Source organism: Lepisma saccharinum, chromosome 22 (assembly GCF_977018435.1).
Source record: "Lepisma saccharinum chromosome 22, izLepSacc3.1, whole genome shotgun sequence".
NCBI lineage: Eukaryota > Metazoa > Arthropoda > Insecta > Zygentoma > Lepismatidae > Lepisma > Lepisma saccharinum.
In genome coordinates, this window is record NC_139250.1 from 33,989,055 (window position 1) to 34,133,233 (window position 144,179).

Consider the following 144,179-nt stretch of genomic DNA (forward strand, 5'->3'; position numbering starts at 1 on the left):
GCCTTTCAACACACCCACTTCTGCCCATCTCCTACTTGGCTTTATTGTAAAGAATGTTATCTTATCGTTCGCTCTTATGAACAAGATATCGTCGGAATCAATGCCTGCTATGATTCAACTTCAGTTGTCAAGTAGAACTTTATGAAGAACTCTATCTCACGTGCCTGCTTGGACATCTGTGTGCGTGTCATTGTTTCGCGTATTGATTCGCAGTGTAGGCGATTCTTGCTACAATATCTTTTCTCAAAAGTCAAAACCCTCTGAATAAAAAAGAAGGCTTGTTTGTATGTATACATAAATGACAGTTATTCGTTATCTAACTACCAAAATACAACAGTGGATTAAATATTACACAAAACTGATAAATATTTGTGGAGAGCTTTTATTAATACACTAGCTGATAGCCCGGCGTTGTCCGGGTATTTATTTTTCCTAATCTTCTATGAAAGTTGTCTGTGGGAGAAACATGGCGATCTTAAATCCACTCCGCAGTACTTAATAGACTGCCCCTGTGACTTGTTGATCGTGATCGAGAAAGCAAGTCTCTCTCCCTCTCTCTCTCTCTCTCTCTCTCTCTCTCTCTCTCTCTCTCAAATTTCATCGTGAATGTCACCAATTAGCTTAGCGACTCCGAAAACTATGGATTCGACACTAATGCAGGTCATTTTTGGCATTTTATTTTTCACCCCCTGTCACCCCCATGCCGATAGGTGAGTTGAATAGTATTCGGAGTGAACAACTTGGAGTTGAACGGAATTCGGAGTGTCATTATTCATCTTAGCAACCCCGACAACTATCGGTCGTTTTCGATTATTTTACATGTCACCCCTTCCCACCCCCACCCCTATTCGTGCCAGGGGTGTCTTACCCCCACAGTATTTCTTTCCAGATTGTAAGTCATATGTATGCCAAGTTTGGTTGAAATTGCTCCAGGCGTTCGAACAAGCATATGCCGAAACAAACATACATTCATATATACACACATCCATTTGTATATATTAAGATTGATTTACTCATATCCCATTATCAATTTCACGAGACTTTAACACAAATAAGAGACGATCTTTAGAAATGTAGCGCCAATCATTGCCGTAACCACTGATCCACCAAAACCTGTTGCTTCTTGAAATACTGATGACTTCAGTAGCCATGTCTCTCCCAGCGTGTCACAGTTAGAGGTTCGAATCCAGACTAAGAAATTTCTTAAGAGTTTCTTCTTGTTCAGTCGTAACAGATTTTATAAATCTAATGATGTTAAAATCTGCAATGTGTTCGAAAAGTGCCTCACCATAGGGCAAATCACAGTATTCGTTCATGTCAAGTTAAACACAGGTCTGTATATCGTAACGAACCTTAAAGTTCGTGGGATCTTAAAAGTATCTAGCAGGTAAACCAGTTAATCGATGGGGTGATGTAAACTACTCATCATTCATCCTCTTGATGAGACCACTCGTCATTAGCATGACGAGTTATTGCTTGGCATGCGAAAGGTACAAATTACACAAAGGAATTAAACTACTGAAAAGACAATGGCAACTCGTTGGATTTTGTGAACCGTTGAACCTGTATCATGGCTGGGTGTAGGATAATTACCTGTCTAACTGAAGTCTCTGAGCTGAATCGAAATAGCGAAGTCCTCTGTAAGCTTCTCTCTAAGTGTTGACCAAAGCGTGCTTCCACTATCGACCTCCTGTCTTGCTGACCTCCTCTCTCTACCAACTCAATTCCCAAAGTCCCTTCGCAGCTTGTCTCACCTCTATATTCCCTGGCCATCGAGCTCTTCCTCGATGCCGAATCGCCGAATCGTGTTTATTATAATTGCTACCATGCAAACCGCTGACACCAAACCCAGAAGTGTTACCTGTTTCCTGAATGCTCAGGAGGTTTGCATGGCACAACACAATGCATTGTAAACATGCCTAAGAGGCTTGAGACAGCTGAGAAAAACAAGTGAATGCCCTGGTCAACATGAAGCGTTCAGAGAGACTTAATAAAATAAACATACAATCTTAGGGATTGATACGTTCGCGCCTCCTAGGAAAAATTTTCTCCTTTGAAAATTTAAAAGTCAAATCGCAAAGCTTGACATGACTCAGGTTCGCCAATTCCATATATTTTCTTAAAAAACCCAAATATACAAAAGAAATACACCATAACTGTCTGTTGTTTACTGCATCCTGAAGGAAAGAAATTTTTCATTCCCTAAACTTTATAATGAATAATACCCTTAATACTAACAAATTCGTATGTTTATACGATGTAAAAAACAATAATATATACTATTATAAGACTAGAAATCACAAAAGTTCATGTCGTTAAGCGAGAAAACTCTTAATGTATCACATGTGCGTGTACGTAATGTGTATTATGTATAATTGCTCATCAACCTGCTCCTAGTCAAGAGTCTGTGATGCCTCGCCACGCGGTAACGACTCTGTGTCTCCCGCGAGGCCAACGACTAGAGCGTCTTCGCAAGAACAGAATTCACAATGTTGTTTATATTGCCACTTGATATAGACTCTTCAAATAAATAGAAAAACCTTAAAAGGTGCACAAGTAAGTAAACGTAAGTAGGCATGTAAAACATTGTCACATCTCACTGTTTTTTCTGTGTAAAAGCCTGATTATATCAAAGTGTAGTATGTTTTACGAACTACGTAGCCAGTGCACTCCTAAAATCGTTGAATATATGAACTTGCACGGCTATGTTGCACATTCCAATGTATTATTATACAATATTCAAATGCATATAGTGAGTTACACTGAAAACTGTCGCTGGTAAAACTTAATTATAGCGTTCAATTTTCTTTTCTACGTTTAAACTGTACACTGTATACACATCTATGGCGTGGTGAATACCTTTGTATGACTGCACACAAAATTAATAATCTTCCAAGTGACAAAACTATGTGCTTGAATTTAAATATCAAATAAATGTTCTGCGAACAAATGTGTCGCTTTCAATATTCCATGTTGGTGAGAAGAGGGAAAAAAAATAACAATAATACCTGCATGCGACAAACATATGCATAAAATATTGTCACTAAAGCATGCTTTCTAAAATGTTCGAAAGTGCTGGAATTATGTTTTTTATTGCTTGCATGTCCGTTTATTATTCAAAGTGCAAAATTTCATCTTAAAAAAAATTATGCACTAATTGCACTGGTCAATTGACACCACTGGTGCTTGTCGCTTCCTTGTAGTATGATGTAAACTTGCATGCATATAAAACTAGTTCTTATGCATGACACAAAACTGAAAATGTATATAAGGACTATGGAAAAGTACTGTTTCCCATAATGCATGTTAAATGACCAAATAGATACACATGATAGGAGCTCGCATGTGTATGTGTAGAAACACTGTAGCACAATTCTGTAATTATTGTTTGTGACCAGAACTGCTGTTTGTAGAAAGTACGTTTGCTATACTTCTTCTTCTTCTCTGTGGATTGCTTGTCGTCTTAACTGCATTGGGCAATGTAAAAAAATGTGGTAAATTACCCGTAGAACTTGGGAGATGGGGAAAAGTTGTTGATAATGTATAGTCCGCTATACTGGGAAATGTATGGTTGACTACATCCTTCCTGTAAAAGGTAGTCTCCGTGCAGTAATAAGTAGAAATGTCTGCATGTCTCCCTCGTAAAATGGTGGTGACGAGTCTCTTCTTGAAATAGTACTTAAAATGTCTGCATGTCTCCCTCGTAGAATGGTAATCAGTCTTTCTGCCTGGTAATAGACTGCCTGCGGATGTCCGTCATGAAAAATGCCCATGGATGGTGTAGGCATTGCTTGTCCATGGTGCTCCGTATAGACAGGTTAGGTTAAAAGGAAAAATTATGACAAAGAAAGGAAATTGCAATAGGATGGGTATATATAATTCAAGTATGCATGTACACAAAACCAACTAATTTCCACTGCCTTTTCTTTACAATTAAATTAAATTGTCTCATCAAAATAAAGTAAATTAAATAAATAAATAAAATAATTGCCATAACTCTTTGAAAATAAATAAGGAAAATGTAAATAATATATCCAACCGTAATTAAAATATTAATGTCCATGATTAATGTGTTGCCTTAACCTATTAATTATTACTGCGCTGCTCTGAATTAATCTGTTTCGCAAGCTGATGATGCTTATAAAAGTAATATCCTAAGGTTGCGGTTAATAACACATTCCAAATAACAAAAACTAATATAGACATAGGCAAAGGGTTTAGAACTAATTCTTGAAATGAAATGTTCTTACTAATTGATTAAGTTGCTTTAAAGCAAGTTGAAGCGAAATCCATTGGGGAATAGTGAAATCAGATAAATTCTTGGGGATATTAGGTAGTAACTCAATTTCCTGCATTCTGACTTGTTCGAAAGCTAAAATTCTTGTGTGTAAAATTTGTTGATCCACAATAATTTGCGAAAAATCCTGATAATTAAAAAATAAAGATTGGCCTTCGGTAAGCTGAACTGATCTGTGCGTGTTCAAATTATTATTCAAATTCTGAATAACAATAAATTGACCTGAACCTTATATTAAAATACCATTGCGTGTTCTGATAAACTGAAATAATTTATTGTCAGTAATAGATTTCACTTCAAAATTACAAAATGTAGAATTAATTAACAAAAGTAAGTGTTGCAAGCATGTTCTAAAGTCTGTTGAAAATTATAAAATAAATTATGTTGTGAACCCTTAAAATAAGTATACAAAATTTGTGTTGCGCAAAGCAAGCTATTAGTATCTAAAAGGTTGCTTTGACAAGCCTCTAATGGCCTCCTAATAAACGATAGGCCGGTGCAATTTGCCGTGGTTCATTAATATGCAATGTAAGACAAAATTTCAGTAAATGCTACTTCTGACTTTTGTTGAAACTCCAGGTGGTCAGAAAATATGGCATTAGGGAATTAAAAAAGGTGATATTCAAATTTAAAACACAATAAAAAATAATAAAACTTTCTCAATTTCAAATTTTCTTTAAACAAAAGAAATTTATCCACTCAAGACTTCTTGAGTCCGCCGTATACCTCAAATCACTTGGCCGTGTAAACAGACCCGCCGCGGAAAAGTATACTTGACCCATATAAGAATAGTGTGTCAATTCCTTAGGTATGTTTAAACAAAATAAATATAGAATAGTTATGCAATATATTAAAATATAAATACAAATTAATAGTTATTACCTACTGTACTAACATTAACATGAAGTTAATCAGTAAGAAGTAATGAATTTATTGCTGCATTGTCGAATAAGGTGCAAATTGGGTAAATAAGCTAAATTTCCTAATAATAAATATTAATAATAATAATAAATTCTCAAGTTATAACATTTGTGGTAAACCACACTGTTTAAATTTGGAAAGGCTAACGATGCCGTGGCGACTTTTGCTGCACATGCCTGTGCTAATCACCGAGGCTTAGCCTGGGCCTGTTGCTAACAATTTCGATTACTCTAAGTGCATAAAGTGTTAAAATTGCCCTTTTGTAAAAATTTCCCTGATTTTATCAAAATTTCGTTTATCTTTATCCTGATTTAAACCAAATGTACGTCGATTTCCCAAAAAATTTACTTACTATAAATATCTCTATGAAAAACGGGAAAATTTTGCGAGAAAAACGCAAAAAAAATTCGTCTTGTTGTTCCTTTGTAAAATTATAGGTCGTGATTAACCTGAAGTGCATAAATGCGACGTTTTATGGCAAAAGTTATTTATGTAACAAAAATTATCCCTAACATAGTTTACATAACGTTCTATCGTGAAAATCAACTTCTGATGGCTATATGCGTAACTAAACTGATTCCCTAAAATTTTAATGGACGACCGCCACTAATGCGAAAAAAATATGCAAAGCCTATGGTAAGTGTTTTCTGACTTCCAGCGTGTTCAAAGTACTCGGGAGAGCGCTTGAGTGCAGAAAAGGAATTCGTTGATACCAGACATTCTAAATTGTGCAAAGTTGCATTAGTGGTCGCTGGACGCAACTGAAAATTTCTCTATGGCGACAACGAGAGCTCTTGCAAGTTCGCTGCCGTGATCGGCGACTTCGGGTACGTTCGGGGAGCGGTCGGAGAGGTGGAGGGGAAAAAGTCGCTGCTCCAGGCAGCGGGCAAAGGAACAGAGGAAGAAAATGCAAGCTCTGATTCGATGACCACCAGCATGACGCGTTAAAGTTTACAAAACTTTAACTTACTACGAACAAGGTTTAGTAAGCGCTGCGGGAGTTCGAAAGAAAGTCAAGGACTTTTGAAATGACGTAATAAATGGGATAGAAAAATAAAAAACTTCGTTGCGCTTGCGACAGCATGTTTACTTGAACACTTCCGCGCTCGTAAAATAACAGCAATTGGGAAGCTGTTAGCAAACTAAATAACTAATAAACCTTGCATAAGGTACAATTAAACGTAAAAAATGAATCATACTTAAAATTTGAATCGTAATTAATATAACATTTCTAGGCGAACATGAAGTCGTAGAAAATATGGTCTGTAAACGATACAACAGGTTCGGTAACCTGAAAATTTGGCTTACTTTCTGCTTTTAAAGTAACACTTGAAACTTTCTCGACTTTTACTGGTGACTGATTCGCAAATGACTCTTTAACTCCTACAACTGGCTGAACACAGGGTGAAATAGGCAATTCACTTTCCATTTTGCGGCTGTTTTGAACAAATTTAGGATCCTTGCTTACGGCAAATGTCTAAACTCTATCTTTAACGGATAAAATATTCTTTGGCAAATCTATACTGTCGTCTTTAGTGACTAAAATATTTCTGGATACATCCTGAACTTCTTGTTGTACCCTGGGGTGAATAATAATGGACTGAGGCAAGGGTGGGGGAATTGGCGGGTGACTCGTTTTCAATGGTACCACTTCAACAATCGGTGCGACATCGTCGTAAATCTGACCAATGGGCGGTGAATCATTATTAAATTTGCTTAACTGTAACTCGTTGGTACACTCATGGTCATAAGTAATAGATTTCTTGCGCTGACATTGAAAATAACAGATTATGAAAATTATAAAAATACTAATAATAAATGTTGTTAATAATAAAATTGTAATTATATTATAAGGATAGTCAAAGGACTTGTTCAACAGATAAATAAAATGAGAAGCTTTTACGTATGGAAGAAATCCGTTTAAGATAACTAAAATCGCAATGATTTTCATGTTGCTTAGGCAATCAAAACAAACAGTTCTTCAAAACTAACACGTACTTTAAGCCTGCCTAGTTTAATTAGTAGATATTTTAACTCAACTTTTAATTATTTCTGACTCTAGGCTCAATTTATCTGCGTAATTTATTTATTTAATATAATTTATTTATTCTCTAAATTTATTAGCACTGGTTAACTTATCTTATTTTAAATTTTACTGCAAACTTATTTTATTTAATTTCAGGTGTTAACTTTATGTTTAAATACTTAAAATCAATCGAACCGTACTGAGGTACAAGGTAAGGAAAAATTGAGACTGATTTACTCCTGACTACCTGAAAAAATAATAATTATTATTTATGCGATCTTTAAATGCATTAAAATACTAACATCACTAAAACTTGAAGAATCTTTAATTCTCTCTACTCATTCTAAAATATGCTTAGCATATTATTGTGGCAAAGCTTTAAACTAAAACCGTTGTGGTTTAATCATTATCATTCTGCGATGGCAGAATGGATTTCCAGGATTATCGGTAGCTATCCAATATCCGAAGGAAAATACTTGTAACTGGAGCGCAAAAAAATCTTGACGTCGACGTCTACATATTCATATAATATAAATATTCTTATAACTGGCGCTTAAAATAAACTTTGCTAATATAATCATATACCTTCTTCTGAAGAGTAACTATAAAATTCTAGTGATGTATTCGCTGAGCTAGTATTATTACATACTGCAAAAAAACTTTTGTGCCTAAAGCACATTATTAAATAATAAGTCTGCTTTTAATTGTTAATATTATTAGTGCTATTTTATTATAACTTATTATTATGTCACGCGAGTGAATTTAAAATATTAGACCTGTTTCACTTTAATAAATGCCGTAACTTGGAGCAAACTTGCAATATTTATATTTAAGATTTTAAAACAATCTGCATTTTAAAGTTTTTAACATTCGAAGCTACAACGTGCTAAGGATAAATATTCAACTGTCAAACGAAACAATGTTTCGGACAGGAGAAAAAAAATATATAAATATATACTAACAAAAAAACTCTCGTTAATATGTGAGAAACGTCCACGCCGTGTGATGCTCTCCTAATTTCTCTTCTAGTTATTCAAAATAAGTTGGCTGTGCCTAACTTTGCTTAAAGCATATAAGTATATGTATATCTGTGTACGGATTCATTCTCGTCACTACTGCTTACCTGTGAACGGACATCTCTCGTTACTGCAGCCTAATTATACATCTATTACTTCTCAACTAGAACTTTTAATTAATCGGGCGGTTTATACCCTAAATCACGGCACGCCACTCTAACTATATACGCTTGGCGTAATAGCGGACATAATTGTACAGCGTGTCGAGGAATATAATTGGCGTTTCGTTTCTTTTCATATTAACATGAATTAAAAATTTTCAGGCAATGTATGCGTAAGTTAAGGTAACGTAAGGCAAGTGACTATCTCGTATAAACTTGACTATCTCCTTAATCTAAGCTCCCTTCATGAGGTGCTAGGAGACTTCAGTCATTAAGAATATAAATGAGTGGTCCTCGGGGCCTTATTCGTTCCCAAAACTATATATGTATAAAATGTAATATTCTCGTTGCAAAAGTCTTAGCAGTCATAGTTCAAGCATTCTAAATCCTTTACAAGTTACGGTCAGTTTTGAACCAAATTTAAATTAAACTTTTAAGGAATTTCAATTAATAATAATTACAAAAACAAAATATTGACTCAAACAAGCATACTCTGTGCTATGACTCATTAAAATGCACTATAGTGCCGATTGACTGTAACTCCGTGGCACTAATTTATTTTCCTCATTCATAAATAACTTTAAAATCCACTTTTAATCCACGTTGTTAATTAATTAAAATGTTAAGGGTAAAAAATCGTTTACTGCTGACTATAGCTTACTGCATCCTCATAACCAACGTTGTCATAATTTTCGTATCCAAGATCATATAAAAAAAATTCTAAAATCACTGTCAATGCAAGAAATCATCAAATCTAAATGCCTTATTCTTATTCCTTATTTAAAATTCTGGATGGTAAAAATTTCCCAAGTGGGAATTTGTTGTAGCCATGGTACCGGGTTCGTGAGTGAACCACAGAGCTACCAGGAGCAGATTGATAGGAAAACGTCCACAGACGTCCCTGGCCGACCGCATTTTTGGCAAAATGTGGCTGCCTGAAACCCGACATCGAACCTTCCGCCACGCGGACTGCCGGACGCTCCTGATACCATAGCGCCAGCCCGACGCGGGTAACCGCGACGGAGCTAGGGCGCAGTTTCCTTCGCATTCTACATTTCGCTGATTACCGACCCAAACTTGAAGTCGATAAATTTAATCAAATTCATCCTCATGTTAGACTAAACATCTATCATGGCATATATAAATTCTTCTCCCCCCCATTAATGCAAAAAACTTTAAGCCCTGTGTATTTTCAAAATTAATTTTGGCAAGGACATACTAACGAAACTAAATAAATGAGCAAAATTTTGGGGTGGGATTTGACCATGTGTCAATATTTGGGGTGGGAAATAATTCTAAACTGGTTACAAAAACTAATCTTTCAATTTTCATTTAGATCATGAAGATATAAATGAAAATCCCAGCACCTCGACCACGTAACGAAAGTTGGGGTGGGGTTGAATTTTTAAACTGGCTAACAAACTCTTTTCTCATCGCATTTCCGAAAAAATGCATGAGAACCCCAGCAAATCCACCACGTAACGAGATTTGGGGTGGGGTTGAATTTAAACCGGTTAACAATTTCTTTTCATTTCTACTAAAAAAAAAATGAAAAGGCCCGCTAATCTCCACCACGTAACGAGCTATTGGGGTGGGTTTAAATTAAAGGCAGAATCGCGCGTTGAGGACCACAAGGAGAACATAATCTGGAGCTACGACATACATGACATACTGCTTCACTAAGGCTAGGGTTCAGTGACCTAAAATCACTGAAATATGCCAAATAAAATATGCTTTAATGACCTTAAATATTACAAAATATGCACTAGCCTTTAAAAAACATGCCCTTATAACTGGACTGTTTCAAACATCAATTTCTAATATATTTTCACATACGAAATATTTTTAGTTCACTTTCTGGGCCCTGAGTTGCAATGCACAATGAATACTTTCTCTAAACTTTCAAATAAAAATGAACAAGATTTTGCAGCAGTCCAAAAGAACTAAAAACACAACTCGAGTGAACATGGAAGTTAAAGTTTATGACAAGGTAGGATCCGAGCACTTCGAGTTCTGTCGGTCGCGGGGCGTCTTGAGTCAGCTGTGAACAGGGTGCCAATCAGAGCTCCTTCCTGCCAAGGTCATTCCTGCCTGTACGTGTTGCAATCTATGTATCGGAACTTTGTCCACGTCATCAGACTCTTCCGCCCGAGTGGCAACAGACATGTTGCACCGGAAAATTACCATCTTAAATGCGATGAAACCTGTAAAACGTCGACAGATATTTTATAGGGTGTGGTCTCTCTGATAAAACATACAATATTCTCAAAATTCTTCGAACGAATTGTGTAAAGCATTATAATACTCTAGAAACTAAACCTATTCTGCAACACAAGAAAAATGCCTCATTAAGCAATCAATGTGCCTTTGTTAAGTGGTTAAGTTCAGCATGGCACAATATTTTCAATAATGCTGATAGAATAATCAATAAAGTTTGTTAAATGACAACGACTCCTTACCATAAGAATATAATTATTATTTAGATGCTTAAATATATGTACAACCACACGCATGTCTTTCCAGTGACTCATTGCAAGAGTTGGCTATTGCGCTTGATTCAATTAAATAAACTTATTGAGCGAGGCAGATTCATAATAATAATAAATAATAATGATAATAATAATAATAACCCGTGGCTCGACAGCCCTTGAGGCCGTAAGCCGGTAAGGCCCTTTGCCTATCTACCGACTGTCAGTCTCCCTCCTACAATCCTACCCAGAGGTGTGGAGATATTCAACTGGTAATGGGGTGACGTGGGGTCAGCACGTCGAATCCTCCCCGTCGTTATAGGATATTTTTATGACCGGTAAATGTTACTCAATTGTAGCTCCCCAATTTCTTCAAGATCGTGGATCAGTCCATATAAAGGCCGAGCAAGGACGTATTTGGGGGGTCCAGGGGGTTCGGACCCTCCCCAAAAGACATATCAAATACTAAAATTAAATAATAAATGTATTCGTTTAGCCTTTGTTGTACAGGGTGTCTCAAAAGTCACTTAACACCCTCGGTACAAGGCCACCGTAGCGCGAAACGTGGAAATGGTGATGACCAATCGTTATCAGGCCAAGGGGGAACCACATTGACGCCACCCGCACGGTCGGCGGCCATCTTGATGTCCGCCATCTTGAATTCAACTTCAGAATTCTAAATGGGAAGGGGGTGATATGATATATCAAATCAGGCTAGAATTTCACGATAAATGCAATGGTGAAGGTTTTTTCGACGTATCTTTAACCAGTAAAAAGTTATGACAGAATTATTGTATCAATTTGCTCCTTTTCGAGGTGTTAGAAAAATCCCTTAAAATTTGTTTAGCCCATCGGTAACGCATCGAGATCAAAGTGATGGCTAGGGAGAGAAGTTCACATGCCATTGCACACGATTTTAATCGGATAAATTCATGAAGAGCTGCACATTATGAATGGTTCTCGCGAACAATTACCAGTGTGACGCTTCCATTAAATTAAAAGTCCTTCACAGTGACAAGGCTAATGTTTATGTTCATAAAGAAGTTCATAAACAGAATATTCAATGCTTTTTATCTGATAACTAATTTTCGACAGATCAAAGCTGAATGGTTAGTGCTGGTAAGTTAGTGGTGTGGCGTGCTGTGTGGAACACGATTGGTTAGTCAATTTTCCATCAACGGAACCTTAAATGCTTAGGGCTACTTGGATTTGTTAAATATCATCCTTGCTTATGGAAGAAGGTACTTTAACATAGTTTTTTCAATAGGGAGGAACACCAGAACAGTATGGGAACGTTGTGAAGCAGTTTATGTCCAAAGTTAGTTATTGACAAGGGTCGCATATTCCTTACGAACATAAACATTAGCCTTGTCACTGTGAAGGACATTTAATTCAATGGAAGCGTCACACTGTAAATTGTTCGCGACAACCATTCATAATGCCCAGCTCTTCGTGGATGTGCCATGGCATGCGAACTTCTCTCCCTAGACATCACTTTGATCTCGATGCATTACCAATGGGCTAAACAAATTTTAAGGGATTTTTCTAACACCTCGAAAAGTAGCAAATTGGTACAATAATTCTGTCATAACTTTTTACTGGTTAAAGATACGTCGAAAAAACCTTCACCATTGCATTTCTCGTGAAATTCTAGCCTGATCTGATATATCATATCACCCCCTTCCCATTTAAAATTCTGAAGTTGAATTCAAGATGGCGGACATCAAGATGGCCGCCGACCGTGTTGGTGGCGTCAATGTGGTCCCCCTTAGCCTGATAACGATTGGTCATCATCATTTGCATGTTGCACGCTGCAGTAGCCTTGTACCAAGGGAGTTAAGTTACTTTTTGAGCCACCCTGTATAATTTTCTCTGAACATATTGGAAGAGAAGGGTTATATTGGGATCATACGGTTTTGAAGGACAGGAAGGACGTATTTCGGGGATCTGGACCCCCTCCCCACCCAAAACATTTATTAAGTACGAAAATTAAATAATGAAAATATACCATTTAGCATTTGTTGGATAATTTCCTCTGAACTTATTGGAAGACAAGGATTATATTAGGATCATACAGCTTTGAAGGACAGGAAGGACGTATTTAGGGGGGGGCAGGAGTCCGGACCCCCCGAAAGACTGATCAAGTACTAAAATTAAGTAATGAAAACATTAGCATATGGTGCATATTCTAAGGCTATTAATTTCCTCTGAATTTTTTCGAAGGCAAGGATTATGTTGTGATCATACGGCTTTGAATGACATTACAAAGAAGATTTATGTACACTACTCAAAATAATATACATAATATTAAATGGAAATTACTTTTCTCCAACTACATGTAGCATAATTTTTGTTATTCTATAAATATTCAATTATTCATTTATTTGACATTAATTTCATTGCCACGGCATTTGTTTTTATGTAAATTATTCCGATCTTAACTACAGGTAAGCTACGTAATGAATATACTCTGTTATATATCTATTCTTATAGAGTCATTTTACCTATTCGTATAATAATATAATATTAATTTATGTATTTTAATTAGTATGAATTTGATTTAATATATCATTTTAATTTTATTATTATTATTATTATTATTATTCCTGAGACACTTCGAACCCCCCTCCCCCCGAAACATATTTGTAGATACTTGCCTGAGGCCGAGAACCCAGAGACAACCCAGGTGGACTCGAACATATGACGTCCCCAGTCGGAGCCCATAGCACAGCGCCTTAGACCGCACGGCCACGGAGGAGGGCGAGGCACATTCATGCGAACCAAAAATAGCCAAAAATGAGAATTTTTCTCGAAATGATAAAAATGTTTTTACCTGTTTAAATTTTTGATTCTTCGAAAGGTTTGTGAAGGAGCTGAGACAGAATTTAAGTCCACTTTATGCACAGTAATACTAATCGGGATTGGATCTACGGTTTATAGTGGGATTCGAATCACAATGTGCCTTCACCGGTATCGAACCCGCCATCGCGGAGGCGTCGTTTGCTAAGGAGGATTCTCAAAATCGGTCTTCACGAAATCGAGAGAAATAATGTGCTACTCAAGAAATCGCACAGTTTGTGAAGATTTTTAACACGTTCCGTGTTTTAGGCTGTTTCAATAGTAGAATAGTTATTTGGTGAGAATACTACTACTACTACTATGATAATCTACATAGGCATCCTGCCACCATTATACTTATTTTAGCGTGTGTTGTCCTCTGATCCGAGATCACTTGTAACTGTTTGCATTTATGCGATTTACCGCCGTACAAGCGGTCATTCTTCAATCTGGTCACAATCTACTCGAGCTGGAAACATTGTTTGGACGCAACGGCGATACCCAACCCTGCCGGTTGATGACCTGCGAGGGGTGGAAATGCCTCTCCCTCAAAATTCCGAGAAACATCGAAGTGCTCGGATCCTACGCTGACACCCAGTTTAGAACGAATCCACTTCGAAAATGACTGTATATTTCTTGAAAAAGCAAAGATGTGCTGAATATGACCGAAAATCCATCAACATATGCACAGTCAACGGATTCAAATCCGGCTAGCGCGGAGTCCATTCAACGGTTCCACTGCAGATTTTATACAGGTTTTTATTCAACAGTGTAAAGATGTACGTGGAATGTGGCAACGCCGCACACAGTGATGTCCGTTGAACCTTGGAAACTGCGGGCTGGCACTGCGAGTCGGTGGGTGCGGTGTTGTCACGTTGAATGCACATCTTCAATCCATTGAATAAGAATCTGTATAAAATCGGTTTCGCAATGTGAATTGACAATGATCATGGATTTTAAAAACAGATGCAAAGAGCTTCAAAACAAGACCAATATTGTATTTGTAGAACTACCCAACATTGAGAGAAAGTTGTTTCGCAAAATTGATAAGAGCGGTATTTTTGATAAATTTTCAAAAATCTGAAAATTGAGAATTGTGTTTAAAACCTTTCTGCCTGCACAGTACTAAAATTTCATGACGATCGGAAAAACAGTTTTTTTTGTAGGATTTTAAAGAGAGCAATCGTTTGCGAAACTTTAAAAAAAAACACACTTTTTTGTTATCACGAGCATAAAAAATAGAAGGCATACAAGAAAAAAAATTGTTAACATAGATTAACGCAGAATGGAATAACCTAAATATTGATGTAACTCGTTTCTGTGTAGGTATAATGGTTAAGTTTTTAATTGGAATCCAAATTCGAGAATCTATAATTTTTAATCCGAAAGTAGATCATCTCTTAAGGTGGAAAATGTTAGGTGAAGGTGTGTTTGTTTGAATCATGAGGCTAGCTGGAAAATGATGAGATGGAAACACTGATATTAAAATGTTTTCAAAGCATCCATATTTATAATGTTCACAAATATATCTATATATCAATATTGTCTTTAGCCTTTCTTTAGTAAAAGTGCAAAAATTGCTTGGGGTCAGTCGTTTACTTTCTGGTTTTGTAATTTTTGGATACTGCAAAGTTACTATTTATCCTGACAACCTTTGATAACACCTCACAAAGGCCTTCTGTACTCTTCTTTCTTATATGGTTACCGCCGGACCCTGTGGCCGAGTGGTTAGCACATCGCACTGCGACGAAAAAGGTCCCGGGTTCGAATCCCGCTCGGGCTTCGTTGTTTGTGAATGTCCATTCATCAATTTCATCATTTCACCACTCATCCCCATCTTCGCAAATTAGGCAAGAGGCACAAAACACGAAGTAAAATAAACTAAATCAATCAATCACTCAATTACATTATTACCCTGCAAAAACTTCAAGTTTGTATTGAATGCAGATTGTTTTCCGATATGTCTGTCCTTAAGATATTCCCTCAAAATCCAGTATGTTGCTTCTCAGATACTCACGAAATATTGTGAAGTCATCTTTTCTGTTATCACGATATCAATTATCTCATCGATAAAAAAGAACTTAAAAAATTGAGTGATATAGTTACAGAAATGAAGCGCGTGATTTCAGAAAACAACTTGTTACTGTCAACATGTTTGTGGGTGTGAAGTGTCTGGCTCTGTTGTCTGTGGTGGCATCATCTGCAGCCCGCGAATTCTCCAACCCAGTGATCGACGGCGAAGACAACCCGGATCCAGGCGTTCTCCTCTACGACGGTGTCTACTACGCGGTTACCACGAGCAACAGTGACGCCTCGCACCCCAACAAGTTCCCCATCCACCGCTCGGAGGACCTCCAGAGCTGGACCACAGTGGGACACGTCTTCGGTGCTTCCAACATGCCCAACTGGACCGAGGCGGGAAACGAATTCTGGGCTCCGGAGCTCCACGTCGTGAACGGCTCTTTCCTCGTCTATTTCGCTTCGCGTCACACGGCCAGCAAGCAAATGGCCGTCGGGGTGGCCAGATCTAACGACGTTCTCGGACCATATCTCTCAACCGAAGAACCACTGGTCTTGGACTTGACAACGGGCAATATAGACCCGACTGTGCTGACGAACGGTGACGACAAGTACCTAGTGTGGAAGGAGGACTCTGCGGTTATATGGCTGCGGAAACTGGAAACAGACGGGCTCGGCTTTTCCTCGGAGGAGAAGCAGGAACTCATGAGAGTGGATCTCGACTGGGAAAGAGGGACAGTCGAGGGACCATGGTTCGTCAGGCGGGGAGAGTTCTTCTACCTCTTCTACTCAGGGAACGGTTTCTGCGAGGACACCTATGCTGTGGGGGTTGCCAGGAGCCAAAACGCACTGGGGCCATACGAGAAACGTGGAGACCCTATCCTCGTTGCTGACGACAACTTTAAGGGGCCTGGCCACTGTAGCGTTGTGCTGGACGTGGAGGATCCTGGTAACTACACCATGGTCTACCACGCATGGCGGGCTGGCCAAGTGTGCGGTGACAACCACCGATTGTTGATGGCGTCGAGTGTTGAGTGGTCAGAGAACGATTGGCCGTTTGTTAGCAAGATTTGAATGCAGATTAATTGGTTTCAGACATTGGTGCACGCAGGACTTTTTTCTGGGAGGACGAATGAGATATTTCGTATATTTAGAACTGTTCACTCTCAAAAATGATATTGGAGTCATTTTAGGGGGGGGGGTGAATTTGTATATTTTCCTGAGTTCTTTAATGCTTTTCTTGGAAATATTGATTTTCTCAAAATTTCGGATATGCTTGGTGAAATAGCCTATTTGATTTAAAAATTATGTTGCAGTGAATACTTCAGTGAATAAAAAAGGAAGTGTCTATCGATAAAGTTCGTAAAGTATCACACCTTTTTTTTTTAAAAAAAAAAATGTTTATTTCTTTTTAAAAATGTTTAGCAGCTTGATGGAATTGATTGATTGATTTTTATTTATTGATTTGATTTATTTTAGTTACTTTCTACCATTTTGGGCTAATCGCTTCGATGAGAATGAGTTCTGACAGGATATAATGGGCTTAGGGACACTCAGAAAGAAAACTGATGCCCAGGCTGAGATTCGAACCCAGGACCTCTGGGGGTGGTAGCGCATTGTGATAACCACTCCAGAACGGAGGTCGGCTCGATATAATTGAGAATTTCCTATTACAGTCGATGTATTTATCAACCACTGAAATCTTTGAAATTCCTTCTCAGCTGAGTGCTTGACGAAGTTCCAGTCCTGCAACCTACTGCAGAAGCCACTTTTCAAAAGTCCTGAAGGCAAACTTAAAGATGCGCTGATCCAGATAATTAACCCTCATTACTTTCATTCACCAATGATTCTGCTTCCAACAGATTGTTTTAATATACGTACCCGAGCACTAAAAATGATTTCCTCAAAACTTTCTTGTAAATGTTTGATTAATTTGTTTCAACAGTGCTAGAGATGTCCATTACTTTGTCAGTTTGTTTCATTTCTTGACATCAATGGTGAATTATGAAAATCTGGCCCGATATATTAGTGCCTCTTTATGCAAACGAGGAAAGTATACAGGAGGGGATGTTGCAAGCCAGAGGCATATTAAAAACTGAAAAGTAAGAAACGGAAGGATGAAAAACTATATACAATTCATTACGTTTGTCGAAGAGGCAACAAATTTCATTAAACCGTTTTGAATTTTGTACCTGCTTATAACAGAATATGTATATTCTTCTTTTAAATCATGGAAGCAATTGAAAGTAAGTAACAGAGTAAAGTGATCTTCTGTGCTTTGCACCACACCATGAAGGAGTGTAGTGGGTGTTTAGTTAGAGAAGAAGATGGATGTGATATGATCAGCACCACGCCCCTGGCCGCCTTTACCACCCAGTTTCCTCCAGATACCCAGTTTATACGACGTCGGGTGGGCGCCGGAGCCACTTGAAGAGGTGGAAAAAATGCAGTTCTCCCCCGCCGGGATCGAACCCAGGCCTCTCGCATAATAGTCAGATGCCCCAATGATTGACTACCACCCAATATTATTGCTCATGGAAGCAATTTATAACTTTAATTCTGTTTCTCCTATGAAGTATTAAAAAACACAAATTTTCATGACATTTCCAAAATAGCATGCATTGAAATTGTTGGTTTGTGAAGAATGGAGAACATAAGAGATTCTCCGATTTAACACGTGATAGAAAACAGTTTGAATTTTAGGCTTGAACTAAAGTTGTTCGTAAATAGCTCTGCCTGTTTCTATCTGTGACATTTGCTATCATTTGGTACTAGTGTTTTTGTCCGCCGAATCATTGAATACATTCGATCTTCTAAGCTATAAGTCCCACGATCTTACAGTGAGAAGTTAAGAAGTATCATTGTTATTATGATAGGATTTTGACAGCATATTAAAAAAAATAGTTAGGAAAAAACATTCTATTAAAATAATTGGAGATGTGTCAAGAAACATTCAGCAGCGTGTGTTGCCGTGTTGGCAAAGTCGCCTCCGTTGGGCGACACGTCTAGGAAAATGTACCTTAAAATTCCCTTTTCCCACATCAAAATTCCGTATTCTGTTTATAATTCTTTAAAAAATCTTAAAACAGAAGTACACATCTTTGGAAATTTATAACTTGAAATAACCACATAAACATTTTAAACACAAGATACAAAAAATCTGTATATACAATGAAATCAACTATTTATTTATCAAACCCCCTTCAGATTCAGCCATTAAATATTTACATTTGTTACATTTTCTAATGCAATTACCTTCATGTAACAGAAATCTACGTACATCCTGAAAGTACTACTGCTATACGTTTTCCCCGTTGCAGTGGCAGAATATTTCCAAGACGAAAACAAAGATATACATGAAATAAAAATTGGAAATGAGATAGAGATAAACATTGCTGTACAACAGGGGTTTTCAAACATTTTGCTGGTGCAGTTCCTCTCAAGTTCCAAAATCTGCATGCGCCATCCCTCAATAATAATAACAATATAATGTACGTACGTCACCATGAAAGACAACACAATATCTGTTCTGTTCATGTCTTGATTTTCTGTTGGTACACATACAAGTAATGAAATCATAATGTTTGATCAATACGATGTTTTATGTTTGTAAGCTTGTGTCAGCTTGTGTCAGCTTACTCATGAGAAAAACGGATAAATACAGACAGTAAGAAACCAAGATAACAGGCATTTTGCAATGCAATGTCAGTGGGACGTGTGAGATTGATTGGCCTCACACAGTGTATCGCGTCTGGGTATATATTTTTAAAAAAGCAAGGCGCATCTAATTCTGGATGTTTGCTCTTGATCTTTATTTGGATTTGTTCACCATCATGGCTGAAACCCAGTTTCAGAAAGATAAGAAATCGCAGAAGGAAGCAGAATGCACAAGGTCTTCTTATTTAACTCTGGATACTCATTCCTCATGGATCCAAAACTCAGGGATTGTTGCAGAAATAAACACACAATTCGCTATGTTGTCTGAGGAAAGATCAATAAGCTGCTCCTCTTCTGCTGTAGTAAAATATGTTGGAGAGCCGGAGTTGAATGAATCCCAGATTCAGTTCTGCTGTGTGAGCTTTGGAAAGTACTTTTCGAAGTGGATGAAGTTGTGTCACCTGCTCCATTTAACTATAGTCCTGTTTCTTCTATCACCATGCTCAATGTAGGAAACAATCACCAATGTTTTCATCTTGTTCCAAAGCACCAATTTCCTTTTGAAAGCTTGCTCAGGCTTCTAACAACTATTGCAACCATTGTGATTGTGAGTCATGTTCTGTTGCTAGAACTCTCCTCTCCATATGTGTTCGGGTTTTATCGAGGTCGTATGAAAGAACATGCTTATTGATAAGTATATCGTGCATAGTTTATTTGAAGATCAAGATAATGATATATTTTTTTGTTAATAAATTGAAACTTTTTGGAGAAAAAAAAATCGGAAGTTCTTGCGTACAGTTTGAATACCACTACTGTAGAAAATTCATGTAAATTTTACCCTTTTGTAGCATTTTTTCTTTCTTTTCCGAAATACCCAGTTACAGATAATTTCAAACTGGATGAGTTCATTCAATTACAGCTATTCTTCACCCCTGGTGCTCCTGGGGCGAGGAGGGTGATTCGCTTGTTGTGGAATGTCCCAGCAAGGTTGTTTTCTCCGTGACACTGAGCAACAGTGGTAGCGTCGTGAGCTTGTAACCAAGGGGTCCCGGGTTCGATACCAGGTCGAGGCACATAGTAGTTCGGATCCCACTTTAAACTGTAGGTCCAGTCCCGATTAGCCTTACTGTGCATAAAATGGACTTAAAACACCAACTCAAACAAACACTGAGTAAAAAGTGAGAGTGGTGCCTCCCAGCAGACAATTCCAGAACTTCTTGCAGATAGTAATTCATAATGCAAAAGGTTTGCCACCTGATTTCAATATCTATTTATAATACGTTTATCTGTGTCATAACTGGTTGGATGAGTGCCTACCTCTGGTGAGGCATGTGGATTGAGGCCGGCAGTTGGTAGGTAGCCCTTGGGCAAGGGCTCTTACGCTACGTGTTATGTTATTTAGTGTATGGCTGAACCAGTATCATTGGCATTTTCTCAACCATAATGGTTCAGGATGTATTGGTTGGTTTTTCTCAATTGAAATCGTAGTTTGTTATTTTGCGTGGTCTGCAACACTGTTGCAGAGTCTACATTATAGAAAATTCCAAGTTTTCTTTCATTATCCTTTTAATCAGTATTGTGTGAAAAACTATATTGGGATAATATAGGTATTTTAATATTCCAACTTAATTGTTGAATATTTTGAAACAAAACTGATGAATCGATGCTTATAATTGGAATGGAATACTCACCCACTAATATTAGTCAATATTTTTTAGCAACGTTTAACTGTTACAGTTTTTAAAGGTTTGGTATTGGCAAGAGTATCACCATTGGTATACTAACTAAGTGGTATTAATTAAGCTCTAAATTTAGTGTAAAATAATAATACCAATTAAATGTAATTGTAGAAACCATTAATATTCACCGTGAATTTTTGGAAATTTATCCCTGAAAACCTGAAATTGTACTATAATTTTGTCTAGATTTTTGAGTAGCCCTATTTGCACTACATATGTAGTCAGGCAAGTTGGAAATAAGTTCATTTTGTTTTCTTATAAAGCATACTAGCAAGGGTTGGAACTTAACCACTATTTTCAATTTGTGCAGAAAACTCCTGCATCCATTTACTATATTCTAGAAGCCGAATACAATTTTTCTCCAATTTAAAGTGTATGTTGTCTCTGCCGGAAAAACTGTTGTTACAATGTTGTTCGTGTGACCGATTAAAGTATTTAAAATATTAAAATTAACCGTTTTGGGCATAAATAAAACACGGTAGAGCAAGTGTGAAATTATTATTGAAATAAGCAGAAAAAGAAAACTAGTTTCAAAACCATCACTAAAATTTTGGTAAAATGCTTTATTAACTATTAATGTGATCTGAAAGTACAATGCACTTCTGTCTTGCATTATTCATTACGTAAGTTACTATTTTTCAGTAGAAAATTCTATTGGGTATAATTACAAGTCCCAAATCCATGTAGGTGCTGGGAGTTCGTATTGGTCGTCGGCATAAATGGCGCATTGCTTGTAGTCGCAGGGGGTTATCCTCCACACGTACGCCAGTCTAGAAGCTGTGGGGCAGGAAGATATGTCCACCGTCACAGAGTTCTCTGTGTTAGAGGCAATGGGCACATCTTGCTCGTTGCCATCACAATAGACCTTAAATGAAAGCATACAAGTTGGTTAGGAAGATAATTTATGAGTTAACTATCTATTGTAAGTATAGATGGGAAATTACTTGAAAGATAAAAAAAATGCAAGCATTAAAAAGCTTACTGTAAAAATTATACTTAAAGATTCAATTTTCGCAGCATCGAATTAACGTTAAAAATGCCAAGAACGTTAGTAGAGTATTTGTGATGTTCCCGTCAATTACAATTTTACCCTAACTAATGTAATATTTAATGATTCAGTGTTAAAAATATATTTTAACTAGAATATTGTAAACGCTATGTTAATTTCTGATAGTGTAAAGTAAACATAAAAATACGTACTTTACAAAATAACAAGTGAAAGATGTAAAAATCATTTAAATTTACAAATTTTAGTATTTAGAAAAAATCTGCTTTAAATCCACTTTATACAAAGATAGGCTAATTGGGACTTAGCATACAGTTTATAGTGGCATCCAAATCACTATGTACTTGCACCAGGTATCAAACCAAGGACTCCTTTATTACAAAGCCATTGCGTTACCACGATGCCACTATTAACAAATTTAACGATGCTGCGGAAAAGTATATAAAATAATAATAATAATAATAATTCCTTTATTTAGCGGGCGAGGTTCAGCCGTAGGCTGCTCTACCACCTAACCCTTGTCATGAGCTACACAAGAAAATATAAGTATATATAATATAATATGAGAATATATGAATACAGATTGAAAGCTTGATTACAGTAAAGATAAATAAACGATTTCACATTACCTACAATTACGAATATTCTCATTACAGTAATATTAGTCATAAGATAATATAAATGTGAAAGAACAAAAATATTAAAACAAAATTACAGATGTAAAAAAATATAAATGTGAATGTTAACATAAGGTTGTCTTTAAGTAAATATTATTAATAATAATAATTTGAAGATAGTAATAAAAATTCCAATAGTTACAGTTATAGAATATGAGTGTTTTGTCGTTTGTTGAGTGCCAGTTCACTTCTAGTATGTGCTACTGTTCTGCTGCTGTTCCTGTAGAAGCATTTCTTTCAATTTAATTTTGAAACTCTTATTGAATTTTATAGATTTAATATTTGTTGGTAGTGCATTCCATGCTTTCGGGGCAGGTATAGAAAAGATGAGGTATATAGCGTAGTCTAATGGTGAGGAATGTCAAGTTCGTTTTGACGACGAATCCCGTATCTGTGAATAGTGTTGCGATTACATATTTTTTCAAATAAGTATGCAGGTTTACCTTCAGTTTACAGATCATGAATAAAAGATAGATAGTGCAGTAGCCTCCTGTTGGCCATTGTTAAAATATTATGTCTGTTTAAGATGGGAAGGAAGTGATCGCGTTTATCCAGGCCAAAAGTATATCTGATGCATGCATTTTGTGCGATTTGAATTATCCTACTGAGATTTTTTTCGCAAGTTTGGACCCATACAGAGTGTAACAATCATCAAATAGTGGATAAAATTAAAGATTGAACTAGTATAAGTTTACAATCTGCAGGTAGTTGATCTTGGAAACGGTAGAGGTATGCTTTTTTACATAGTGTATTGATGTGATCCGTCCAGTCCAATTTATCGTTAACAATCAAACCAAGATTTTTTGCTCAATTCTTACATGGAATGGTTTCACTAATAATTTTAAGTTCAATTGGTTCAACAATAGAATTTGTTTGCGATCGATCAATTCCAATGAGCATATAAAGTGATTTTCAGGATTTATCTTAAGTCCATTTGATGTACACCATGTGTAAATATTATTTAAATCGGTGTCGAGTGAGGAAATATGCCTACTACTTTCTAGTGAAAAATTACAGTTGTGTATCATCTGCATAGAAATGTGGTGTTGAAAATTTTATAATCTTATTTATGTCTGCGGTGTAGAGGGTGAAAAGGAGTGGTCCTGAAATTGATCCCTGCGAAACCCCTGGTTTTAAAACTACAGCTTCGGAGATCTGTGAGGGTGAATTTTGAAGGAATGTTCTGTGTCTTCTATTAAGTAAATAGGATTCACACCCAGATTGAACTGTAGGTAACAAGTTGTTACCTAAAGTTGCATAGCATATTAGTTGCGAAAATAATTTTTTTCTAGTACTTTAGAGATTACTGGCAATAGAATAATTATTTATATGAGTTAATGAAGTCAGTACAATCTTTAACATCTTAGTTTTTATGCAAACTGCTCCAACACTGTTTGATTTAATGTTATGTACTGCTTTGTGCACATCAATTTCGGTTACTTTGTAAAAACAAAATAATTTATCTTCATCGTTAAAGCTACTTCTTTCAAAGTACTCTATTTGTTGTTTTTTTAGTTGAGTGGGAATACTAGATAGATTGCTAATTTGCCCAAAATGATTATTAAGAGCATCGAGCTCGTGTGCTGTGTTCACAAGTGAGGATAAGTTCGTATTGACATTTTATTACTCAGCACGCCCCACTGCTTTAGTTCACGCCACGTTTCCTTCTTATTTAATTGAATAGCGCCAAATTTAAAAGAGAAATATGACTTCTTTTCCTGCCGGATAACGTAGTCGTAAAATTTCGGAGTTCTTTGTAGTGGTTCCAATCGCCAAAGATGTTCGTGCGTTTAAATTTCCTCAGAGCATTGTCTCGGATACGCATTAATAACTTGACATTAGGAATTATCCACGGAACGTGCTTCCATTTAACTCGGGTGGTTTTCATAGGTGCATGGCAATGAAATAAACGTATGATATTGGAGCTAAAAAAGTCTACTTTCTTATCAACGCTATCGAGTGAGTCCAGTGTTTCGCACTGAAAGTTTGTTATGTCTGCGGTAAAGTTGTTTATATCGAAAGAGGAGAAGCTTCTGTAATTCAAATATTTTCTCTCATTAGCAAGATTCTCATAAAGTAAGTCGATGTACTTGACACAATGATCCGATTTACCGATAGGCACTGTGACGTCGGTTGCATGCATTCTGGTAACCCAAGTAACCACTACCGTTGGGCCAACGTCGGTTTTTACGTTGGAAACGTTGGCTTTACGTTGGTTGGCAAATTAACGTTGGTCTTACGTTGGGCCAACGGTGGTTGCCAACGTTTGACCAACCATGGAAACGTGAGTCAAAATCAGTTTTATAAACAACTTTTTAATGCAAAGACAACTTTCAGGAGAATGCTGAAAATTCTAGAGTGTACAATAAGTGACAGTGTTTCTTTTCGAATATTTCAGTCACAGCATATACTGGAAATATATAATATATTTTTAATGAAAGTAGAAGCTATTTTTAACTTGCAGTCACACCTCAGTCCTTTTTCAGCCACCATTGATGAAAGATGTGTTGGGAATTGCTTATTGTTTGTCTCTTCTGCTGTAGCAGAACAAGGACATTCTTACAGGAATTATTGTGAAGGTGGTTAAGCAATGTTATGTGCAGACTAAATTCCGTGGAAAACTAAGCAAACTCTAGATGTTTTTTGTGCTACCACTTGAAGGTATGGTATGGTGCCTTGAAAACAATGATACCATGTGACTGAGAAAGTGCTGTGTATTTTTTCATAAATATCTTGAACTATTGTTTACATTTGGTCTCACAATAAATTATGTATATATCGGAAAACAAACCTATACATTCTTTAGTTTTCTGTACGTTGGGCCAACGTAGTAAAACCATACGTTGGCCCAACGTAAAAGCCAGACGTTGAGCCAACGTTGGAACCACGGCCAAAATTACCGTTGGCCAACGATTTGTTTTTGCGTTGGGCCAACTGTTGGCTAACCATTTTCAGTACGGTTGGCCCATCGTTGGTTACTTGGGAACATAATATCTAACAGAGTTTCGGTAGTTTCAGTTATGCGCGTTGGTTTTGTTACAACTTGTGATAGCCCGAAGGAAGATATTAACGATTTTAGAAACCGCGTTTCTGATTTATTTTGTTGTAAAAAATCGCAATTTAAATCACCGAGCAAGAAGAATCTATCGACCGACGGGTATATTTCAGATATCACCTCCTCGTGTACCGACAGTTTAGAGCACGCTAAATTCGGTTGCACATAAACAGCGCACATGCCAAGTCGCACATTTTTGTAATATACGTAATATGAAACTTAACGTTTTGACATCACCGGTGTTCACTCCAATCTCTATTTTATGTAGGTTTAACCCATAGTATTTGTAGTACACAATAATTCCACCTCCCCTCTTGTTACTTCTGCATTGTGTGATTACTTCGTAGCGCGGCAAGCTAAATGCAGACTGTGGTGTGGAATCGCTTATCCAACCTTCCGTGATTACACATACGTCTAAATCCAACTTACGCATTACATAATTTAATTCGTCCAATTTCGGAAAAAATATTACCTGCCTACGACGATTGGTCAATATATCTTATATCTTATATATAGGTCAATAACTGAGAGTCTGCGAAATTGATGTTTGGGGAGGTGCTGGGGGGAGGCACCGTGAGGAGGGACGGGGACTTTTGGGATTTTGCACTGCTAGTAGCGTTCTAATAACTGAGCCAAATTCAGATTTTACGGAATTATTCCCGACATGAAATCTTTATTGACTGGGCTAGAGCATACAACAGATGCCACACCATATCAAACGTAGTTTTACGAATTTCTAGCATCACTGACACTTAACAGTTAACACTATGATCACTGATTTAAACGTTGGTTACACACTTTTGCTATTGGAGGGGGGGGATGAAAAATAAAAATAATAAAAATAAAATAAATATAAAAAAGATAAAATATTTTAAAAAATTGATATACACACACACAGATAGTTGATAAATGATGTTGTTTAAAGTATCTTCTTTCTTTAACGGCTACGGATTGATGATTTGAGGTCGGTAGATAAAGATGAAGATGCACTATAGTTAATACACATTTGCACTTATTTAGTAAAAACACAAACTATTCATGAATGGGGGGGGGGGGGGTAGAGTACAGTCACAGTTCATTCAGTTCTCTCATGCGCGTAAAGGTGTTCTTTCTGCTGTTCTCCGTACGGACGATGATCCTTCCTTCCTCGGTGTAGCAGGTGCGGCCGAACTTGTCCTTGGCCGCACGTAGGATCTCTTGGCGTACGGCTGTGAGGGAATACGTGATGAATATGGAACTCCCAGCTTCCTTTAGTTTCCTCTTGGAGGCCCATACCAGGTGGCGGGTCCTATGTGACGCAAACTTGACGATGATGCATCGCCTTCCTTCCTGCAGGGCATTGGCTAAAGAGCGGTTCGGGGCTTGCCCAAGCGATGGCATCAGGCAATGCCCTCGCTTTTCACGTCCAGCTGTAGCGTCTTCTGCAGAACGTCAAGCACCTTTTCTTCTATGTTCTCCTTTCTTTTCTCTTGAATTCCATGGATCAGCAGACATTCTCTTCGTGAATATTGTTCCATGGCGTCGATCTTAACTTCATATTGTGCAATTCTATCCCGCAACGAGGCCAGTTCTTCTCCTTCTAAACTTCTCCTCCATTCTGGACTCCATCCTGGCAAGGGCTGCCTGCAGTTTGTTTATGGCTTCTGAGTTCTGTGGAGCATCGGTGGTGTTTACTCGCAATTCACTCTCCATTGCTACCTTGAAGGAGGCTAACTCGTGCCGCACTTCCTTTTCAAAGTTGTTGAGGCGATCCCTGAGTCCCTGGTCCTTTCCGGTGGAACGTGGCATGTTGAGTTGGTACGCCTGATTTCGAAAGCGAACGGGAGGATCTGTTTCGAATGGAAAACAGCCTAACTTGTGTCTTCTCTTCTTTGATTCTATCCTCCTAACAATGGATGAGCGTATTTTTGTGTTCTATACACACTTATTCAACTTTTGTTTTTGTGAACAAGAGTCCAGCTACCTAATATCCAGCAAATAACAACGTAAAACCCGGAGCCGATGTAAACGTTACTAACTGTCGGGCGCCATTTTTATTCCCTACATTCTAGATACGACTCTCAATTAGACCTATAGCCTGAATTATGTTTCGGGGTGGGGGACATTCCTTATCAGCACACGCCATTTAAATGCGAAGAAGTGGGGGAGAAGCCCTGAAGTTTAATTTCTCTGTATGTTACAACTTATTATACAAGATGTTTAGTCCTGCTAAGGAAGTAAAATTAATTACCACTATACACTCTTTAAATAGGATATTTGTAGGATTTCGGGGGGCTGAAGTAACATGATTTCTAAGTACGTAAAGATATTCACTTACCAAAAATCCATCATTGTTCTGTACTCGAATATCGCTGTCGTACGTCAGAATAATATTGTTGCCCTCTTTCTGGATATTGTTTACCTGCAGAGGACAGATTCAGCACTGTTAATAATTCTTAGTAAAAACAAGGCATACACATCATTTAAGTTTTAGCTTACAGCAGCAAATTGTTAGAGTTTCGCTTCTTTTACGGATGACAAAATTTTTCCGTGCTTTCATTATGATGTTATCTTAAACTATTAAATCATGTGGATTTGAATATGAAGGTCAGGATAACTACACATATTTAAAGAGGACGTACCATTCTATCTTCTAATTGGGTCATGTACTTCAGCTCTGCAAGAATCTTGTTGTTTAGGAGGATTTATGAGATTTTGTTATAAATTACTTCCATTATAATTACTACTACTAATACTACTGCTGCCACCACTATAATTCCCTATTTGGGGAGAAAAGAAGTTTTTATTACCGCCAACACATGTTCCATTGATACCATCATTTACTTTCTTTTGGGGGATATGACACCACGGATTTCGGTTCTGCACAGAAAAGTATTTCAGACATTGAAACAACAACAAAAATTGCAAGTTTCACCACATTACCATGAGACTAGGGGGTATACATTCATGTTAAATGTATGAGGATAAATTTAGCATCGAAAAGACCCTAAATTGGACCTTGATGAAACATTTGAGGAGTTTGTTGGGAAAGATTTGAGAAAGTTTTATGAGTGTTTAGGGGAGTGTGGATACATCACTGATAAACATTTATCGTATGAGTAAGTACAGGAAGGTACAGTGGGATGCACAAATGTTGTCCAGCAAATTGTCCATGATCAATTTCCTTAAATTTTCTCTTGCTCACTGTATGTATTAAGTAATGGACGAGTAACTGGTGCAGACATTGTTATCAACTTGTTGAAGAATTGTTTCAATTTTCATTGCGTAAAATACAGAGAATGAACAGAGTGATGGACAACATGCTTTGTAATACTTATGCATTCCACTGTACTGATACATTGTGGTCAGAACAGCTTTTGGGGAAATACGAGTTTTATGAACACCTGCATCACTTTCCCCCATCCGTCCTAGTTAAGATTTAAGTAACAATTATTCAATATTCACAAATATCTATTGATTTCCATTGGTTAGTACTCCCTCTGTCTCATAATTATAGTCCGGTATGCCAAAATGGTGACTTTTTATTTATGTTCTTTTGGATACTTGATCGGCAAATTTGTACTGTTCCTTGAGTAATAACGTTGTATGGTTCATTCCCGTGTTTAATTTTCTTCTTCTGTATACACCAATGTCACAGTTTGCCTATCGGACAAACATTATGAGACAACAAACAAAAGTGTGCCGGACAATAATTTTGGGACAGAGAGGGTAGTTACTAAAAGTTGTATTGAAACTTGAAAACTTTAAAATCTTATTCACACATAATATAGCTATATTGGTCCCTTACGATTGTCACCAGTGTGTATAGTAGTTCTGATATTGAACGAGAAAACATAGTGTGTTATTAATGTATACAAGTTCATTCTAATTGTATTAAGAGTGTGTGGCTATATTAACTTTGACGGTAGATCTTAAATGACTGTCCGTGCTTTAGCATGATGCAACACAAGCAGCATGATTCCTGTATGCCTTCGAAGGTTCTGTCAATTTACACTGCCATGCTACTACTGTTAAAAAAGTTGCCTTTACCGTTAATAAAATATTAACTCGATTGCAGTTAAAACTATATAATTTTAATGATTCATGTTTAATAAATATATTTAAACTCACAATTGTAATTTATACATTATAAATTATTTGAATTTAAAAAAACAGTCGAGTCCAGTGTTTGTGAATTAATAGGCACACTGTTACATTTTAACAGCAAAATATTGTAACTTCTAGTCACTGGTGTACAAGGAGGAAGCTAATGACATTACAGCCACACCCGGAAATTTTGAGAATATCAACATTTTCAATTAAAAGCAGTGAAAATCAAAATGGTATATTGTATATTGATTTGTGCCCCCTTTTAAAATGCCCCCCAATTGTCTTTTTGAATGTGGAAAGTTCTAAATATATGATATATCTTATGGTGTATGCCAACCCCCTAGAATGCGGCAATGTACTATCCACCTTCACAATTCTAGCCCCCAACAAAAAACTCCTACGTCAGCCAGTGCTCTTAACAGTGTGCTTGTTGTCCTTAAACTTGTTTTCGTGACTTTCCTTGTTATATAAAAGAGCACCTCAATTATCTATGTAGTTAAAAATTATTTAAGTTAAAACAGAAAACAAAATTCGAAATGAGTTAAAGTTTGGAAGGTTCACAGTTAGTATTTATGGATTATGTGTATCACGTATAAAACAAAATTACACTTTGTACCCTCAACGTAGGGGACCGGAGAAGGGACTTAGAATTGCACACTTAAACAATACTTAGTGGTTAGAAATGAGTAACAGAAATAGAATGTTTTTGTACTGCAATCATAATCTTACTTGTGGTCCGTGCGTAGGATACTGGGTCATCTGATACACAACATTTAGGGCAGCCATGCTCAGTCTGTCTGCCACCGTCTGCTTGTCTCTCGGGTGAATGCTAAAATGGATTTAGAAATTAAGAGAAACCAAATAGTTTTATTTCACCTGTATAAATACAAATACATGAAAATGTGTATGCAGTGTTCGTCAATATTTAAATTGATATTTCAAGCAAAGGTAAAATGAAATTAGATGCAGGATATTCAATATTACTCTTCATTTTCATTTTAATATTGGGAAATATAGGTAAATATATAATAAATTATGGATATTAAATTTATCATGTTAATGCATTAGTATTTTAAATTATTCCCATATGCGTTAAAAGTTCTTGAAAAAGTCAAATAGAAGAACGAGAGAAGTTTTCTGAATACAAGAACATGTAACATCTTTTCAATTCAGAATTGAATTGTTTCTATGAATGTGATAGGTGAGTCTTGAAATGATAATGAGATTATACACCGGGAAACATGTAAACAAATATTTTGCAAATGAATATACGTATATAAAGGAGAGACTGCATAATATATAATTTCCAGTATTATCTTCAAAGCTATTTCATGACTGAAAAACACTGGTGTTGAAGCAACAGTGGTCCAAGGAGGTTCACAACACATTTTGGTCAGTGGCGTTAAAATATTGTCGATTACAACCATTTATCTATGTTATTCTAAAACCACTGATGTTTAACCTTTGTCTGTGGTTTAACGTTGTTAAAAATGTAGTTTCGGCCTTCTGGGACCATTGTGTGTGTTGCTTTAACACTGAATTGTGTAGCAAGGATTAAGGTAAATATCTTATGTTAAGGTTAAGTAAAACTTAGTGTTCGGTAGCTACTGATTAGGCTCACAGGAAACGAATTTGCAGAACTAAATGAATCTGTTAAGAGCGACTGAAGTACTTACGACCCACTGGGAGAGTTGTCGTCCGGAAGATCAAAGGCGGCCGCCATGAAGGACTCTGGCATGACAGGATTGGGTACGTAGCCATAGTCAGCAGTCTGTGCCCAACGGAGGAAAGACCAGCTATCCGAAGCATCGTGCGTGTTTGGCGCCAGCTGCCAAAATAAACAGAACGTAAGAATTACTAATACAAAAAAAAACAACATGTGTATAAATAATAATGAACATAAACACTATTAAATTTTATACATGACAACGTTTGGTGGCCAGGAAATATCACCGATGATGAGAATTATAGTCGTGCACCTTGTCCTTGTTTACGAGCTAGAAGGCTTATGCTGGTACAATTCACGCCAAGATCTTGAGTCAGATTAGTAGAACTGACAATGAAGAGTAAATTTGCCTCTGTACGCATCCAAGCAGAATTGGGAGACTTCTTTGAAGTAATGCAAGTAGATGTACTGACCCATCTCATCTTCAATGTGGTGTAGGAATACATTATCGGGCAGCTACGAATTGATATCGGAGGCACTCTACAATACAAATCCACAGAAATAGTTGGATATGCAGACGATATTAACATTATTGGTAGATCACTAAGAAAAGTAAAGGAAGTCTCTAAGAACCTGAATGAGAAAGGCAAGAAAGTTGAACGAAAATTTAACAAAAATAAGACAAAGATACTGATCCAGTCAAGGAAAGAAGAAACTGTGAACGGAACATGGTAATACAAAACTTTAACATCGAAATGATCAACAAGGAAAGTGTGTTTTCCAAAGGTCTCCAACTTCCCTGAAAGGGCAGGCTGTAAAAATCATTAGCAGCATATCCTACAAATACATCTGTTTGTGTTCAACCAGCAAGAAGCAGGAAAATGAGATAGAAATACATTGCTTAGGGTTCCTCATACCTGAGCACTAACCTGGCTGATAAAAATGAAGAAATAGCAGAAATACATGCACGTATTCAAACAGCAAATAAGGCCTACTTCTCGATATTACCTTTAATCAGATGTAGAGATGTCATTTGGAGAGATCAAGTGATGCTATACAAAACACTCACTCGTAGTATTGTAGTATATGGATGTGAATCATGGACTCTTACGGAACAAGCCGCTAACAAACTGGACTCATTTGAGCGTAAAATCCTCCGAAGGATCTTTGGACCAATTCAGTCACAAGGAGTGTAGAGAATTAGATACAATGACGAAATTTACAAACTATATAAGGAAGTAAAACGACTGAACTGGGCTAGCCATGTAGCTAGGACCCCAAAGAAGATGCTAGGAGGAAACATGGAGGAAGAAGGTCTGCAGGAAGACCAAGGATTAGATGGGAGGAGAGTATCCGGAAGGACACAGACTCCATCCTTCACATTAGAAATTGGAGAATAGCAGCCCAAGACAGGACCTTCTGGAGGAAGAAAGTTGGGGAGGCCATGGCCCGAAAACGAGCTGAAGCGCCATAGGTAACAAACATTTCCCGCCAAGAAATTGTTTCTTGTCTTCAGGCCATTTTTGCCAAACGTATAATTCGTCCAAACATGACGATTGGCAGTACTGTTCACAACTCTTTCTAAAGAGCAAGCAATATCAATGAGTTTTTCAAGCCCTTGGAAAACAAATTATTTTTCTCTCGCCATCTAAAATACTTCCTGACCTCCCCGATGATGTGATGGTGAAGTGGTAACCAGTGATGTGCGGTGATGTCGACAATTGGGGTAGCAATCAGTGGCGTGCCCAAAGGAGGTTGGTGTAGGTCATAATCCCCCTCCCCCTTTAGGGCCCAGTATTCCTAAAAATAGATCGTCAAAGAAAGGAAGGGATTGCAAAATGAGGAAGGGCTACTGAAAACAAGCACACGTTAATGCCACCCACTTTCGAAAATCCAAAACCTGTTGATTTGACTATTAAGCCAGAGATCCCGGGTTCGAACCCCGACCTGGGCATGGTGTTTGCCCCTTCATCAATTTTATCGTATCATCTTGACGATTAGCCAAATGTGTAGGAAAAGCGAAATAAAACAAACCAAATCAAACAATCAATAAATGATTTGATTTCATTTATGCTACTTAGCGTCGCGGACACATTTGGTTAATCGCGAAGATGATACATGTAGACAAACACAAATAACACCCATGCCGAGGTCGGGGTTCGAACCCGGAACTCCTGGTGTCTTACCGTGCAGTGAAAACTACTTTCCCCGAGGTTGGTTTATTTGGTGTTTTAAGTCCACTTTAAATACATAAAAGCTAATCAGGAATGGACATACAGTTTAAAGTAGGATCCGAACCACTATGTGCCTCCACCGGGTACAGATCCGGGGCCCCTTGCACTCCTCCACAGAGGTCGGCCGACAACAAAGATGAGTGGAAAGCTCTAACTATTCGGATACGTGAGTATCGGTAAAGCAAACTGCGTATTTACTCAGTGTATGACCATTTCCTGTCGTACAGGGTTTTGTGTATCGCACATGCATGTTTCTTTATGTACCAGAGTCAAGCAAAGGAAATAGTTCGGTACAAAGACTGCGACGTGCAAAGTTGCTTCTAGATGTTGCTTGCGCGTTTGCCGAAATGTCATTGTATGTTGTATGAAAGCGAGCTATTACATATATCTTACTTAAACTGTATTTTTTATTGTATAACCCGAAATGTGTTTGATAGCTTCAGGCAGTGTGGTTATAAGTGGTACGTATATTTCAATTTGATTTTTGAAACACCATATTTGTATATAATTAAAGTTTTTCAAAAAATATGCATTGCTTGGTTTCCCTAATTACTCCATATCACGATCTCGTTACTGAAGGATCCGGGCTCGAGCCCTGGCAGTAGTATGATTTGTACTACAACCAGCTCACTTATAGCGTAGAAAAGAAGAGGTCATTTGATTAAACAGCCCGATTTGCCCACACTTAAAATGATGCCAAGATGCCCATATTCAACAATTCTTCAAGTGTGATATGCTCTTAATTCTAAGAATTTTGAATCCTAGTGTAGAAAAGAAGAGTTCATATGCCCCGATTTGCCCACACTTAAAATTATGTCAAGAGGGGGCATATAGCCCAATCGGCCATGTGTGTACATATTTAAATCTAAAGAATTTTGAATTCTAGTGTAGAAAAGAAGAACTCCCTTCAGACAGATTTGCCCATGTGTGTAATAGCTACATCTCTCAGTTTGTTGTCCATAAACTTGTCAAAAATATGCCCCCCTTGATATTGTTTTGGCTACACTTAAAACTAGGTCAAAAATGCTCATAAGAGCTTTTGCTTACACAATAATATAATGTAATATATGCTTAAATACTTGTTGTTGTTATGTTAATATGTTACCTGGAATATGCTCAATATTTTAATTGGACACCAGCCTCAATTTGCATATCTAGTAATAAGACAATGCATTGTGCAAAAATCTTCTAGAATTGTTCTGTGACTCTCTCATTTCTTACATCATAAACATATGATTTTTCACCTATGAGAATAACACTACATATGGTGTCATCAGGGAGTGTATCGTGGAATTCACAGATAATTTTAATGTTTGTCCTGTCATTAACCACAACTTGTTTCCTTTTTGAAGTGTTGATGACAAACATGGGTCTCTGTGCTTTGAATTCATCTGGTGTGTAATACATGTCAGTATTGCCAGTAGTGACCCTTTTGTATGCTGTAAATGCTTCATATAATTTAAGAAAATCATCCTTGGACATGTCTAAATTATAATTTTCTCTAGGAAATACATCATTTCTGCCATTTTTAAGATATATGTTCTTGATGTTGCAGTTATCAAATCTACTTGAATTTTTTTCCTGATTATTGTGTCTTCCAGTCTGAAACAGCACCACCACAAAATCCGGCATGTCATATTGTATACTGGAGAATGAATTTGTAGCATCAAACTCATAATAAGTACCAGCGGCAGGCTTCTGTACACATTGATATGTATAAAATTGTAAAGGAATCTGTGGATTTTTTATTATATCTGCTTTGTATTTAAGAGCATAACTGGCTTCATATTCAACAACTGGGATTCTTAGCTCCATAGTCTGAATAATGCACTTGCCCTCATCAGGTAGGGTATTAGGCAGAGCTTCCCCTGTAGAATTTAATGTACTGTACCTCATCAAAGCATTATTATCATTGGCAGCTCTTCTAAATGTGATTCTTAAACCACCCTTCCACATAATATCTTTGTAATCTGAGAAGAATCCTGGCAACAGGCGCATAGGGAACAGCACTGTGTGGCTCTTAGATATTATCTTTTCACCAGCCTCAAATCCACCTATTTTGTAGTAAGAAGCCTCGGTTTTAGATAATTTTAGTGTGGCCAAAGCTGTGGAGGTAATGCCGGGATAATCCACTCTGTTTATAACAACACCATGCTTTCTGATCTCAATTTCAGAGAACAGATGCGGCACAAAATTATCTTCCAATCTTATATTTGAATTTGCCGGATAATCTGTTCCATCGAGCTTTACAACATCAAATTTGATGTATAGATCTGCTCTGTGGGGGTGTATAAAGCCATCCCCTACATCAAGATCAACCTCAATTTCTGTGTTGGGTTGATTTAAATTTGCAAATGTCCTCCTGTTTGGGGGGAATGATTGTAGCTCATAACTCTCAATATTTTCCATTTTTTTGTATGTATTTTTATTTAAATATTAATCTCTATGATTGCAGTTGTTGTGGCTCCAGCAAAATCAACTAATTCTTCTTTTTCATTAGTGACCATCAATTCAATATAATCTATTCTATTATGGCACACAGGAAAATATAATGTTGGGGATGGAGTGTAGATGATGGGCTCCATAAATTCAGAATTAGGTTTAAATGTTGCAATGATGCCAGTTTGTTTGTGAGTGCCTATGCCATTTGATTTGGTGATCATACCCTCAGCCACATTACGGTGAATATTCAGAGTCTCTATGGCTAAGAATTTAGGTATATTAATAGCAGTGTGTTTGATGGCCGGTTCAAGTTTTGTGTTGTTCTCAAAGCCTAACAGCTCTCCTATAGTACCCAGATCCACTGTTTCTGTAGCAGATACAATCTCTACTCTGTGAGTGACAGAATTTTGAGTTAATGCTATACCTCTGGGTAATTGAGCATTTAGAGTGGACAGATTATATTGCCCTGGAGTGATGACAATTTTTTGATCCCGTACTGCAATTTTGTTGTTGTGGTGTGTAATATTAGGGATCAAGTACATGCCATAAAATGCTCTGAGAGCTATTGTTTTGGGATACACTATATTATCATGTAATTTGAGTTTCAATATTGAATTTTGGCTGGTGAGATGGAATACCGCCATGATGTTGCAGATACCACAAGGCTTTTAGAAAATCTTCAATTGATGGTTTATTTATTTGAGACATATATCTAAGAACAGATAAACACAAATGTCCACAATTAACATCTTTGAAATTTTGAACACGGGCATCATTGTAATAAAGATTAGCTGATTTTAGATATTTTATTCAATTTTCAGGTGGTACACCTCCAAATGAATCAAACACAAATGCCTCATTGCTTAAATATTTAAGATAACAAATCCAGTGAGTGCCCTGATTTTTGTACTTATCCAAATTAACAATGCCACACTCTTTGTTGAGTGGTTGTTCTGGTAAAGAATCAGACATGTACACATCTCTAAAATTTTTGATGCCCAGTGGCTTGATTAAAGCTTCAATATCTTGGTTTGTAAGCGGCTCTTGTTTTATTAAACTTATTCATGGCTCTCTTAACACCTTTGCCTTGTTTCTCCATGGCCAGGTTATGGCGCTTTATTTCATCTAATTCTGCCTTATTTTTCTTGGCATCTATTACTGTTTTTGCTATGGCAGCTGATCCCCCAGCCAAGCTCCCAACAGCCCCAAGTGCTGCTAAGATGGCCGGGATAGTAAATATGAAACCCCCCACATGTGATTTTTTCCTGGATTGCTGTAATTTTTTTAATTGGGGGGTACTAAGCAACAATTTCATACCATGGCCCTTTGCAAGACAAGAGCTTTTTTTCTTGCGCTGCTTTTTGATTAAAAGGCTATCAATAGTTTTAAGAGATTTAAGACCTGCATAAGGTATTTGATACATAACACCCTTGGCCTTCATTGTAGGTTTATTATATATATATATTCACAGCCCCCATCCCAGTTTTTGCTTGGTGTTCATAGCTATGGTGGTTCCCAATGCTGCTATTTTTTCACTCAAAGAAGCATCTTTGCTTACAAATCTATCAAATGCAGCCTCTTCTAATTTCTTGTCTGCAACATGTCTCTTGTCAAGATCAGAATGTGTGTTGTATGCTATGTCATGGTCTCTGCAAGCAGCATCTAGGGGATTAACACCAGGATCACCTCTGTTTAATCTATGGTCCAATTTTGTGCCTGGACCACAATACTGATAGCCTGGAATGTGTAGTTCAAATGGCAGCTTGTTTATAATGTCATTAACCAACCCCCGACCCTCAGAAATATTCCAAAATTTAGGTGGTAGAGTATTAATAATTTTTATAAGATATCCAATCCCCTTAGTGTCATTCACTATAAAATTAGACAATTTTGTGCTTATCATGTCCATAATTCCAACCTTTTCATTGTAAAAATTGTGGTTGCCAGCATTTTCCTCCCCAGCTATCACCAATAACCTATCTACAAGTTTCCTGACATCATCAACCCAGACAAATTCTTTAGGCAGGGTGTTGTATTGTTTGATTCCACTGCCAGTCTTGATTTGTGACCATATGGGCTTGATTAAATTGTTGTATTTTGCTCCACTGCTAGACTTGACTCTTTTTTGTGTGGGATCATTGTTCTGGTAGAGGGCATCTGATTTTATTAATATTTCTTTGTAGTGCTCATAATCTTGATCTGTATAGGTGCCAGGCCTTTTCCTAGTCATCAATTCCCACAATCCAGGTGTGCCGGGATATTTAACAAAACCACCTCTTTGTCCAAGATGAGATTCTGAATATACAATCAGATCATCTCCCATAAATGTTACTCTGAAATTGCCAATTCTATGTATGATGCTACCATCACGCTCTGTGTCAGCATATAAGCCAAAGACCTCATCTTTGTTGTCTTTGGGTGTGCTTAAATATTTTTGAGCAAGAAGACCCAATTCAATAGGATCCAGAGTAGCTTCAATTCTTCGAGGAGCAACAGGACTAGGTGTATAAATACTGGAAAGTGGGGTGATTGGATAATCTAATATGTTCCTTGCAGCTACAGGTACAAGCTCTGTGATCAAATTTTGATTTTGCTCTGTAACAGTTTTGATATTTTTACCTAATTCACTAATAGCATCAATAATAGGCTGTTCTGTTTGTTTGTGTTGTTCATAAATTCCTCGGTTCTGTGATTTCCATCCCTTAAATCTTTTTACAAGATAATCTCTTAATTTAAGATCATCAATGATTGGCCTTTTCATGGTTATTTATATATGTTTCAATGTCTAGAAAATTGTTGATTTTATTTCTATATTTGCCACTATTGGGTTTTCTTGTCATATCAATTGTGACAAACCCATAACTGTCCTGGTTCCAGCACCTACTGCAAAACTTGGAAAAATCATTGTAGCTCAAGTCTCCACCTACATATTCATCATGTATGTGTTTGAGGTTGGTATGATCTTGATGAAACACACATATAAAATTGCTGTTGTCTCGGATCAGCTGCTTCGGTATTTTAGAAAAAGTCTGTGCCAGGTAGAAACAATCAATGGTTTTGTGTCGACCCTGTGTAAAGAAATTTCTAACCTTGTTTTGATTATCCAGTATAATGTCATCAAACACAACTACATAGTTATCGAGACATTCATGGAGTGGCTTAACATCTGATTCAAAAGTGGCAATATCCATTCCATCATATAGCTTCATCAGCTGCTGATATTTTAATTGTTCCAAGCTCTTAGAGAAGACATACAAGTGCCTGTCTTTCCAGTCTAACCAGTTGGGTGCCAATAAAAAATTATCAATCATTAGTGTAGTTTTACCACAAGCCGATGGCCCAACAATAAGACATCTAATATTTTCAGGCAGCAACTTGCCATTTCTCTTAATCTGCTGTTCAGGTTCTGGCAGCCTTTTTATAACATCCCAAGTGCTCATATTATCACTTTGTCTGCATCGATCCAGCTGTGTTCTGGAAGTCCTAGCCATTTGACAAATAACTTGTTGCCTTTTCTGCGGATGATTTTTTCTATGAGATATGTGTCAGGCTGTTTAGTTTTGCTGAGTTCTTCTTCATAGAACCGGCCTTTGAGAATTTCTCCTCGGTGGTCTTTTATTATATATGTGTTAAGGGTCCCAGGTTTAATTTGAACCACTGTAAATAATTCAGTGCTCCAGTTTCTTGTAAAGCCTCTTTTGAATAAGTGCTTATATTTGCTGATTCTTACTTGATCACCCATCTTGTATTTGGCCTTTCTTGTTGTTGGCTGGTATCTAGGATAATAAACAGTCCTGATCAATTTTTGCTCATCAGATGAAGTTGCTTCAGAGGGTTTCATGTTGATTGTGGAATGGACCGAGTTGTTATATTTATGTAGAAGTTCTGGAAGAATATTAAGCCATTTATAATTACCTTGAAGTGTAAATTGTTTATACATAAGATTTTTTAGGGTTTTGTTGAATCTCTCTACAATTGAGGCTTTGAGATCACTGTAACTCGAATAATGTTGTATTGACTGGCTTTTAATAAATTGTTGGAACACAGAATTATAAAATTATTTGCCATTATCTGTTTGCAAATAGCGCGGTGATCTTCCACTCTGATTGATGATTGTTCTGATGGCTTCTGTAACACATTTAACAGTCTTGGATTTGAGTGGCACAGCCCAGGCAAATTTTGAAAATGTGTCTATTACAGTGAGTAGATACTTGTAGCCCTTGTTGATTTTGTCTAACTTTTTCAGCTCTCCACTTGCCATCTCAATGAAGTCGCTCTGCCATAAATGATCTATGCCTTTTGTGACTACTGGCAGTCTCTTATAATTATGTCTGGCTTGTCTGTGTAATTCATCAACAATAATTTGTCTAGACATAATATGAAAACAAGAATATTGCAACTATGGGGTGTTCAGCAGCTGATACTACAGCCACATTTTGCATAGCATTTTGGAGCAGGGCTATATCTGCCTGAGTGGGTGTTGATTGTTGTAAAATTTCAAGTTTTGTTTGGATATCATCGATCAAGTGATGAAAATGAGATAGCTCAGATTCAGTGTTGAGGTTTTCAAGCTTTGTGATCTGTTGCTGGACACTGACAAGTGTGTCTACAATACCAGGCAGGCGGGATTCTAGAGATTCTTGTACATTTGTCAAATCACTTTGCACTGCTGCTATTGTACCCTCAAGATGGGTTATGGTACTTTGAATTTTTCCAAAATCTTCATATGTTTCAAGTTGCAGCTTAATGTTGGCAACACTCCGAGTTATTGCACTCAAAGCATCAGAAGATGGCAAGTTGTTCATAAAATTTTCAAGTGTCTCAATTTTTTCTTTAACCTCGGCTATGGCATTGTTCAAGGGGTCCAGATTAGGTATCTGTAATGATTGAATCTGTTCTTTTAGAGTGGAAATCACTAGATCAAAATCTTCTTGTGATTTTATGCTTTTGACAATTGTTTGGAGCTGTGTCTGGACATTATTTATCTGCTCTTCCAATTGCTGTTTCAATTGCTCAGAGTTGGTGGCCTGGGTCTTAAATTTGGCTTGAAGAGCTGCTACAGCTTCTTCTAAACTTTGAAAATTATCTAATGTGGCCAAGTCAGTATATTTTTGAAGCAGCAATTTGAGTTCAGAATCAATTTTAAGAAGAGGGTCCATGCATTGTGATTGTAAATTTGTAATTTCTAGTTGAAGACTGGCATTGAGTGTGGTTTGTAAAGCTTGTAAATCACTTCTTAATTTCTTGACTCTGACATCAAGCATCAGAATCTCATCACTGTGATCTTCATGCCTTGTATGGCCAAATATATCATTAGGCATTTTGTTTTAGTGGTTATTTATTATTGAATATCTGATTCTTAATTCTATAAAAAAAGGTATAAGCTTGTCATATGATCCCGGGACCTCATATATAAAAGCAGTCACCAGCAGAAACAGTATATACAGTGCCAGAAATCATGTTTGAGTGCTTAATTCTATAAATATTTTTCCCTACTGAAATCTTGACATTACCCTCAGGGGTTGTAATAAATTGCAATTGACCACCTACAGGTAATTGGTAATGATTTAAATTATTGTTAAATATGTACAATATTTTACCTGTTTCATCATCAACATCTGTAAGTATGCTGTTCAGATGAATAATTAACAAAGCACTTAGTTTAGATATCATATCAGAAGAGGGTTGTGGTGTTGGCAGGTCCATAATAGCCTGTTTTTTGAACCCAAATAAGTTCATAGGCATGTTTATTTATTTCAAATCATGCTCTGTAATTGGGCATTGATTACCACTTTTCAAATCACAATGACCCCATGGTAGAGTATGTATGCCACATGATAAAATGCATCTCTTATCATCATGTGGGTCCAGAGCCACTTTTCTTACAATATTGCTAGTCAACAAGTGATCCACACTCTGAATTCTGGATTCTGATGTTCTGATTGTGCTACATGATTTGAGACAATTTTTTTAATCTTCAAATTCAAGCTCTTTGTCCACAGTCACTCTGCCAATGCCCTTGGCCTTTTTGGCAACAGCGCCACTACATGTTTCAAAACTGTACATCTTGGCCCTTAACCCAGTAAATGCCACAATAACATCACCAAGTGTCTCATCTTTTAACTTGCCAGGCACCTTTTTGTTGTGGTGTTTAATTTTTGAATGTTCAGTGGTATCAAAATATTTAAACAATTCAGGCTGTGCTATATCTTGATAAACATCTTCTGTTTGAATATCAAGAACAAAACTATCTGTGTCCATGTACATCAGTTTTACACGATCCTTATAAAAAGGCTTCAACACATTATAAAACAATTTTAACATGTGTAATTTGGCCAATTCCAATATCACAGCCCCTACATAAATAGGCTTATCAAACTTAATCTTTGTTTTTTTCATGTTGAAAAGTGCCATATTTTCATCATAAATTCTTCTGTAATTGAAGTTGGGCTTTGCTATCAATTTTTTGCTCCGATTGGGGTCAGTAATTATTTTAACATCAATATGTTTTCTGACATTTTCAATTGTTTTGCCATACACTGAATTGACCATCAATTTAAACAAGGTCTTATCAAATAGGCTCATTGCAGATGTTCGAAGCTCTGTGTTTGTATCAATATATGGCTTCAACCATCTTGAGTGCCTGAACCTCAAAACTTTTCCAACTTTGATCACTTGAACACCATGATTCATCAGGAACTGGAGGTTTTTGTAATATATGACATAATCCTGTTTCGGCTCCAGAGTCATCATCAATTTCTTCTGTTTAGAGCCAGGTGAGCACTTAACCTCGGGAATTGGGGGCAGATCAGAAAATGTGTTGTGTAAATCATCAGGAATTGTCAGATCAACCTCTAAGAACAGGCCATAGTGACTGTCATCAAAGTCCTGAAGATCCTCAATGTTGAAATCTTCAACCCACTCAAGCCCTGCATATGGCAGTTTTTGCATCATGGCATAACCATACAGGCTATTGGCATCTACATACAGTATATAATTTGATGGCAGTGCTGGATCATAATCAGGAATATATTTGTTATTTGCTCTGGCATATCTCTGAGAACATTGCACCATGCCTCCTCTTATACATTGTTCAATAAACAGATACATATCTTGATCCTGGATCAGATCCAATTGCATTTTAGTGTTTAAAAACATTGCAGACCATGCTAGGCCCGGAGCACTGTAAAAATACATTGGATCCAGCTTATAATTTTCCATGGAAGATTTTCTGAATGCCTGAAGTATATCAGCTAAGAGGGTCACATCAAGTTTTAAATATGCCTTGTGATAATCACCAAATGTCTGGCATTTTAAATTGTTCCACAACCGGGCATGGTGATAATCTTCATCAGTGATTCCAGATGCTCTGATTTTGCTGTAAAACTCTTGTTGTGGTGGCAGAGAACACTCATCAAATTTAGAAAAATCTGTAACATAATCATAAGGATATACACCCTTCCGCCTAATTAATTTCAGGTCCTGATTTGGAAAGGAAGCACATGTGATTTTGAATTGATCATCAGATAATTGAGTGGCCAGTGTAGCCAGGCTAGCCGATAAAATTCTGTATGAATCAAGAAATCTTAAGTGAATAGGAACACCATTAACTTTAATTATTTTGCTAATGGCAATATATTTTTCATTATTTTCAGCTAAAATATTTAAATTCTGCTTGTCAAACCCCTCGTACCTGATCAGATGATGAAAATCATAATAGGATGCACCATGGCAAAATATGGGGACAAATTTTGGTCTCTGGATCTTAATATTACAGCTATTACACAGGGCTATTAAGAATTTACCATCTGTATGGGAATGGTGATGAACCTTGATATTTGCATCTGAAAATTTAGAATTACATACTGGGCATTTTTTTACATTGTTGAAATCTTCAATCTGATCCTCTGTTAAAGGCAACATGGGTTTTGATTTTAATAAGACATTAGATGCTATGGAACGGCACTCATTTTCTATTCTATCTGCAAATTTTTTGATGGCATCTGATCCCATGTATAAATCTTTTTTACTAACAACCCCATCCTGTACAACCACATAATAAAAACTAGAAGGTTCATGTAGCTGGTATGATGTAATTGAAGGTTCATCAGAATCTGGGCTACAGAATGCAAGAGGTTTGAGATTTGATTCAAAATCAAAGACTATATATGCTGGGTGTTCCAACAAGGCTTCAAATTTTTTGAATTTGGCATTTTCATTTGGGTTAGGCATAAGCATATGAACAGGTTTATGGTTGCCACAGTATTTCAGATGCTCAATTAACTTGTTTTTAGCAATTTCTGCATTCTCTTCACAAACACCATTCACCATTTTTCTACCATCAAATACAATTATACATCTTCTGCACAACTTGAATATTGTATTGGATTTGTCTAGTTGTTTTCTGACTAAAGCTTCAAGATTATGTATCAGAGTGTAATGATATGTGCCATCCTCTTCAATTAAGAGCAGATCAATCGGAACAGCAGAATAATCATCAAGTGTACTGATTCTGAGAGGATCTATGAAGCAATTGCCACGGCCAGTAGAACAAATAAATACATTAATAGATAATTGTTTACCATTAATATCCCTGGCTTTTTTTTCAAATTTATCAAAATTCTGAACAGACATTGGATATTCTAAGCCCTTCATTGCTTCATCAAAATTGTGTCCATGCTGTTTATAATAACTTATTCTCTCAGGATGATCTAAAACTGGATACAAAGCAGCTAAAATACACCACAAAAAGCATTTCTCATCATTATTTTCTATGTTAACCACGGCTCTTTTGTTTTTAATATTGGCAGGTAATGGCAGATATGTAGATCCTTGTAATGGGCTGAATTCAGAAATATTAATATATAACTTGTGTGGAGATCCTCATAGGCTCCATCCAGACTGTTTTGCTGCAAATTCAGAGTGTTTAATATTCAATTGATCTATCAAACTGCTTATTATTTTGTCTGAATTTGCATTTGAATATATAGGTACAGTTTATATTATGTGGGGCTGTGTAAATTTTGTGCCATTTGGCTTCTTATATTGTGTAAACAATTTGAGGGACAGCTTATAAGAGCCATTTTGTGCATTTAGAATTGCCTGCACATCTGGATTTATACTGTTCAAAAAATTCTTAATGTCACATTTTGGCTCTGATACAAACCGGTGATCCCCAAGTTGGCCATTAAAACTGCTATGGATGGGTTCATAGCGTGGCTGCTTTGCTGCTCTAGTATTAACAGGTGCTTCATGCTTCCTTTTCAGACCAGATGTAGATGGTTGTGAGGGCAATATTGATGACTGTTCATAACAAATACACTTATGCCATTTGTAATAAGCCTTGCTTAATATTTTATGGCATCTTGGACACATTTTTGTAGCCTTTCTGCATTTCTTAGGGTCACAAATATGGCGATGCCTAGACCAATTAGAACTAGATATATTTTTATTACACTGATTGCAATGTTTTTGATTTGGCATTTTTGTTGTTTGTTTATATAAAATTTATTGGTCCAAAAAAACAGAACTATGGACAATATACCAAAACAATTATAACAGCAATTAGTGGCTGAGCTGGTGCTTTTATACCCAAACAACAGCAATAACTAGGCTCTGGTGATCCCCAATATAAAATAGTTTTGCTCTTTTATGCTGTTGCACAACACACTTTACCAGGTTTCAAACCTCAGCTGTATATCAGCTAGCAGTAAATATTCTCAAAATATCACATGTGGGGATATTATTCTGCCACATGTATTTCAATCTTACACATTTTACCAGGGTTCAAACCCAGAGCCTCTTGATTACAAGGCAATAGTACCAACACTTTGCCATCAGGGGAGGCCCACACACTCTACCAGGTTTCAGACCTGGGGGCCTCTTGATTACAAGGCAACAAGACTAGCACTTCTCCATAGAGAGGTCTTAAACCCAGAAGCCTTTGATTATAAAGCATATAAGCCATGGGACTATGTCCACATGCAATACACATTGAATATCAGAACCCAGGAGTTATGAGCTGTCTATCAGCTAAATACAATTCAAAGTTGGACTTTGAACTGTGCAATGAATAATCTGTAAGTCCCACTCGTGTATATATTATCAGAACGAGGCAAAACCTGAATCCAATTCAGGCTTATATGACAACATGCAAGAGGCCAATGTTCTTTTTTCTAAGAATTTCTCTTGGAGTCAATAACATGATGGCATGTATGGGGAATTTTCCCTGAAAGGGCACAGTGTAGATTTTATCTCATGCATGCAAGCATATTAAATCTCCCAGGCGTGCATAATTTATTGCTGGCCGGGACATGAAACTGATCAAAGATTAGAAAAAACATGAAACAATTTGCAGCCTGACCTTGTCCTATTGTATTGATCTGTAAGTTGAAGAGCATGAGAATATAAGCATTTTTTACCTAGATTTAAGTATAGTCAAAACAATATCAAGGGGGGCATATTTTGGCAAGTTTATAGACAACAAACTGAGAGATGTAGCTTTTACACACATGGGCAAATCTGTCTGAGGGGAGTTCTTCATTTCTACACTAGAATTCAGGATTCTTGGGATTTAAATATGAACACACATGGCCGATTGGGGCATATGCCCCCCCTTGACATTGTTTTAAGTGTAGGCAAATCTGTATATTGAGGGTTCTTCTTTTCTACACTAGGATTCAAAATTCTTGGGGATTAAGAGCATATCACACTTGAAGAATTGGGGAATAAGAGTATCTTGCCATAATTTTAAGTCTAGTCAAATCGGGCTGTTTAATCAAATGACCTCTTCTTTTCTACACCTATAAGTGGTCCCAAAAATACCTCAAATCATACTACTCCTGGCCTGTGCATGAGTGTTCCTTTGTAACCACTCTTCATCCGTTTAATTTAATCAACGTTCATCGTCATGGCAGAAGTTAGGTAAAGTGATGGAAAAGTAACGCTAAAGAAAAGGGGAAAAATACAAATAATTTCCTCCCAGTGCATCTGCATTGCACTGTGAAATCAGGAGTCCAGAGTGCTTTGTTTATGATTATCCCTCTTGACTTTAATAAGCTCTTTAGCTACTTATCGCGATTAAATCTATACAGCTAGAAAAAGCGATGGGAGGTGGCAAAAATTCAATATATTAGAGGAGATAAACAGGTAACAAAACACACTTTTCTCTACTTTCTTCAATGATATTCATTTCGCTTTTTGAGTTCTGGGATACATTTTTCATTCCAAATTATTTCATTATTCACTGCAGAGTACAATACATAGAAAGAAGAATGCGCGCTCGTCACGGGTTCGAATCCCGGCCTGAATTGTTCATTGTGAGGTCCGTTCATCAATTTCATTATATCATCACTCATCCTCATTTTCGCGATAACCAAATGTGGCAGAAATGTGAAGTAAAATAAATCAAACCAACAACAACAATTAGAACGCGCGTTTTCTTACCCAAATTAATACATCCGTATTTATGACTGTTTAGCTTACCAATTTTTTATTGGACTCCAAATTATTAGTATATTTAAATAAAAGACTACTAAAACGAGAGCGCTAGAGAGCGTGAGCAAATATTTGATATTTAATCTTTATATATTCCATATTTGAAAAAAAGAGAAAAGAAACCGTAACATTTTTGTCTGCACATAATAGAAATAAAACTACATATTATAAATAATTATTGTACAACGTTTAAAAGGTTGTGTAAATACAGAGAACATCATAATTACTCTAGAAAAATTTCCCCTCGAGTTCTTTAGAGGATTTACAAAGAAATCGAAGGGAAACCAATCCCCTATCTGCCCTATAAAAGATAGACTGGATGACCTGAAACCACGGCCTTTCAACCATTGGAGCGGGAGGCGAGGGGGCAAGGCAGGTACAGGCAGGAATCTTCCCTTTCCCTTCGGGCGGTTGTCTATACCTGGATCTGGCAATGCGGAGGAAGAGCCTGCTTCAGTGTAGGAACCGAGCACTTCAATGTTTCTCGAAATTTTGAGGAAGCGGCCTTTCCACCCTTCGCAGGTCATAAACAGGCAGTGTTGGGTATTGCTGTTGCGTCCAAACAATGTTTCCAGCTTGAGTAGTTTCTGACCAGATTGAAGAATGACCGTTTGTGCGACGGTAAACCTCATATATGCAGTTACAAGTTGTCCCGAACAAAGCGCAATACAGGCTAAAATAAGTATAATGATGGCAGGATGACTATGTAGATTAACATATCTCCGGGCAAGTGGTATTATTCGCACCAAATAATTATTCTACTATTAAGACAGCTTAAAACACGCAACGTGTTAAAAATCTTCACACACTCTACGATTTCTTGAGTCGCACATTATTTTCTCGATTTCGTGAAGACCGATTTCAATAATCATCCTTAGCAAACAATGTGCCTCCTCGATGGCGCAGTGGTAGCGTCGTTGCCTTGTAATCAAGGGGCCCCGGGTTCGATACCCGGTGAAGGCACATAGTGGTTCAGATCCCACTTTAAACAGCATATCCAGTCCCGATTAGCCTTACTGTGCATAAAGTGGACTTAATCCTGTCCCAACTCAACAAACCTTTCGCTGAATCAAAAAATTAAACAAGTGAGTACACTTTTGTCATTTTGAGGTAAATTATCATTTTTGGCTATTTTTGGTTCATATGAATCTGCCTCGTCCTCCTCCGTGGCCGTGCGGTCTAAGGGGCTGTGCTTTCGGTGCCGACTGCGGACGGCATGGGTTCGAGTCCGCCTGGGTTCAGTCTCTGGGTTTTCGGCCTGTGTATAGGGCCGGTGGCAACCCACCATCGTGAAGAAATTGGGGAGCTACGAGTGAGTAGCGTAACCCGGTCATAAAACGGAGGGGAGGGGAGGGGTTCCTCGTGCTAACCCTAGGTCACCCCCCCATTACCGCTTGAATATCTCCACACCTCTAGATAGGATTGTGGGAGGGAGACTGGCAGTCGCGAGATAGGTCAAGGCCCTTCAAGGGATGTCGAGCCATTGCTTGTTAGATATTATTATTATGAATCTGCCTCGCTCAATATGTTTATTTTATTGAGTCAAGCACAATAGCCAACTATTGCAATGAGTCACTGGAAAGACATATTTGTGTGGTTGCACATATATTTAAGCATTTAAATAATAATTACTTTCTTTCGATAAGGAGTCGTTGTCATTTAACATACTTCATTGATTTATTCTATCAGCATTGTTGAAAATATTGTGCATGCTGAACATAACAACTTAACAAAGGCACATTGATTGCTTAATGAGGCATTTTTCTTGTGTTGTAGACCGGGTTCAGTTTTTGGAGTATTACAATGCTTTACACAGTCCGTTCGAAGAATTTTGAGAATACTGATATTTTATGAGAGGAACCACCACCGAATATCTGATAAATATCATTGCAATTAAGATGCTAATTTTCCGGTGCAACATGTCTGTTGTTACTCATGCTGAATAGCCTGATTACGTTGACAAAGGTCCGATTCATAGGTAGCAACACTTACAGGCAGGAACGACCTTGGCATGAAGGATCTCTGATTGGCACCATGATGACAACTGACTAAAGAAGCCCCGCGTCTGACAGAACTCAAAGTGCTCGGATCCTACGTTGACATCAACTTTAGGATATCCAGCCTTGCCAGCTGATCACATCGAGGGACGAGAAGCCCGTGTAAAGAAGTGTTGCATATGAACTGAGGCTTCAAGACAAAAAATTTTGTAATTTGAAAATAATTACAGACGTGAGATTGATTGATCTACCTCTGCTAGACTACCTACTCCTCAGTGCACGTCACTGATGGTAAAGTCGTCGTCTTTTAATCAAAGTGTTCCAACTTCGTGTTCTTCGTGTTCCTTGAATAATTTTCTGAAACGTTCGAAATCAGGTGAGTTATTCAAATCATTGAGAAGCGGCCTACTTCTAGCGGATCATTTTTGTACACTTTTCCCGAAAAGTTGCGATTCGAGTTTCGAAACTAGAGATATTGACACTTGAATTTTGGATTACATTAATTATGTCAGTTTTAGTGTTGTTTCTTTGCTTCTTTCCTGGCTTTTCTTTTGAAATCAGAATAAAATATTACTGCAAGAATTGGACATTTCTTAGGAAAACTACGTATAGTATTAGGTACGGCTAACAACAACAAAACGAAACGTGAGTTAACGAACCTTTGATCCGTGAAGTTAGGTTATTGAGAGACAATGAGAACACGTAACATTTTGCCTCTGAGAAAAAAAAGGAAGTTAACCAACTCATACGTTTTGGGAGAGTATTTGAGGGAAGTAGTCGTACCTAATTCTTCATACTTCAGATCTGCAGCGACAGCTGTTCTTTACCCAACAGTAAAGTCAATCATTAGATCATTTTTGTGCATACCAATTTCGACAGCCAGTGTAGAGAGACGTTTCTCGAAGTTGACTTTGGTGAAATCAAAAATATGAAGCACCATGACACAAGATTGACCAGATGAATTATTGATTATGTTTGTTGAACAAAACTGGTACAGAAATGTTAATAATTAGCATTCATTGATAGATTCATGCGGCCCTCATAGGCTTCTTCTGTAAATTCAACTGTTAACCTTGATAATTTTAACATGCACAAACATTTCAGTACACATAGATGAAAATTAAATAAACCTTACGGCACCGGCGCCACAAGAGAAAGTAGATTTCCTCTGCTTAGAGTGTAAGGTGGAGGGTAATATTTTGGAAAGGAAGACAGAAATCAATGATCGATCATAACTTATCTTTCGTCTTTCGATATTGATATTGATATGTTGTTTTTTTAAGTCCACTTTATGCACAGTAAGGCTAAGCGGGACTGGACCTACAGTTTAAAGTGGGATCCGAACCACTTGTGCCTCCACCGGGTATCGAACCCGGGCTTTCGTCTTTCGGAACACATATTGAAAAAAAATATTGTATATAATACCTCGTATCATGTACTAGGTTTTATTATAAAAAATACAAAATACATAAACAATATAGAGGTATTAATTATATTACTTAATTATTAAATATTAATAATTAAATGTTAATAGTTTCGTTAGAAGCATATAGAAAAACGCCTGTATAATATGGGATCCTTTTTACTAGTGCTCTATATTCCTAAAAGTTCTTAACGTTAATTATACTGTATTATTAAACTTATAAAAAAATCGTCATACAGATACTACATATAAAATTGCCGGAAAAATTTAGTATAATACATTCTACTAGAAGAAAAATCCACGAGCAAATTTTATTGTACAAAATTATCAATAGATCAACGGAAAAGCAGGAAATTTTAAATTTATTGAAATTCAATGTGAACAAAAATAGGTTACGCACTTACGCAAAAATAGGTTTACTTTTGCACTTGCTTCGCTTTTGCAGTAAATTGTACATTAGTCACGTCAATTGGTAAAGGTATTGTAATATACAAAAGACGGTGTGAAACCGTGTAATCGATTTTCATTCTGTATAAGTACAGGGGGCGCTGTTTTGCTTATCGTACATCTTGTTCACGAATCCTGAAACTGCGAGTGTTCAATCTCATCGTATCTTATCATCTGTATGACCTTTAGGCACTTACTTTGTCGATAGCTGCTATCCTAGAGTAAAGCCAGGGGTTTCGTGACCCACAGGGGGTGGAATGCCTTCAAGATTGGTGCAATGGAAAATGATCCTAACTCGAGGGTTACCCTGACTCATGGATTGTTAAACTCGTGAGTTTGTGCAATGCTTGTGCAAACGGATACCATTGATTGTTTGATTTGCTTTATTTTACTTCGCTTTTTGAGCCACTTTTTGATAATTTGTGAAGATGGGGATGAGTGATGATATGATGAAATTGATGAGTGGACACTCACGAACGTCCATGTCCAGGCCAGGATTCGAACCCGAGACCCACTCCGCCACGGGGGCCGGCGCAAACGAATATCAGATTGATGCAATGGAAAATGATCGTAACTCGAGGGTTACCCTTACCGTGAATTTTCAAACTCCCGACTTGGTGCAAACGGACATAAGTGAAGCTTAGTTAGCCACCAAGTGGCTGAGCAATCATGTCGGTTACTTTACATGGCGCAGGCTTCTTCACTTCCACTACATTTCAATGCACGATAGTGAGAGAAAGGAAAGCAGAATCTGACCTGAACAAATCCGAAAGGGAACGTAGGGCTGTCTCCATCGTTTCCTCCAAAGAAATTGCTCTTCCAATCGTTGATCATTGTAGGGAACATGCAGGTATAGTTGTTAGATTTACCTACATTGGCTTCACCTAAAAAGTAAGTTAGTTAATTACACATGAGATCTGCAACGTGATAGAGTAAAAGTTCACTGGTATCTATTCAGCAATAAGAGATCAATCATAAAGAAATACTTATTATCATTAGAGCCCGGAAGTTTGGCAAAATGCCTCTTTTTATCTACTGCAAATATTCATAATTTTTTTTCCGGATATAGGTTTCTTATGTTGTTTGGAATGTTTTAGAAGCCTTTTCATTTTGCCTATTTTGCCTATTTGGGACCTCACTGCCTATTTTTAATTATAATACCTTTTTTTGCCTTTTTCAATGAAATTTGACATTTTTTTTAAAAAAAATGTGTATATAAATTATTTTTCTCCCAAAAAACGTTGTTGGCATTTATTTTTATTCCGTTTATTATGTGAATAATTTTCGCCTTATTTAAGTAATATGGAACTCACGCATGTTTCAACATTGCTGAAAGAGAAAAGTGTAAGAAAAAAGTATTTCATACTGAGTTAGGATATTGCCTTTTTGTTAATATTTCCTTGTGCATGATTGACTGCTGAAGTGGACAGGTTGATTTCGAACACAAAGAAGATATTCCTGAAATATCCCTCTCGAACCCGAAAATTTCAGGAAGTTGCATCTGAGCTTAGTTTACCTCCGCAACCAGTCTTGACGAGATGGATAACCTGGATATCAGCAGCTATATATTATGCTAACAACCTTGAAAAAATCAGTCAGGTGATCGATGCTCTTCCAGAAAATGAAGCGGCTTCAATTCGTGAAGTGAAAAAACTCCTGTGCTATTCAATTTTATTTTTGCACTTTATGGTGCATTGCCAGAGACAATTACAATTATAGCATCCATGAAAATCTACGAGGAATCTATGCAGAAGATGATGGAAGTGCCAGGAGAAAAGGTATCAGCTGTTGCGGAAAAGTGCAAAAGGGTAGTGAGTGCAAATGAGGACTTGAAATGCTGTTACCGAAATGAGTCCAGCTACATTAACTTGTTTTATGTATGCTCCAATAACTTGTGTCGAAGTAGAAAGATAATTTTCTACTATGAAAAACATTCTCTCTGACAGACGACTTTCAATGAATGTTGAGAACTTTAAAAAAAACACCTTGTAGTTATGTGCAATCAAGACGGAGAAAATTGAAATGCTCTTCCAAATGTAGATTTTAATATTTTTCCGGAAATTATAGATAAAAGTAAGCGACTTCCAAATGTGCCTTTTTTCGGTTTATTTTGCCTTTTTTCATTTTTAGTGCCTATTTTCCACATTATAAATGCCTTTTTGCCTGCCTATTTTAACGAAAATAAATGCCTGAACTTCCGGGCTATAATTATCATATTCGCAACCTTCAGTATGTCACTTTGTCACATGGTACCGCTACTCTCTCCCACGTATCAACATCAAATGCTACGTACAACCAAGATTATCCCCAGGATATCTAGAAGAGTTCACATCTCTACAGACTAGAAACTCTCTACAATTCATGAAGCGATCATACAGGCCTCCATCTCATCAAGCCAACTTTAAGAATGTCCATCAACCAGAGAAGAGTTAATAATACTGGTTATACTGTCCTTCTTATTGTTATTATTAGTCTTGTTACATGTGTATGTGAACAATTATTTTTTTCATTTTCATGTTGATCATTCTCACATAAAATGATTTTTTTCTGTATTCAAGGTTTTTCAACTAAGCAAATAAATATCTTGGAAATGAAGACGAATTGACTTCCACTTGGGAATTACTCTTCACAGTGTATGTGGTGTTCTAATAAATTAATTTATCCAGTTGGAAGATAATTTACAATTCCCATTAAAATACAATTATGTTGAAAGCCTGGAAACCTGATGCCTCTAAATATAAGTTGCACAACTCATACCTTGATACCAAATGGCTCCTCTGATGGCCATCTTGAGCAGAGGGTTGATCATGGCATTCCACAGCTGGGACGCACTGTTTTGATTTCGGGGCGTACTGAAATAGGCGATGATAAATGATGTATGACTCTTAATATTAAACATGCTCAGACAAAAGGTACAATACACTACAAATTTTGGACATCATCTTGTCAATTGTTAACAAATTTAGGTTTGAAATTTAAAATGGGCTTGGACAATGTGAATATTGCGCGACCCATTAATTTTCTTAATAATTTCCGTTGTGGAATTAACGAAATACGAATAACTTGTCTACATTTGGAGTGAGCAATGAAAGCAGATTGGACAAACTTCACAGGAATGTATATATTCATCACTCTACATATAGTTCATTCTTGAATTGATGCCGTTTCATTCTCTCCGTACACAGAATTTTCTGTTTGTGCGATGACATAGTTTACTCCATTTGATTTTGTTGGTATGTTTTGTTTGATTTGTTCGTACGTTACATAACTGATAAGAGATGTAGCATAAGATTCATTTCCTTTTTACCCTAAAGTTATTCAGCTACGCTGGGTCATAGGCAGCACCAGGATATGACAGTTAAGAGTCCACGTGGAGTGCGGGCTGATGCATTTATACTATTGAAAAATACAGTGTCTTATTATGTTATTACTATCATTATTTTTTCCTGTTTACATTAGGGTTACACTTACGCTTGCGTCATTGATTTTTCATATTCTATACCAATACGGAGGACCTTCTTGTCCTACATTTATTAAAGACATGTTAATAGTTATTTATATATTATATGTTAATAATGTATGAGTAATATATACCTATATATATTTTGAAGTAATAATAATTTCGTCCTTAATTCACATGAACAACTAACTATATGAAACAATAAGAAAATTACTATTTAAAATAGATAGTTTTAATTAAAAAAAATAAAAAGAATAGTGATATTACAAAGAGGTTAATGGAGACTGTATTGCACTTTGGACATGTGAATCGTTACTTGGTGAACAAGTATCTCGATTAAGATACCCTGTTATGCTCATACTTTTTATGTTATAATGTCGCTATTTTTGGCTGGAATTGCGATTTTCTTCTTTCATATTATTGTTAACACATATATTTCACCGTAAGGACTTTTTTCAAGTCTTGTTCTTCCATAAAGAGGCGGGAAAATGGCGGCTTTTTTGTGGCGGCTTCCTCTGAAAAAAAAAAACAACATTGTGACCGACAAAGGCCAGAATTTTTGATCCACTACAAGTCGTGTTCTATTGCTCATATGATAATAGTGCAATATTATTTATTGTTCAAAACATACCTGCAATCATTTCCATGTGTATTTTGACACTGTCCTGTACTTTGTTGTCCAGCGGTGGAGGGGGATTTTTTCCAGAAATTTTGGAATTTTCCGGTTCCTCCCCTCCCCCCGCATCCATATATACACTCAATGTGCAAAAATTGTATGTAGTCCGAATCTATGGTTCATTCCGCGTATAACTACGAGTATATATTATTCGTCTGTCTACGGCAATTAGGCTCCGATTTACAGTCATGTTTAAAAAACTCTGCATTTTGGTCAAAATTGGCCCGGGTACGCGAAGCTTACCTGGCGAAAGAGGGTCGGGTATCTAAAGGTTAAGTCTTGTGATCACAGATTAGTTTATTGGAATAGTACTAAAGTAAACGTGGTTCCATATATGTACAATTATTATTTTTGCTAATATTACTATTGAGATGAACACTGGGGGCGCGGATAGGGGCGAATCTAAATACAAAGGGTTGCGCAAGAATCCTTTTGCAGCCCCCTGGCTCGCCTAAGCCTATCCGACATATGGATACACTGTTTAACCAGCATGGCTAAAGGATGAAGCCCTCACCCTTCCACATGCCGCGAGGCTCCGCACACTTCCAGCGCCTCTGGGGAGCTCCAAGCCTCGATGCGAGTGCCTCCCCAGTTGGTCTCCAGCAGTCCTATGGGCCTCTGCAGCTGGTCGTACAAGCGACGGCCATAGAGGAAGCACAGGGCTGAGAATCCGGGTAACGAGTCTGCAGAGAGAAAGAACATTACTTATGTGCAAATTGGCCGAAAGATGAAAGACACTTCATTTCAATGCGATGCCAATGGCATTAAGGCCCCACTGACCTTTCGTCGGCCAGCCAAGCTGCTATCTAAAATCCCTCTCTTTTTTAAAAAGAGCTATGATATTGCATGTTCTGAACAATTGGCAAGTTTTGGATTCCTTCTAGAGCATTCAAGTGATTTTTTTGTGTGCTTTGCTTTCGCTGATGTCTAGATATGTGTGATGGAAAATTATCCATGGGTAGCTACGAAACTACTGTATATCCCTAAATGTAGAGAGCAGCGAAAACAGACTGCATAAGGATTGATGTGAATGCTTTAGAAGGAATTCTAAGCAGAAATAGCTTTTCCGAATTTGAAATATCATCGCAGGTTTTCGAGAGGAGAGGATGTTCGAAAACGACGTCGCTGGTGTCAGCCAAAGGTTCAGTGAAGGCAAGATTTCAATGAATCTGTACTGACTCGAAGGGTACGTGATAAAAATGAACAAATTGCATTAAATTATTATAGAAAATTAAGTTATGTCTATTAGAATCATCTGATTCTAAAATGATTGTTGTTACAAAACCTTAGTTTTGAGCAACGATCAGAATTGTAACCACGACGTACAAAAATGTAATGTAACAACTTAATCTTTGCGCTCTCTGCTATATAGAAACAACTTATATCATGCCCTTCCAACAAAATTCTCCAAAATAAATGTGCAAATATAACATCCTTAACGCAATGTATCTAAACCAAGAAATCACAAAATGGATATCGTTCGATGATGAGTTTCCGGTAAGCTCTCGCACTTAAATACATTAGGGTAAAGGGTGAATAAGTCATCATTATTCAAAAATAATAACAAAAATATATACGAAAAAAATGTTCGAGAAGCCAAATCTGTTAATGCCGTGGACTTTCATCATTACATAATACACAGACTGTTATACTTCTAGCGCTGTGGGTGGTAATTGTTGAGTAGGGGATGGGGTGCTTCCTAGAAACTTAAAGACAGTTGGGGGATGAGACACGAGATGCACGTATAATTGGTATAATTAGTTTTCCTCCACAATATCCCACTCAATTCGAGCACAGTATGCTACATAACTAAGTCTTAGAAATATTATTAGTACTGACAATGTTGATAGCAAGACGATAAATCAACTTGAAGAAGAAAGGTTCCGGGAGGGAAGGTTGGTGATGGACTGAACATGCTGAGAGGTATAGTATGAAAAGTAGTAATGGGTATAGTATGCGCTAGCTAGTACAACACTACATAGAAAATGCTGTGACAATCATAAACTGACAATATTTTGGCATATGCAAGTAGTAGAACCTGTTGTCATCTTCAGCCAAGATTCAAAACTAGAAAATAATCTCTTTATGTCTCTTTTCATTTATTTACAAATTGCAGATCATTTGAACATTGTGGTGTGTTTGATTTTTTCATGCAGGTGTATGGATACACTTGGAAAGGGAAGGGAAGTTGTCTTTAGAAGATTATTCTTTGTGAACTTTCAGTCGACATACTTTTCTCTTCTTCTGTAGTAGCTTTATAGTCCACCATGGACTATCAAATCCTCAGCCATGTATTCCTCCACGGAGTCTAGTTATGAATTTCTTCGAATGTCATCTAACCTTTTTTCTATCATGAAGTTTTATAAATTTCAGCTTCTTACACAATGAGCTCTTGGACAGTTGAAAAATGTTTCGTAGCGATATCATTTTTGCTAATTTAAATTCTTTCACTACTTATAGTTTTAAAAGCTTGTAGAGTCCATGGGTATACCTTGCTCTCCAAATGCTGTTCTCCTTCAATAGGCCGTATATTATCCCCAGAAATTTATTTTCAAAAGATTCCACAAATAGATGTTTCCCCCTATAGTTAGCTACCAGGATTTCAAGCCATACTTCAGTACTGGTCTTATTATAATGTCTTACAGGATTTAACTTTCGCCTTCCTAGTTATGTACAGGGATTGTAGTTGCTATAAGGCCAAAAATATCTCCTATTGGCAATATATATTCCATGCTTTAGCTTACGTATTGAACTGATTACCCTTCGAAGTACTACCCTCTATATAGGGGATGTTACGTATACTTTTTCTGAGATATTTCCGTATCTTCCCGATGGTGTAGTGCTAACGTCGTTGCCTTGTAATCAGTAGGTCCCTGGTTTGATATACATAGTGGTTCGGATCCCACTTTAAATTCTAGGTCCATTCTCGATTAGCCTAACTGTGGATAAAGTGGACTCAAAAAAATTCTAAAAAAAAATAACTTAGATATTTCCATATCCATGCTCTTTCTTGTGCGTTGATTGCCAATCCCATATTATTGACTACAGAAGTTGTATCACGTAAAGCGTTGAATGTGCTTTATTCGTATATCATCCTCATCGGACAGGAGTTCTATTGACTTATCCTGTGATGTATTTCTTGTTTCTAATTTTTATGATTACCTTGAGAGCCGTAGCAGACGAGAACAGTAACCCTCTGGGCACAAGGTTTTTGAAAGCCCTCTTTTCAAATGTGCAGCGATGTTCGAAAAAACCTATAACGACAACTAACCACGGTAGTTGGGTGTTTCTTTGTGAGTAGCATATTAACACTGCAGTTGCCACGTGGAAAGTAACTCCTGTCATTGATCACGTGGATCACTATTGTAATCCATAGAATATTATTGTTCTTACTCATTATTGTTCAAAATTTCTCTAATTTTATATCAAGACAGTTCTTTTTTAAGTATTCTGGTTAAGAGAGGGAGGAAATTCTAAATCTAGTACATTACATTTGAATGTGATGAAACAAAACAAAAATACATATCTTAGAATCTTAAGTTTTGTTATTTTCTTTTCCAAGATATGCTTATATACACGTAATTATATACGTGGAAATGCTACGTATCCGAAAACACTCCCGTCAATGGTCGTGCGGATCACTATTGTGGCCCATTGAAATATGAGTTGTAATAATAAGTCAACAATAGATAAATTTTAAATAAGGGCTGAACCAACATAGTCTCTGGACTGTTCCAGGCAATCAGACTGGGAGTCAAGGTCAATGTTGCCAAACTGCTGCAGCAGGGGAAATTATACGAGTGAATTACTATTGTGATCGATCTATGCGGCCACTGAAATGTTAAATCCTTAAGGTAAATCTTCACTTACACGCTGTGGGTAAGTGTGTGCATTTATGGAATTGTAATAAATTAAAGCATGAAGATATAGTAATATTGACTCACTATCAGTCGGGGCTGTCCAAGGTATCGAAATAGAGTCGAGGTCTTCAAGCAGAGTTTCTGAAAATTTACGTGCCACGTTCATGATTCGAACGTTGGTGTAAGACAAGCCGTCGGAAATCTCTTCGCTCGAGTTGTAGATCTGTGAATGAACAAATGTGTTAGTTTTTATATGTATGATTAGGGTTCAAGTTACCAAGTATCGGGAAGGCTGTGATTTTTTTTTCAATGTATATACATATGCTGGAAATGTGTTGACAGTTAGATTATAAAGCGTATTTCATTTTACAGTTAGGTTAGAAAGCAAAATGGCTGACTTATTGAGCAATCGACGTTCCACACTCGACAACTTAGAATAAAGAAGAAATGATTCAATGTACACTCACCAGGAGATAATACTGGGGTCCTTTCCTTCAGTCATCTCTGGCACTTTTTAATACAAAAGAAATTACTGTAGTTATACCGAATTATGTTGGTGAATTCCAAGCTTAATCGTCTATTTGTCAGATTTTTTTTTTTAAGTAGAATCACCACTCAACTTCAACAGCCCAGACAGGAAACTATAAAAAGTTCCTGTCCTGTAATGACAATCGGCCACCATTTGTAACTTATAATATGTGAGGTATTTTGGTGAAAGCCTTTTCCAGAGTTTTGAAGAGCGAATATCGTATCAGGCGTGATACGAACCCGGGACCCCTGGCGTCAGAGCTCAATAGACTAATCACTTCGCCAAGGGGCCCGGCTGAAGCGTTGAAAGTAACTTGTTACAAGTACAGTCCCTGCCAAAAGTTTAAGATCACCAACTTTTTTCATATAAATGAATCCTGACCGAAAGTTTTTGGTACAAATATGGAGTGAAATTGTATGGAAGTAATATAGTGTGTGAGGCATATACGTCTTTTAGTTCTTGAGATACGAAAGTGGAAAATCAAATATCCAGCATTTTGAAGTACAAATGAATGTGTATACACATAACCGACGTCGTTATGACAGCATTGAATTTCGCAAAATAAAAAAAAATACAGCGAAAACTGAGAGGTCTTCAGATAACAATATCTTCCTTAGCGACTGTGCTGGAGTGAACACATTTTATCAGTCATTAGTTGAAATGTGTGTCAATAGATGCCGCAGAAAGACATATCTCGAGTAGCAGCATTTTGCAAGTCCAAACCGGTTTTTGTTACGCTTGATAATAAACAGGCTGTTTGAATCACAAGCTACATGATAATGGGGAAAAAATCTGTGGCCGTGAAATGGCAAATTATCGGTATGTATACATGTACAGATGCAATAGGATTCATAGAGAACTTGCAGTCGAATTGAATGTGAATAAAACATGTGTGGCGAACACAATAAACAAATTCACGCAGCAAGGTACAGTGGTTGATAAACCACGCTCTGGCCGTCCCAGGGTAACGTCTGTACGCAAGGACCGGATTATCTCTGAAGTATGGAATGAGATTACGCCCCAAGGATGCCAGAAATTGGTCCGCAGCATGAGAAAACGTTTGCAAATGCTTGAAACGTAAAGGTGGACCTATTGACTATTAACATTTCACACTTCATTCATCTAATTTCAGGAGAAATGTTTGTCTCCAAGTATATTTTCAAAGTTTAGACTTATTGATTTTGCAAATTGTACCTTTAGATGCATGTATTAGTTATAATTGCATTAATATGCCCTTACACTTTCTTGATCTTGATGCACCTTTCAATAACCTTACATAATAATTCCAATTTTGTATTAAAGTGTTTATTTCATGAAAAACACTCGCATATGTTCTTTTTCTGTTTGTCTGAAAAACACATGACAAGGTGGTCTTAAACTTTTTGGGAGGGAGACTGTATATTACACCGGCGACCTTCAGTGGATCCCTAAACTGCGCTGACACGGGAATTGACAGGAGATCATATAAAATAAAGTAAAGACAGCGTTATGCAAAAAGTACTTTAACGACAAGACTAAACTGGCTTAACGGCTTTAACGATCGGAAATTTGAATCCTCTTTAAATAGATCGCGATAACAGATTTCGCTCTCGGTTGTAGTCCGAAAGTTATAGAGTAATCAGTGGTTGTCTCCAAGTTATAGATTGAATATCGGTGCTACTCAAGAGTTTGAAGCGGGAAGTTACGCTCCCTAAAGACGTTTCATTTCAGGACCGTGCCTTATCTACCAAATCAGCGGAGACAATAATCTCTACAGAAATCTACAGGTAAACGAACATCCTTTCTATTGTTATCATGATCCCGCCTTGTCCACGCAATAGAAGTGTTAAATGTTGAATATCGCTCGTGTTTTTCCTTATTACACAGGGTGAGTCCCGTTACATATAAAAGGTACCTCTCGTAGAGGCGAGTGGCTTTAGGCTGGGACAGCCTAGATTCGATCCCTAACAACCCGGTAGAGGTTTTATACGATATAATGCTTGGTCTATATTATTTATTTATTTACTTCTTCTTTTGGATGACGAAATTAAGGCACAAACCTTTTCTTACACTTAACCATCTCTACTTCATGTTACAAATTTAGTTGAAATATCTAACAGTTTGCGAAATATAAAACATCAAAATACCAAAGAAAATAAAAAACACAAAAAGAGAAATACACACAAAAAGAAAGAAAAAAAAACAAAAAAGAAAAAAACACAAAAAGACAAAACACAAAAATGCACATGCTGTAAGAAACGTAAAAAATGCACGTACAGCATGAACACACACATAACAAAAATACTTAAAATACAGAAAAATCGGTCGGTGTTTGTCCTACAAATTTAGATCAAGAAAGGTTTCATTTTATTGTCTTTCCTTGTTTTCAGTACTGGTAAGTTGCCTACAGAAGATGCTTTCTTAATTTTGATTTGAAATTGCCGAGAGAAGAAGAGTTTCTTATGCCATTGGGGAGCTTGTTCCACGCTCTGGTGGCAGTGACCGTGAAGGAATTTCCGTAAAACGCTGTCTTGTGGGAGGGGATGCTGAGCAGGGAGTTGTTTCGTGAACGGGTAGCAAAGGTGTGTGCTGTGCGGAGGGGTTGAAATCGTGAAAATAGGTAAAGGGGTTCTCTTGAATACACTATTTTGTAGAGCGCTGTAAGAGCGTGGAAGCGACGGCGTGTTGAAAGGTCGAACCAGCCTAGGTCTTTGAAAGCCGGGGTAAGGTGGTCAAAATATTTGATGTTATAAATAAATTATACACAAATGTATTTTGTATTCGCTGTAGACGTCTGCAGCACTTATCGAAGTGAATTCTACCTAAGATCTTCTGTCGTAGATTATTTATTTCAGAACAAATAGAATACTTACTGTATATCTCTATTGTACTCAGAACAGATTTTCGAATTGGGACTTGCAAAACAAAAGCTTTACACAGTGACGGCGATTGGGTTCCAAATTGGGCGAGGAGGGGGACAAGATGCCAAAACTAGGGGGTTCAAGGACAGTTAACTTTCCCTTGGTACATAAGCAGGGTTGCAACACGTCTGGAATACCTGGAAAACAGGGAAATATCAGGGAATTTTGCGGATGGTCTGGAATTTACATGCATTTTGGAGCCTGCAAGAGAAAAAGTTGCAAAATGAACAAGTTGTTTACTTATGATTCTCAGTCTCGTGCAAAATTATGGTTCCTTCGAATTTCTGTAATATATTTTCATTTTTATAATACTAGATAATAACAAAGAATAACAAAGGAAAACTTGTAGTCCAGATATCTGATTGATCACTAAAGTACATTGACAAATGATCAGAATTAGGTTGGTGGAGATGAGGTTATCGTCTATTATTTTATAGATAGATTGTTGGTATTTGCTATAGAATTCATATATGAAAGAAAATCTCTCCAGTTGCCGTGTACTTATAGACGTAAGGAAAAAGAACAGCATTTTCTACGACACTATAAATCCGCCAGAAAATGAAAAATTGTTTATGGTTTATGAACTTTTTCTCTTGTTTTTATATTGTGGAGATCTGTTATGGTGAAATAATGTACCTCTGTTACCTTAGCCTGATTGTTTCACCCGGCACATTTGATGCCGATTTTAATTTTACATTTTACTCTTCGAATTTTCACTTGTCTTGTGTGTGTAGAATGAAACTTGCTAAAAGAGAGTTGTGAATGTGAATATTCATAATAATTAAAAGATTATATATTTAATTGAAAAACACAAGGCTCAAGAGCAAAAATCATGATGATAAACATGTCTGGAAACTTTAATTTTTGGACTGGAAAACCTAGAAATGTCAGGGAATTTCATAATAAAAAAATCGTAGCAACCCTGATAAGGTTTAGCATAGTGCGGGAGCTTAATCGCCTACTGCATCTACAATATCAGAAACAGGGTTGGCATGTTTAAACCAAAAGTGTTTTAAACAACTTGTTTTAAAAGTTTAAAACACATGGCTTTGTTTTCTTCACAAATGTTTAAAATATTTAAAACAAATAGTTTTAAACATGTTATTTCAGACTTGTTTGAACACATTTTGATACTTGATGTTTGATAGTTTGTAGTTATTTGCTTGTAGGGGTGTGCGGGACAGAATTTTTTGTGTCTGGACGGGAAATGTTGTAAATCCCGACATTCGGGACGGGAAATGTTCGAAATTTCCGGTGATCTGGAAATCTGGAATTCTACACGTCATTTTCACATTAAGTGATTGTTTTGGCATTTCTGGAATAAAAAATAACAGTTTCCGATAAGTTCCAGAGACTTGCAATGCAGAAAACGTCGAGAATTAACGACTTTTTAAAATGACCATTCGGTATTTCCCAACTGCTAGGGATCCCGAAGAGTCGAGAAGTCATTTCCGGAAGACGGGAACCGGACGGGAATTTTTTTTCCCGATCCCGATCCCGACTTTTATGGAAGTAGTGTAAAATACTATAGGATGAGCACAAAAATCATACAAATGAAGAGCTCATATGATTAAACAGATTGATTTGGCTATACTTAAAACAATGTCAAGATGTCTATATGAATCAATTGGCCAAGTGTGCACACAGTTAAATCTAAAGAATCTTGAGCCCTAGTGTACAAATGAAGAATTGCACAGTGTACAAATGAAGAGCTCATATGATTAACCAGATTGATTTGGCTATACTTAAAACAATGTCAAGATGTCTATATGAATCAATTGGCAAAGTGTGCACACAGTTAAATCTAAAGAATCTTGAGCCCTAGTGTACAAATGAAGAATTGCACAGTGTACAAATGAAGAGCTCATATGATTAAACAGATTGATTTGGCTATACTTAAAACAATGTCAAGATGTCTATATGAATCAATTGGCCAAGTGTGCACACAGTTAAATCTAAAGAATCTTGAGCCCTAGTGTACAAATGAAGAATTACAGTGTACAAATGAAGAAAACTAAACAGATTGATTTGGCCATGTATGCAAAAGCTGAATCTGTGAGATTGTTGTTTGTAAGCCTGCTAAAGATATCTAATACAATACAGGATTACCTTGGACAAAGGCAGGCTGCAAATTGAACTGTTACCTGTTTTCTTCCTAATCTTTGATCAGTTTTATGCCCGGGGCAGTAATTACTTAGCTCAGAAATACATTAGTCTGTCAGACAGTTTCGATCGGGAAGATTGATGCATTGCTTGACCTGGTAATAAATTATGCAGGCTTGGGCGCTTTCATATTCCATTATTGCTGGCACGCATCGGAGATAATCTACACAGAAAAAAATAAGCTGAAAGGGGGCATTATTGATATTTCTGTGCAATTCTAGGGAAAATTCCCTTTGCATGATAGCATGCAGGCCTGACACATGCCATTGACTCCAATTCACTGGAAGGGCATGAAACTTTAATTGATATTTCTGTGTAATAGGGGAAATTCTTACTAAAAGGACATTACTCCTTTGCATGACAGCATGCAGACCTGGCTCCAATCCTAGAAGTCTTTGCTCTGAAATTTTTTAAATTTTTTAAATTTTAGATTTTCTAAATGCCTGAAGTATATCAGCTAAGAGAGTCACATCAAGTTTTAAATATGCCTTATGATAATCACCAAATGTCTGGCATTTTAAGTTGCTCCACATCAACTGGGCATGGTGATAATCATCATCAGTAATTCCAGATGCCCTGAGTTTACTGTAGAATGCTTGTTGTGGTGGCAGAGAACACTCATCAAATTTAGAAAAATCTGTAACATAGTCATATGGGTATACACCCTTCCGCCTAATTACTTTCAGGTCCTGATTTGGAAACAAAGCACATGTGATTTTGAATTGATCATCAGATAATTGATTGGCCAGAGTAGCCAGGCTAGCCGACAGAATTCTGTATGAATCAAGAAATCTTAAGTGAATGGGAACACCATTAACGTTAATTATCTTGCTAATAGCTATATATTTCTCATCATTTTCTGCTAAATTATTTAAATTCTGCTTGTCAAACCCCTCGTACCTGATCAGATGATGAAAATCATAATTCGATGCACCATGGCAAAATATAGGGACACATTTTGGCCTCTGGATCTTAATATTACAGCTATTACACACGGCCATTTTGAATTTACCATCTGTATGAGAATGGTGATGCACCTTGATATTTGTATCTGAAAATTCAGAATCACATACCGGGCATTTTTCTGCATTGTTGAAATCTTCAATCTGATCCTCTGTTAAAGGCAACATAGGTTTTGATTTTAATAAGGCATTAGATGCTATGTCATGGCATTCATTTTCTATTCTATGTGCAAATTCTTTGATGGCATCTGGTCCCATGTATAAATATTCTTCACTAACAACACCATCCTGTACAACCACATAATAAAAACTAGAAGGCTCATGTAACTGGAATGATGTAATTGAAGATTCATCAGGATCTGGGCTGCATAATGCAAGGGGTTTGAGGTTTGATTCAAAATCACAGACTATATATGCTGGGTGTTCCAACAAGGCTTCAAATTTTTTGAATTTGGCATTTTCACTTGGATTAGGCATCACCCTATGAACAGGTTTATGGTTGCCACAGTATTTTAAATGTTCAATTAACTTGTTTTTAGCAATTTCTGCATTTTGTTCCCGAACCCCATTTATTATTTTTTGACCATCAAATACAGTCAAACATCTTCTACACAACTTGAATATTGTATTAGATTTGTCTAGTTGTTTTCTGACTAAAGCTTCAAGACTGTGTATCAGAGTGTAATGATATGTGCCATCCTCTTCAATTAAGAGCAGATCAATCGGAACAGCAGAATCATCATCAAGTGTACTGATTCTGAGAGGATCTATCAAGCAATTGCCACGGCCAGTAGAACAAATAAAAACGTTAATAGATAATTGTTTACCATTGATATCCCTGGCCTTTTTTTTTTTTCAAATTTATCAATATTCTGAACAGACATTGGATATTCTAAGCCCTCCATAGCATCATCAAAATTGTGTTCATATTGTTTATAATAAGTTATTCTCTGAGGATTCCTTAAAACTGGATACAAAGCAGCTAAAATACACCACAGAAAACATTTCTCATCGTTATTTTCTATGTTAACCACGGCTTTCTTGTTTTTGATATTGGCAGGTAATGGCAGATATGTAGAACCATGTAATGGGCTGAATTCCGAAATATTAATATATAACTTGTGTGGAGATCCACATAGGCTCCATCCTGATTCTTTTGCAGCAAATTCAGAGTGTTTAATATTCAATTGATCTATCAAACTGCTTATTATTTTGTCTGAATTTGTATTTGAATATATAGCTACAGTTTCTGTTATGTGGTGCTGTGTAAATTTTGTGCCATTTGGTTTCTTATATTGTGTAAACAATTTGAGGGACAGCTTATAAGAGCCATTTTGTGCATTTAGAATTGCCTGCACATCAGGATTTATACTGTTCAAAAAATTCTTAATGTCACATCTTGGCTCTGATACAAAACTGTAATCCCTAAGTTGGCCAGCAAAACTGCTATAGCGTGGCTGCTTTGCTGCTCTAGCATTAACAGGTGTTTCAAGCTTCCTTTTCAGACCAGATGTAGATGGCTGTGAGGGCAATGTTGATGACTGTACATAACAAGTACACGTATGCCTATTGTAATATGCTTTGCTTAATATTTTATGGCATCTTGGGCACAATTTAGTAGCCTTTCTGCATTTCTTAGGATCACAATTATGCCGGTGCCTAGCCCAATTAGAACTAGATATATTTTTATTGCATTGATTACAATATTTCAAGTTTGGCATTTTTATTGTTTATTTATATAAAATTTCTTGGTCAAAAAAAAACAGAACTATGGATAGTAAGCCAAAACAATTATAACAGCAGTTAGTGGCTGAGCTGGTGCTTTTATACCCAGACAACAGCAATAACTAGGCTCTGGTGATCCTCAATATAGAGTAGTTTTGCTCTATTATGCTGTTGTATAACACACTTTACCAGGTATCAAACCCGGGAGCTATCAGCTGGATATCATCTAAATACAGTCAAAGTTGGACTTTGGACATGCAGTGAATATTCTCAAAGTCTCACGTGTGGGGATATTATTCTGCCACATGTATTTCAATCTCACACACTCTACCAGGCCTCAAACCCGGGAGCCTCTTGATTACAAGGCAATAATACCAACACTATGCCATCAGGGAGGCCCACACACTCTACCAGGTATCAGACCCGGGAGCTCTTGATTACAAGGCAGCAATATTAACACTTCACCATAGGGAGGTCTCAAACCCGGGAGCCTTTGATTACAAGGCATATAAGCCATGGGGCTATGCCCACGCTCTACTGAGTATCAGACCCAGGAGCTATGAGCTGGATATCAGCTAATACAGTCAAAGTTGGACTTTGGACTTGCAGTGAATATTCTCAAAGTCTCACGTGTGTATATATTATTTCAGAGCAAAGACTTCTAGGATTGGAGCCAGGTCTGCATGCTGTCATGCAAAGGAGTAATGTCCTTTTAGTAAGAATTTCCCCTATTACACAGAAATATCAATTAAAGTTTCATGCCCTTCCAGTGAATTGGAGTCAATGGCATGTGTCAGGCCTGCATGCTATCATGCAAAGGGAATTTTCCCTAGAATTGCACAGAAATATCAATAATGCCCCCTTTCAGCTTATTTTTTTCTGTGTAGATTATCTCCGATGCGTGCCAGCAATAATGGAATATGAAAGCGCCCAAGCCTGCATAATTTATTACCAGGTCAAGCAATGCATCAATCTTCCCGATCGAAACTGTCTGACAGACTAATGTATTTCTGAGCTAAGTAATTACTGCCCCGGGCATAAAACTGATCAAAGATTAGGAAGAAAACAGGTAACAGTTCAATTTGCAGCCTGCCTTTGTCCAAGGTAATCCTGTATTGTATTAGATATCTTTAGCAGGCTTACAAACAACAATCTCACAGATTCAGCTCTTGCATACATGGCCAAATCAATCTGTTGAGGTTTCTTCATTTGTACACTGTAATTCTTCATTTGTACACTAGGGCTCAAGATTCTTTAGATTTAACTGTGTGCATACTTGGCCAATTGATTCATATAAACATCTTGACATTGTTTTAAGTATAGCCAAATCAATCTGTTTAATCATATGAGCTCTTCATTTGTATGATTTTTGTGCTCATCCCATAGTATTTTACACTACTTATGGATCCCACACACCCATATTTGCTTGGTTTGTATCTATGCTTTTTCATTCAGTGCGTGTCATTTTGTTTACTGTCATACAAATCTGTTATGTGGCTGAAAATGTATATTGAATTAACAAAGAAACATATTCATGATGAATACTCGTGGGTCACTTTTAAAACACCTTTCTATGTTCTTTTTGCAGGTGTTTAAAATATTTTTGAAATTGAATACTACATGGATGAAACCGTTTTGTTCCTCTCCTAATACACTGCAAAATGTGCACATTATTGTTAATGTCAAAATTTAGTATTATTTGCATTGACGATAAAAAAATATTTTAAAAAAACACCAGCTACCACGTGGACTCAGTGGGACCTGGCAACTGTGGGTTAGTTGAAGCTTCTCGAACAGCCTACATGCGAGATTTTAGACTAACCTAAATGGTATTGTAAGAAGTTAGTTAACTGTTTCCTTTGTAATAGGAACACAGTCCATCCTTCGATGATTAATAGATTCCTTATTAATCATTATTCTTAGAAAATAAGTCTTCTTGGCATTATGTTTTAAACATTTTATTAGTTTTGAAAAATGGTTTTTCCGTTCTTGTTTAAAACACTTTTTAAAACATGTTTAGAACAAAGAAACTGTTTGTTTTGTTTCCTTTAAAAGAAACATAAATTTCGCCAAGCCTGATCAGAAACAAGATTTATCCGTGTACTTACGCTGTTCATGTTAAACTCCATGTTACTTTGTCCGCTGCACAACCACACGTCTCCATAGAGCACATCCTGCAATTCAACGCTTTCGCCCTGAAAGACAGTCACATGTTTTCATACTTCTCACAAAATCGAAATTGATCTTCAGCGTTATTGTATCAGCAAATCTTCAAACCATGTACGTACACATATATCCTTAATCGCACTTAAGGTACTGTTATTTCTAGGACTGAGCCGATACCAGATACTTTTCCACCATCTTGGTCTTTCACATCTCACGTGGTCCGCCAAAATGACACTTTCGCGGAGTCAAATTATCCTGGAAATTATGAACAATTCTAACTTTCTTCATATTTTGCACCAATTCTGCGCGAAAATCTGGATTTTGTGATACGTCACATCTACTTCAGGTGTTCCCAAACTATTTCATTTGCTCATAGTGTTTAAAGATTTTTCTGTGGCCCAAGTCAAAATGTAGGCAACGATCAGTGTGGTTAGTTTGTTTACCTTAAGTTAAAACATTAAGAAATATTTTACATGTAAAAAGTACTAAATAAGTACATATTTAGAACAATTATATAATTAATTGAATTTGCCACGTGTAGACTAACAAGTAAGTGTTATTTCAATGAAAATATTGGAATATTTTGCTGAGCCCCTGTAAACCAGCGACGCACACTTTGGTAACCACTGATCTACTTTAACATTCTGATGTAGTTCTTGAATACTGTAAAGCAAATATCTTGGTAAATTGATGCAAATTGTATAATACTTATCCCACCAATATTGGTCGATATTTTGAACCACTTTTAATTATTACAATTATTAAACATCGTTATCGGTGGGAATCGGGAAGGGTATAGGTATCTGTTCAGAGTGATATCGGCTCAGCCCTAGTTGTTTCTGCCTTTATATAATTACCAAAAATACCAAATACACAGAAATGCACCATACGTATATTATATAACTCTAGAGAAATTCCACCAACTTTATGTTCGAAAATAACATTCTTATTTTCCTATTACCAGGGTGCGAAATCCTGGGGTAACGGGAGGATTTCCCCAGCAACAACCATGTTGGCCTCAAAAATCCCCTCCACCAAAAATTTCCGGGGGGGGGTTAGTTTCTGTTATAACAAACAAAAGATAAGCAATTACTTTCAATTTGAAATATACTTTACTAAGAATAATATCGAAAACACACACAAATTAGTGTAGTTGTGAGTATTGAATGCATTCTCTCTCAAGAGATCATTAACAAATCTACATCAAGACGCGCAATTAAAGTAAAAGAAGAATGCAAGAAAATAATAACTATGAAAGCTAATTGAATTACATTAACATAAAGCACAAACTAAACAAAAACTTACACAGAATAAAACCACTTCGACTATTTCATATTTTTTTAACATCTTTAAAAAGTTACTAAAGGAATTAGTTAGCTGCTTTGCAATATCTGATATGTATGAAAGTAACATATTAATTTCCTTCATGTAATTAATAATAATAATAATAATAATAATAATAATATATTTTAATTGAGTATTTCATTTTTACTTTTAATAATACACATATGTGGTGAGGAGGTTTGTAGATTAAGAACTTTCTCCCCCACCAGGTTTCAATGATTTCGCACCCTATTACTCATTACTCATGAACTACAAACAAATAAACTTACCTGTTACCGGCTCGGTGTGTAAACCACCTTAAGAGGTTGACTTTCTAACTCGCCACAGAAGTTTCCGGGTTCGAGTCCCGGTTTGGGCATGGATATTCTTTGTGCCTGTACCTTCATCAATTTCTTCAAACCAAAACTCATCCTCATCGTCGCGATTAGCCAAAAAGTCGAAGAAAAGCGACTCTAATAAAGAAAATACAAATGAACGTACCGTTGAATCCTGAACTGCAGTAAGTGTGTAGGGTCCCCCTTGATCATGAGGATCTAATTGAACGCTCCACACACCATTACCTAGTAAATAATAACAAAATAACATTAAGTAATTGGCTAGTATTCTTTAAAATACGTAAGTTTATAATTAATACTGAGTTAAATAAGGTCACGAATGAACTTGGTTTCTTAGTCTAATGTAATATATATATATATATATATACAGGGTGTTTCTAAAGGTCGTTTACAACGCTTGGGAGGTGATTCCTCACACGAAAACAAGCAAAAAGTCTAAGTTCCATTTTTACGACTGAGGCTTCGTTTCCGAGATAGGAGCCTCGCAAAAGGTGACAAAGTGAACGTCACACCTGACTGGGACGAATACTATAACAGATAGAGAGGCGGTTCCAAGGGAATCATAAAGGAATCGTATGTGCTCAGTCCGGAAGTCACTATGAAAAGTTCACTGCACGCATGCGCAATGGAGTCCTCAAAGGAATTGGGGATTTCCAGCAAGAACAATACATGGAAAGGGTATGTAACGCAGCAAGAAGGACCGTGACAATGAGAAATGCGTTCAAGACAACACATCCCGACCTCAAACATCAAAACATGAGCACCGAACACAAAATCCGAAAAGTTGAGCACGGTTGCATACCCCAGTTACACGCGAGGAATGAACGAATCATGTCATGTGGCATACGAGAGACACATTACTCCACCAGGAGGAGGGAAAGAAAAACACAATATCAGATGATTGCGACAACGTGTATTTTTACACGCGACAACTACGTAATATCCCCCCCCCCCCACACACACACAACAAACAGCAAATGCTACAATGTCTTATGCACAGACAGTGCGTGTCACTGTACACCAACTGAAGATGTCACTTTCAAACACACAAAGGGGGTGGGGAGCAATACCAAAAGTGTTCGCATGCGATCATTGTGACGTAAAAGAGACCAGTTTTGGAAGCGCTGCACAGGCAAGTCTGGCTCTCGTAGTCTACGTTTGACTTTCATGACTGCTGTTCCCGCGAGTGGAGCTCGAAGGGTTGGTTCTCTCCGGCAGTCGTTCCAGTCGTGTTACATGTGCTGGGATATGATCAGCAGTTCGCTCTAGGTTGTCATACGCATTGAAGAGTACTAGTGTGTTGTATTGAAAGAAGTTGACGTGGTGGAGTGGGCAAGTCAAGTATCGCTACAATTGGTCTGTGGTGTTCGTACGGTGATACGACCAATTTGTGCAGTGTGCCAGTGTTAAACAAAAACGATACTTTGCAGTTCCAGCTCCCTATTACACAGATGGCTGCGTATACGACCCAGCAGCTAGCAGACATGCATCTCATGTATGGGGAGGCACGTGGTAATAACCGTAAGGCAAGGCGTCTTTATGGAGAACGCTTTCCACATAGACGTTTACCGTCTCACACCTTCTTTCAGGTAGTGGACAGTCGACTGCGTAAAACAGGGTCAGTGTTACCACCGCGGCAAGAAGTTGGAAGACCCCGAAGTGTACGCACACATCAGTTTACAGAAGATGTGTTAACATCGGTCGCAGAACATCCTGGCACCAGTACGCGAGTGCTTGCTCGGGCACGAAACACGTCTCATGTGAATGTTTGGCGAGTGTTGTCAGAGGAAGGAATGCACCCTTTTAAACTGCAGAAAGTACAAGAACTGTTACCTCGTGACTTTCGCCCTCGTATGGAGTTTTGCCAATGGTTGTTGCATCAGCTGGACACAAACCCTCACTTCGGGGCAAACGTATTGTGGACAGATGAAGCCATTTTCACCAGGATGGATGTCTTCAATAGTAGAAACAGTCATGTATGGAACTTTGACAACCCACATGCACTTTTTGTGGCCCATCACCAGCACAGGTTTTCAGTGAATGTGTGGTGCGGGATAGTACATGATCATTTAATTGGACCATACATTCTCCCTGTTCGCCTGAATGGTCGCACGTATCATGCATTTCTTAGTCAGGTTCTGCCTGAACTGTTGGAGACCGTACCTTTGGCACTGCGGCAAGAAAGGTGGTACCAACAAGATGGGGCACCAGCTCATTTCGATCGTAATGTACGACATTTCCTGCATGACGTGTTTCGCAATAGGTTCATTGGTAGGGATGAGCCTGTGTCTTGGCCACCGAGGTTGCCAGATCTCAACCCTCTCAATTTTTTCTTATGGGGAGAAATGAAAACCCTCGTATACGAAACACCTGTCACATCAGCTGAGGACCTCGTTGCTCGCATCAACGTCGCCGCCGCGACTGTACAGATCGACCACAAGGAAAAAAACCTTGAGACGAAAAGTCCCCGCGGAGCTTTCCCTTCTTCCCTCCACCTCGGGCCATAAGGAAGCATGGTCCACTCTCCCCCTCCTCTACTCGCGGGAGTACGGTGCACAGGAGTCGCGGGTCTGCGCAGGTTGTTTTGCTTGTGGTTCCACTATAGCAGATACACCTGGCTTGTTTGCTCGTACTCGACAATCCTTGATTCGTCGCTGTCATCTCTGCGTAGAAGTAAACGGCAGACATTTTGAAAACCGTCTGTGATTATTGCCCTCGGCAAATCTCAGTGAGAACACTCTTGGTATTGCTCCCCACCCCCATTGTGTGGTGAAAGTGACATCTTCAGTTGGTGTACAGTGACAGGGACTGTCTGTGCGTAAGATATTGTAGCATTTGTTGTTTGTTGTGTGTGTGTGTGGGGTGATATTACGTAGTTGTCGCGTGTAAAAATACACGTTGTCGCAATCATCTGATATTGTGTTTTTCTTTCCCTCCTCCTGGTGGAGTAATGTGTCTCTCGTATGCCACATGACATGATTCGTTCATTCCTCGCGTGTAACTGGGGTATGCAACCGTGCTCAACTTTTCGGATTTTGTGTTCGGTGCTCATGTTTTGATGTTTGAGGTCGGGATGTGTTGTCTTGAACGCATTTCTCATTGTCACGGTCCTTCTTGCTGCGTTACATACCCTTTCCATGTATTGTTCTTGCTGGAAATCCCCAATTCCTTTGAGGACTCCATTGCGCATGCGTGCAGTGAACTTTTCATAGTGACTTCCGGACTGAGCACATACGATTCCTTTATGATTCCCTTGGAACCGCCTCTCTATCTGTTATAGTATTCGTCCCAGTCAGGTGTGACGTTCACTTTGTCACCTTTTGCGAGGCTCCTATCTCGGAAACGAAGCCTCAGTCGTAAAAATGGAACTTAGACTTTTTGCTTGTTTTCGTGTGAGGAATCACCTCCCAAGCGTTGTAAACGACCTTTAGAAACACCCTGTATATATATATATATATAAAGGTTTAAAATTAGCTTCCTCAGCCATCAGCGGAGATTTTCAACCTCCAAATCAAATTCATATCTACCCGTAACCAGTGTGCGAATTATCGAAGGGGGGTGCTGGGGATTCCCCACCACAAAAAATGTTATCCCCAGCAGATGTTTTTCAATCCCTGCCAAGGACTCTTATCCCCGCCAAAGAAAATGAAATTGAAAGTATATAGTATACCATTTCTTAACTATGGAATAGACACCACTAAAAAATCGTCCGGGAAAACACTTAGTTAACCTTTAAAACAATTGCATCCTATTTGAAGTTCTATTTTTAGATATCCCATTCTTTATTTGTTTACCTTGCGTTGCAGGGGTATTTACTTATCCCAATCTTCTATTAGAGAGGAAAATAATGAATTATAAGTGTAGTGTAAAATAAAACTAATTTTATTTACATATTCACTATAATATTAATTTAACTCAAAACGTGATTATAAACAACACTTTTAGTTTCACCTCCAGGAGCAAGAATAAATAAATTGAACGGCTTTGGGAATGTCACTATTCATCTTAGCGACCCCGAAAGCTATGGATTCCACACTAATATCGGTCGTTTTCGATTATTTTTATATGCCACCCCTTCCCACCCCCACCCCTAGGAGTGAGAGGGGTGTCTTACCCCCACAGTATTTCTTTCCAGATTGTAAGTCATATGTGTACCAAGTTTGGTTGAAATTGCTCCAGGCGTTCGAGAGTTATGCCGGAACAATCATACATACATATATACACACATACATACATTTTTATATACAGGGTGAGTCAAAATTATGTGAACAATCTTTTCTATAACGAAAACTCTGAGCGTTCACATAATTTTGACTCAGCCTGTATATAGAAGATGATTGTCGTCGTGTGCAAAAAACTCTCAAACTAACGCTGATGCTCTGTACATTGTCAAATGAACTGCAAGAGTCTACCGCCGTGGCAGAAAGAACTCATTTCGCCAGCTTTCTTCGTTATCAATATTTTTAGCAACATGCCTCATTGAGTTGATTGATAGAGTGATTGATATTTGTTCAAGTATTCTCGGCCTTACCAGTTTAATATATACTTTTGTGTATGGGTTAGGGTGTTTTTAGGATGTACATATACGGTTTCTAAATGATATCATAACATTTAATGTATTTAGTAGGTACTTAAGAACTGTAAGGCAATATTACAGTTTTCTAACTGGTTGCATATACAAATTTGCATACCTGAAAAAACACTACCCCCCCTGAAATGAAATACAAATACGGCACCTCCTAAAAACTAAAAAGCTTAATTTGCACACTGTCATGACCCTTTATGAATGTGGTGGGGTAAAATTTCGTTCTGCCATTTTGAAGAATTTTGGCTCTCGTATATCGTATTTATTACCCCATAGGCTAAGCATTTTATCAAAAAGTAATTGAACATCTTCATGAATGACATTTTATCATTGTAGAAATTCACAAACTGTCATGTCGTACATGTACTTGCTATTTCTTAAACTTATGTTTATCTACATATACACCCTGTAAGAAGTTAAATAGAGAAATGGCAGTATAAGACCCACTTCCATTCAACTAGTAACTACTTATATAAAATAACCACGACCGTTTTTAAGGTACGATGCAAGTGTAACATTTTCCCACGGTTTTAATATTTAACTTGTCCATATTGTCAGGGAAGCATTTGTTTCAAGGCACATGTTTTCGTTACTAGTTACTTGGAAAACGTAAATATGTTATAGTTACTGATTTCAAAAAGTAACTAGTTACAGTTAACGTTACTCGAAACAGTAACTGTTACTTCTATTTGCGTTACAAGTAACTCCTTACTTTCAAGAGCTGGCGATTGATTACTTTAGTCGATTTAGATAAATTTTAAGGAAATGTGCCGACCTTCGTGGCGGAGTGGTTAGCACAGGGAGCCCAGGTTCGAATCCCGACCTGGCCGTGGATGTTCTTCAATTCCATCATATCATCACTCAACTTCATTTTAGCGATTAGCCAAAGTGACAGAAAAGCGAAGTAAAATAAAACAAATCAATCCTCGAAGAAAGGTAATATTGTAGGATGCATACTTAATGCCGCGGCAGCTCAGTCGTTAGGACGTCTGACTACCATGAGAGAGACCCGGGTTCGATCCTCTGCGGGGCAGAACCGGGATTTTTCCCACCTGTTCAAGCGGCTCCGGCGCCCACCCAGCGTCGTATAAAGTGGGTACCTGAAGGAAAGTCTGGGGGGTAAGGGCGACCAGGGGCGTGGTGCTGATCACATCACCCCCACCTTCGGTCGTGATCAAGAAAGTGTCGGGCCCTAACCCCAAACTCCCTATACGCCTACTTGGCGTGGTGCATAACACAGGGGAGCACTTTAACATTTACCTTTTTTGCATACTTAACTTTTTAGAACGAAAACGTATAAACTTCGCTCGTTTGTATCACCACCTGCGCAAAAAAATGCTTCTTAATATTCTAAGAATCTGATATATTCCTTAAAGCCTTGCTACCAAAAGTTTCAGAAATAAGTGTTGCTGGTTTCGTCCTGTTTGTTAATATTATAATAGCTATTTCACACTTTGGGTACACAATATTTATTTATTTATTTTTCGCTTTTCTGCCACTTTTGGCTAATCGCGATGGTGGAGATGAGTGATATGTTGAAATTGATTAAGAGACACTCACAAAGAACGTCTGGGTTTTGAACCCGGGACTCCTGCCATGGTGTCGTACCTGGTGATGTGCCAACCACTTCGCCGCGGAAGTCGGCACACATACTAATATCAAAGCACTATTTGTCACCAAGCTGTACTGTAAATCCAATGACTCTCACAATGTTTATGTAAAACAGAAATCAAATATACGAGTAACGTTTTCTGCTCAGTGGCAATGCTAAAGGGGCCAGGGGACACAAGCCCTTTCCGAAAAATCCGTTTGCCTCCACGTGTGCCCTTCCTCCCGCTGTTGAGAAAACCGTCCATCTGTTACTGATTACTAGGGAACGGAACTTTATGTGCTAAAAAACTCAGAAATATTTATTTTTTATGTGTCATAAATGTTGAAAATATGTGATAAAAACAGGAAAATATGTGACAAAAATAAAAACATTTGGTAACAAAAACAAACTATAACATGCATTTTAAACACCTGAAATTAGTTTCTAAATGATTACCTCTTAGCGAGCTATTTTTTGGAAGAGTTGCAGTGGATCACCATAGTTCTTTCCAAATTCTCCATTGTAAATCTGTGACGATTATCTCTAAAAAGCATCTTATATTGTGAGAAAGATGGCTCCACGTCACAAGAAACAATTCTTGCATATTTGAAGCACGAAATGTCACTAACGCTGAAGTTTTCCAAAGCTTCCTCTTCCTCTACTTCACCTCCTTCCAAAACACATGCAATTTGGCACAATGTTTAAAAACCTTGGTTTTTTTTTCAAAAATTCTGTACATTTAGACATTTAGATCCAGTGAGTTCTTTCAGTTTCGTTTCTACTATACGGACTTCACCAATGGAAGCTGCCAAAGTGTTCGCGGACGATTCAAGCTTTCATATGGAATTAGAGAGAATGGACAGGTTTGTTGAGATGTATGCCAATTCGACTTTTAAGGAGGGCTCCATCAACAGTTCTTGCAGAATTCTTCTTTGTCGAGATCATTTACAACAGATACAATTTTTTTCAAAGTTCTGGGCATAACATCTGCATCGCGTAACTACAGGTGTAGGGGGAAGGAGAACCTCAGGACATTTTTGTTTAAAAATGTCTATTCTTCTAGGCGACTTGATAAAAACTTTCTTCCCATTTGAAACCAGTTTATCGACATTGGGATAAAGAGCTCTTATCTTTTCACATATTCTACGCAACGCATGCGCCACACATGTAACGTGCACCATTTTGGGGTAGCTAACGGCAAGACCACTGCATGTAAGCTGCAGCATCTGTCAAGAGAAGAACATTGTCAAATTTTATGTCTTCTGGCCACAATAGCTGCATTGCTTCATTAAAAAGCCTTGCTATCGTTACGTGTAGCCAGCCCCAGCTACTTACAGCTATTTTCTCCCGATAGGATCGTAGGCGAGGTGCCAGAAGTCTTCCAGCGAGCGTTTTCAAAGACAAAACAAACCTAGCACTCTCGATATGAAAGAGGTGCGGAGAATAAACATTTTTCCTTGGAGGATTTCGAGGTAGATGAAGTCAACGAGCGATTTTATGTATTTAAAATGAAAATTCGCAAAATATGTATTTACATACGGAAAACTGGAAAATATGTGTTTTTATGTAAAATAAAATTTGCTGTGTTGACATATAATGCTATGATAAGAATTTTGGCAAAAATGAGGGTCTCTATCTTATCGCAGAAAAAACATTTATTTACCTAAAGTTCCTTTCCCTACTGATTACATTCAACTCTTCTCACTTGCAATCCCTCTTGAGTGATAGTTACATTAATGTAAAATCTACGTTTATGTTGCAGTGAAAGAATAATGTAAATTGCATTTGATACTTACTGTCGACCTGTCCCTGATTCTCTGCTCCATCTATGCTAACGGTGACGGTGGCACCGGGATCACCATAGCCCCAGACATTGGCTGACTTTGGAGCCATCTGGAGGACCATGCTGGAAGCATAGGAGGAAGCCAGACTAAAGGCAGCTGAAAGAAATGAAGAGAATATAGTGTTGGTTGATGTAACATTTCTATCTCCTGACCTGAGACAAATGGTGAATACGAACATTGACATAGTAGACATTTACATGGTAGTATCGATATTTGGGGATGATTATTCAATCCGTCCACTCCGAAATATCTTCGAAGTAGTAATGCAAAAATATAGCACAATGCATGTAACATTAGCTTTGATTGAGGCTTTGTTATATTTCCAATATTTCAATTTCTTGCGTAGAAGTAGAATTATTGTTGTTATGAAAAGGTGTTGAAATGATAAACTTTTTAAAAAAGTGTTTTCTGAGGATTTTTCTCCACACAGGATGATGACGATGGTGATGCTATCGGGTGTAGAATCTCGTGTTATGAAAAAGTTTGAGGACCAGACGATTATGAATTTTTATATCTATGAGTTCTGCATGTGCAGAAATCGCACGCAATAGTGTTTTCGTACCATTTTACATATTTTACCTTTTGGTATTTCCTTGTCATAACATTAGTTCAATATGCTGACCAAGGCAGAATTTATTTCATTTTAAAACATAAACTAAACGTTACGTTTCAACCTTCTGGCAAGGTCTTCTTCAGACTGTGAACCAAATACAAGTAAAATAAGGTACAAAACAGGAAGATATATATATATATATACACAAAAATCAATCCCCTCCAGACACACTCCTCTTTCTCACTTAAGAGAGAGAGAGAGAAATACGATATTTAAGCACACGAGAGAAACAGGACATGACATAGAGTGGGATGAGGCTGAGCAGATAGAAAGATAAACAACTTTCTAATAATCCTGTTTTGTACCTTATTTCATTTGTGTTTGGTAGAAAAAGAAGAAGACGTTACTAGATGGTTGAAACGTATCTTTTAGTTTATGTTTTAAAATAAAATAAATTCTGCCTTGGTCAGAATATTGAGTTTTGGGTTATCATGTAAACAAGGCTTAATGTTGTTATAACGTTAGTGTCCAATATTAGGAAAAAATCAAGTTTTAAACATGAATATTTATCGTTCTCTGTATAACTGCATTATTACTAAATAACCATCAAAAACAATTAACACTTTCATTTTTGAAGCACTAACGACAATCACAACGTCAGATATTTAAAATGGGCTTGATGTTAAGCATTTCTCTTACAGTAACTTGCAGTGGCGGCGATTGGGTTCAAAAACCAGGGGGACAAGGTGCGAAAATTGGGTGGGGCAAAGATAGTATATTTCCTTTGTAGATAAGGTTTAGCATAGTGCGGGGGCAAAAGTTACGAAAACCGGGGGGCAACTGCCCCCTTACCCTCCTAATCGCCGCCACTGGTAGAAAGAAAATGCAAAATAATCGTTGGACATAATATCAAAACTAAAATTGAAAGTGAGTATATAAGTGGGGTCCCTGCGTCTTAATTCTGAGGCAATGGGGATTTTATACTGATTTTAACACGAGAAATGGGTGTTTCAGAATGGAACTTAAAGTAATGTATCTACTGTGGATTTCTTTCAGAAATAAAATATCAAATTTTTATAATACCACTAGATTTGGTATATTTTCTTTCACTTTCTCATCATTTCTGGGGAGAGGAATTAGTTACTGAGATGTTGCCTCCTTTATAAATTTAGGTAAAAATGGCAAAGGAAAAAATGGCAACGGAATAAATGGCAAAGTCAAAATGGCAAGCGGAAAAAATAGCTAAAGGAAAAATGGCAACGGTAGAAATGGCGAAAATAAAAATGGTAAATACAATATATTATGATTTTACATGGAAATTGAGAAATTATATGTTTTGCATTTCGCAGTTTGAAATTAAAAGTAAATATATTTTCGGTGTCTTTTAAAACAAATTTGTCTTTTAAGGGATACATTTTATTTGATGTTTAGAAAATAATTATAATGCCGTGTATTTCTATATTTATTCTGGCAGATGTTACTGCCGCTATAGAATCACATGTTATTAAAAGGTAACCTTTGTAAATAATTTGAAGCTTCTGTGATTCATGAAACTTAAAGGGGGTGCAGCATAGCATGGGTTTTCATCTTGACTGAAAACAAGTTTACGGCTTGTGCACACCCAGGGCCGTATCAAGGTTTGTGGAGGCCCCTGGGCAAAATGTTTTGTGGGGGCCTCCCATTTTTTATTATTTTTTACTAGGAGCTACATTAGCTCAATATGTTAACCACAAATTTTCAGCAGTTGAAATGGTAAACTTGATTTTAGAATAATCCGTAGTCATTCACAATCGAACATATCGTAGATAGGTTTGCAGGGAGAATAGCGCAGAAAAATAAAGTTACAGGATGAAAATTGGAGCGCTATAACAGCAGTAAAATTCTGCGTCTAAATGTCTACAGTATATTATGAAGAGCGAACACCGTAACTACAATATATGGTAAATACTAAGGGTGTTCAGACGGAAACAGAGAACTGAGCAGTAGACTGTATTTACGTACATAATTTATTATAAATTATATTATTTACAATTAAGAGTAAACATGTCACTACATATGGACGGTCCATCTACTGGACAATTACCGACAGGTTCATTGTGGAAATTAGTAACTACACTTTCATCAAGAAAATTCCCAAAGGCTTAACACTTATAGTAGACACACTTTCCTTGCCCTTTTCGCCGAAAATTCATGTACTATATCATCGAAGTCCAATTCACGACGATGTTCATGTTTAATGCCCAATACACAAAGATTGGATAAGCTACCCTGTCCCATGGCAGCACGAAGCCTGTTTACTGCGGAACGGATCCTTACATGCAATATTATCTTAATCGTATCTGAGAATTGATTGTTTGAATAAGTGTGCCTTATTTCCACACCACAGCCAAATCAATCCATGGTATAAAGTATACAGAGCTTCAGATATCTACAAACAGATCGACTGAGAGCTGTGCTACAGTTGGATCCAGAAGAGTGTAGACATGAGACAATATTGAAGTTCTTTTGATCTTTAAAATACAATTTCTTATGAAATTTTTTACAAGCATAGCCAGCTGGTTAATTTGTTTTTTTTTGGTAGAGGCCCTTCACAGCTTCCTTTTGGTGGGGGCCCCGGGGAAATTGCCCCAGTTGGCCATAGGTTAATCCGGCCCTGTGCACACCTGCTGACCAATCACACGTGTTTGATACTAGCAGAACTTGAAGCCAGCCCTTATGTACCCCCTCGCACTAATTTGTGTCACTGATTTCTCACAGAGACGAACTTGTTTACTTTTTCAAAATCAAAATTGTTAAATCTCGGAATTCTAAAATCAAATTTATTGAAACAAAATCATGTGCGTTCCTACGACCATAATCATCCACCTGATTACGATGCTGTAATGATAGCCAAGCAGGCAAGTATCCTGCAATTCCTTTCGGGGTGGGGGGGGGGGGTTTGCTGAACACCATTTTTAAAGGGGTATAGATGGAATTTCATAATTGTATGTTTAAGGTCAGTGGTGGCAATTGGGTTTCAAAAGGGGGAAGGAGCGATACAAGGAAAGTTCACTTTCTCTTGGCAGACAAGGCTTAGCATTAAGGGGCCATAGTATGGACTCAAAATGGAGAGCAACTATTCCCTAATTCGTCGCCAATGTTTATGGCTGTCATTTTAATCAGAATGTGAAATCGGAACATATTTTACCACTCGACTCCTCTCTTTCCATTCATTAACATTGTGCTGGAACCATCTCAGTATGTGTGTTTGCCCATTCTTCTCATCAGGCATCAAAAGATCTATGTATTAGAAGTGTTTTTAAGAAGCTGTTATCAGTGACCTGCGGTGACGTCGACACTTGAGTAGCAATCAGTGGCTTGCCCAAGGGAGGTTAGTGGGGTCATAACCCCATTTTATCCAGTATTCCTTAAAATAAAAAATATCAAAGACAGGAAAAGATGGCAAAATGAGGACTGACTACCAAAAATAGTATGTGTAACCCCTCTCACACCCGAAAATCCTGGGAACCCCACTCTTTATCTCGGACATATCTTTAAAAATCAACTCACGAGAAGTTTTTATCATTTCGTATTGGAGACTGAAGTAAGATGCAGGTTTGGATATTATCCTCCATGGTGCTGTCGCCTGCCTTCGCACCTAACCTTAACAAAGCCCTAATTTTCCATCCTTGTGAATTGGATCTTCAAGACTTAGGAAGATTTCAGACCGAAGGGATAGGCGATACATCTAGTTTGGAATGAGCCAATCAGCAGCAACGTTTCACACCATAGCGACAAAAAAGGCCGCATAAACCTACTTTCCACTTGTGAAATCCTCAGCGACACTTGGTAGGACACTGTCATCGTCACCTCGAAGTGACAGTTCTTGTTGGCCATAGAAGAAAAAAATCTCCCTAACCGGTGGGGGTGCTCTTCAGTTTTCTTCTTTCTCCTTTATTTTCCGTGCTTGTTCACTTTACAGGCAACATCTTACGATTTGATATACACAGGACATGTACTATGTAGACATTTTAACGAAAAATCAGTCGAAGTCAAGGGTGTTCGGTGGCCCAGTTGGTAGAGCAAGCAATTTTCTTTAAAATGTCTACATATGCAACATCTTCTTGCTTTCTCTTCTCAACATTCATAAAATTTTTGGCTGTCTCTTTATGGTAGTTAAGTGCTTGAGTGTGTGTCGAACCCAGTAGGATTAAACATTCTCCGTCTTGCCTAGATAATTATTTCACTCCTTAAATTATCGTCACATTATTTTATTTCACACTGCAAGAAACCAAAAACCTCCTTTCATCTAGTGTAAACCGAAAACGTTCGGGCGACTCGAACCCTTAAGCCCCCCTTGGATACGTACTTGTAGCCAAGTGTCCTAATGATATGAAGATTCGAAATCAACATCCGTGCAATCCAAGTGAACCTACAATACTAGAAGATTTGATTTTGGACGGCATATATTGTCTCATACAATATACTTGACAATTTCCAAAGAAGAAAACTAGGATAATTTATACTGACAGTGCTAACAAAAGAATTGCAGGATTTCTTACGAGGAGTAGCACATAACCTAAATTTGGAATGTATGTAAAGTGACGATATCGAAGGTGAATAAATATTGTTAGCTAATTACAGTAAAAGGTGAGGAAAACCAAGGTGAATAAATATTGTCCTGATTAAATACAGTATTGTAAAGTGACGAAATCAAATGTGAATAAATATTGATTTTGTTAAACACAGCATCAATATTTTTCTTCTTTACAATTTCCATATGAATTATTTATATCAATTAATTATCATTTGCTTTTGCTTTCTGTTTGTGATTTCTACTTTCGACATTTTTCCATTTGCAATTTTCACTTTGCCAATTTGCTGCGTTTACAATTTTTTCCGTTTGCCATTTTTACTTGGCCAGTTTTTCCGTTACCATTTTCTTTGCCATTTTTGCCTTATTTACATAAAATAGTGTCAATGTTTTTAAGTTATTAAGTTGAACTTTCCTCTTTCATTTTCGAGAACATCAGTTCTGTGTCTCTTATAATGAGGCTCACTCAATATTACACGAAAGAGACCAAATCATGGATGCATTTAAAATCACTTTAGAACAGTAACTGGGAAGAACTGTATTTGGTAAACTGTTTACACTTACCTCTAGATTGTTTGTCCGTTTGACCGGCAGAGGCCACCACCACTGCAATAGTCAATAGCAACACTGTGTTCTCCTTCATCTGGAATAGAAGATAACAGTCATTATTTTTCTGGCACTAGAAACTGCTGTTTAAACCACCTTCGAATTTGCACCAATATAATACAGTAATAATAATAATAATAATAATAATAATAAATAATCACGAACATTTTGTTTCCTTTGTCCACTTTTTTTATATTAGTATTCATGTAGAGTTAGTCCTGGACTGTGGCCGTGCGGCCTAAAGCCTGACGAGCAATGTGACCGTGCGGCCTAAAGCCTGACGAGCACTGTGGCCGTGCGGCCTAAAGCCTGACGAGCACTGTGGCCGTGCGACCTAAAGCCTGACGAGCACTGTGACCGTGCGGCCTAAAGCCTGACGAGCACTGTGGCCGTGCGGCATAAAGCCTGACGAGCACTGTGGCCGTGCGGCCTAAAGCCTGACGAGCACTGTGGCCGTGCGGCCTAAAGCCTGACGAGCACTGTGACCGTGCGGCCTAAAGCCTGACGAGCACTGTGGCCGTGCGACCTAAAGCCTGACGAGCACTGTGGGCGTGCGGCATAAAGCTTGACGCACACTGAGACGCCGGAAGCGCGGCAACAGATCAGAACAGATTCGCTTCCGGCCCTCAAGTTAACTCGCAGACTTCTATCCGGAAATTCCGTGCTTCTGTTCCGCACGTTCCCCTGTAGTGGGCGTTACACCATTTGATTTCAATAGAAGCAGACGACAGAAGTTCTGTTGCCGGATTTTTCCATGTTTCTCCGCGTCTCAGTGTGCGAACGCTTACTACAGGGGAACGTGGGGAAACGAAGCACGGAATTTCCGGCTAGATTTCTGCGCTTTATCTTGAGAGTTATCGCCAAGTGAGACGCCGGAAGCGAAACTATTCTGTTCTGTTGCCGCGCTTCCGGCGTCTCAGTGCCCGCCATGCTTTAAGGCGTCTTGCTTTGGGCTCGCACTACGGGACGCGCGCAGGTTGGAGTCTCCTGGGGGAAGCGTAACAAATTTTCTCCTGAGATTTCGGCATCTGTATGGGACCGGTGGCCACCCACCATCGCACAGTGACCCGTGGAAGGATGGAACCATAAATTGAATAGTTTTGTCGGACGAGCGCATCCCAGAATCAAGGACCTGATTACTCTTCTCAAAACGGGAGCGGAAAAGAACGAGATCCAGATCATGCGAGCAGAATTGAATTTGGAAGGTGTCAAGAGAAAGCGAAGGTAAGCAAATATAAACATATCATATATATACATGTCTACACATACATGTATATATACATAGTCATATATATATGAAATATCCAGAAATTTCTTCAAACAGCATTTAATTAATGATATCGATTCTCAATTGCAGCTGCTGAGTTTGCTGAGTTGCTGTTTTAAGTCCACTTTATGCACAGTAAGGCTAATCGGGACTGGACCTACAGTTTAAAGTGAGATCCGAACCACTTGTACCTCCAGCGGGTATCGAACCCGGGACCCCTTGATTACAAGGCAAAATTCTCAATTGCAGATACATACAATTGGATGATAGAATTTCGCGTACAATGAGCGAATATCAAGAGACTGGCAACATTGATAAACTTCTGAAGACGATCATCCATGTTATCAACTTTTAAACCGAAGTGCAGGCAGATACAACTGGACGACAGGATTTCCCGTACAAGGAGCAAATTTCAAGAAGATTTGCAATATAGATCAAGATGATGTAATTGAATTTCAAAGAATATAAGTGCTGTTATTAACATAAGAAATAGTATTTTTGTAATTTCTTTTTCACCTGTTATTATGTCAGTCCCTTTGTTTTTCTCTATCAACTCTTCATTCTTTCAAAAAGCCAATAGGCTATACGCAAATGATACTCAGCAGTTATAAACGAAAGCGTCCCGCCCCTCACAGTCGTCTCTCTCTCTCCCCGCCTGTAAGCAGCTGAGACTGTAACCAAATGATACGACACCGGTTTGAATGCGAGATCCTTAGACGTATTTTCCCGGCGAAGCTTTTCAGTTTATCACCTATTATTCCTGTCGCTACTTTCTTCAAAACTGATAATCTGCTTTTGAGATTGCATAGAGTGAAGATAAAGCAAATACAAACACCACATTTTTTTTAAAAAAGTCAACTGAAATTATTTTTAAGAAAATTATATTCTTTTCAGCAACAGTTTTCATATCCTTAAAATACTTTGCTGCAGCACCGCGACACATCAACACTAAAGGTCTTAACACAATCTTTTAAAGTTTATAGAATCTGACACGAATGAAACAAATGATTAATCTGATAATTTCTGTCTTCATCAGATTTTTCAAGAATAATGTTTCGTGGATTTCTATGACACACCATCTCCATTAACCCGCAAGGACACGTGAATGGGTAAAAATGACCCAAAAGATTTTGAAATATTTATTTCATCTTTACCAATGAGTGTGCTTGAGGCGATCCTTCTCAGTCCCTTTCCAGTAAACACTTTCGAATGTCAAGAGACCTTGAATCAGCTATGAGGCTTCGCTAGTTGCCCTCACAGGGCCATAGAAACATCACCTTGCAAATTTCACCCATACGTGCCCTCCTGCGTTTCAGCTTGCATGATCTTTTCTCTCATTTTTATCAATCGTCAGATACAATAAAGATATTCCAAATTAATACAATTAGTATAACCAATAAAGATATTGTTAATCAAATGCTTTAATGTAATTATAACTCGGAGTTACGAAGTAATTTTGCGTCTGGGAATATTTACACACCAGAGTCTTTGGGGAAAATTTTAGGAAGGGTGTTCATGAAGGTTTTGGAAGGTGTTAGGGGTTGTTGAGGACGGGGACGTTCGAATAAATTTCTGTTACACGACACTACTTCTATATGTATTAAGTATCAGCTGACAGCGAAATAGGAGACGACCTATTCCCCTAGCGCGCGTACACGTGACCACGTTTGATTCAGGGTTGCCAGCTGACCCATTAACAACGGAGCACACGGTCACAAATAAGCTAAATTTGTCAAAAATAGCAAAAATGATGTCAGTTACATAATTCGTTGACATTCTCGTGTTCAAGGTATGTATCTAGAAAGGAATAAAATATGTAATTAAATACAAATCCTAGCTCTATGTAAATTTTAATTAAACATTATACAATAGATGTTGACGTGAAACACTGCATTAATATTTTCGTAATTGGTAATGTGCGCTATGCCATAAAGAGAGTTGTCGAGTGGTATAGCACTTCCGTAAAATCTTTTGTAAAACCCAAAAGTCCTCTTTTTTAAACCTTGTCATCTGGTAATCCTAAAAATATCGGATGAGAGAAAAAACACCATTCATGTTGGGTGATGTTTTATTTGAACTAAATTACAATTCTCCAGAGACCAAAGATGGCTTTGTGGCCCAGCGCGTTAAGTCTTGACTTTCGATCTCGCCATCCAAGTTCGCGGATTGAAATCCCGCTCTCAACATGGTGTTCTTTGTGAGTGTCTCTTCATCAACTTCATCCTCGTCGTCGCGACAGCCAAAAGTGACAGAAATGCAACGCTACATTACAAAATTTAAAGCAGAAAGCTACACCTATTTTCAAATTTGCAAATTATCATTTCAGAAGATCTATTCTGTACGTCTTGTGCAGAATACTCACCTTGGTAAATCACTCGAATAGTTTCAAATGACAGATCTTTCGATCTTTTTATACTGTTTTCTCCATAAATATAATCGTTGACCTGAAGATAACAACAAGATTACATTCATTGTTTCCATAGAAGGACTTTATTCGGCTGAAGTTAATCAGTATGTTGACTATTTTCTTCATTTCAAATAACATAAACAGTGTCTAAAAATAAAGTTTCAGGAAGCGACCGGTTATCCTAAACATTGAAATGGTCATTCGACACAAACAGAAATTGAATTACAACGCTTTTTTACAATATCTCAGGGTCACTGGCGTACGCAAAGGGGCTGAAGGGGCTACAGCCTTATGCGAAATGTTAAAAAATCAACATTTTAAAATAAAAAACAATAAAAACGCGGGAAAAACCAGTGCCCCATAAAATGACCCTCAATGGCCATTTTTGAGAGTGGTACTTTCTAAATATACGAAATATTGTGTATACCGACCTCTACAAAGAGGCCAGGGGTGACAACTTATGGATAACATTGGGTCCTTACAAGTTAAAAGATTTTAAATTCTCCATGTATTATGATATTAATGCACACCATACTCGCTAGTTTACGTCTGTTATTTATTGATTTCAATACGCAAATATATAAGATAACAAATATAATAATAATAATAATAATAATAATAACGAAAAATTATTAGGTGCGCTATAAGTCCCCACGGACTCCTTAAGTTGGCACCACTGAGAGTATGAACCTATAAAATTTCAGCCTCTCCCGAAAAATAAATCCGAGTACGCCAGTGTTTACTGAACTAATATTTCGACCGTTTGTTGGTTGTAAATTATTCCATGTGAAATAAGAATTTGACAAATGAATTAACATAGGACAAAAAAGGAGGCATGATCTCTCAAAGTACAGTAAAACCTCGTTAATCCGGACTAATGGGGGGGGGAATTGACCGGTTTAATGAAAGTCCGGATTAACTTAAATAACCTAAAAGAACAGTAGAAAGTGCATTAAAACTCCGTTTATAGCAACAACACATGTTTATAATGGTGTATTTAAAGGGCATAGGCTTAAATACACCATACAGTACAGTACAAAGTCTGCGGGAAATAGAAGAATTCCATCAGTGGTTGACTGCCTTTTCTTTGGGAAGTTCTCTTGTTGACTTCAAGCAACATTTAAAACCTTGCATTCTGCTTTTATTTTTTGCCTCTTGCCTATCCGGATTAACGAGGTTTTACTGTATCATGAATAATACAAAAGATAAAATATAAAACAAAAGTGGCTCCTCTCTGATTTCTTTAATTTTGATCTAAACAGGTTGTATTGTTTAGTCTACAAGATAAGTTGACTGAGATTTTTTAAGATATTTGAAGAAGAAAACATACTCTTCATGGAAATGTCGCAATGTAACACGTGACAAAAATCTTATAACGATTTCTACCGAAGAGTGCCAGCCTTTTAACACACCCACTTCTGTCCACCTCCTGCTTAGTTTTATTGTGTAGAAGTTTATCTTATTGCTCGCTCTTAGTTAAAAGATATAGTCGGAATCAATGCCTATGATTCAACTTCAGTTGTCAAGTATAGATTTATCAAGAGCTCTATATCACGTGCCTGCTTGAACAACTGTGTGCGTGTCATTGTTGCGTGTATTGATTCGCAGTTCTAGCGATTCCTGCTACAATATATTTTCTCAAAAGTCAAAACCCTCTGAATAAAAAGAAGGCTTGTTTGTATGTATACATCTAACTGCCAGAATACAACAGTGGATTAAATTCCACAAACTGATAAATATTTGTGGAGAGTTTTTTTATTAATACGAGGGGTGTCCCATAAGTAGCGAGCCTAACCTAGAAGGGAATAGGATGGGACCACAATAGCAACCCATTTTTCTACGTAGTCTGCCTGCAGATCCACACACATTTGCCAATGCTTCTGCAGTGCTTTTATCCCAGTCTCATAAAAGCTTTCCTCAAGGCTTGCAAAATAGTCACCCACAGGACTGATGAAGTCATAATCACACTGATAATGAACAGCGCCCAAAGCTTTTTTCAGGTTAGGGAAGAGATGAGAGTCTGATAGAGCAAGATCGGGTGAATAAGGGGAATGTTCCAACAATTCCAACCTACAATCATGCATGGTTGCCATCGCAACAAGCGATGTGTGAATACGTGCATTGTCGTGATGCAGAATCACACCTTTAGAGAGATTTCCCCGTCGCTTAGTCTTCAAAACACCCCGTAAGACAGTCCCAGAAGACTGTCGTCATTACTTTCCCAGCAGAGGGACCGGACTTTAAGTTCTTTGGAGGGGGTCCACTGTTTTGATGCCTGTTTTGGCTCCGGTACATAGTAATGAGCACAGTTTTCGTCAACAGTCACAAGCCGTTCAACAAATCCGTCTGGATTGGCCTGGAGCAGCTCAAGATTTCGTTCCGAGATCATGCGTCTTGTCAACTTTTGTTCACTTGTCAGAAGTTTTGGAACCCAAGGCGCAGAAACCCTTTTCATCCCCAACTGGTCATGCACAATGCGCTGCATTGTTGATTTTGACATCTTCAGTTCCTCTGCAATATATCGCACAGTCATACGCCTGTCTGCAAGAATAATCTTGTGCACTTTCTCTACATTTTCTTGTTCCACCATCTCCACTGGCCTGACTAGGCGAGGATCATCTTCCACATTCACTCTCTCGTCTACCCATCTCTTCACTGTGACACATGATGGAGCATCCTTTCCTAATGTTGTCACCATATCCTCATGGATTTTCTTGGGACTCAACCTCTTTTTCAACAGATACTTGATCACTGCTCGTATCTCTTCTCTCTTAATTTTTCTGACGTTACGCACTTAGCACACTTTCAGCTCCTGCAGAGAAGAATAAGATGGTTAGAATTGGACACCGGTTTTCATATACACTTACAAAGAATTGCTATATCAAACCCCAACATTATTTTCAGATTGAACTATGGGAACCTTAACAGGCTCGCTACTTATGGGACACCCTTCGTACGTTGGTTTTCTCAAATCCCATTATCTATTACACGAAACTTTAACGCAAATAAGAGGCAATCTTTAGAAATGCAGAGCTCATCATTGCTGTAACCACTGAGCCACCGAAGCCTGTTGCTTCTTGAAATACTGATGACGTCAGTAGCCATGTCTCTCCTAGCGTGTCACAGTCAGAGGTTCGAATCCAGACTAAGCAATTTTTAAGAATGTCTTCTTGTTGTTCAGTCGTAATAGATTTTATAAATCTAATGATGTTAAAATCTGCAATGTGTTCGTAAAGTGCCTCACCATATGGCAAATCACAGTATTCGTTCATGTCAATTTAAACACAGGTCTGTATATAGGCAGAATCTCGGGTTGAGGAGCACGCGGAGAACATAATCTGGAGCTATGACATACCGATCACCAATCTGCACGCTGTGCTATTTGGGTTGATACCCTCAGAATGCACAGTCAACGGATTCAAATCCGGCTAGGTCGGAGTCCATTCAACGGTTCCACTGCAGATTTTATACAGATTTTTATTCAGCGGAGTAAAGATGTAAGTGAAATGTGGCAACGCCGCACACAGTGATGTCCATTGAACCTTGGAAACTGCGGGCTGGCACTGCGTGTCGATGGGTGCGGTGTTGCCACGTTGCATGCACATCTTTAATCCGTTTAATAAGAATCTGTATAATATTGGTTCCGCAATGTGAATTGACAATGATAATGGATTTTAAAAACAGATGCAAAGAGCTTCAAAACAATATCAGTATTGTATTAGCAGGACTACCCAATACTAACAGAAAGTTATTTCGCAAAATTGATAAGAACGGTTTTTTGATAAATTCTCAAAAATCTGAAAATTGAGAATTGTTTTAAAACCTTTCAGCCTGAACAGTACTAAAATTTCATGACGATCAGATCAACAGTTAGGTGACGGTATGTTTGTTTGATTCATGAGACTAGCTGGAGAATTCTGAGATGGAAACACTGACATTAAAATGTTTTCAAAGCATTCACATTTATAACAAAAAAAATGTATTTACATTGTGTACACAAGTACGTATATCTATATATCAACATTGTTTATACCTTTCTTTAGTAAAAGTGCAAAAATTGCTTGGGGTCAGTCGTTTACTTTCTGGTTTTCTATTTCTTGGATACTGCAAAGTTACTATTTGTCCTCACAACCTTTGATAACACCTCACAAAGGTATTCTGTACTCTTCTTTCTTACATGATTACCTCCGGACCCTGTGGCTGAGTGGTTAGCACATCGTGCTGCGACGCCAAAGGTCCCGGGTTCGAATCCCGCTCGGGCTTCGTTGTTTGTGAATGTCCATGGACGCGGAGGATCCTGGGAACTACACCATTGTCTACCACACATGGCGGGCTGGCCAAGTGTGCGGTGACAACCACCGACTGGTGTTGGCGTCGAGTGTTGAGTGGTCAGAGGACGATTGGCCGTTTATCAGCAAGATTTGAATGCAGATTAATTGGTTTCAGACATTGGTGTACGCAGGACTTTTTTTTGGTAGGACGATATATACTTACAATGAGATATTGCGTATATTTAGGACTTTCCATTCTCAAAAATGAAAATCGGAGAGTCATTATAAGGAGTTTGCATTTACTAATGTATATTTTCCTGAGTTATTTAATGCTTTCCTTTGAAATTATTGATTTTCTCAAAATTTCGATGAGGAAGGGGGGTCGTAGCCCCATCAACCGCATCTCTGAATACGCCAGTGGTTTCAGATATCCTTGGTGAATAAGAAATAGCCAACCTATTTGATTTAAATATTAGACATGTTACAGTGAATACTTTAGTGAATATAAAAAGGAAGTGTCTACCGATAAAGTTCGTAATGTATCACACCTTTTTTTAAAAGTAACTTATTTATTTTTTAAAAAATTGAGCAGCTTGATGGAATTGATTGATTGATTTTTATTGATTCATTTAATTTATTTTAGTTACTTTCTTCCATTTTGGGCTAATCGCTTCAATGAGAAGGAGTGATGACAGGATGACATGGGTGTAGGGACACTCACAAGGAACACTAATGCCCAGGCTGAGATTCGAACCCAGGACCTCTGGGGGTGGTAGTGCACTGTGATAACCACTTCACAACGGAGGTTGGCTCGATATAATTGAGAATTTCCTATTTTGTGGCATAATACGGCCATATCGTATCCAAAATACTGAAGGTGAGCGTTCTGATTTTTCAGTTCCATCTGCAACCTTACTACTGCCAGTGTGATCCTTTGATCCAGTGGAAAAAGTCAAAATTTTCACCGGTTGTAATTCTCTCTCAATAATTCTGCTTATCTCCATATTTGGCTGTTACTCCATTCATTGGTGTCAGTATCTTCTACACGCCAGTTGTCGCCATCAAGCCAAATATTGTATGGCTAGATAGTGAGCACATCATCTTCCAAGGAAGAATCATTTTCTTCAAATATATCTGCGATGCCTTCTACTCTAAGTGTAAATCAGCGTAAAGTAAATATTTAGGTGCACGTGTACTTGCCATTTATGTTATCAGAGAATTTACAAAAAAAACACATTACTTTCAACGTAGGGTCTTCCTTATATTATTCTTCATGTTACATTTCGCTTCGGCTATATGGGAACGAATATACAAATAGGTAAAATAAACCCGTATGTTTCATGAGGAGAATTATTTTTTCGATGTTAAAACACTCTACTCAGTTATCCGCACTGCCCCTATTCAGGTGCATCGCGAATCATCATATTTATTTATTTCGCTTTATTTTCCATGGCAAAGCTAAGGCTGTGGGACACTTTTCTACCACTTAATCATGGTTACATCTACATATCTCATTGATTTAATAATTATATACACAAAGAATAAAACTAATAAGTAATAGGGAAATAAAAATAAACACACACAAAAAAAGTTTACACAAAATAATCTAAACCTAGACAAAGACATACATGAGCACACATACACACGACATTGAGTTGTGAAAAAAGTTTATTTGATTGACAGATTATTATTGTTTTATTTTCTTATTTTTGGACCTAACAGCTTTTAATCCGCTTTTTGTCCATTATAATATGCATATAAGACATACATAATTGCTTTACATAACAAATATTAGTCTTTCTCCCCCTATTTCACAGATATTAGATTCAAGAAAGAAAAACATTCTCCTTTACAATTGTATGTTACACTTTGTTAAAAATGTTAACAGACTATAACCCATTTGAACATCCGGATTGACAACAAAACTTGTCAAATTTATTGGAAGCTGAACTTCTAAATTATATAAAGTTTCCCTATTATATTTTGGACATTCCAGTATTATATGTTGCGCGTCTGCACTTTCCCAACCACATTCACATCTCTTATTGTTCGTTATTCCAATTCTGAATAAATGTTGCCTAGTACATATATGACCCGATCTTAGTCTGTTAATGAATACAATTACATTTCTTGTACCACTGACATGATGAAACCAGGTATGTGGGTCTTGAATTCGGCAAATGATCTGTATGATTTTCCAACTGTTACAAGTTCATTTCGACACCAATCAAATCCTTAAAATTTTCTTCTTTACGCTAGGCAGAAGATCAGTATAGTATAATATTAAGTCCGTAATATTTGGAACACACACTGCTTTCTTTGCACACTCATCAACATGGGAATTGCGTGTAATATTACTACGTGCTTTAACCCAAGTAAACTCGATGGTTTTTCCAGCATTGTGTATTGTTTGAACTAATTGAATACAATTAATAATATAATTTGTAAAGATTCTTGTAAGAGGATTGAAGCTCCTGTAATACACTTTGGTAGTCACCCAATATTAAGAACTTCGTCGAATTTAATTTTTGGATAAAGCTTTATAAATTGCATGTTTCTGCAGTAAATATTGAACTGCCTTGTGGAAGACGAAACAATGATTCTATTTTCTGTTGTGGGTCATACACTGCACATCCAACTTCTGTCTCACTTTTAGATCCATCTGTGTATATGAAATAAAAACTTTTCCATTGATTAAAATATTCCGATATGTGCGAATACCGAGGGAAATTAATATTATCCAGAGACTGCTGAGGATAATCTAATGAAAAAGTAGGTCTTGAACGCATCTGCAAGACATCCTGGTATTCTTAAAAGTGATATTATCCGCAATTCCTTTTAACTGACCCAAACACTTGGATACAACGTAATCACATTGTCGTAAACAATGAGGCTCTGTCTTTGTCGTTGCTTAGTTAAATCTAAAGACGATTATTCTTATAGCAAAGAAATATGTCCATTTTTAGTGTCTTGGATGAAGATATACTATTTTCAAAAGAGGTAATACATTTTTTCTAACATGTTTAATGTCGAAGTGACAAGCGACACGAATATCTCCAGCAAGTAAATATTAGGTCAAATGCTTAGTACTGTATATTTTAAAATATTTGCCACTTATGTATTTTTGGTAGTGTCGCGTGTCATTTGTCGCTTAAGTCTAAAAGCTCCCTGTTCGAGTGACACGCATGCGCAGTGAGTGCTATTTTTATATATAGATTCCTTTGTGAATACGATATCTAACTCAAATTTATAGATCTCTAGCTAACAGTTTTACACCTTGGACGGTGTGGTCATATATTGCATTTGATAGAAGTAGTCTATGGTTGGGACTTTTGTAGTTAGCAGACGTTAAATGGTTTTCCCTGCATTACGAACTCTCCAAATTCTGCACCTGTTTTCACATCTCTGCCTAAAGTATATTTTACAGATTATGAAAGAGACACTCATCGATTACTTGAGTTCCATCTTTCAGGTAAAATCTTCGTAACACACTCTGAGCTTTAGTAAGGGCAGGGATGAAGTGTAAGCAAGCCGACAATATTTTGATAAGGATATCTTCCATAAATTTAGAGCTTGACCTGAAATTTTAGTGAAAGCTCTATAGAAGTGATTCAAAAGTCTCTTAACACCCGCTATAGAATGTAAAGGAGTTAGGCTGGTTACAAATGGTGTTGATAGAAACAGGTTAGGCCCCAATTAAGCGTTGGTACATGCAATTCCTGCAGAAAAGTTGCATTGCAGAAGGAAAGATCCTCATGTTCGGTGGAGGCAGTGGGTGGAGTTCGACAAGTCTTCCAGCGCAGTCCCAGGAACTCGATCCAAAGGCGAGCCGTGAGTTGGAAATGCCTCACTCTACAGGATGGGATGTGCTTTTAAGCGTTTGCAACAGAAGGCTTGCAAGGTAAAACTTGTGCACGGACTCACTGAACAAGACAAAGGACTTCGTTCAGTGTGAACTTGCAGGAATAATCAAACACTCATGCCCGTTTGCACCAACGTCGATTTACTCGCGAGTAAGAGTAAACTCAGAGTTAACCCACGAATCGACTGACTATCTGTTGCACCAACAGAAACGCCGAGTAAGCTGGGAGTAAAAGGAGGGTAAACTTTACCCTCCGAGATCCGGGAGTAAAAGTAGAGTTAACCGGGGCCTCCGAGATGCATATATAAGGGCCTCACACCAGCTTCCGTGACGTCACAGGATTAGTCAAGTACTGTCCATTTACAATATTTAACAAAGTGTATTATAAGAGTAGAATATTTATTTTTCTGACTGAATCGTCCTTTCTTATTCGTTCAGTACGTTCCTATCACATCAAGAACATTTTAAATGTTATGTGGCTTTAGAAACTACGTAAAGAACATTCATAAAAGTAAAATCCAATATTTACCGTTCTGCATAATGTATCTTTATTTTCCAAATTACCAATTGGAAATAGGCGATAGAGAAAAAAATTTATCCTACAACTGAAACTTACTCTAAGTTCGTAATAATTATTATCGTTAATATATAATTACTATTGATTTGCTGTGGAATAAACACTTACGATTCAAGTTATGCATGCAAGATAATTTTGTAAAAGTTTGCGTACAGATCGTTGAGGAAAGAGCTTGTAAAGTTGGAATTTCGTATTAAATAAACTTTCCAACATTCATCTATCTCCATACGTGGAGATAGATGAATATATCGAAATTTACTACAAACATCACTGTAAAGCTACTTACTATATTGCAAGTTGCAACAATACATCAACATTTATTCACAAAAATATGTTTCCTCATATTTATCACTTGCTTGGAATTTTTTCGTGCCAGCAGCTTGTTACTGTTTACAACAGATAGCAATTTCCCGTTACCTCCATCCTTTCTATTATTTTCCGTCATTCAGCCACGCTACGAGTAAAACCACAGATTCTCGAAACAAGGTAACCAATCACGTGCTTCCATCTGTATGACGTTTAGGCACTTATTTGAGGCTAGCTACTATCCTAGAGTAAGGCCGACTTTAGACGAAAGCATTTCCTAGCAGAAATGCTATGTAAATGCTTCCAAAAATCTCATAGCAGATAGTAGGCTACTTTACACGGCAGCATTTCATGTAACTTTTCGGCTAACTTTTGCGATTACAATGTATAACATACACAGCACAAAAGGCACGTTGAGTTACACCGTCTATGCTGAGTGCACGCTGTCTACAATTGAAGCAACTAAAATATTCTTCCATAAGTGTACAGTAAACGTTGTAAAGTATGTATTTAAGCAGTGCCATTGCTTTTGTACCTAATAACGGTTTATACGAAACGTTATTCCTCTCTGTTCAATAGTTATCGGGTTCTAAAAATGCGAAGTGATACATTGTTTACATCTCACTCGGCCGCCATTACACCTGCACTCGTGACCTAGAGGCAGTGATGTGCCGTAGACTATAAGTTTACGTCTACATGCATTGTCTGCGCGTAATCTACACGAAGATTACTGACTTATAGTTTACATAGTCTACTGTAGACAATGCAAACAACAGGGAAGAAGGAAATCCCAGTGGTCTTTGAAATATAAAACATTTCTTTCTACTAACATGTCGTTAATCTGGGCCTATAACCAACTTAAGACCAAAGTTATCGAATTTTCACTAACGAGGAAAAAAGGGACTACCGGAAGAAAAACAAATGACAGCCATAGTGAAAACTGATATTATTTTTTTACACTGCCAAACATATTTTTTGTCTTATTACTGCTTAGGAAAGTGCATGTGTTAAAGCAGATTTTTCCACGTGTGAAATGGTGGAAATAGAATTAAATCAAATCTTGTCATTCTACGGACATTGCATTTTTTTGGGTATGTCGCGACAAGTTTATTTTGCAGTTCAATTAATACGTAGTGAATTGGTTGAACGTAAATAAATACTTACAACACTTATTTCTGGACAGTGGAATACTTCACGCTCTCTATGTCCACCTTCTGATGCCGTTTGCTGCTACTAGAACGATGCGCGTGCCTTGCACGGAGAACGCCGAGCGCCATGTTGTCTACGTTGATTACGTAGATTGCATAGTTTACATAGTCTACATTGTCTACACGTAGAATGTAGGCAATCGTTGTTTACGCGTAGACGCACATCACTGCCTAGAGGTCGCTTCTGATTGGTTATGCTACGAAAAATGCTACGTAGGACGGGTTCTATCCTTGAGAAATGCCATGAAATATGCCATGGCATCTGAAATGCCATAAGATTTCTGACTTTACACGGGAGCATTTTGGCCATGTCACAACTGTTAAGAAAAATCCTGAGGAAAATGCTTTCCTTTAAAGCGGGCTTAGAGCCGGGGTTTCGTGACTGACGCGATCTGATGTGCCTTTCAGATTGGTGCAATGGAAAATCATCCTGACCCGAGGGTTACCATGACCCGTGGATTTTCAAACCCCCGAGTTTGTGCAAAATTGTTGCAAACGGGCATCAGTCACGCAGGTCGCATTAAAATAAACCTGTAAACTTGCAACGTACAAGCAAAACTTGGAGAGATTTTCTTACATTTGCGGCAGAAAGCATGTTCATGCCACTTCGTGGGGATGAACATAATTGTTTTGAAATGGGTACATTCTTTTTCTGACACCCTGTATATGAAACTATTGTATCAATTATAATGAGTTCCAAGCATTCCAAGTGACCGTTGCAGGTGTATGGGTCAGTGTCTCAGCAGGTCGAACGACGTAGAAACACTGCAGGAAGACATCTTTGGACTAACGACGAAGGAGAGGGTCATGCTGGAGAACTGCTGGAAGCGGCTGAGCAAGAACCCGAAGGCGTCCAACAAGCTTTTCTATGAGTGAGTACACAAAAGCATAGGGTTTTCTAAGAAGCCTAGGGCGTCGTCGTCTTGTAATCATAGCGTCCCGGTTTCGATACCCGGTGGAGGCACATAGTGGTTCGGATCCCACTTTAAGCTGTACGTCCAGTCCCGATTAGCCATACTGTGCACAAAGTGGACTTAAAACATCACATCAATCATTCAATCTGACAGGCATAGGGTTACCAGACAGGATTGTTAAAGGGCCAGGATTTTTAAATAAATTCAATTCCGTTCCAGGAGAAAGTCATCAAGCGTAAATGGGTTCTGGACCGTAAAGAACCTTTTTATTTTTATAAGCATTTCAATTCGGTCCAGGGACCTATTTTCTGGCTCAATTTAAATACGATCCCAGGAACCTTTTTTTTAATTATACAAAACGCAACTTGGATCGAATTTAAAATGTGCGAGAAAAAAGGTTCCCGTCCTGTTACGGAACCAAATAGAACCTATTAGAATGTGTATGGATTTCTGGATCCTTAACAATCCCAGGGTTGTTAGTTTCCAGGAATTGTAAATAAATTCAATTCCCCTCCGGAAGAGATAATCATCAAGTGTAAATGGGTTTTAGGTCGTAAAGAACCTTTTTATCTGTAAAGTATTTCAATTCGGTCCAGGAACATTTTTCCGGATAAATTTAAATTAGATCCAAGAACCTTTTTCAATGTAACAATACGCAACTTGGACCGAATTTAAATTGTGCGAGAAAAAAGGTTCCGGTACTGCAGCGGAACCCATTAGAAATCATTCTGGACTTTTAACAGCCTTATTACCAGACGTCCTCTATTTCCCGGACATGTCCATTTTAGCCTCATGTCCGACGTCCGGGAGGAATTTGAAAGAATATCATAAATGTCCTGCATTGTGAACGTCGCATAATTTTTACTAAGAAATTAAGCTACATGTTTCATTCCAACAGAGAAATTACAGAGAAATATAATGCAAGTTACAAGTCTATAGACTTCACTCTGAAACTCAATACTGAAATTTAGTTTTATCAGTGGCGGCGATTGGGTTCCAAATCCGGGGGGGGCAAAGACAGTATATTTTATTCCGGCTCGTGACATTAGCATAGTGCGGGGGCGAAACAGAATATGTGACCCTTGTCATCTGATAACTAACTTTGGACAAAAACAGGTTCATAACGTTCCCATAAGTGTTCTGGTGTTCTTCCCTATTGAAAAAACTCTGTAAAAAGTACCTTCTTCCATAAGCAAGGATGAAAAAAACTGTTTATTTAACAAATCCAAGTAGCCCTAGGCATTTAAGGTTCCGTTGATGGAAAATTGACTAACCAATCGTGTTCCACACAGCACGCCACACCATTAACTTACCAACACTAACCATTCAGCTTTGATCTGTCGAAAATGGGTTATCAGATAAAAATCATCGAATATTCTGTTTATAAACTTCCTTATGAACATAAACATTAACCTTGTCACTGTGAAGGACTTTTAATTCAATGGAAGCGTCACACTGTAAATTGTTCGCGACAACCATTCATAATGCACAGCTCTTCATGGATGTATCCGATTAAAATAATGTGCAATGGCATGCGAACGTCTCTCCATAGACGTCACTTTGATCTCGATGCATTACCGAAGCGCTAAACAAATTTTAAGGCATTTTTCTAACACCTCGAAAAGGAGCAAATTTGTACAAGAATTCAGTCATAACTTTTTACTGGTTAAAGATACTTCGAAAAAACCTTCACCATTGCATTTCTCGTAAAATTCTAGCCCATTTTGATATGTCGCACGACCCCCTTCCCATTTAAAAGTCTGAAGTTGAATTCAAGATGGCGGACATCAAGATGGCCGCCGACCGTGTGGGTGGCTTCAATGTAGTCCCCCCTTGGCCTGATAACGATTGGTCATCACCATTTCCATGTTGCGCGCTGCAGTGGCCTTGTACTAGGGGTGTTAAGCCACCCTGTAGTAAGAATTGTATAGTTTAGTTTTGATTACAAGTTAGGAAATTTTTTAAATCCTTAAAAGAAATCATTATATTTTTACACTGAAAATGTGTCAATTTTACATTATTTTGCTAACGTGTTCTAGTAATACGTATAATTTATTGAAAATATTTTGTACCCTACATTTTGGGACAATACGTCCTACTTTTCGCTCATAGAGATCTGGTAAGTCTCCACAATCCGAAATAGGACCAGTGTTGTGCCGTAAACCAATGGTTCTTAACCTGTGGTCCTCATATCTCCTACGGACTTGTCCTCCTTGGGAGTCCGCTAAGGCTTGAAGAATATTAACGAGGTTGTACACTGCCACAAATATAACTGTTAATTGAAGAGCTAGGGTGTAAAACATGGTAAGTGACATTTTGGTGAATTTTGAGTTACAAAGTAAAATGTGCCATCCCTAAATTTTCGAGTGAAGCCTTCTGAAATCGGTAAACACAACACGAAAACAATTTATCTACAGTATAGCTTCTAATAACTTTTTGTTAATGAACTCAGAAATGAGCAAAATGTCACTTACCATATTTTACACCGAGCCCTTTAATTATTAACTAAATCGGTTTAAAAATTAATGTATTCCACGGTTTGCTGGAGAAAAAACATGGCAATCTTCGTTGCAACTTTCATTAATATTAGAGATGGTTATAATTCCAACCTTCTTAATGTAAAATCTACTATGTATATACTTGTCAGTTAATACAGGGTCCGGCAACAATATATGACGGATAAAGACATAAAAGCATTCAGTTGTGTGAATTGCCAGGAAGGATTGTCTTGTATTCTTTAATACAGACATATCTGCCATTTATAAAAGTGGCAATATGTAGGTCCAGAGAATGGTGTCGCCAAAAGGGTGACCATATTTGCAGATGCACTCCTTGAGTCTGTCGGAAACGTTGCAGTGCAGACCTATAATCATTGCTGGGGGGTATGGAGTGATTTTCTCGTCGAATCGCTTCTTTCAGCAACTGTTCGGGGTTTCTCAATGTAAACCTTGGTCTTGAGGTAGCCCCAAAGGAAGACATCGCAGACGGAGAGATCTGTCGATCGCGGTGGCCGAGAAATTTTGCAACAGCAGGAAATGACATTGCTGTTGACAACTGCAACTGAAGTCTTCGCTATATGGGATGTTGCGTCATCTTGTTGGAACAACACTCGTGGTTCTCGTGCAAGGAAATTGCGTCACATCGACACGTGGCAATCTGAATGAACATTACGGACTGTCTTCCTTATATGGTCGCAAGTGCAATGTCTAAGTAGGACCATTCGCAAGCGTCAGCACGAAACGTGGTGACAGCAAAATCATAGCTGCTAATGACTCACTATGTGCATTGGAGAACGATGGGAAGTAAATGTACTGGTGATGCAGAGAGCAACCTGCTATGAACTGTATATGGTACACTTCAAAAAATGGACATCATCGATATTCACAAAAGATTCAAAACACACCTTTAACTTGCACCATGAGCGCCGAATGAAAAATAACTCGCCACAGTGATCACAAAAGTTTGCGCCAGCAAGATCAAAGGCGAACTCCTTGTTGTAAAGTGTCCAAGACCATCAGCTTACAGAATGCATAGTTTGTTTTCATACACGCTTTGTTTTGATGTCAACACTACTACATGTGCATTCGACTACGTCTCGTAGCCGCACGTCCAACTCACATTCGGATACCTCCCGTTGAGCCCCCTGTTGTCTATAGCAGCTAATATCGCACATTCGCGGTATACGTCGTGTGGGACTTCGAACGCTGTCAACACTATTGTGCGATAGCGACCCTGTAAGTCAAATAAGTCCCTTGTGAGTATTTACTACAAATTCGTTTAAAAAAAACAACCGACCGATGCATAGAATGTCACTGCTCCATGGTAAATGAAATGGAAAAGGTACGAGCATGCAGCAACGCCATCTACCCTCCATCCTAAGTACTAGCGGATATGAAACCAACAGATAAGTTTGCCGGACCCTATTAAGACATACAACCTTAGTGACAATGCAGTTCGACCAGTCACAAATATAGGAGTGCGTTGTGAAAGAAGGAGAACACATGCATATGCTGAACATATTTTATTCAGCAGGCTACATGGAACAAAGGAAAACATAAATTTCCGCTGCAACGCAGCAATGTATGGTGTCCACACAAAATAAAACATTTTCGTCCATCTACACGTGACATTGAAGTTCGACCACTGTTAGAGGGGATCCTGTTTACCATGGTGTGACGCCACCCCGTCGGCGAATAACTGTGACAATGCGTCGGGGCATGCTGCGGACGAGTCGTTCAAGGTATTCCACATCGATGCGGTGCCATTCCTACTGCAGGCAGGCGATAAGAGCAGCCACTGTCGTGGGTCCCCTCTGTTGCACACGTCGCTTAAGAACACGCCACACATTCTCAATGGGCGAGAGGTCGGGACTCGATGGTGGCCATGGAAGAGTTCGCACGTGATGGCGAGTCAACCATCCTCTTGTCAGCCGCGCTGTATGAGGCCTGGCATTGTCGTGTTGAAAGATGAGACGCCGCCTGTGGAACGGGTGCCTTCGCACTGTGGGAAGATGCCGCTCCAGTATCCGTGTATAGGCGTGTGCATTCACAATGCCCTCACAGACGTGTAGTGGGCCAACCCCAGATGCCGTCATGTATCCCCATACCATCACTGGCGCAGGTTTCTGTACCCGACGTACATAACATTTTGCTTCATTTTGTTCCTCCTTCCGACAAATGACTGTTTTCCGTATTTTCCCGTACACAACATTGAAAATGGATTCGTCCGTCCACAAAACCCTGTTCCACTGCCGAAATGTCCATCCCCGGTACATTCGTGCCCACCGTAGTCGATTGCCTTCGTTCAACATCGAAAGGAAGGGTTTACGTTTCGCCTTGTACACTCGGTAACCGCATCGCTGTAGGTAACGGCGAATGATTCTGGTTGACACTTCAATGTGAAAGCATTCTCGAGTCCACAGTCGTAATTCGGCCACAGAAACATGATTGTTGGTCTGGATATAGCGCCTAAATATCCGTAGGTCACGCACGCTCAGCAGGCTTTTTCGACCGGGGGCCTTACCTGGCTCTGTAGTACGTATTTTGGTGGTGTTTGATGATGCAGTGGACGGTTGACTTGGGTAAGTTCAGTTGGCGCCCTATTTCCCGTTCACTGAGTCCATCCCGTTGCAACTCCACCACTCTTCTCCTCACGGTGTTGTCAATAGGTTTGCCCCTGGCCATGCTGATGATGCACTGCGGTTCCTCGGTCCACAGCACGCGCTTATATACGGCGGACTCCCTTATCGTGTCCGTGACGTGACGCCACTATCTGGAATTTTTCGTATGGGTCTGGTGCCTGGTCGAAGTTCAATGTCACGCGTATAGTTCCCCGTTTTCCTTCTTTACGTGACCTTGGGTGCAACATGCTGGGATCACGATTCTTGCCTGCTCACACGCCTCCTCTTACACACATGCGTCACTTCTGCGGGTCACCCATTCCACCGCCTATGCCTCTGTGAATTTAATCACGTATTCCTTTCTGGTCGAACTTCATTGTCACCAAGGTTGTAGTTAGTAGAAGGAGTTCGCATGTTCCTTATTTTGCTCTACAACTGCATGAAGGAACAACACGACGGAGACTCATTACTTTTGGAATGACCCTCGTATTACCTGTCCCAAAATTCACCGCCTTTGGTGAAGAAAATGTTAATAATATGAGCGTTTAGAAACACGAATTCAGCTGGGTAAAAGTTCAATTTTCAAATACAGGACAATTGAAGCCATATACTCACAGAACAGAGCAGAACATATTACTACTTAAATAAGGGACTGTCCCTTAAAATTCGAAACTCCTGGCAAAATTGCTCCGGCGACGCCACTGGTGACAGTTCCTAGTTGCATTTATGAGCACGCTGTACAGAGTGGTCACAAAGTGGGCGTACGCCCCTTTATTTTCAACACTACGATGGTTTTGATTGAATCCTTGATATGGACACATACCTGGTGGTTTAGGAGTCTGGAACATCGGTATGGAGACCGTCATTTCCGTAGCACAGCCGAATTCTGTGTAAGATTCTGTCGCACTTCGCGTTGCAAGTGTGTAATTAGTCATTACCTAAATAAGACATTTTCTGGGCAAGAGTTTCTTAAGATTACCAGCTCCCTTAACCTAACTTCCAAGAAGTACTGACCTCGTATCTGAGGGTTCATCAATGACAGAGTGAAATAACAGGTATCACACAACACCAGAGTTACGAGAAGCTGTGGAAGATGCCTTCACGTACGTGACTTCGTATTAATCTTCGAAAAAACATCTGCCAGAGCATGGCGCAGAATTCGGCTACGAAAATGACGGTCTCCAAACCGATGAACTAACTAACTCTCTAGCCTTCTCAAACCCGAAGGTTTATGGCTGCATCAACACAAGCCTTCTATTTATCCCTACCCTGGACAAAATCAATCCAATCTTTTCCATCATTACCGCTTTTCTTTAGGTTCATCTCAACGTTATCCCTCCTTTTTCGTCTTGGCCTTCCTACAGGTCTCTTACAATTAGGTTTCCCGACAAGAATGCTGTAATCTCCTCTTTCCTCTCCCATTCGTGCCACATGGCCTGCCCACCTAAGTCTTTAATCATTCTAATACGAGTAATACCTGGAAATGAACACAGTTCTAAATTATATAACATTTTTTACTCACCTGTCTCCTCATCCCTTTCAAATACTCTTAATCTCGTATATGTTCCTCTTTCAATGTAAGGGACCAATGCTACAGGCACAATTACTGTCTTGTATATTTTAACTTATAGTTTCTTAGATATTATACGAGAAGATAATAGTTTATGAAGAGAGTTTAGGTATGTACATATTATATAGGGATGTGACGATCCCATCGCCCAGTGGCTTGTTCACAGCAGTTAGTCAACCAACAGAGTGAAATGGTCAAATGTTTTCTCTGTTGGGATTTACAGAGCTATCCTGCCATGGCCATATGAGCGTCGCACATTTGGCAGAGGTGGGGTAAGATCAATGGACTACTATGTGGTCCTCCCAGCTAGATCCGAGGGATCCGCTGGCCAATGACAGATGCAGTCCTCCATTGGGGATAAGGCGTAGAGCTGACAATTCTGCACTGTAAAGAAGATATGTCAAGAATGAACAATACGAGGCCATGGATGTTCCCAAGGTAAAATATTCCGGAGGTAAAATAGTCTCTCTTTCGGATCTCTGGGCAGGGACTACTTTGGGAGGTCCCTAGACTAAGGATAGGATGTACAGTAGGAAACCGATGTACTGGACTCTTAAACCATCAGGTGGGATTTCATCCCTTCCAAGAAACTTGGCCTCAAAAATCCACACCACCAAAAAATTACGGGGGGGGGGGGGAGTTTTTGTTATTGAAACAAGTGACAAGGAAATAGTTCTAACAGATCTACACCAACACCAACATATGCACAATACAGAAATGGAAGTATGAAATGTAATTTCTTTCTACAACCAATTATACTTCATACATATATTTGTCTTGCATTGTTGTTTTACTTTTATTGTGCATACAGTAAAACCTCGTTAAACCGGACTAATGGGGGGTATAAGTTGACCGGTTTAACTGAAATAACCTAAAAGAACAGTAGAAAGTTCACTAAAACTCCGTGTATAGCAACAAAACACTATATTATGGTGTATTAAAAGGGCATAGGCCTAAATACACTGTACAGTACAGTAAAATGTAAAGCAATACTGTACATACAATGCAGTACGTACATATACGTATACCCATATTACAATGATGTACCCGACGGGTGCTTTTAGTCCGGCTTATCGGTGTCCGGATTAACGAGGTATACACAATAAAATTATTTCAGCTAATTTGTAATTTATTGACATCATTAATAAGTTAGTATAGGAATTAGTTTGTTACTTTATAAATATCTGATATATATTAAAGTAACACATGGATTCCTTATTTAATAATAATGTATTTTTCAATATTTAGTAATTTTATATTTAATAACATTATATATATCCGCTCGCGCGTGCATTTAGATTAATATCTTTCTCTCCCCTAACCAGTCTTCAATCTTCAATGATTACTCACCCTGTATATGTCCATATCAAGAATTTCACTAAAACCATCGTAATGTCCAAAATAAAGGGGGTACGTCCACTTTGTTACCACCCCTTACAACATTATTAGTTGAGTAAATGAAAATCCATTGAACTGTTGAAGGTTCGTCCTGAAGTACCCGCACTACCAACCGTTATTCCCGGGCATGACCGACGTCCCCGTGAGGTTCGTGGAGCAGAACAAGGCGCTGCAGAAGCACTCAGCGCATACGGTGGAGGTCATCATGTACCTCATCAACAACTTGGCCAACACAGACGCCGTCGTCGCTAGAGCCATAAGGATAGGCACCAACCACGCCAAGTTCGGGCTCACCTCGGAGGACTTCGTGGTGAGTATTTCTATGATTGGTCGATTTTCTGAATCCGTAGGATAATAGTAACGATCATAACTGGTTGTTTTATTATACAGCGTGTCCACAAATTATTGGATGATTTTATAATACGAGGCGTGTCCGGAAAGAAAGATTATAATGACTAGTATTCATTCATAAAAATGTATTTGACAACACGTCCACTACAGATTATTTAGTGTTACATGAGTTATTTTTCCACAAAATTTCCGCCATTGTCCAAACACTTGTTAAGTCTAGGTACTAGCTTCTGTATTCCACAATCATAGAAATCTTCCGCCGGCTGCTGGAAACACATTTGAACTTCGTTCTTGATCTCTTCATCGTCCTGCAAGTGTTGACCTGCAGATGTTTCTTAAGGTGAAGAAACAAGTGGAAGTCGCTTGTATTTTGGTACCCAGCACGCACACAATTTCCTGTACCCTAATGTTTGCGTCAAAACTTCATGAAGCGTTGTCTTACTTTAAGACACCGATTTGCACGAATTGTCTCCTCAATGTGATGCAGAAGTTCGTCGGTGATCACAGACGACCTACCGCTCTTTTGTTTGTCATCAACGTTGGTCCTGCTGCAGTGAATTCACGGCACCACTTCGTTACATGTTGGCGACTCATAATATTTCCATACACGGGAGTATCCAATAGGCACTCGCCAATTGCATGGTGGAAACATATAACGGAGCCATTGTCAGTACGTGTTACTAGAACTATACTCCAGATAACAATGACGAACGGCCGCGAGACGAAAGCGGAAGGATGAAGGTCAAAGCCAGTGTTTCCAACTTACGCACTAAAACATCACCTTTTGGCCTATACGGACTGTAACCTTTATTTCCTGACACTCCTCGTACTACAGTTTCACTAATATTGAACAGACAGACATGGTATTACCACCATGTTAAAGAGGAATGTTTGTAGTTTTGTACTGACCTTCAATGCATTCTATGTGTGCCCTACGTGTGACATGGCAGATGCCCAGGGAGTACTCACATTCTCGCCAAACCCTCTCAAGCATGCAAGGTGTTTATGCACCTTTACAATTCTGACAGTGTCTGTGGAAGTTGACGAACGGAAACATTCTCTTTGATGAATTCCCACAGAAAGATATCGCTAACTGTGAGGTTCGGTGACAGAGAGAAACGCCATCGGAGACGTCACACACATGCTTGAGAACTGGTGTACTGCCTGGACATCTGCCGCACGTTGGGAACACATCAAATGCATTTGAGGTCTGCGTAAAACTTCAAATATTCCTCTTTCAAATTATGCTATCGTGTATTTCTGTTCATTATTGGTGAAAATATAGACTTACAAAATCGACTAATAATAATTTATGGACACAGTGTACTTCACTCTTTTTTTTGCGTTTGACTAATTGTGAAGATGGAGCCGAAAAGTGATAATATGAAATTGAAGAATTCCACCGAATAATGCTGTATGGCACATTTCAGCGAATGCGAGAACAACGGATACAATCTGTTGTTTGTTACTGGACTATAGTAGAAACAACATAAAACATTATGCAAACACAGTAGCAATCTTTGGGCAACATCCGACCTTATGACTGACTAGCTTGTAGCCTGTAGAAGGAGAGCCTCAGCGTGATTTCACTGGTAACTCAGCACATTCCCAAAAGTGCCATACAGCATTATTCGGTGGAATGCTTCAATTGATGATAGAACAATCATATACACACATGGTTGATTGATTTGATTTTTTGTATTTCGCTTCTTCACTTTTGGCTAATTTGTGAAGATGGGATGAGTGATGATATGATTAAATTGATAAATGCACACTAGCAAACATCCATGCCCAGGCAGGGATTCGGTCCTGGGACCCCTGGCGTCGTAGCACTATGTGCTAACCACTCCGCCACGGGGGCCGGCGTATAAACAAGTGCATTGTCAATAGAAGGCAAATACTAAACTCGATGCTAATTTCTTTTCCAGACCCTGTTCGATACATTGATTATCGAGATGCGGGAGAGACTCGGCGAACAATTCACGGAGAGACTGGAGGTCGCCTGGAACACCTTCTTCTCCAGTCTCCTCATCTGGGTGGACCAGGGGCTGCATAGGGAACGCAGAAGTAGCGTCCTCACGTGATCTGTCCGGTAGAGTGCTCCTCCCCTCCACCTTTACGCCGACGTTTGTCTTGTATTTTGAAGTGCAATAAAACAGTCCAGAATGGAAACAATATATTTGTCAGTGGGGTATATGGGGTTAAAATACTGGACTATAGCACCATATCATAGTGTTCGAATAGACAAAAATTTGCTGGTGGGGATGTTTGTTTGGCCCACATCTTGAAATATTTATGTACGAGAATAAATATAAACTTTTACCTACCTATTTTCAAGATTTGAAATTCGTGGCCTAAACGTTGGTGCAGTGGTAACGTCGTTGCCTTGAAACTAAGGGGTCCCAAGTTCGATACATGGTGGTTCGTATACTACATTAACTGTAGATCCGATCCCCATTAGCCTATCTGTGCATAAAAGGGACATAAAACAAAAATTAACAACGATTTGGAGCTTATCCACATACGTAAGCCGAATAGACAGCTTGTTAATTATGTCGCTCATGTCAGTTCACTACACAACACAGCACATATCATTCACAAAAATACAATCCACTCACTACTGTATTCACACGCTGCCTCTAAATAAATTCCACGCACCAAGGAACCCTCAAAGACCACTGGACGTGATCTAGACTAGAATATCTTCGTCATTTCGGTATTTTTTAGATTCACTCATAAACCATTCGCTCTCAGCCAAAATTTTCTCCTCCCCACTGTAACTCCAGTTGTTTGAAGGTCAATGAACCTCTTTTCAACTCGTCTGCAAGCGTTCAATGATGTTCTTGCCTCTGCCATATGTAACACTTTCCCCTTGCCTGTGATAATTTGGCTTCAAAATACCCCGTTCCTGGGAAAATTACATGCTGGGAATAATGGGTTTGCAATATTGACCCAGATTGTTGAGGAAGTTCAGAGGATAAATTTCCCGCCTTATGCAAACCTTTTCCCTCTCCTTCAACAGTTTGGCTCCACAATTCCTCGTTGCTGGGGAAATTACATGCTGTAAAAATAGGTTTACAACATTGATCGCGTGATCCTTGTGGTAGCTCTGTCACTAGCCCGTCACCCCCTGGAGCTGCCCACCAGCCGCCTCGCGAATTTAAAGAAAGCGGGCAATGTTTCCAACTCCTAGGAAATCAAGGCACCAACTCCAAAGAAATCAAGTTCATCTTCTTATTGAAATCAACACTTTTATGCACATTTTCTGATATATATATTTTTTCTGTATTTTGGTCACTGAGTCTGGGCTTCGCAGATAGTCTAGATAGCCCTAAATATACGCCCCTGGTATGTGTGAAATGTACGACATGACTCTAAGGCTATGTTAAATCAACAAGAAAATGAAGGCAGCTTGAAGTAAATCATGAAGGTGTAATAATTGAAGAAAGCGACTGAATCTTTACTTCGTAAATTGCAGATGATACCACCCACACCTGTACGCTGACCTTGGTACTGGACGCGTCAGTGCTTCAGTATTCAGATAACTGGTGTCCAGTTTGTACATCATTGTGAAGTGTTAAGGTGTTAACATGTGTTTTAGATTGTTTGTTTTACTTTGTTTTGCTTTAGTTTACATATTGCTGGTGCTTTTCTGCAGTCTAATAATGCCATGCTATAAGTACAAAGATAAACAACGAATTTTTATGTACGACACTTACGTCATTATGAATGCTTGTAGGGAAGTTATAAGGCGCTTTGCAGCAGAATTCCCAGCTGTTCCTGTTTCACACACAGACAATTTTCGAAAACTTGTGAATAAATTTAGGCACACAAGGTATGTTCTTCATAAGAAGCAAAGGGTAAAACGACATGTGCTTAATGAGGGGAAACTAGGAAACATTGGAGCACGATTGGAACATACTAATAAAAAATCCCTCTGGCGCCTTGCACAAGAAATAAACATTTCCATGACGTCTGCATGGCGAGCTAGTAAGCATTTAAACCTGAAGCCATACATCAGAAGAATTGATAGAAAATATCAGGAGAGATATTGAAGGAATTTTGGAAATTGAACTAACATGTATTAGTGAAAATTTCCTAAACAGATGTCGTAAATGTGTGGATGCAGGAGGACATCATTTCCAACACCTCTTGTAACAAGGTACGTGCCCATTTTAATTGTAACTGTCGATGCAATTGTACGAGTTTACATAGCTAGCTGTTACAGTTACGCGTATGTTGCATCCTGTATGCCGGCAAACGCACTCCTACTGCCCGGCGCTCTTACCGCCGCTCCACGGGCGAATCGACCACTGAATAAATTTACCAGATCCAACTGAAATTATATGTAATGGTCAAAATTAAAACACATGGAAATATGCAGTCATCTCGCTGTGCACACTGCATAGTTGGTGGCGCAAAGGTGATTACGTGTGATGATGGTGGTGAAGATGATGAAATCCACTATTCACCTATTGATCTGAAAGACCTACGGCCACGGTGTCTAGTGTACGTACGCATTAAGAAGAAGGGCCAGAAGTTGGACCAGTACCAGTGATGTATTCTCACCACAAGAAACATAGTTGTTCCGAAAGGCCTCGCTTATAGTAAAATATTCTGAAAAATACTAGGAGAGTCAAATGAAACCTTAAAAGTTTATTAAAAATCGTAGGACAGACTGTATGCAGCTCAAATATACATGAGGTACCAACTGTTATTTAGAAAACGACCTCAAGGCAGCCACACTAATCAAGTGAACTTCCAAATGCCATTTTTATAATTTTAAAGATGGAGCCTCCTATACACACTTGCATCACTATAGAGTGTTTCGTGCCCTCTGTCAACCTAAAACTTACAGAAATTTCTCGGCAAATGAAGATTCAATATATCTATGCATGCTTACCACACCAGCCAGTTTACTAATGCAGTAGAAAGTTCGACAACGACCTGAGATCGCAGGCAGGTGGTTGGAAAGGCAGTGGTTCATAAGTGGACCCCCAAAAGCTTATTCTTCTTAAGGTATACAGACACTAACTCAAACTAAAAATAGATGTAGATCAGCAATAGGTATGTGCTAAAATGCAGAAAACTTGTGCAACCGTACATACATAAATCTACTAGATAAGGAACAAAAACAAATTAAGGAATTTCATTTGACTCTTCCTTGTATATTAGTTAAGGTTCTGAATGGTTCACCCAGGAAAATCTTCACATATTCCTTTTTGACGCATCAGAGAGTTATTAGAAATAAGAAAACAATAAGACACTGTTGGCAGGAAAATCACACAAGGATTCATTTGAGTATTCCAGGACTAAAGGCTCTACTTTTCTTCACGATGAGAAAAAACAGGTTAAACGTACGTCTGCAATACATAGAGGCTACATCTCACCATGAACAAGTACTTTTTAATGTACACAATCCAGTATTATTTTTAGCTACCACATCTGTCGGTATAATGCACTATTTGCAGCAACTATTACTGCATGTTATGCTATGTGACTCAGCCATCATGAGTCCATTCACTGCCTGTCATTTTACTGCTTCCTTGTTTCGATTATAACACCATTAAGCCTTGTTTCCATGATATGAAAAACTCAATATCCTGACAAAGGCAGATACTCATTTTATTTTAAAACATAAACTAAACGTAACGTTTCAACATTCTAGAAAGGTCTTCTTCAGACTTTGTACCAAGTACAAATGAAACAAGGTACAAAACAGGAAGATATATATACACAAAAATCACTCCCCTCCAGACACAAGATTATTAGAAACTTGTTTCTGAAACATTCCAGCAGGTGGCCTTCTTTTGTCAACTGTACTTTCAACTGACAGGCGGTTTAGCTAATCATTTCCTTTCATCTGGAAAGTGGCTGGACTCTTTATCTCACTCTCATTTTCCTTTCTTTCTTCATTCCTCTTCCTTCTTCTCTCCTCTTTAGCTATTGTCCTTTCCACTGTTTCTAACACCTTCTTCCATTCTTTGTTTATCTTGAGTCCACCATTCCAGTTCATTGTGTCATCTTCTCCTTTCTTTTCTATTTCCTTGGCCTCCTTCCATTTTCTCACTAGTACTCTCTTCTTCCTTCCTATTTGCTTAGCCTCATCCCACTCTATGCCATGTCCTGTTTCTCTCGTGTGTTTAAAGGACTGAATATAGGCTCTATCCTAAGTCCAGCACTGGCTGAATTGGTTATGAATGAATTGGAAAAGAAAGTGGTCGAAAAAGGAGGTGACAAAGTAATTCTGTTTTGCAGATATGTGGACGATTGTTTTTGATTATGGAAGGGAACGAAGAGGCAGTTCGACATGTTTGCCAAAGAAATACAAGATGAAGAAATAGGGATATTGTTGGAACTCGAAATAGAAGAAGAAGACAAGATGTCGCGTAAGAAATAACACACTTTCGCCACGGATCGACGAAGCTTTTAAACGTAAAAGGAACTCCTCGTTGTTGTGCATACATCTTGGTGTGGTAGTTCGGGGCGCAAGCTAGGCCTATGTGATCATAGCTACGCCGATAGCCATGCATTGAGTTTATGCGTTTCAGTTGAGTCAATTCATCGACAAAGCGAAATCCTCGCCTTCGTCTCAAGTATATTCGCATTATAATTGTCATAAATAAAGGATAAAACATTTTAGTTTATCTACTGCAGCAATGTGGTTTTATTTTTCTGTGCTATGAAATATTGTCTTTGCCTAACACTATCCCTGTACCTGAGAGGAATCTGTGTACTTCACCGAGTCTCATCGTTCACCGCTGAGTATTATTAAGTTATTATTAATAAATATAATAATACGTTTAATAGATAAATAATACTTGAAAGTAGTATAATTGATGCTATAATGAGCGCACTTATAGCGTAGAAAAGAAGAGGTCATTTGATTAAACAGCCCGATTTGCCTACACTTAAAATTATGTCAAGATGCCCATATTCCCCAATTCTTCAAGTGTGATATGCTCTTAATCCCAAGAATCTTGAATCCTAGTGTAGAAAAGAAGAGTTCATATGCCCCGATTTGCCCACACTTAAAATTATGTCAAGTACCCATATGATTTTATTGTTTATAGTGTGTTATTCTGTCAAAATCCCAAGAATCTTGAATTCTAGTGTAGAAAAGAAGAACTCCCCTCAGACAGATTTGAGCATGTGTGTAAAAGCTACATCTCTCAGTTTGTTGTCCATAAACTTGTCAAAAATATGCCCCTTCTTGATATTGTTTTGGCTACACTTAAAACTAGGGCCAAAATGCTCATAAGATCTTTTGCTTACACAATAATATAATGTAATATATGCTTAAATACTTGTTGCTGTTATGTTAATATGTTACCTGGAATATGCTCAATATTTTAATTGGACACCAGCCTCAACTTGCATATCTAGTACTAAGACAATGCATTGTGCAAAAATCTTCTAGAATTGTTCTGTGACTCTCTCATTTCTTACATCATAAACATATGATTTTTCACCTATGAGAATAACACTACATATGGTGTCATCAGGGAGTGTATCGTGGAATTCACAGATAATTTTAATGTTTGTCCTGTCATTAACCACAACTTGTTTCCTTTTTGAAGTGTTGATGACAAACATGGGTCTCTGTGCTTTGAATTCATCTGGTGTGTAATACATGTCAGTATTGCCAGTAGTGACCCTTTTGTATGCTGTAAATGCTTCATATAATTTAAGGAAATCATCCTTGGACATGTCTAAATTATAATTTTCTCTAGGGAATACCTCATTTCTGCCATTTTTAAGATATATGTTCTTGATGTTGCAGTTATCAAATCTACTTGAATTTTTTCCTGATTATTGTGTCTTCCAGTCTGAAACAGTACCACCACAAAATCCGGCATGTCATATTGTATACTGGAGAATGAATTTGTAGCATCAAACTCATAATAAGTACCAGTGGCAGGCTTCTGTACACATTGATATGTATAAAATTGTAAAGGTACTTGTGGATTTTTTATTATATCTGCTTTGTATTTAAGAGCATAACTGGCTTCATATTCAACAACTGGGATTCTTAGCTCCATAGTCTGAATAATGCACTTGCCCTCATCAGGTAGGGTATTAGGCAAAGCTTCCCCTGTAGAGTTTAAGGTGCTGTACCTCATCAAAGCATTATTATCATTGGCAGCTCTTCTAAATGTGATTCTTAAACCACCCTTCCACATAATATTTTGTAATCTGAGAAGAATCCTGGCAACAGGCGCATAGGAAACAGCACTGTGTGGCTCTTGGATAATATTTTATCACCAGCCTCAAATCCACCTATTTTGTAGTAACAAGCCTCTGTTTTGGATAATTTTAATGTGGCCAAAACTGTGGAGGTAATGCCGGGATAATCTACTCTGTTTATAACAACACCATATTTTCTGATCTCAATTTCAGAGAACAGATGTGGCACAAAATTGTCCACCAATCTTATATTTGAATTTGCCGGATAATCTGTTCCATCGAGCTTTACAACATCAAATTTGATGTATAGATCTGCTCTGTGGGGGTGTATAAAGCCATCCCCTACATCAAGATCAACCTCAATCTCTGTGTTGGGTTGATTTAAATTTGCAAATGTCCTCCTGTTTGGAGGGAATGATTGTAGCTCATAACTCTCAATATTTTCCATTTTTTTTGTATGTATTTTTATTTAAATTTTAATCTCTATGATTGCAGTTGTTGTGGCTCCAGCAAAATCAACTAATTCTTCTTTTTCATTAGTGACCATCAATTCAATATAATCTATTCTATTATGGCACACAGGAAAATATAATGTTGGGGATGGAGTGTAGATGATGGGCTCCATAAATTCAGAATTAGGTTTAAATGTTGCAATGATGCCAGTTTGTTTGTGAGTGCCTATGCCATTTGATTTGGTGATCATACCCTCAGCCACATTACAGTGAATATTTAGAGTCTCTATGGCTAAGAATTTAGGTATATTAATAGCAGTGTGTTTGATGGCTGGTTCAAGTTTTGTGTTGTTCTCAAAGCCTAACAGCTCTCCTATAGTACCCAGATCCACTGTTTCTGTAGCAGATACAATCTCTACTCTGTGAGTGACAGAATTTTGACTTAACACTATACCTCTGGGTAATTGAGCATTTAGAGTGGACAGATTATATTGCCCTGGGGTGATGACAATTTTTTGATCCCCTACTGCAATTTTGTTGTTGTGGTGTGTAATATTAGGGATCAAGTACATGCCATAAAATGCTCTGAGAGCTATTGTTTTGGGATACACTATATCATCATGCAATTTGAGTTTCAATATTGAAATTTGGCTGGTGAGATGGAATACCCCCATGATGTTTTAAATACCACAAGGCTTTTTGAAAATCTTCAATTGATGGTTTATTTATTTGAGACATATATCTAAGAACAGATAAACACAAATGTCCACAATTAACATCTTTGAAGATTTGAACACTGGCATTATTGTAATAAAGATTAGCTGATTTTAGATATTTTATTAAATTTTCAGGTGGAACACCTCCAAATGAATCAAACACAAATGCCTCATCTTTTAAATATTTAAGTTAACAAATCCAGTGAGTGCCCTGATTTTTGTACTTATCCAAATTAACAATGCCACACTCTTTGTTGAGTGGTTGTTCTGGTAAAGAATCAGACATGTACACACCTCTAAAATTTTTGATGCCCAGTGGCTTGATTAAAGCTTCAATATCTTGGTTTGTAAGCGGCTCTTGTTTTTTTAAAACTTATTTATGGCTCTCTTAACACCTTTGCCTTGTTTCTCCATGGCCAGGTTATGGCGCTTCAATTCATCTAATTCTGCCCTATTCTTCTTGGCATCTATTACTGTTTTTGCTATGGCAGCTGATCCCCCAGCCAAGCTCCTAACAGCCCCAAGTGCTGCTAAGATGGCTGGGATAGTAAATATGAAACCCCCCACATGTGATTTTTTTCTAGATTGTTGTAATTTTTTTAATTGGGGGGTACTAAGCAACAATTTCATACCATGGCCCTTTGCAAGACAAGATTTTTTTTTCTTCCGCTGCTTTTTGGTTAAAAGACTATCAATAGTTTTAAGAGATTTAAGACCTGCATAAGGTATTTGATACATAACACCCTTGGCCTTCATTCTAGGTTTATTATATATATATATATATTCACAGCCCCCACCCCAGTTTTTGTTTGGTGTTCATAGCTATGGTGGTCCCCAATGCTGCTATTCTCTCACTTAAAGAAGCATCTTTGCTTACAAATCTACCAAATGCAGCCTCTTCTAATTTTTTGTCTGCAACATGTCTCTTGTCAAGATCAGAATGTGTGTTGTATGCTATGTCATGGTCTCTACAAGCAGCATCTAGGGGATTAACACCAGGATCACCTCTGTTTAATCTATGCTCCAATTTTGTACCGGGACCACAATACTGATAGGCTGGAATATGTAGTTCAAATGGCAGCTTGTTTATAATGTCATTAACCAACCCCCGACCCTCAGAAATATTCCAAAATTTAGGTGGTAGAGTATTAATAATTTTTATAAGATATCCAATCCCCTTAGTGTCATTCACTATAAAATTAGACAATTTTGTGCTTATCATGTCCATAATTAAAACCTTTTCATTGTAAAAATTGTGGTTGCCAGCATTTTCCTCCCCAGCTATCACCAATAACCTATCTACAAGTTTCCTGACATCATCAACCCACACAAATTCTTTAGGCAGGGTGTTGTATTGTTTGATTCCACTGCCTGTCTTAATTTGTGACCATATGGGCTTGATAAAATTGTTGTATATTGCTCCACAGCTAGACTTGACTCTCTTTTGTGTGGGATCATTGTTCTGGTATAGAGCATCTGATTTTATTAATATTTCTTTGTAGTGCTCATAATCTTGATCTGTATAGCTGCCAGGTCTCTTCCTAGTCATCAGTTCCCACAACCCAGGTGTGCCGGGATATTTAACAAAACCACCTTTTTCTCCAAGATGAGATTCTGAATATACAATCAGATCATCTCCCATAAATGTTACTCTGAAATTGCCAATTCTATGTATGATGCTACCATCACGCTCTGTGTCAGCATATAAGCCAAAAACCTCATCTTTGTTGTCTTTAGAGGTGCTTAAATATTTTTGAGCAAGAAGACCCAATTCAATAGGATCCTGAGTAGCTTCAATTCTTCGAGGAGCAACAGGACTAGGTGTATGAATACTGGAAAGTGGGGTGATTGGATAATCTAATATGTTCCTTGCAGCTACAGGTACAAGCTCTGTGATCAAATTTTGATTTTGCTCTGTAACAGTTTTGATATTTTTACCTAATTCACTAATAGCATCAATAATAGGCTGTTCTGTTTGTTTGTGTTGGTCATAAATTCCTCGGTTCTCTGATTTCCATTCCTTAAATCTTTTTACAAGATAATCTCTTAATTTAAGATCATCAATGATTGGCCTTTTCATGGTTATTTATATATGTTTCAATGTCTAGAAAATTGTTGATTTTATTTCTGTATTTGCCACTACTTGGTTTTCTTGTCATATCAATTGTGACAAACCCATAACTGTCCTGGTTCCAGCACCTACTGCAAAACTTGGAAAAATCATTGTAGCTCAAGTCCCCACCTACATATTCATCATGTATGTGTTTGAGGTTGGTATGATCTTGATGAAACACACATAAAAAATTTCTGTTGTCTCGGATCAGCTGCTTCGGTATTTTAGAAATAGTCTGTGCCAGGTAGAAGCAATCAATGTTTTTGTGTCGGCCCTGTGTAAAGAAATTTCTAACCTTGTTTTGATTATCCAGTATAATGTCATCAAACACAACAACAGAGTTATCAAGACATTCATGGAGTGGCTTAACATCTGGTTCAAAAGTGGCAATATCCAATCCATCATATAGCTTCATCAGCTGCTGATATTTTAATTGTTCCAAGCTCTTAGAGAAGACATACAAGTGCCTATTTTTCCAGTCTAACCAGTTGGGTGCCAATAAAAAATTATCAATCATTAGTGTAGTTTTACCACAATCCGATGGCCCAACCATAAGACATCTAATATTTTCAGGCAGCAACTTGCCATTTCTCTTAATCTGCTGTTCAGGTTCTGGCAGCCTTTTTATAACATCCCAGGTGCTCATATTACCACTTTGTCTGCATTGATTCAGCTGTGTTCTGGAAGTCCTAGCCATTTGACAAATAACTTGTTGCCTTTTCTGCGGATGATTTTTTCTATGAGATATGTGTCAGGCTGTTTAGTTTTGTTGAGTTCTTCTTCATAGAATCTGCCTTTGAGAATTTCTCCTCGATGATCTTTTATTATATATGTGTTAAGGGTCCCAGGTTTAATTTGAACCACTGTAAATAATTCAGTGCTCCAGTTTCTTGTAAAGCCTCTTTTGAATAAGTGCTTATATTTGCTGATTCTTACTTGATCACCCACCTTGTATTTGGCTTTTCTTGTTGTTGGCTGGTATCTAGGATAATAAACAGTCCTGATCAATTTTTGCTCATCAGATGAAGTTACTTCAGAGGGTTTCATGTTGATTGTGGAATGGACCAAGTTGTTATATTTATGTAGAAGTTCTGGAAGAATATTAAGCCATTTATAATTACCTTGAAGTGTAAATTGTTTATACATAAGATTTTTTAGAGTGTTGTTGAATCTCTCTACAATTGAGGCCTTGAGATCACTGTAACTCGAATAATGTTGTATTGACTGGCTTTTAATAAATTGTTGGAACACAGAATTATAAAATTCTTTGCCATTATCTGTTTGCAAATAGCGCGGTGATCTTCCACTCTGATTGATGATTGTCCTGAAGGCTTCTGTAACACATTTTCCAGTCTTGGATTTGAGTGGCACAGCCCAGGCAAATTTTGAAAATGTGTCTATTACAGTGAGTAGATACTTGTAGCCCTTGTTGATTTTGTCTAAGTTTTTCAGCTGTCCACTAGCCATCTCAATCAAGTCGCTCTACCATAAATCATCTATGCCTTTTGTGACTACTGGCAGTCTCTTATAATTATGTCTGGCTTGTCTGTGTAATTCATCAACAATAATTTGTCTAGACATAATATGAAAACAAGAATATTGCAACTATGGGGTGTTCAGCAGCTGATACTACAGGATTTTCTAAATATAATTTGTCTCCTATTTGTATATGAAATTCCAGAGAGCCATCATCTTCAGCATAAGATGTTTCTAGTGTATTGGGATCTGTAAAATCCTCTAACTCTACACTGGTGATTTTTTGTTTGTTGTCAGCATTTGTTATTGATAAGGTGGGGTAGTGGTGTGCCTGTGGTTGAAGCCAATATTTGATCTTGATTGGTCTCAGTGTGCCCCCAACAAAAACCTGGTAATAAAATTGTGCAGGGGACAGCATATATATTTTGCCACCTGCTGTAAATGGTGAATTATATTCTTTGTTGGGGATGCTGTACAATTCAAAAATTACTGTATGTTTAGGATTCTCGATTATGCCTGTTATTTCTTTTTCTGCTGTAAGCAATTTGCTTGTTACAGATTCAAGGTGCTCATTGATGGTCCTAACAACATCATCATGGCCTGGATTGATTTTTATGTCCACAACAAGTTTCTTGTATTGTTGCACAATCTCTTGAAGCTGGGTGGCAAAAACAGACAGAGCATTTGCTTGATTGGATTCCATGGTCCCTAGCTGTTGCTTGATATTAGCTACAATATGTTGCAAATTTTCAACAACTGCCAATTTTGAATTTTGAGCAGTAAGATCATGGACCTGTCTTCTGATATCCTCAAACAGGGCATGCAGTTCATTAATATGTTGATTGGTTGGTAGAGTGGCCACTGTCTGAGTAAGTTGTTTGATCTCTGTCTGGATATTTTTGATATCTTCTGATTTCAATATGCGATTCACAGCTCTCTTAATATTTTTAAGTTCCTGTGATGTAGGCAGATTTGATACAGTATTTTGCAAAGATTCAAGTGCCAATTTCACATTATTTAATTCAGAAGCATCAGCCACACTTTGCATAGCATCTTGGAGCAGGGCTATATCTGCCTGAGTGGGTGTTGATTGTTGTAAAATTTCAAGTTTTGTTTGGATATCATCGATCAAGTGATGAAAATGAGATAGCTCAGATTCAGTGTTGAGGTTTTCAAGCTTTGTGATCTGTTGCTGGACACTGACAAGTGTGTCTACAATACCAGGCAGGCGGGATTCTAGAGATTCTTGGACATTTGTCAAATCACTTTGCACTGCTGCTATTGTACCCTCAAGATGGGTTATGGTACTTTGAATTTTTCCAAAATCTTCATATGTTTCAAGTTGCAGCTTAATGTTGGCAACACTCCGAGTTATTGCACTCAAAGCATCAGAAGATGGCAAGTTGTTCATAAAATTTTCAAGTGTCTCAATTTTTTCTTTAACCTCGGCTATGGCATTGTTCAGAGGGTCCAGATTAGGTATCTGGAGTGATTGAATGTGTTCCTTTAGAGTGGAAATCACTAGATCAAAATCTTCTTGTGATTTTATGCTTTTGACAATTGTTTGGAGCTGTGTCTGGACATTATTTATCTGCTCTTCCAATTGCTGTTTCAATTGCTCAGAGTTGGTGGTCTGGGTCTTAAATTTGGCTTGAAGAGCTGCTACAGCCTCTTCTAAACTTTGAAAATTATCTAATGTGGCCAAGTCAGTATATTTTTGAAGCAGCAATTTGAGTTCAGAATCAATTTTAAGAAGAGGGTCCATGCATTGTGATTGTAAATTTGTAATTTCTAGTTGAAGACTGGCATTCAGTGTGGTTTGTAAAGCTTGTAAATCACTTCTTAATTTCTTGACTCTGACATCAAGCATCAGAATCTCATCACTGTGATCTTCATGCCTTGTATGGCAAAATATATCATTAGGCATTTTTGTTTTAGTGGTTATTTATTATTGAATATCTAATTCTCAATTCTATAAAAAAAGGTATAAGCTTGTCATAGGATCCAGGGACCTCAATATATAGGCAGTCACCAGCAGAAACAGTATATACAGTGCCAGAAATCATGTTTGAGTGCTTAATTCTATAAATATTTCTCCCTACTGAAATCTTGACATTACCCTCAGGGGTTGTAATAAATTGCAATTGCCCACCTACAGGTAATTGGTAATGATTTAAATTATTGTTAAATATGTACAATGTTTTACCTGTTTTATCATCAACATCTGTAAGTATGCTGTTCAGATGAATAATTAACAAAGCACTTAGTTTAGATATTATATCAGAAGAGGGTTGTGGTGTTGGCAGGTCCATAATAGCCTGTTTTTTGAACCCAAATAAGTTCATAGGGATGTTTATTTATTTCAAATCATGCTCTGTAATTGGGCATTGATATGATTACCACTTTTCAAATCACAATAACCCCATGGTAGAGTATGTATACCACATGATAAAATGCATCTCTTGTCATCATGTGGGTCCAGAGCCACTTTTCTTACAATATTTGTAGTCAACAAGTGATCCACACTCTGAATTCTGGATTCTGATGTTCTGATTGTGCTACATGATTTGAGGCAATTTTTGTAATCTTCAAATTCAAGCTCTTTGTCTACAGTCACTCTGCCAATGCCCTTGGCCTTTTTGGCAATAGCGCCACTACATGTTTCAAAACTGTACATCTTGGCCCTTAACCCAGCAAATGCCACAATAACATCACCAAGTGTCTCATCTTTTAACTTGCCAGGCACCTCTTTGTTGTGGGGTTTAATTTTTGAATGTTCAGTGGTATCAAAATATTTAAACAATTCAGGCTGTGCTATATCTTGATAAACATCTTCTGTTTGAATATCAAGAACAAAACTATCTGTGTCCATGTACATCAGTTTTACACGATCCTTATAAAAAGGCTTCAACACATTATAAAACAATTTTAACATGTGTAATTTGCCCAATTCCAATATCACAGCCCCTACATAAATAGGCTTATCAAACTTAATCTTTGTTTTTTTCATGTTGAAAAGTGCCATATTTTCATCATAAATTCTTCTGTAATTGAAGTTTGGCTTTGCAATCAATTTTTTGCTCCGGCTGGGGTCAGTAATTATTTTAACATCAATATGTTTTCTGACATTTTCTATTGTTTTGCTATACACAGAATTGACCATCAATTTAAACAAGGTCTTATGAAATTGGCTCATTGCAGATGTTCGAAGCTCTGTGTTTGTATCAATATATGGTTTCAACCATCTTGAGTGCCTGAACCTCAAAACTTTTCCAACTTTGGTCACTTGAACACCATGTTTCATCAGGAACTGGAGGTTTTGGTAATATATGACATAATCCTGTTTCGGCTTTAGAGTCATCATCAATTTCTTCTGTTTAGAGCCAGGTGAACACTTAACCTCGGGAATTGGGGGCAGACCAGAAAATGTGTTGTGTAAATCATCAGGAATTGTCAGATCAACCTCTAAGAACAGGACATAGTGACTGTCATCAAAATCCTTAAGATCTTCAATGTTGAAATCTTCAACCCACTCAAGCCCTGCATATGGCAGTTTTTTCATCATAGCATAACCATAGAGGCTATTGGCATCTACATACAGTATATAATTTGATGGCAGTGCTGGATCATAATCAGGAATATACTTGTTATTTGCTCTGGCATATCTCTGAGAACATTGCACCATGCCTCCTCTTATACATTGTTCCATAAACAGATACATATCTTGATCCTGGATCAGATCCAATTGCATTTTAGTGTTTAAAAACATTGCAGACCATGCTAGGCCCGGAGCACTGTAAAAATACATTGGATCCAGTTTATAATTTTGCATGGAAGATTTTCTAAATGCCTGAAGTATATCAGCTAAGAGGGTCACATCAAGTTTTAAATATGCCTTGTGATAATCACCAAATGTCTGGCATTTTAAATTGTTCCACATCAACCGGGCATGGTGATAATCATCATCAGTGATTCCAGATGCTCTGATTTTGCTGTAAAACTCTTGTTGTGGTGGCAGAGAACACTCATCAAATTTAGAAAAATCTGTAACATAATCATATGGATATACACCCTTTCGCCTAATTAATTTCAGGTCCTGATTTGGAAACAAAGCACATGTGATTTTGAATTGATCATCAGATAATTGAGTGGCCAGTGTAGCCAGGCTAGCAGACAGAATTCTGTATGAATCAAGAAATTTTAAGTGAATAGGAACACCATTAACTTTAATTATTTTGCTAATGGCAATATATTTCTCATTATTTTCAGCTAAAATATTTAAATTCTGCTTGTCAAACCCCTCGTACCTGATCAAATGATGAAAATCATAATTGGATGCACCATGGCAAAATATAGGGACAAATTTTGGTCTCTGGATCTTAATATTACAGCTATTACACAGGGCCATTAAGAATTTACCATCTGTATGAGAATAGTGATGCACCATGATATTTGTATCTGAAAATTCAGAATCACATACCGGGCATTTTTCTGCATTGTTGAAATCTTCAATCTGTTTCTCTGTTAAAGGCAACATAGGTTTTGATTTTAATAAGACATTAGATGCTATGTTATGGCACTCATTTTCTATTCTATCTGCAAATTTTATGATGGCATCTGCTCCCATGTATAAATTTTCTTTACTAACAACACCATCCTGTACAAGAACATAATAAAAACTAGAAGGTTCATGTAACTGGTATGATGTACTTGAAGATTCATCAGGATCTGGGCTACAGAATGCAAGAGGTTTGAGATTTGATTCAAAATCACAGACTATATATGCTGGGTGTTCCAACAAGGCTTCAAATTTTTTGAATTTGGTATTTTCACTTGGATTAGGCATCACCATATGAACAGGTTTATGGTTGCCACAGTATTTCAGATGCTCAATTAACTTGTTTTTAGCAATTTCTGCATTTTTTTCACGAACCCCATTTACCATTTTTTGACCATCAAATACAGTTAAACATCTTCGGCACAACTTAAATGTTCTATTAAATTTGTCTAGTTGTGTTCTGACTAAAGCTTCAAGATTTTGTATCAGAGTATAATGGTGTGTATCATCCCCTTCAATTAAGAACAGATCAATCGGAACAGCAGAATCATCATCAAATGTACTGATTCTGAGAGGTGCTATCAAGCAATTGCCACGGCCAGTAGAACAAATAAATACATTAATAGATAATTGTTTACCATTAATATCCCTGGCCTTTTTTTTCGAATTTATCAATATTCTGAACATACATGGATATTCTAAACCCTCCATTGCCTCATCAAAATCATTTTCATGTTGTTTATAAAAAGTTATTCGCTGAGGATCCTTAGAAATTGGATACAAAGCAGCTAAAATACACCACAAAAAGCATTTCTCATCATTATTTTTATATTAACCAAGGCTTGTTTGTTTTTAATATTGGCAGGTAATGGCAAATATGTAGATCCTTGTAATGGGCTGAATTCAGAAATATTAGCATAGAGCTTGTGTGGAGATCCCCATAGGCTCCATCCAGACTCTTTTCCAGCAAATTCAGAGTGTTTAATATTCAATTGATCTATCAAACTGCTTATTATTTTGTCTGAATTTGCATTTGAGTATATAGGTACAGTTCCTGTTATGTGGGGCTGTGTAAATTTTGTGCCATTTGGCTTCTTATATTGTGTAAACAATTTGAGGGACAGCTTATAAGAGCCATTTTGTGCATTTAGAATTGCCTGCACATCAGGATTTATACTGTTCAAAAAATTCTTAATGTCACATCTTGGCTCTGATACAAACCGGTAATCCCTTAATTGGCCATTAAAACTGCTATGGATAGGTGGTGCATAGCGTGGCTGCTTTGCTGCTCTAGCATTAACAGGTGCTTCATGCTTCCTCTTCAAACCAGATGTAGATGGTTGTGGGGGCAATGTTGATGACTGTTCATAACAAATACACTTATGCCATTTGTAATATGCTTTGCTTAATATTTTATGGCATCTTGGACACATTTTTGTAGCCTTTCTGCATTTCTTAGGGTCACAAATATGCCGGTGTCTAGACCAATTAGAACTAGATATATTTTTTTTGCATTGATTGCAATATTTTTGATTTGGCATTTTTGTTGTTTGTTTATATAAAATTTCTTGGTCCAAAAAAACAGAACTATGGACAATATGCCAAAACAATTATAACAGCAGTTAGTGGCTGAGCTGGTGCTTTTATACCCAAACAACAGCAATAACTAGGCTCTGGTGATCCTCAATATAAAATAATTTTGCTCTTTTATGCTGTTGTACAACACACTTTACCAGGTTTCAAACCTCAGCTGTATATCAGCTAGCAGTGAATATTCTCAAAATCTCACGTGTGGAGATATTATTTTGCCACATGTATTTCAATCTTACATATTTTATCAGGCCTCAAACCCAGAGCTCTTGTTTACAAGGCAACAATATTAACAATTTGCCATCAGAGGAGACCTCACATTTTACCAGGACTCAAACCCAGAGCTCTTGTTTACAAGGCAACAATATTAACACTTTGCCATCAGAGGAGACCTCACATTTTACCAGGACTCAAACCCAGAGCTTTTGTTTACAAGGCAACAATATTAACACTTTGCCATCAGGGGAGGACTCACATTTTATCAGGCCTCAAACCCAGAGCTCTTGTTTACAAGGCAATAAGCCATGGGACTATGTCCACATGCAATACACATTGAATATCAGAACCCAGGAGTTATGAGCTCTATATCAGCTAAATACAATTCAAAGTTGGACTTTGAACTGTGCAATGAATATTCTGTAAGTCTCACTCGGGTATATATTATCAGAACAAGGCAAAACCTGAATCGAATTCAGGCTTATATGATAACATGCAAGAGTGAAGTTTTATGCTCTTCCAGTAAATTGGAGTTAATAGCATGATGGAATGGCAATTTTCCCTGAAAGGGCACAGTGTAGATTTTATCTCATGCATGCAAGCATATAAAATCTCCCAGGCGTGCATAATTTATTGCTGGCCGGGACATGAAACTGATCAAAGATTAGAAAAAACATGAAACAAATTTGCTTGCCTGCCCTTGTCCTATTGTATTGATCTGTAAGTTGTAGAGGATGAGAATATAAGCATTTTGCCTTAGTTTTTAAGTGTAGCCAAAACAAAATCAAGAGGGGGCATATTTTTGACAAGTTTATGGACAACAAACTGAGAGATGTAGCTTTTACACACATGGGCAAATCTGTCTGAGGGGAGTTCTTCATTTCTACACTAGAATTCAAGATTCTTGGGATTTTGACAGAATAACACACTATAAACAATAAAATCATATGGGTACTTGACATAATTTTAAGTGTGGGCAAATCGGGGCATATGAACTCTTCTTTTCTACACTAGGATTCAAGATTCTTGGGATTAAGAGCATATCACACTTGAAGAAATGGGGAATAAGGGCATCTTGGCATAATTTTAAGTGTGGGCAAATCGGGCTGTTTAATCAAATGACCTCCTCTTTTCTACGCTATAAGTGCGCTCATTATAGCATCAATTATACTACTCTTGAAATATAATCTAATGAACGTCTCATAGATATATTGATGAAAAGGAAGAGAGGACAAGAAATTAAAACCGCTTGGCATCAGAAGAAGTGTGCAGCATGTGTATTCTGCCACAAAAGAAGTGATGTAAGTGAGGTGACAAAAATAAATTTTATAAAGAATATGGAGGACAGAATCAAGAAAATATGCACGAAAGAATGTTAAAAAAAAGGCAAAATAAATAGCCTATAGAAACAGCTGGAAAAGAATGGCTACGAGAAGGATGATAGTCTGGACATAAACAGAAAAAGGAAAAAAGTGGCAGGGGAGAAGAGGAAGAGAAAGAAAAGGAGAGGTGGTTTGGAATAAGGAGTATGGGGAAGACCATGAATGAGATATGCAAAGTGCCTAGGAAAGCGAGCATTAAAACTTACAGGAAAGGAGGGCGAAGCATCTTAAAAACAGCGAAGAATGCAAACAAGAAAAAGGAAAACAGAGAAGAGGAAGGAAGTGAAGTATAAAGAATGTCAGAGTGTGTACATAGGAGAAATGAAAAAGAGGCTGAAAGACAGGGTGAAACAACATAGGGATGAATACGACTTAAGAGAGAGAGAAATGCGATATTTAAACACACGAGAGAAACAGGACATGACATAGAGTGGGATGAGGCTAAGCAGATAAGAAGGGAGAAGAGAGTACAAGTGAGAAAATGGAAGGAGGCCAACAAAATAGAGAAGAAAGGAGAAGATGACACAATGAACTTGAATGGGGGACTCAAGATAAACAAAGAATGGAAGAAATAGTGGAAAGGACAAGATAGAAAAAAAAGAGAAGAAGGAAGAGGAGTGAAGAAAGATAGGAAAAAGAGAGTGTGATAAAGATTGGTTTGCTGTTTTAAATCCACTTTATGCACAGTAAGGCTAATCGGGACTGGACCTACAGTTTAAAGTGGGATCCGAACCACTTGTGCCTCCACCGGGTATCGAACTGTGTGATAAAGAGTACAACCACCTTCCAGATGAAAGGAAATGTTTAGATAAACCGTCTGTCAGGTGAAAGTACAGTTGTCAAGGGAAAGCCACCTGCTAGAATGTTCCAGAAACAACTTTCTAATAATCTTGTGTCTGGAGGGGAGTGATTTCTGTGTATATATATCTTCCTGTTTTGTACCTTGTTTCATTTGTACTTGGTACAGAGTCTGAAGAAGACCTTTCTAGAAGGTTGAAACATTACGTTTAGTTTATGTTTTAAAATAAAATAAGTTTCTGCCTTCGTCAGCATATTGAGTTTTCATAACATATTTCGATGTCTATTCTGCGCAGTGAGTTATTAAAAAAAAATCCTTCCCGACCAAGACGATTCTGTCCAGCACACTCCTACCAATCGTATAGGAGTTTCCTGTAGCGTGTGCAACGTCTGAATTAATTTAGTGGTGTAAATTGCTGAGGTATCGATGTTTTCTTCATCAAATTTCAAGTTAGTATTTCACATTACTTTAAATATGAACTACCAACTCACTTATACTGTATACATATATTGTGTCAACATTTTCCATATTATATGCATGACTTTCTTAATACCGAGCTTCGTCCGGTCATCCACCTTGAAAAATGTGCCAGTACTATTGATGAATCTTCTGCTCCTGGCATTTTCTCCATAGTGCATTCATTTACAACTTCACACCAGCTGTCACAAGACGTCACATCCACCTACACATTAGATTACATACCTTCGTCTTCTGCTCTTTTTGTGAGTGTTTAACAATACTTGCATGACTCAGCTATCTCACTAGAAAAAAAAGTCATTCTTCTCTGCTGGAAAGACGAAAACATATCCTCTTCTGCACTAGCAAAGGAACAAGTGGAAACGACCACCATTCTGACTAAAGGTTCAACATCATTTTAAAGACGTGATATTGCATCTAAATTACTTTAAATTAAACGTAAGTACTGAGTATTTTCATTTCTCACGAAAATTGAGTTTCTTAGCTGTGACATTAATTAATGAAACAAGAAATTAAAATAAGTAATAAATTCCGGAAAGGCATCTTATATTGATTGAATATCTAGTCTAACACCAAAGAAATCAAACGATGGGATCTCGTCGTCACCTTGTGGGTGACGGCACATAGTGGTTCGGTTCCCACATTAAATTGTAGGTCCTCTCCTGATTAGTCTTACTGTGGATAAAGTGGATTTGAAACATAGAATCAAAATCAAATTCAAAAGATTGAATATGCCAAACAGTAATTTTAGTTTCCTATCATATGGGCACTAAATGAGAGGCACAAGACTTTTTGAAAACAAAATCCTTTAAAGACTACTGAAAAGAGAATAAGACAGGTGTGACTGGACAAAAGTTCAAAAATCTGAACTGCGTAATTTATATTCAACTCCTCATAGTATTTCAATAAGTGAATAAAGAAAACTTCGAATGGCGGGTCATGAGACTCACAGGAGGACCCAGGGCCCACATTGTGAAACCTAATGGTAAGACACTTGTGCGAAAGCCAAACGAAGATGAAAATCTAATACTGTGATGAACGTGATCCACTTTTGAAATAAAAAGTTAAGATTGCATTGATATGGTCCGGTATAGAAACTATTTGAGTGGCTGTGACAATATCACTCTACGTCTAGGAAACTTTCAAAGCTAGTTAACATTCTTCTCTACTGAAAATATTGTTCCGAAATTCTGGATGTCACTTGCCACGATACACACCATGAACGTTTACCACCAAGGTGATTGAGGCCGTGTCCGAAAGATGCGAGACTGTACTTGAAGCAAGCATCCTCCGAATACGGTCTTGGAGTGCGGTCTTAAAGTCGTGGACTGGTAGTGAAAGTCTTTCGAATTGAACTTCAACTGCAGCGCCAAATAGAAGCACTAGATAAAACTGAGGACTTGTTGTTTTTTCCGCGTTTTAAACACTTGTTTTTCACCATAGAAATCACATAACATTTTCAAATGTTCTTATACAGACATCTCGACACGTTAGAAGAACATCAACCAACAACTTGCTGGTCTAATCCTCTGTTGTTGGATTTTCTACCTCCTTGATTTCATACAAATGAACAAGGAGTGCGGAAATCATGTGACCAAGACTGCAACGATCCGTTTTCCGAGCTATGGTCTCGATTCCTTGTGTACTTGACGCTTTCAAACCACACTACGTGACGTCACTTCCGTGAATATCATACTTCAAGTCTGTACTTCGTACCTTTCGGACACAGCCTCAGGTATCCTTTCAGGTATATGGTTCATTCCACAGAAAGTGAGCCTAAATGTCACGACCGTAACAATGAGTAAAAAACAATTATCTTTTCATATATATAGCATGATAGAAGTAATCAAGCATATCATGTAGTACTAACGGCAGAGGCGTATTCTGGGCGCATGCGATGCATGCGGCGCATGCGTCAATTGTGGGAATAGCATTATGACTTTCTTTCAATTCAGATCCAAGAAATGTAATATAAGCTTAGTTGAGCGCTCTCGTGTAAAATAAATGCTTCTCCTATATGAAAAAAATATAATGTAGAAATACTCATTAATGTCGTCGCAGAGCAAGCTGTCGGATGGACCGCATCAGCTAAGGAAGATTTTAACGTGGGCAAGCGCTGCTCGCGTGCTTCTTCCCTCCCCTCTCCACTGGTTGCATGCGATGAGGTGACAGCTACAGAGAAGAGAATGCTTGTTGTTTCGTTGAACAAAGATGTGGCAATGATTGATTTTTTTCCTTAGAGGTACAGTGCAATGCACATTTAGTTTAAAGTTTGGTTTATTCTTATTTCTGGGCCTCTTTCAAAGTTCCACATGTCTTAGTGCAGTATAGTCCCGAAATATTTTTAAAAAATGACGGAAAATTAAACAGAGGGTGTGATACAGGATTATTATTATTATTATTATTATTATTATTATTATTATTATTATTTGACTTTGTAAAGCTAAAGAATGAGTTGATTGCTCTCTATTCTTCCTCCTAGTTTGAAAATATACCTGTACAGTGGGATCTATGAGTATTACCGTACAAATTGTCCATGACTATTTACATTAATTTTTCTCTTACATCCTGTGTGTTTTTAAACGATGGATTTTTATGTATGCTGGTGGGGAATTTGTCAACAGCTTGTTGTGAGTTTTCTCTTCATTCTTGAAGCTCTTATTGGGTGAAATAAAGTGCACGAACATGGTGATGGACAATTTGCACGGTAATACTCATGGATCCCACTGTACATGAACTAGTACCATATATGAACACAAACAATATTCATAACATTATGAGTGAAACTTACAAGTTGGCTACACTCATTTTGTCAATACCAGCTTCAACTGCATCAGGGTAACGATCTTTTTCAGCATTAATATTTTAATAATTATATTACAGCAACTTAATCCCGAAAGATTAAATGAGCTTTGAATATTATCCATTGAAATAGAGCTGTACTGTATTTGTATTTGTGTATAGCATGTCCTTAATGAAAATCCAGGATTCGCCACTGACTAACGGTCAGGAGTAGGAGCAGAATCCCGATTCTGCAACATCAAATGATGAATTTTCATTAAATGATGAACAGGAAGTGAAGCTACCGGAATTGAGCGTGGCCGGAAGTAACGTGGTCAGAAGTAACGTCACCGAAAGTAGGCGTGGTCGGAAGTGACTTCACTCAGACAGTGTTGCCAACTCATCCCATGAACATTTCACCATAGTATCTTTCACGAGTTAAATTAACCTACAACTAGTGAGTTGGCTACACTTATTCGATTATGTGTGATTGTATGTTGGCAACACTTTTTCGATCATTTACAATCTATTACGAACTAAACTAACCTCATCCACCTACCCACACATAACCTTATAGAGTAAGTTAGCTGTAGTTAAGATATAGCCTTAAATAGTTGACACATTGCCATAGCAACTGAACACACACACACACACACACACACACAGCTTAGCAGAGTATGCCAACTTACATCATGTAAATTGCTGGCAACACTTTTACGAGTTAAGGCACCCTTGCTCCACGCAAATACATTAAAATAACCATGCCTCCCCCTATAAAAAATTCCCCATATGATCTTACACAAGTTAACCTAAATTACATACAACTAGTGATTTAGTAACACTGAGTTGCACCAATGCCATCTATCAGCAATTGCCCAGGACTGAACCCGAGATCACAAGTATGTAAGTCTGCGCTCTAACCACTAGATTACGGTGCTATTTTACACACACACACACACACACACACACATATTATGCCTTATAGGGTATAGCAGCTTTAACCTATTAGATAAGCTAGCAAAACACAACCAGCTGTTGGCAACTTACCTCTATGAATTAAATCAACACCTATGCACCACACAAATTCTAACAAATTCTGATGTTATGCGTTCAAAATGTTAGCATTTTGTTACTAATTAGGATACAAAAATTATTTTCACATACTAGCGGTAAGATTTTCTGTAAAAAGTAGCGATTTGTGTTGGTAACGAAATCGACTGTGCTATTTTTTTTTACCCTGTTAGTGAGTGAAGGGAAAAAAAGGAAAGACATAGGGATACAAAACTAGGAAATAATAATAAATATATAAATAATATATGTTGACGGTTCTCCTGGGTGCTAACACATCTGTTTTTTCCTCTGATTTTTGTCATCAAAATTAGTGTATGGAAAAAAAATCTAAACTGTCTCTCTATAGCAATACAATTATTTTCCATCGCATCTCGAAGATTTGACTCTGTTGCATAACAAAATGTTCAATACCCAGACCTTGGGGGGACGGAAATACAGTTTCCGGTTGTGTCAACTGAAGGGAGAAGAGAATGCAGCATATTCGAAACACATAAATCTGACGTAACTCTTCTGTTGTTCAAAAATTCATGTTTTAGTCCAGACAACACCATTTTGATTTCACCATTTCGCATCAGCCTCCACAGTTTAATCAGGTGAAAGCATCGGTGAACATCGGTGAAAATTCGAATAGCTGAATCGTGCATCAGCATTACACTAGTCTGTGAATTTTGGAAAGTGCGGAAGATGTGGAAAAGTTTCCTCTTGTCTCGCGGCTTGTGGTTAGTTCACATGACTTGCTCCTAGAGCAGCCACAGAGTATTGTGGATTAGGGGTTAAACCTTAATGAAAAGCCTAACAGCCTCTGTTGGCTTGTGAAAGAAGGGTGCATACAGAACACGAAAAAAGAGAGAGGGTTTTGAAAGTTTTTGAGTGTGTTTTTCCATGCCTCTCTCTGGGTTGGTTGTAGTCTTTTTTCCTTTTTCTGTGTGCCGTTATGTTAGCTAGTGTGTGTGTGTGTGCGGGACACACTATTAGACCTATTTTTTCTATCCTACTATGCAATGGATACAGGTTTGATAAAAATCCTATTTGAAAATAAATTGTTAGATGGAGGGATGGAGTTGGAGGGTGTTGATCACAGGAGGGAGAAACAATTATTTTTTTGAGTTTTCTAGGTGTTTTGCAATCAAAGGGTTATGTGTTCGATACCTAGTGGAGGCACATAGTGGTTTGGATCTTATTTTAAACTGTAGACCCAGTCCTGTTTAGCTTCTCTGTGCATAATATTTAGAGAAAAAATAAAATGATCAACAAAATAGCAAAATTCTATTTAATAACTATTATTCCATATAAAATCCTACGTAAGGCGAACAAAATTGCCGACTTGCGATGACTGTGCCAGATATGAACAGACGATAGAGTAAGAGATAGAGAGAGAAGTTAAATGGGATTGGATTTATAGGGTTTTTTTAAAAAAAAGAACTAAATTATTGTGTCTCTTCTGGGTATCAAACCTAGGACTTTTTGATTATAATCCAACCATTGTATATAACACTAAATTGGGTAAATACAAATGTGATGTGATGAGCACTACACGCTGCTGGCTATATAGGTTTGAGCTGTGAGTTGGGGATCCCCATCTTTAATTTGCATATGGCACATGTGCACAGGGGTGAATTTTTCTTTTCGATTTTTTTTGGGGGGGAGAGTTCTCAGGTGGGTGAATAAATATGGGGAGATCTTATCATGCATGTAGCCCAAAGCTGGGGGCCCCATGTGCCATAGGGACCAAGAAACTCAATGTCTTGGAAAACATCTTAAGATATTTTTCTAAATCTTAAGAAAGTCGACTTCCGGTCTGCCAGGATGTCACTTTCGGTCGAAATTTTCTTAAAGAGTAAGAAAATTTTCTTAAAGACATTTTCCAAGAAATGAGTTTCCTCGGTTCCTAATTGAACTAGGGTGGTGATTGTGGGTGCATTGGATAGGATTCGATGAAAGCTACTCTTCGGGCTCTAAACGTCTCGTCTGTCTCCCATAGTTTTGGAATAACGGGCAAAAATTATTTTCTTTGATGAATCGACTTTACCATATTAGTTGCGAACCTGGATCAAAAATTTCAAGAGCAATAGAAAAAAGGGTGAGAACAGCTTTCCAACAAAACTATCGAATAGGGGTGGCATCCCTTATTTCCGAGGTATAGCCAATCGAAATTTCACGATGCTGTTTCCAAGATTCTTCGTAGTTTGGAAACTATGACTTGTAGAGAGTTGGTTTTTGTAATATTTGTTGGGGCTCAACAAGTACTACAAAAGCAGACAGGTTTTGTTGATCAAAATTAATGCTATGACTGGAAAATAAGGCATTTTTATAAAAACTCTGAAACTATGGATTGTATAAGACCAATTTTTGTATTATTTGTTAATATTCGATAATAATTACCCAAAAATAAGATGTTTGAGGAATTGTGGGGGTTCTGTATGTATCATATATATTTATTTGCACCCAATAGTTTCGATATTTTTTCAGCATGTTTAAACAATATTAATATCGTAAAATGGGGCTATTCTGAATGTATTGCAGTAAATATTGTTGAATTATAATAGTACCTGATAGCAGTGTAAAGTATAAGAAAATAGTTCTGTATCTCATGATGCCACCTTCGACGTACCATAAGTTGTTAGACTCATCTGTTGTTTGTTGGTCCAGAAAAAATTCTCAAACCTCTGTTCAGAATTACACTTATTTGGGGGCTATTCCGAACACAAGCATTTTTGTATGTATGCTGTATTGTACTTCACCTAAGGACTATTCAAAATATTTTATCTTACTGATGGGGCTTTTCTGAACATGCTGATATCTCACTTGTGCATCTTTGCTGCATGTTTATTAGTTGGCGAAGGCTAAAAAAAACAGTGTTTTTTTAGGAATGTTTGAAAAAAAAGAACAGGGGTATCTTGTCAATACCAAAATGTTATTGTAAAAATATAAAATATTAGAAGACAACAAGTTAGAACAATTATGTAATAAAAATATGCACATCAGCAAGCAGCTAGTACAAAGTTATAAAAAAAATAAGTTTTTGTTCAGAATAAAAAATCATCGATAGACAAATTGTCTTAGTAAATATATATATATTTTTACACATTTATTGCAATTTAGTTATATTACACGAACAAATCCAGAGCAATGCGAGTAAAAATAATATTTTTGAACAAATAGAAATACAGAAATATTTCATCAACCTATCCATACCAAATTTAGACTATGACAATAAACGCGAGGGATAAATATTTGATACTAATATTATTTTTTTGTATTGAAATATCTAAAATATTGGATTTTTTTTATTTTCTTATTATTATTTTTCTTATTTTCAGAACATATCAATTAAATATTGGAAATTTGGAATCTCCCATCACACTCATACACAACGTTGTGCAATCCACTCGCAAAAAAATACTGGCCATATAAATATCACCTCTCACAAGCTCTCCACAAGCAAACACCCTTTCTAAGAAAAAACAAAAAAACACATAGATATTTTTTGAACACTCTACCAACACAATATCAGATATATAAATAAAACACCCCCAAAACCTATCCACTATGTCTCTTACAAACATTTGCCCTATGTGCGAGAAATTTCGAGCGCTAATTACGCGAGACATTTTCGTACTTGTGTGCCAGGTAAACGTGTGTCGGCCACCAAACCATGTACTGGATGTGGGAAAAACATCACTGTTGGCAACCTGAAAAGGCATCAAAAAACTTGCAAAGCTTTCGGCGCGCCGGTATCGCAACCGTCCACCTCGACCAAGAGAAAAGCCATGGCGACTCCCCTCTACGCGCCACCTTCTGCCAAATGTCTTAAGCCGACGAAGATACCAACGCTGTTCGCTTTCAACTATTTGTTTGGAGGATTTTGTCCTAACATCAGAGCCTTTGTGCGACGTGCGTAACTTCCTGGTGGATGAGCGGTCCAAGATAATTTCCATCCTGAGTAATTCGAACCTTCATAACAATGAGTTTTGTTCCAACATTGAGGGCATTGTTGATAAAATACAATAATAACAAGCAAACAATAGTTTCTAAAATCTCGCCGAGTCCAGTAATGTGCAGCATCATGCAGGACCTGGCCACCCAGGTACTTTGGCTGTTGAAAGAGCATCGAGTTTGACGTCATTGCCCGTTGGTGGTGATTAATGTAACAAATTTTGTAAATCCAATATATATAATTTAATTAATGTGTGTTATAATGTAATCATACCGTGTGTGTCGCCCCTGTCAACACATGCTTTTTCAAGCACAGAACTATTCAATCTGTATTAATCTATGTTAAAATCTTTTCTTTAAAAATGTGTTATTGTTAATGTTACAATGGGTAATGAATTGTTTAACTTAAATCAGAAAAAATGTTGAAACTATGGAAATATAAAACAACTATGTAATAACCAGGGTAAATTGTAAACAACAATATGATATAAAAGAGCTAGACTTTTGTAAGCCTACGGGACATTCTCCTGGTTGCCGAAAGGCTGATGGTTCAGGGGACGTTGGGGAATATCTTGCTTCAATCTTCGGATTGGCTGGTGTACTTGTACTCCATTTGGCAGATATTCTACAAACCCAACTCTGAATAAGGTGTTCTCCTGCATCATCAAAAGACCAGGGTTATAAACTTCGGTATAACTAATAGGTTTAGGCCTACAAGTTATACCGGGTGAATTTTCTGTTTGAAAAAGTGTTTGTATAACATCAGAAGTTTAAATAAATCTTCGAGTAAAAGATCTCAATGATCTTTTATTTCAAACCTACATAGGTGATAAATAAAATGAAATCCTACACCACAGACCTCGCAAGGGTTTGGTCCTACTAACCCTTAGAAGCCTTTGAGAAGTCCGATAAAAGGGTTGTAACCGGACTAAACTAAAAGCCCTAAAGGCAGAAGGTGCGTGTCACGTGGGTCCATTTCGATCTTCAGCCGAGAGATCGGGAGAAGCGTGGCGAGCGGCGCTGACGGAGATGCCGACATTTGCGGCCTGTAATCTCCGCTTATTTTTATGGACATATGCAGACATTTATATAAATATTGCAAGACGAGCTCTAACCTGTGTTACAATTCATCAGCTGTAATTCATCCAAGTTCTGCCCTTATATACACAAAAAAATATGCTTTAGAGACGATGTTAAGAGCCACAGATAATAAAACATTTTAATCATAGTTTTGACCAGTAACGTCCTGCTTAAGTTTATATCCTTGAAAGAGTTTTGTGTCGATGGGGATCGTTTGGAGGTTTCAAATATGCAACACTGTATCATTATTACGCCGTAGACGAAACCGTTAAAAGTCAATGGTGTTCGTGAGCTTCCTTGCAATCCAAAATCTCCGAGCTCGAGTTTTCTGTTCCTTCGCGACTAGATGAAGACAGAGCTGTGAATATAGTGGCGAGCAGATGTAAACCAAGAGAGTGTTAATTTCGTACTGTGCGCAAAAGTATTATTCTTGGTTACTTGCCGTTACTTATTTGTGTTATTGCAGTGTGTGTATGTGTGTTGTCAGTGAGACGATTGGAATGCCAGACGCAAGGTTCACGTTACGAGGGGAGGCTGATAAGTTCTCGGCCCGACCCGGAAGGTCTTTAGCTACAGGCACAAAAGTTTCAGGCTATTCAACGTATTTTCCCCGAAGGTCTACACACTTGGCACTTTGTTGCTCCAACTTCTCTAGCCCCTCCGACAAAAAAAGATTTCTCCTGGTTTGCAAAAAACTGTTCGGCAGCTGCAATAACCTCGCTATCACTTCTAAATTTCTGTCTTTTCAGAACTTTTTCAGTCTAGGAAAGAGATAATAATCAGATGGCGCAAGGTCTGGTGAGTATGGTGGGTGGTCAATGAAATTAGAACGGTCTTCTCCAAGCCGTGTTTCACAGGAGATGAGCGTGTAAAAATCATCAGCACATACAGCCACTGAGCTATTACAATTAAAACCATACAGAGTTTCTATAGTGCAAGAATTACGACCCCCTTACAACGTAAGTAGAGTAAATTTCTATAATTGGGTTTTGCAGAATATTGTAGATGGTATTGTTGATCCACAGTTAATATTTTTTTTCGGATGAGGCATGGTTTCACTTGCGTGGTCATGTTTGTTCACAGAACAATATATACTGGAGCAGTGAAAATCCCCGAATAATACACAAAGTTCAGTTACATGATGCAAAAATTGGTGTGTGGTGTGCTGTAAGTGCAAAAAGAATAATAGGGCCTATATTTTTTTGAAGACACAATAAATTCAGAGATCATTTGCTTGGCACACAAATACCCTCGCCGTTTTTTCAGTTGTTATCCGATAATGAGAGACAATATGGGTATTTTCAACAAGATTTGGCCACAGCCCATACCGCCGCTGATTCTTTGGACGCTATAAGGGAGGTGTTTGATTACAGAATAATTTCTAGAGGTTTATGTCCTTCACGTTCGTCAGATCTTACCATATGTGACTATTATTTGTGTGGGAACTTTAAAAAATAGAGTACCGAAATAACCCTCATAGCATCGACGAACTAAAAGACAATATAAGGCAGAACTTGGAAGAATTAAGGAAGAAGAACTTTTGCGTGTGTATCAAAATTTCATCAAATGATGCCAGGAATATGTGAATGTAGGTGGACATCAGTTTGAGCAACTCTTATAACACAGGTTAGTGCTTGTTTTGCAATATTTGTATAAATGTCTGCATATGTCCATAAAAATAAGCGGGCATTACAGGTTGCAAATGTCGGCATTTCCTTCAGCGCCGCCCGCCACGCTTCTCCCGATCTCTCGCCTGAAGATCGAAATGGACGCACTGTATTTTATGGTGAGTACTCTGCTATGTTGTGCAGATAAAAGTGCACTGGGAAAAAACTTGTTTCTTTCCGTCGCATGTTACGCAGAATGAAAAGTGCAGGAAAGTGGGGGAAGTAAAGATGCTGGAATAGCGGCAGGATGGAAGCGTCTATGTGATAATATTGGCGGAAAACAAAGGCTGTGTTTTAGTGGTTACCATCGCTGATCGTCGGCAGACACATCGAACGTGGTGGCAGTGTCCATCCTATCGTGCCTGATACGGTAAATGTTTTTGGCCACAGAAACTTTGATCTCCTCTTTACTTTCGGGATTTATGCCGAATTGTGGTTTTCCTGAGATCGGAAACTTGTAAAGATTTAAATTGTTGTTGAAAACATAGAAAGTTTTGCCAATGCTTTCATCGTATTCGGTCAGCATCCTGTTTAGGTGAATGATCAACAGGCCGTTGAGTTTAGATAAAGGGAAGGTAACAGGTTCTCCGAGATCAGCGACGACGGTGCAGTCTGGATGGATGCCTCCATAGCTTGCTTTCTGAACCCAAACAAATTCATAGGCATGGTTATTTTATATGTGTATGCGTGGAGCAATGGTGCCAAATCATTGCCTTAACTCGCAGAAGTGTTGCCAGCAATTTACATGAAGTATATTGGCATAATCAGCTACGCTGTGTGTGTGTGTGTGTGTGTGTGTGTGTGTGTGTGTGTGGTTGGGTGGGTTAGGGTACTTTAGTTCGTAATAGATTGTGCATGATCGGATAAGTGTTGCCAACTGTCTAGTTGTAGGTTAGTTTAACTCTTGGAAGATTGTATGGGGAAATTTTCATGGGGTGAGTTGGCGACACTGTCTGAAGTAACATGACCTGTGTCGGCCAATCAGAGCTGTGTGTGTGAGGTTAGTTTAGATCACAATAGATCACACATAATAGAATAAGTGTGGCCAACGCAATAGTTGTAGGTTAGTTTAACTCGTGAAAGATAGTATGTATGGTGACATTTTCATGGGGTGAGTTGGCAACGCTGTCTGAGTGACGTCGCTCCCACCACGCCCACTTCCGGTGAATTCACTTCCGACCACGCCCACTTCCGGTGATGTTGCATCTGGTCACGACCGATTCCGGTAACGTCACTTCCGGTTCATCATTTGATGAAAACTCATCATTTCATGTTCCAAAATCGGGCTTCTGCCCCTATTGTCAGGAGTTTGAAATGTGTTTTTACCAAAATGGCATAATGGTAAAAAAAAAAAAAGAAGAGAGAGAGAGAAACTTTTAATACACTGTTACGGTCGGTACATCTGGGCATATTTTCCGTTGAATGGCTGATATGCTTGATATGCTGCACAAATTCTAAATATGGTATTGAGCATATGCTAATTTATAACTCCCTTTTTGCAGGTCAAGCTGTAGTAAGGGTTTGAGTTTGCTGATTTAATTTTGCAAAGGATCTTCGTTTGGCTTGGTTCTTGAAATGAAGAAGAGATCCACTGTAATCCTACTGACGTCTGGGTTTTGGATTGTCGTAATCTGGTTCGGAGATGATTACAACTGTGAGAATGAACCTAGTGAAAGAGACTTAACTAGGAACAGTGAAGTCATATTCTTCCACGAGACTTCTGGTGCAAGTGTTTTGAATTCTCGCCAAGCCTGCTCTGTGGAATCTGCCGCCAATATGAATCCTAACTCCACTGTTCACCTACTAATGACTTCCAGTTACATTGATAAGACCAATACACTGATGAAACAGCTGTTATTATACGACAATGTCTACATAAAGCACATCGACATGAAGGTTTATTTCCAAGGAACTCCTCTTGAGGACCTCTACAACAGTGGGGCTCTGAACAGGAGTAAATGGCAAGTGTCCCACACGAGCGACGCCCTCAGGTACCTAACACTGTGGAAAATGGGTGGCACGTACCTTGACCTCGACGTCCTTCTGTTGAAATCCCTGGAAGGGTTCAGGAACTATGCTGGAGCTGAACATCCAGGCGCTGTGGCAGCAGGAGTAATAAACTTCGATCACGGACATCCTATGTTGGCAGCGTGCATTGAAGAACTTCGCACCAATTTCCAAGGACACATTTGGAGTCACAATGGTCCTGGAGTGATCACACGAGTTCTGAAAGCTACGTGCATCGAGAAGTATATACCGGACATGTTGCCAAACGAGTGTGGTGGTTTTACAGTTTTTCCCCCTTATGCATTCTACCCCATTCCTTATTGGAGATGGCGGTTATACTTTGACGAAGAGAAAAGCAACAAAACAATGGAAGATCTATCATGGAGCTTTGCAGCACACGTGTGGAATAAGCTAAGCGCCGAAGAAAAGATCAGAGTGGGTTCAAATCAACCGTATTCAAGAATTGCAAAGAAAGTATGTCCTAAGGTGTACTCAAATAGCGGGAAGTTTATGTGACATATGTCAAATTTTAAAAGAAATATGTAAAATTCGTAAAAGGTTTGAGGTCTGTGATATGAGTAATATAAGTAATATCGCTTCTCCCCCAAAAAAATATTTCGAAGCAAGATGTTGCTGTTGCGTCCCTCTTGAGTAGCCCCAAAACCTTATTTCTGATTACATAAATGTGGCTGTTTGGTTTTGAAAGTATTGGATTTGTGTAGACAAAAAGTACTGGAATTTACCTGCATATTTTAATAAGTCCAGGGTGTCCACAAATTAAGTATCTATTTTGTTGAATTAATGATTTTACGCACATTGATTTTGATGGTATATGTTATTTACACATTCTTTCAACACGTGCATCATACACGTCA

The 144,179-nt window shown here is 37.9% G+C and overlaps 3 protein-coding genes and 1 pseudogene across 3 annotated transcripts; 3 read left to right on the plus strand and 1 right to left on the minus strand.

The window, feature by feature from the left end:
- The first annotated feature begins 15,878 nt into the window (after positions 1-15,878).
- LOC146004814 (extracellular endo-alpha-(1->5)-L-arabinanase 1-like) lies at positions 15,879-16,820 on the plus strand. Its single transcript, XM_083143841.1, has one exon. The coding sequence runs from the start codon at positions 15,879-15,881 to the stop codon at positions 16,818-16,820; it is 942 nt and encodes a 313-aa protein (XP_082999967.1).
- A 4,879-nt stretch (positions 16,821-21,699) lies between these two features.
- LOC146004605 (sialate O-acetylesterase-like) lies at positions 21,700-89,184 on the minus strand. Its single transcript, XM_083143479.1, has 13 exons — positions 89,176-89,184; positions 85,505-85,583; positions 79,767-79,910; positions 71,940-72,019; positions 70,058-70,144; positions 59,755-59,893; positions 56,325-56,493; positions 54,432-54,526; positions 52,431-52,558; positions 31,646-31,797; positions 30,699-30,798; positions 28,198-28,281; positions 21,700-22,007 (listed from the first exon to the last, which is right to left on the minus strand). The coding sequence occupies exons 2-13, from the start codon at positions 85,581-85,583 to the stop codon at positions 21,807-21,809; spliced, it is 1,458 nt and encodes a 485-aa protein (XP_082999605.1). The 5' UTR covers positions 89,176-89,184; the 3' UTR covers positions 21,700-21,806.
- Positions 89,185-96,411: 7,227 nt separating this feature from the next.
- LOC146004937 (uncharacterized) lies at positions 96,412-110,940 on the plus strand. Its single transcript, XM_083143993.1, has 4 exons — positions 96,412-96,491; positions 100,167-100,316; positions 108,530-108,755; positions 110,725-110,940. The coding sequence occupies exons 1-4, from the start codon at positions 96,466-96,468 to the stop codon at positions 110,878-110,880; spliced, it is 558 nt and encodes a 185-aa protein (XP_083000119.1). The 5' UTR covers positions 96,412-96,465; the 3' UTR covers positions 110,881-110,940.
- Positions 110,941-142,872: 31,932 nt separating this feature from the next.
- On the plus strand, positions 142,873-143,820 carry LOC146004816 (alpha1,4-N-acetylgalactosaminyltransferase 1 pseudogene; annotated as a pseudogene).
- The last annotated feature ends 359 nt before the right edge of the window (positions 143,821-144,179 follow it).

Coding starts and splice junctions, on each gene's coding strand:
- LOC146004814 (XM_083143841.1), top strand. CDS start 15,879: ATGTTTGTGGGTGTGAAGTGTCTGGCTCTGTTGTCTGTGGTGGCATCA.
- LOC146004605 (XM_083143479.1), bottom strand. CDS start 85,583: ATGAAGGAGAACACAGTGTTGCTATTGACTATTGCAGTGGTGGTGGCC. Junction 31,798..52,430: donor TCCCTTTCGGATTTGTTCAG/GTCAGATTCTGC, acceptor TTATTTTGGCAG/CTGGCGCCAAACACGCACGA. Junction 22,008..28,197: donor AGAACAATGATGGATTTTTG/GTAAGTGAATAT, acceptor CTTTCATTTAAG/GTCTATTGTGATGGCAACGA.
- LOC146004937 (XM_083143993.1), top strand. CDS start 96,466: ATGAAGATATACTATTTTCAAAAGAG. Junction 96,492..100,166: donor ATATACTATTTTCAAAAGAG/GTAATACATTTT, acceptor TGACCGTTGCAG/GTGTATGGGTCAGTGTCTCA. Junction 108,756..110,724: donor TCACCTCGGAGGACTTCGTG/GTGAGTATTTCT, acceptor TTTCTTTTCCAG/ACCCTGTTCGATACATTGAT.